Source organism: Chroicocephalus ridibundus, chromosome 4 (assembly GCF_963924245.1).
Source record: "Chroicocephalus ridibundus chromosome 4, bChrRid1.1, whole genome shotgun sequence".
Lineage (NCBI taxonomy): Eukaryota > Metazoa > Chordata > Aves > Charadriiformes > Laridae > Chroicocephalus > Chroicocephalus ridibundus.
In genome coordinates this window covers 88,260,592-88,404,770 of record NC_086287.1, presented here as the reverse complement: position 1 = coordinate 88,404,770, position 144,179 = coordinate 88,260,592, and the positions used below count along the sequence as shown (strand labels likewise).

General features: G+C 39.5%; 4 protein-coding genes across 5 annotated transcripts; all 4 read right to left on the bottom strand.

The window, feature by feature from the left end:
• Positions 1-18,186: 18,186 nt before the first annotated feature.
• CLEC3A (C-type lectin domain family 3 member A) lies at positions 18,187-25,137 on the bottom strand. 2 transcript variants are annotated; one of them, XM_063332681.1, is made up of 4 exons: positions 24,948-25,137; positions 22,856-22,936; positions 21,055-21,125; positions 19,652-19,753 (listed from the first exon to the last, which is right to left on the bottom strand). In XM_063332681.1, the coding sequence occupies exons 1-4, from the start codon at positions 25,060-25,062 to the stop codon at positions 19,664-19,666; spliced, it is 357 nt and encodes a 118-aa protein (XP_063188751.1). In that variant the 5' UTR covers positions 25,063-25,137; the 3' UTR covers positions 19,652-19,663. The 2 variants fall into 2 exon arrangements, with proteins under 2 accessions (XP_063188749.1, XP_063188751.1); XM_063332679.1 differs by lacking the exon at positions 21,055-21,125 and having other exon boundaries at positions 18,187-19,753.
• A 14,855-nt stretch (positions 25,138-39,992) lies between these two features.
• On the bottom strand, positions 39,993-102,634 carry VAT1L (vesicle amine transport 1 like). The gene is made up of 9 exons (XM_063334659.1): positions 102,200-102,634; positions 95,660-95,789; positions 91,759-91,974; positions 79,846-79,988; positions 76,136-76,239; positions 74,859-74,914; positions 72,949-73,143; positions 45,122-45,205; positions 39,993-43,070 (listed from the first exon to the last, which is right to left on the bottom strand). Exons 1-9 carry the CDS (start codon positions 102,427-102,429, stop codon positions 42,972-42,974), a joined length of 1,257 nt encoding a protein of 418 aa, XP_063190729.1. The 5' UTR covers positions 102,430-102,634; the 3' UTR covers positions 39,993-42,971.
• Positions 102,635-124,312: 21,678 nt separating this feature from the next.
• NUDT7 (nudix hydrolase 7) lies at positions 124,313-127,352 on the bottom strand. Its single transcript, XM_063334657.1, has 4 exons — positions 127,243-127,352; positions 126,921-127,074; positions 125,721-125,879; positions 124,313-125,152 (listed from the first exon to the last, which is right to left on the bottom strand). Exons 1-4 carry the CDS (start codon positions 127,275-127,277, stop codon positions 124,769-124,771), a joined length of 732 nt encoding a protein of 243 aa, XP_063190727.1. The 5' UTR covers positions 127,278-127,352; the 3' UTR covers positions 124,313-124,768.
• Positions 127,353-128,720: 1,368 nt separating this feature from the next.
• Positions 128,721-137,669, bottom strand: LOC134515554 (hypoxanthine-guanine phosphoribosyltransferase-like). Its single transcript, XM_063334658.1, has 9 exons — positions 137,652-137,669; positions 134,238-134,344; positions 133,362-133,545; positions 132,364-132,426; positions 131,806-131,823; positions 131,514-131,596; positions 130,460-130,506; positions 129,735-129,811; positions 128,721-128,774 (listed from the first exon to the last, which is right to left on the bottom strand). Exons 1-9 carry the CDS (start codon positions 137,667-137,669, stop codon positions 128,727-128,729), a joined length of 645 nt encoding a protein of 214 aa, XP_063190728.1. The 3' UTR covers positions 128,721-128,726.
• Positions 137,670-144,179: the final 6,510 nt, after the last annotated feature.

Sequence of the window (144,179 nt, the reverse complement as noted above, 5' to 3'; positions counted from 1 at the left end):
AGGAATTACACCAACTAAATTATCTCCTCCTGCTAGAAATAAAAACTCACGCATCATTAAGAGCCTGAGTATAAAAAAAGACTGTGGCCATACACTGTCTTGGGTAAACATATGGGAAGGGAAACTTCAGTAACATGCTCACTTCTGGTCCAGGAAACTGCTGAAATACTCCATAGGTTACGGAGTGAAGAAATGTGCCAGGTCTCAAGAAAATAAAGTATTTAAGTCAATATTTGAAGTACAGAAAGAGAGTATTAATCTAGCAGTAGAACTGTAGGAAAAGTTATTTTTCGGTTTTCTTCTTGTTGCAGTCTGTTAGAATTCAGCATCCAGCATTCCATGAATTGTGTTCAGTAGGAATGTGGAAATTAATTGTCTGACAGTTATCCCACCCCAACCATCTGTATTGCATAAAGTATGCCTTATGTCCTAAATGTAAACAGCAGCATTACAGCATTTCAGTGCTAAGGGTGTACAGTGTACTTCAGATTAGAAAGAGAAATAGAATCTTAAAACAATGAGTATATATGTGTTCATTAAATAGAACCACTGCCTTTCATGTAAAAATATTTATTGAATGAAAAAGCAAAGGCTTTGTTTGACAGACCAATGTGGATATTAACAAATTGTCTTAAAGTCCTTGGGACATGAGTAATATGATACCACAGAAGTCCTATGGGTTTATATTGTTTTCAGTCCAATTTCAGTTTCTACAAAAATATTTAAGAAACCCCATACTTTCCTCTTTGAAAATTAGAATCAAGTGATTCCAACAGTTATGATACTTTTCACAAACATTTCTTCCCCTCTACTTTTAACAACCTCCTATTTTTCAGGAAGTTTTCACTGGGGGAAAAAAAAAGTCACAAGTTTTGATAATTTGGTGACTTGGGTTATTTACTTTTCAAAGTAAATAGAATTTCAAAGAATTACTGTTTCAAAGAATGTTGAAATTCAACCATGCATTTCAATTTCAAATTCTGGCAAAAGGAAGATTCATTCTCTTTCAGAGGGTCAGAGAAGTCCTTTGCCATCTTTTCCAGCTTTTTCTTTTTACATCAATTACCTACATATCTTACTTATATAATCCAAATTGCATCAAGAAACTTCATGCAGACATATGAGATTTAGGTATGATTTCAGTGAGAGTCCATGCAAGTTCAGGTTTCTGTCCATATTAAATTGCAGAACTAGTTCTGTTAGGTTTCTCAAATGCCAGAAAGCAATGGCCATGATTTCTGTAAGAGCAGGAATGTAACTTTAGGACACAGATTGAGGTCTGTGACAGTTTTACCACAAATTAAGACACTTTTTCAGATGCTAAAGTCATAGGAGTAACACAGCCTTCCTCCTTATTGCTTCTTCCCCATCAGCTTTGTGTTAGGAAAGCAAGAAATTATATCTAAATTGATTGAGTGTACACACTTATCTTTGAGGTATACAGTATGTGCATTGTTCTGGTTGTTTTGGGGGGTTTGGGGTTTTGTTTGGTATTTTTTGTAATAGCGGTTGTGTAAAGTTACTATTCGTAGAATCATTTTCTTGCACTGCAGAAAAAGAATGGATCTCTTATTACAGTGATCTTGGTCATCATGTTCATTGAGGCAGGGTAGTAAATAATCCATTCTGCTTAAAAATCTTCTGACACTTGCTTTCAGAGTCATATTTTAGCAAATATTGCTTCAAGGATATCATTCTGATCCATTGCTGCAGCAATCCTGTAAATTAATTCTTCTGATCATTCTAAGCCGCACAGACCAAGATTAATTCCACAGCCTGCCAGAAAGTGGGTAAATTAAAATGAGAACACATTTAGAAATGGTTGTTGATTTCACAATAACACAAATGTCAATTAGAACCTTAATCTCATTTTCTGTTAGCCATACTTTAAACCATCAAAATCAAATGTATTCGTCTAGCTTCTCCATAAGAAACGCTGACAAAAATTTGGTCATAAAATTACATTCATAAGCCTAAGGCAGCAAAACCTTAAAATTTCCTTAACATTAGTCGCAGGCTTATATGCTTTGCTGAATCATGGCCATTGTCTATCAAAGATCCGAGTACTGATTTATCTGAAAAGGATTTGGGCACTGAGAGTTATCTGGACAAGAGAAAAATAATCGTGACATATTGCAAAAGCATCCAGATGACACAGCAAAAGGTTGATTCACTCTTTTGATAGAGCATGTGTCTATTTGTTAGAAATCATAATTCAGGAATGTGACAAAAATCTGAACAGCCCTCAGATCATAATTTTTCAGGAGCTGCCAAAACATGTTTGCATAGGCTCCAGCTGTTTCTTTTCAGGTGAAAATTCTGCCTCTGTGCCTCATGCCTTTCTTACCTCAGCATGAGACTAAAGCAGATAGTCTGCATAAGGCTATGTTTTAATCCACTGGGACATAATAAAAGAATATTTGAGCTACTGCCTAGTGTGTATGTGCCATGTTCTTCAAGTGAATGAATTATTTTTTTGTCTTTTTTTTTAGTGGAGTTAAACTCAGCTTTCCATAAAAATGTTTACAAGGTCACTTTTGACTTTCTTTCAAGTTATGAAAACTGTTTAAACTTTTAAAATCCCTGAGTTTTTACTCAGGTTTATTTTTAGAAATATCAAGAATTTTATCCTCCTTCCTTACATATAATAACATCATTTTCAACATAATTTTAAAGTTAATAGGATTCAAATAGGCCTTGTTGTTGATGATCTTCCAGTTTCTTCTGAAAACAACAAAAAGAACATTTTGCATATGGAATCTGTTTATGAAAACTATTTGGAAACTGCGGAGTTGGAATCCCAGTCATAAGAGTTTCTGTGTCCACTTTTTAAAAATTATATTTCCAGAGAAAACATATTAGTAAGATGCAAAAAACTGTGAAATACAATTCTGCTTGGAAACGCTTGTTGGATCAGTAACCTCAGATAGGCCATGTATGAATATTATGAAGTCTATCTTTTATAAATAATTCAATATTCATTTGTTAAGAACATGCACAGTGTGGAAATTAATGGTCATATTAGGGTCATTAAGGGTCATACTAGATGTCCTTACCTGCAAATTCTGATATGTTATTAACAGAAATATTAAACTTGTTCAACACGATTAAAAATTAATGGTAGGAAGTGATATTTAACAGTTTTGGTATAAATGCTAAACAGGACAAGATTTTATATTTCTATTCATCATTCAGAGAAGAACTTTCTGTCACTCTCCAGAAGCAAACCTTACCCACTGCAGAAAAGGAAATGTCAAGTAATTCAAGATGAGGCAGTGTTCAGCCAAACTTTCAGCCTATCTATATGTTATTTCAAGAGCTTATAAATTTTTGCCATATACACTAGTAATTGTCCATGATATTTGTTTCTTTCTAACCTGAGTATCCTTAGCCTTGAGAGCTCTCATTCCACCAGTAGTGGCATTTAGAGGGACAAACAGACTGATAATAAAGAATTTCCTTTCTTGCATACTGCATGATCAAGAAGTGTCTTTTTTCCCCATATCTTTAGATGTATATCAGCATGCATGAAAGCCTGTTAGGTAAATTCCAAACTGACCCAATTCCAAATTTAGTGTCAAAATTCATCATTCTGGAAACATGACATTGCAATGACACTGACCCACTCATTGAAGGCAGTTGTAAACCTCCTGTTAGATACCGTATCTCAGTTAATCTCCTGCTACATTGGACATGATGCAAAGTCAGTTCATTCACCCTGGATTCTATATCCATCTTGGAGGCAATTAAAGATTGACGGAATATTCTTCATGAACTGGTTAAAAAGAAGAACAAACAATAGTCAAGCCTCCCTAGGTACAAAACCCATATTTGAACATACAGAGAAATATTTACTCACACCTACTAAGTAATTATTCATCTTCCAGGCTGCAAAATTGGACAGTGATAAGCTAGGGGGGAAAAAAGAAGTGGAAGTCAGCTATCTAAACTCCTTTAAACATTTGGTTTTAATTGCTTTGCACAGACAAGAAAGAAAGAGGTAAATAAAATTAATTAGTGAAAGAACAGATTAATGGCAAATTTCTTATACCTCAGTGCGATGAACACTTTTATTCACTCTTGGTTTTGCAATCTCTCTCTGTGTTCAGGGATACTACTCCCACATCTGAAGTTAAACATGGAAATGTTTGTAGCATCAGACATGGAGGGTATAGGAGAATGTCTGGTTCATTTTTTACTATTAGTCCAGATCCTACCTGAGGCAATGGTGAGAAAGCTAGAATATGCATGTGCAACATTAGTGGCAATGGAAGAAGGGGAACTACCAGTATATTTTAAAATGAATGTGAGAGTTGATATTTGACCACAGACATGAAAAATATGAAGTTTTCATTCTGAGGTATTTAAAAGCATTCAGATGATTTGTCTGTAATTTCTCAGGAGAAATCAAAGAGATATTGCATAACTAAAAGAAAATAGAAAAATCATTGTAACTGTTTATAAATATTAATCACCAGTATCCTTTCTTAATTAAATTAGCTCTAACTCCTGATTAACCTCATCTTTGAGCGTGAGGCTTCACGCTTATAGCAACGCGGATGCAGTACATGCACAATGAATGCAGTTCAAACACAGTTGTTGTTTAGATTAAACTCTAGCAATTTTCTTAGAAAAATTGTTCTCTCCAAAAATTATTTCAGCACAATAGCCCATTTTAATGAAGTAACTGCATGCTCCTTCCCTTGATCTAGCAGGTTAGTGACTAGCACTGCCTTATTTATGAAAGCAACTCATTAGAATAAGTATTGAGCACTGGTGATACACAGTCACTTTACAGCGCTATGAAAGAAAAGGTATTATTTAGATACAGGATTAAGAAGGTCAAATGGAAAAGACTTTCTCTCCACTAAACAAAGCTTTCTAATCCATATCAAGCTGCTAGGAAAAAACAAAACTGCTACAAAGAAAAACAGTATTTCTCATAAATTTTACAAAAATACTGTAGTGGACTTTTTTTTTTTCACAGGCTGGCTGCTGGATTATGTCAAGGAATAACAGGAATAATATGTCAGAGAAGTTAGTGCAGTATGGACGCAGTAAACTTATTTTGGAAATACTCTGAAAAATCTTGAGCTGATTCTGATCTTGCTTAAACTATCAATAACTGACATAGTGACATTTCACTTGTGAGAGATTTGAATCCAGCTTATATTTTAAAAGAACTTTAGTGTATAATACGTTTGCATAAAGAGGTATCATAAATCCTTCTACACTCCCCTCTCAGTTACCTTTGGATGACTGTATGCTGTTTGTTTACCTGTTTGAAAACCTTGCTCTCGTGTCCTTCTCTCTCTGAATCTCTAACAGTCACCCCAGTGAAGCACATCACATATGGTTTGCAGTAATAACTTTATATCCTTGGTAAAACCGTGGGAATTCTTCCTCAATGCACATTGCATAGAGCCCTGTAACAGCATTTCAAGCTGTCCAATAGAACTTGATTTGAAAGATGCTTCATCAACTGGTTCAGGATATCCATATGTTTGGCGTGAGTGATACTGTACCTCTTAGAAAAACATCCACGAATACAGGGGAAAGGGACAAGCCATCTAAATTCAGCTGAATTTCATTCATATTGCACGTGATCTGCAAAAAAACATATCATGAAAATCTTGGTGTAAGACCACCTATAACAAAAAAATGATGGCAAAACAGTTCTTAGGGCATGTGCAGGTTATGACGGGCTAGCCAGTAGGTTTAGACACAATAGAAAAAGGGTCCTCATATCAGGCTTACTGAGTGTCAGAAGGGACAGAGAGAAGCCTGGCAGCACAGACTAGTGACAAACACCTTGTTTTTGTAAAATTTCTGTGTCAGTCATTAGTCATGTTTCTTTGTTTGAAGTTAAATGCTCTACAGTCTCCGAGAGCTGAAAATCTGTCCTGTAGAGTCAGCCTTGCCATCTAAATAAAATAAATTAAATAGCGTGAGGCCTGATGCATGTCCCTGAGGCATTTCACTGGGTACTTCTCCTTAGTAGTCTATTATCTTCTGTTTATGGTCCTTCAGCCAATTTTCGCTCTGCCTGAAAATCAATTTGAATTCAGTAAAAGTCTAGCAGTACATTCATTTACATTCCTGACATCTACTGATTCTGTAATTCAGTAACAAAAAAGCAGAAACAGCTGCTTTATCTACTAACTTAGTGTTAAGATCATCTAATGAGAACAAAAGCATTTATGGAAGTGCAAATTAATGGATTCATTTGATTTCATTTCAAATGTTACATAATGCCCTGGAAAACAGAGCATTTCACTGAATGGTGTGTCCCTATTGGAGAAAAATTTCAAATGGCTGAGATCTCATCTTGGCACCACGTAGCTGGATTTTCAAAAGGGCTTAAGTTATTGAGTGTTGAATGCTATTGAACCTTGGGTCTTGAGTCTGAATGTACTCTTAAAAACCTGGTCATGAGTTCCCTTGGAAGTCTAGCTTTTATTGTACAAGATGTTTGAATTACGGTATTCACCTTTCTATATATTCACAGAATATATGTTCTGTGGTTTTAAAGAGGGACCAAAGGGAAAGTTACTTCCAAAAATAGTCTGTGCTTGTTCAGCCTTTAAAAATGAAAAATAGATCTTTAAAGAGTAATGGTTAACAATGTGTCCTCATTACTCATGTTTAAATTGCTTTTCTTGGCACAAAACATTTCTATGCTGGAGCCTCTATTCCGAGGTTGGAGAGAATCCAGCATTTTAAATCTTTGATCAAACTCACAAAACTCTTCACAATTACTCTATCTTCGGTGGTAAAATGAAACCCTCAAAATGTGTTAATAAAGGTTTTCAAACACACACTTTTGTATCTCTAAGCCAGACACAAGACTCTAATAGGGATCTTCTGCTACAAATATTCAACAAGTGTTTGGAATACTCACGTGTAGGATATGACAGTGTTAAAAAGCAGATCTCAGACCTCTCAGCTAAAGATCATATTCCTGAATGTTTTTCACGTTATTCATTAGCTTCTAATAACAACTGTGATTCCTCTGGGAGTAGAGCTTGATAACATACTATTTAACTTTTTCCTCAATGAAAGTCAATTGTATCTTGATCTTACAGAAGAATGTGAGGACCCGTCCTAGTTCCTGACACAAGACAGGGAGCAGGGATGCCTACGTACCTACATACAGCAGTAGTATACATACCACTGTCAAGCCTGAAGGTGGGAAGAAGCACAAGTAAGAGAAGCAAAGTTTCTTACCTTACCAAGATATTTCCAGCAAAGTTTACTGTATTTTGACAAAAAGATAGTATTAAAATCACCTTTTAATGCTGTCTGGTTCACATGACAGCTAAGGAAGACTTGTGAAAGAGTCACAGATTATAGCAGTTGGTGCGCTCTCGCTTTCTCAGGATTTAGTTTAAAGACAAAGGATGCACCTATAGCATCTGAGGCAGACAGCTGTTGTCAGCAGAGCTTCTCAGTTCCACGCTTAGTGACTACATAGCTTCCAAAAAGGAAACTCACGTCTAGCTGTCTCAGGACATGTAATTTAGAGGATTTGACACTGTAGACGTACCCTATTCATTCTATCCTGAAGAGTATCTGTTCTCATCAGCTGTTTTGGAGAGGTTTTGGCTTGTACAATTGCTACCAGGCAAAGTTGATCAGAGATCAACTTTTAATTTTTTTGGTTCCTTTCTCCTTACCCTCCTTCCCTGGATCCAATCTCTCTTTCTTCTTCCCTCCAAGAAACTAAAATTAAAAAAAAAAAAAACAACAAAAAAAAAACCTCAAAATTTTCTGCTTAGTTTTATCATTTTTCCCCTGCTGGTTTTTTGGTTTGACCACAAAACCAGACAACCCATTATTCACCCAGCTTTACTAATGAGCTCCTTTCTCATAGTCTTTGTACCCTGCATAATGAAGAACATCTGCATCTTGCGTAAAGCTTGACATTTCCCTGCCTATTCACCAATAGCCTCTTTCTCTTTTCTTTCAATGACTGAATGGATTAACACTGCAATACTACTAATGCAATGCATGGGAAAGGAAACTGGCAGAGTCTCCAGAACATTCTATTCTTATCACCTTCCCTTAATATTTCAGTAGAATTACCCAATTCATATGGTAATCAATTCCTTCTAATCAACGTTTCATATGTAACCTTGCTTATTCACTCCTACTTATTCCTATTTGCCAAGAAAGCTGAATGAGACTATTGGGGGTATCTGTCTTCCATGATATTGAGAACAGATTAACAATGCTGGCAGCAGACTAACAAAAAGATGTTTTTCATTAATTAACACTTACAAATAATTTGTTAAAGGTTACACGGTGCTTAATGTATGCCTTAATAAACAGCTATTACATGGCCCAGCCAACCAATAAATTGCTTATAACTATAAAAGCTCTTCTGATGTGCTTAGAGTACTTCTCAACCTTTCTAAAAACAAAGGGCCACCTACTAACCTGAGAAAAATGCTGACTGCCTAGTCCTGTAGAAATGGAGTATTTTGTGCATCACTGCCCTAAAGTGTTTCATATGAATTTATTATGGTTTATCATTCATAATAACATATCCCTTTTTATTTTGCCTTGACAGTTTAGTCATGTGCATAGGATTGTTTGTGAGACCATTTTTTTTGAAGGGACAGAGACCATTTTGCAGCCTACCTTGTGATGTGTGGCAAACTATTAATTATCCAGGTTGAGGCATAGTGATGTATGGTACACACTGCTCATGTAAGGTGCTATTAGCAGTTTCTTTATTAACTCTTACTAGAATTGTACTCATGGACTTAGATTTCAGTCATTAACATGACTGAACAGTTGCATACACACGTGTGCGTGCAGATACAGTTTATATTTCCTAAGACCATGTGGTTATAATTTAACACTAGTAGAATATCGAGTTTCAGTAGGGCATTCAACGAAGAATGAATAAATCTGGATTTAAAAATTTGAAAAAAGGCAGCGAAGTTTGTCTTCTGATGGGTAAGGACTATATTAAGTCGCCTAGTGTTCCTGCTATGTCGGCAAAATCCAGTGGATGTTACTTAATTGCCATATATTGGCAAAAATATTGTACAAAAAGTCATAGCACTGTGCAAACAAAAGTTTGAGAAGATTCACATGGTTATAAAATCCCTGTAAACCCATTGTCTTCCATTTAATAGCAGAGTATACAAAAGAAAGGCAAAGCTGTTTTCTTTGTTGCCTGTCTCTGATGTCAAAAGCTGCGTTTGGTCCATATGCATTCCAAGATTCCATAATGTAGTCTGGGCTGATCCCAAGAAATGAAATGGATTCTCCACAAGATCCATCCACCTTGACAGGATTTTTTGGCCCATGTCAAGACAAATGCTTCCTTACAGAATCACCTGAAAAATATTTTCTTAAAAAGGATATTTACATGTGATTATCGTATATTTACTAGGGAAAATGCATGAAGTAGTTCACATTCTTTATAATGAATATACCAGGAAAATGACCTATGAATATGTATGTAGTCCTATGTCAGTTAAACTCAATAGAAATAAGTAACAAGAAAACATAAACATTACAGCTTGTTTGAAAGATCCCTTGTCCAGACTAAACACACCTGCCAATTCTTTAGAAAGATCTCAAAGTACTGCAGCAGTATTTGTAAAATTTTGCACCTGATAACACTTCAAACTAGTTCTGTATGTTCCATTTTATAGACATGAGATGCAGCCTAGGAGATTAATCAGTTAGAATTTAATTTCATTTAAAGCAGTGGAGAAATTCTGCTGAGGTTTTTGCGTAGAATTAGTACTAAAGTTTTCATGAACTGGAGACTAAGCAACGTTCACATAACTGTCTTTACACAATGGATTTTATGAAATGTAGGATTTATGGTGGCTGAAGGGCTTCTTAGCGATGCCTTTGAACCATCTTTTATAATGTTCCAAAATGGTTACAGTGATTCTTAGTAAGTAATATTCTCGGCAAATGTTGTGTTTTAATCAGCAAAAGAACATGCTAAATGGTTGCAGTTAATACATAGAATGATTAACAATGAGTGGGCTGATAATGTCAATAACTCCAGAGCCAAGATAAAGTTAGGCATGAGTAAACATCTTGGAAGATAATGTTTGAACCTCTGACCTTGGCGCTCAGAACAGAGGAAGCTGTTTCTCATCTAGTGTACCAACATAATTATGCCTAGAGACTACAATCTTAAATCTTTACATTAGCCATATTTTTATAGGAAATGGTTTAACTACGTGTAGCATGTATGAAATATATTTGCAATAGGAACAGAAGTAGTTTTCTCTTCTTTCCATTTCTCTAACCAGTTAAAATTGTAACATTACAAATATTCAATACATATTTGAACCAAGACAAATATCTCAGTCTTCAGCAGACTACACTGAAATTAACTGAATAGTGCCTTCTCAAACCTGGACAGATTTCCAAAAATAAATTCACATGCAGTATCCATGTTTGCTCTTTGCCATATTGTTCTCTGCCTAATTAGGTACTAGGCACAGTTTGTGTTATGCTTTTAATCTTGATATTTTTCACATTGCTTTAGCGAGCTTAGACTGATTGCTCAGCTAAATATATAAGATGATAATTACTTTAACAGCATGTTAGATTTATAGGGCAGTTCAACAGTAACTCATTATTGGCTACACTAATTACGTAGCACACACTAGCATAATTACTCTAGATGTACTGGAGTAAATATGAAATATAATATTTATCAGTTGAATGCTTGGCATAGCATTACCTGACCCAAGAATCAAAAATAGAGTTAATTTGATATGGGCTTTTTCATAGGAGGGAAATACAGTGTCTCTGTCAGAAGACAGGGTAGTTCTGGCAGGGACAGTCCTTGCCCTCCTCACTCTCCCAGCTGCCATCTTTGCTCTCTGGCACCTGGATCCTTCAGCCTGGTCAGTCCCTGTGTCACTCCCACATGTGGTCCAACTGCCATGCTCAGGATGGAGGGGTACATTTGTTGTAACTCATCACACCCCCCAGATCTGACTCTTGGGAAAGAAAGATAACCTGGTGGGTGAGATATGGGGTCCAGAAGATTTCATTTTCTTTTCCTTGCTTGACAATGCTTTATTTCAACCCTTGATTTCTTAATGCTCCAGCTTCTCCTTTGTAAAATGGGGTTAATAATCTTCCTTTTGTCTAGACTGTAAACTTTTTGGAACAGATGCTTTATTTTACCATGTACACAAGAAGATCCTGAGCACAGGACATGCTAATACTTTAAGTTAGAATAAGTAACTCTGATTACATATAGGGAAAAATTAAACAAATCAGCCATCTTTTGAAAAGGGCTAGTTCTGCAGCTGCTGGGCACTTCTGGTTAAAGCTGATTTTGCCCTAAGAAAACAGCTTTCTTTTTTAATCCTTACCTCTCCCCTTTCTCAAGAGTCCCACAACTCTTTATTCTTTTTATCATACTCTTTTTTGCACTCCATTTCTCCAAAAGCAGACAGCAGGACTAGCAAGGACACATTTTCCCACCAACGTGTTGAATTCATGGTAAATATGTTTTTGTCCAGACAGAAACTGTGATGAAAACCACATTTCAACAGATTTTCTAGATGTCTTGAACAACATCTCACAGAAGAGCAATACCGCTGATATTGCACACTCACCCCAGCTCAACAAAAAAAAAAAAAAATTGGCAAAAGGTACCCCAAAAACTTAAAGAAAATCTCCTAAAATCCTACGTATTTCAAATCAGTCCTACTCTCCTCCGCGGCGCTCAGTGGAGACTCGGCGAAGCGCTTCAGCACCGGGAGCGACGGACAGCGCCCCGCCCAGCGCTGCGGTCCGGCCACAGCTCCATCGCTGCTGGCCCCGGGGAGCAAAAAACTCACCTCCAAAAATAAATAAAAGCCCAGCTAGTAGCGAGCTGGCCATTATGGAGATCTGCGTCTCCCGGACCGGCAGGTCCCGGTGCCCCGGCATCCGGCTCTGTGCCCCGGGAGCCGCCGGCGTGTGGGCGGTGAGTGCTGTCTGCGTGCGCGGGGGAAAAGCGTGGAAACCGCTCCTGCAGCACGCAGCAGCTTTCCTCTCTCTGGGTCCCAGCAGAGCAGGCAGGGACCCACTGCTCTCGCGGTGGGGATTTCTCAGCAGGGACCGTCGAGAGACAGCAGTGATGTAGCAGATGTCACCGGTATACAGGGCAGCCAGCACTCATGGGCGTTGCTGGGCTGGAAGACGAAATCTCTTGCTGCTGAGGTACCCACTTAGCCCACTGAGGATTCACGCTTCTTTGGGGATAGGAAATCATAGGAAAAATATTAGGGTTGTCTCTGCTTCTTTCCTTCTTGAGTTGATGTCTGAGTTTAAATACCTCCAGAAATGAAACCAGGGTGACAGCCAGTAAAAATAGAAGAGGAATGACAAATTCCTGTTTTGACCCAAAGTCTGTTGAAGTAAATTGAAAAACAGTCCTTTCCCTTCAATAGTTTGCACATCAGGCCTTCACACCATGAATGGATTGAGGGATTTCACTAGTGAATACATCTCCAAAGAAAACACCACTAAAACCTAGTTCTGCTTCTGTGTTTCCTTCATTGGAAGGCAAAATTCACTGCTATTGAAGGAGGAATCAGTCTTTTCATTTACAGCTGAATTTTCTGAAAAAGCAAAAGGACCTGGCAACACCATCTTTTGAAGAGCCATCTTCTGCAGGAGCACTTGAGAATGCTTGCCTTAAAGCAGATTGTACTTCAACATTTGTGTACTAAGAATTTGCGATAAATTGGTTGAAACCCCCTTGATTTCAACAGGAGTCTTTCCATTCACTTTAAAGAACTTTGGGTCGTGCCCTAATAATGCAACAATAAGATGTTTCTGCTCCATTTTCCCTAAAGATGTACACTTTATTTTTGCAAAATCATTACCATTACATGGGCAAATAATGTAGTACTTTAGTAGAACAAAGAGAAATGCTGCTGTGCTACTGAGGAGGTTGAATATCCCTGGAAAAGCTATATTTCATTATATTTGTTTAAATTACAGAGAGATGGCTTTAATTTCAAAGGGTTTATTAATTACTAGCAGCTCTCATAGCTGTGATACGGTACAGAAAAAAGACAGCTCATTTAAAAGTACATTGTTTAACAAATAAACCACCTCTAGAGGCTCGTCCCTGCTGCTCTGCTGCTTTTCTTTTAACTATATTAATCTTTGGCTATTCTGACAAAAGGGATTTCTGTTTGTGGAATTTTCCACATTGCTTCTGCATAAGCATAGAACAATAAATCATGGTGCTTTAGTACTTGTATCATGTTCCCATGATTTAGGTCTGAATTTGGGTTCCCATTTAGGTGTCTTATGGGCAGCATGTCTAATTAACGGTGCCATCTGCAGATGCCTGGCCATACTAGATCAGAACAGGCTTTATTCACTACCAAAAAAAGTTTTCAAACTTTTTTTCTACTTAGTTGACTGCAAGTATGAGCCAAAGTAATACTCTGAATGTCATAGGGTGATTTTCTCAATAGAAACCACAAGTGTTACAAGTTTGCTCAAACTAGATTATTTACATTCAAACACCTGTACTATAAATTCTTTTCTGCACAGACAGTGCAAAGAGGCAGAAGCAATGTTCTGTGTGCACCCCAGCCGCTGGGCTATTCCTTACTAGCAAGTCAGAGTTTGTCCATCTGTACCGTCATCTCTGGTGCTGCTGAAGGAGAAGAGGCTATCTGTCACACTGCAATACCGTGTCCCTCTATTTCTCCGAGCCTATACAAAGCTGCAACCTAAGAGAGCAAAGATATCTTTAAAATACTCTCAAGCCATCCCCTTCTGCCTAAAACTTGGCTGGGGGGAGGAATGCTGTATCAAGACCATCACTCCAGGGAAGTTATCTTTTGTTTAGACAACACCAAGTGAGATTGGTGTTATATTTATCAGTGCAATAAACTGTTTCTAAGGTATCCATCATTTGGTTTCCAAGATCTAGTGCTGTTTTTATCCTTCTCTAAAGTGATCCACAAGATGGAATTTAACAAGAAAAGAGAAGCTATGGAGGCTTTGTAGGAGAGAATCTATAAAAAACCTATATAGTAAATAGAAAATCAATAAAGAAGGAAATATTTCCAAACTTTGAGGAGTAATTGCAGGCCACAGAGGGGAAGAAATAAACAGAAAAAGTAGAGTTCCTTTAAAGAAGAAAGCATGCATAGTTAAGCCTTACTTTTTTTTTTCTCCCCCCACAAAATAGTGCTGGTGCTTTTAGAGGTTTAGCTAAGCCTACATGGGCCAAATTCTGCTTCAATTTGTAAGCAGTCATCCAGCTTCTAGGACAAATGCAAACAATCTAAGATTGTGCATCATATTTTTATTTTAAAATTGGATCTCCGACAGCCTATCTGCAAGTTACTTGGTCACTGGTAAAGCTGGCCTGATTCATAGCAGATATTCCTTTTTCATGTGTTGATAGTCATCAGTAACAGCATTTGAGACTTCTTGAAGAAGATAAAGGTGGAGGGACAAGGCCTGTACTAATGAGAAAATTCTCATGCAGTTCAAATGAGGTACAGCAAAACCCCTTTAGTACTTCTGTTGTGCATAGCAGAGAGGTTGCAAGGCAGGAGTCTACATGCCTGTGATGTGTCCTGCTCCCAGTGGGCTAATCCAGCTCCTACTGGAGGCTTTGAGCTCACCTGGTACACATATGCCTGGACTGCTGAGCACAGAAAGGTGGCATGCAGAAATTTTAGCTGGGATTATGTCTTCCAAACCCATATCTTGGAGTCTGGTAGAAGAGAACTTTCTCCTTTTATAAACACCCCTACAGTGGAAGGAACACAGGTTTCCCAATAGCATAGCCATCTCTGTAGTCTGTAAAGCTGGCTTAATCCCAGAAGAAGGTTTAAACTGGAAATTAAGACCAAGAGAGCTGAAATTTAAAACCATTTCCCAACTTTTTGTGGATTTCCAGTTAGTTAGTAAATAATTTTACTATTTTCCATTTTTAAAGCTTCTTCTGCTGAAATCCATAGCATGCATTACTGTATCAGACAGCCTGTGCATCAAGCACAGCCAAGAACTTCTCACTGCAACACAAGCATTTTAGTGGGGATGGGTGCTTTATCTATGCTAACGACCTTGGGCTGAGCTTAAATACGAGCAGAGCGTTCAGCTGAGGCTCTTTGCTCCTACAGAGGAATCTCCCTAGCTCATTGATATTCAAAGGTAAGGCTCTGTGATGTTGTTTCATGTTGTTTGCATATACAATTACTGTCCCTCAGCAATTTCACAGATTTAGGTGGTTGCAGTGTGTGATTCAGACAAACCATATGCCCCCGTGACATAGCAATAGGTGACTTCATACCTAGTCTGAGATTACTAGGGCAACATCAGTGCCTCAGAAACACTGAGTGCCCCACAAGGTACTAGGATGTTGCTGATGGATGGAAGGAGTTTAACAAGGCTAAATTTTGCATTGGTACTAGGGTGAGTACTCAAGAATAGATCTTTAATGTCTTTTACATTATAGACCTGGCTATAGAAGCCAACTACTATGCTCCCAGAAAATTTTCCTTCCCAGGGGTTAACATGCGTGCATAGAAAAGAACCTACAGAGAAAAATAAATGGAAGGATTAAGTCAAGAGAGAAAGGTGAAAAAGGTGAAAATATCAATAAATAAACATACTGTGCTTACACACAAGGATGTAAGGTCAGGTCTGAGCTTGGCTTTGAACTGTAAGTTTGTTCCACTCCAAACGGCTCTACTTTGAGCCTTACACTCCCTACTAAGCTCTCTAATGAAGTTTAGGGCAAATCAGCAAGCCCTGGGCTCTGCTGTGCAGTTTGAAAAGCATGGGAGATGCTCCTGAGCACCTCTCAGCTAATATCAAAACTTTCTTTTCAGGAGCACACTGAGTAGGGTAACTGTAGTACAGCTAAGCTCTTGGCTGGATGCAGGTGCCAGTTTTTCTTCCATATCAGAGGCTCCCCTTGCTGGCAGGCAGTGTCAGCAGGCTCCCTCAGATGATTTAATAGACACAGGTAGGGTTGAGGTGGTCAATAAGAGAGAGGAAGGAATGAAGCTGAGTTGTTGAAAATCCTGTGAGATGTAGCACAACTGAAAACAGACCAAATGATACTGGGTGTATATCATGTGTAATGAACAGGATGAAAGAGTTTCTCCTTCTGACAGCCTCTGGTAACTACAAGCTCTTACACTAGAAATAAATTACTGCTAAAACACATAGCAAGGCAGAAGCAAGGAGATGTGAACTCTGCAAGGGACAACTTCTTGCTCTAATAAGAGATGAGTTGCCTAGAGACCGAGTAGAGAATGGTGACCTAACCCTTTTCCGCCCTGTACAGTAACTTGACTGTGAACATCATCTGTTATCGAGTCATAAAGGCTGGGGAGTGAACTCGCTCATTTAGGTGCCCACAGCCAGCTTTGCATTCCTTTAGGGCAGGAAGGTGGAAGAATAAGACCTCCCCTGGGGTGAGACAAAGGAGGAGGGAAATCCATAGCCACATCAGATGCAAAGTAGGAGGACAAATATAAGTATGAAATAAGCAGGGAGAAAAATCACATACTATTTAACCTGTTGTGGTGCTGTAACGCAAGGAGTGGTTTTAGGGATTTTTATGTTGTCATATCATATATTCAGGGCACCATTCTAGAGGTTTTTATCACAATGATTGCTTGGTCTGTCAAGATAGAGTCCAAGAAACAGTTTGAGTTAAAAAAAATAAAATCTTTTTTCTGCCTAAAATGAAAATTTTGTAATATTTGTCATAAAAAATAAAAAGAATGTAGGTTTAGCAGCTGAATGTTGAGCACTGTTTGAAATTATTATAAAGTCTTTCAAAATAATTATTTTCTATTTTCTTGCAAAGATGCTAGTAGATGCTTGGACATGCTACATTGGACCTTTTTCCCTTATCAAGCAACTAGAAGCAGTATTACAGCAATTGCATTTAAGTAGCACTTAAAACTTTGTAAACTCTGCATTCTCCTGTTATACCACTAGGTGTGAGTGTTGGAGCTTTTTCTGTTGTTGGTTTTGCAGTAATGTGTATAAAAGTTGCTGTCATATGTCCTGTTGAATTCGCAGTCACCCGAGCAATTTCCAACTGAATTGTGATGACTATCCAGTGTGCAAATGGGAAATCCCCAAGTGACTGCCCACTCCATGATACAGCACCCATCTGCAGAGCAGAATACCCCAGATGGATATGAAACTCCAGCTCTTAGATCCCTTTTGCCAGCTGTACATGCATTTACTGGGGAGCAGGGGTCCCTGGTGCATAGTTTTGTGTGACTTTTGCAGACATGAGGAACCCAGAGTTGAAATTTGAAGGGAAAACATCACTGGAAGACCTCAGAGGATTTCAGAGGCTAATTACAGGAGACTGGTGTAGAGAAGGGAGCCTAATCTACTTGAATGGAAAAGATGGGCAATACCACGTGTTTATTGGGAGAGAGGAAAGGTAGGGAGCAAAGGTCTAGGGCCAAGAACCGGTGCACCAGGAGGTCAGAGCAGGCCCACCAGGTGGCAAATACTCATCCTCACTCTGAGCTCACTTTGCACAGGCACATTCAGTCATTGAGAGGGGAGATAGTGGCAGTTAATATCCCAGGACAAAGTTTGTTTCCCTGCTGTGTTTCTACTTTGTTTTCTGTCTGTCTTGCTCCCATTGCAGGCATTTCTGGAGGAGTTTTTTATCCTCCTACCATCTCCTCTCCAACTCTATCCACCTGAGTTTTCCTCCATTGTTTTTCCTGTTTACTTTATGTCCCTTTGTTATCTTAATGAAGCATTCTGCTTGGAATCTTCAAATTGATTAGTGATTTCTGTAGGATGGGTTTTGTCTTTGTGCAGTAAATCACTACTGAAAAACCAGTTATTTCTTTCTCTGGTACCTGTATCCACTGGTGAATAAAGGTCCACCAATAATATCTACAAATGTTTCCAATTCCTGCGTACAACTCTAGAAACTTGGCTGAAACAGATTGAATAGGACATAGATTTATAAATTCCTCAAAGGTAAACAAGTTCTGGAATTTGTGGTGAATTTTCAATTTGACCGTAGCTGTATGGATATGCTGAGATACTGACCTATTTCAGAAGCCAGAGGTAAAGAAGCCATACAAAATTACTGCATAAACTGACAAAAATACAACTACAATTAAATACCAGTAATTGCAAATTTATTGCATAATTTAAGAAAATCTTGCACAACTAAAAGATAAAAAGTAGGAATTAGCCTCCAAGCAGCAATATGTTTAAATACTTAAATGAAATTCCTTTACACAAGAGAGAAACTGCCATTTGTAACATGAAGGCAAATCTCTATTGTGAAGTTTAAGAACAGCAAAAAATAATCAGCACATTTTACTTCATTTTCAAATGTCAGGTGCTAAATTGGGAAAATTTGCATCTGGCCAAACGAGCAGTGGTTTGGCCCTACTCTTTTATGCCAATCAGGCATGCTGCCTGCTGCGTGCAGAGAGGTGAATGAGCAGTGGTGCTGTGCCCAGAAGGGGATCCTCCCTCTCTACTTGTGCTCTCAGGCAGTGTTACTGTCTGAATTATAAAGCCTCTTCCTGATCCTGCAGGAGAGAAGGTTTTTGCACATCTTAAAAAGGCATTACATGGTAGAGCCATGATCTAATCCCAGGCTGATTTCTTCTACGGAAATGTTCCAAACAACATCTAATATTTAACTATAATTGAGACATTTAGAAGCAAATATGTTTAGACTAAGTGATGTTTTAGAACAACTACTTCCCCCATTTTCTAGCAGTGTATCACTTTTAACTCCACGTAGTTTAAAAATTAACATCAGATTTTTCTGTTTCATTTGGCTTTCTTAACCCATAGGTAAAACTCTTGGTGACAGACCCGTCCTGTTAAAATCTGTAAGGATGATGGTCATTTTTCACAGGAGCTCACATAATCCCAAAGTTCCTCTTAAGCGCTGGAACTGAAAGGATCCCTACACCTTATATTGGCACATGTCACAATACAGCAATCTATTGTAAACTTTCAATAAATTTACTAGAGTTCTGAGTTCAAGTAAATACTGTCCTACCATGGAAACATGAAGTACAGAAATAGAAGGTGAATTCCAGCAACCCAAACATCAGGCTGAAATAATATGCCAAAATATGATACGATGCGGGTCAAAACATAATATATATTCCTGTACGTAATGAGAGCACTTGCTAAACATAACATTTTTAGCATCTGAATAGAAAATAAATTAATAGAGAAAAATTCTGTTTCAGGAAAGAGTACAATGCAGGAGATGGATATTTTTAACTTGCCACTGTCCAAGTGGGAGGGGTTACTAAAAGGCAAAACTGCATGTTAATAACCCAAAACATGGTCATGGTCATTTGTATATGTAATTACGGGATCAGAAATTCACAAATATATCTTTTGGCAGTACGGCAGACTTCATCTGCCCACTTGCCTTGTGATGATTGAGAAAAAAAGACACAGTTTTCCCGCTTCCCCCCATTTGGTTGGGCACGATCCCAATTGAAGTACTGTAGAGCCATGCCATTGACATCAACAAATTTCCCTTCATTTATCATGTCATTGACACCCAACCAAAACTCAGACACTCTAGGCATACTTTTCTTGCCATAATCTCTCAGAGCATTTGTTTCATCATTATTCCTTGGGATAGCCAGTGTCCCTCCCTTGGCTATGCAGTCTTCATTGGCTTCATGAAAATGTTTGGTGCCTTCTGATGTGAGGTAGCACTTCTTATGGGCCTTTGTCCCACGAAGACAGACTGTGAATAGATATTGGTTTGCATGTTCAGTAAAGCTATAATGTTTCCTAAAATGATAATTTTCTAAAGGTATGTTGGGAATTGAGTAGACAAATCCCTCAGCAAGTGAAAGGCTCTTGCCTCCACAGAGTGGGCCTGAAAGTAGCAGTAAGATCAGGCTTCCCTGCTATTCCTTCTATTCATGTAGGACCTTGTATGCAGCCAGCATGTTAGCGTGCCTGTGGGAAGTCTGAACCGACCGTTCACAGGCACTCTGCAAAGCACCTTGCACTACAAGGGATGGCCAAAAGCTGAGCATGCTCTTATAGCGGCTCTAGAGAAGAGGCACTTAAGAGGAAGGACAGACATAGCTGTGATCTTAATACCATGACGTGCTTTGAAGAATCTTTCCTGTGTTTATGCTGATAAACCTCAGGCCATGATCTTGAGCCTCAGATTCCCTCCAGCAATATAATTCTCTCAAGGTTTTGTTTGGGTTTTTTTTTTGCTTCAGAATGCTAAAATATAACCCAGGCTTCTTGGCAGTGTATCTTATATCTTCTTTTAGCAAATAGCCCTTCTTTCACACATTTTTACTTCATTTCATCAGTCTTAAAACTGATGGAATGAATGAGGTATGGATGTTTGTATTGCTGGCAGATGTGATTGGTCATCAGGAAATCTCTACTTTATAGTAAAGAGACAGATCTAAAGGTCTTTTCATATTTATGATATTTAATGCCAAAGAAAAGTAAAGTTTTGTGCATTGACTAAACCTAGTTCCTAGCAAACAAAGGCAGGACAGAAAAGTGCTATTTTAAATGTATCCTGCTCACCAGATGAATATTGAAATTCATACTGCAAATCTCTGTCTGGATGAGTGATAGAAGTATATTTCCACTTGCAGAAGAGGACACATTTGTCTCTTTAGTTCTTAATTTCTGGTCTTTCCAGCAAAGTTTATACCTTCGAACTCTACATTCAAGTGAGGTAAATTGACTTAAATCTTTTAAAAAGTGCACACTTACTACTGTGCTTGCATGACAATCTGAACCAAATAATCTAAACATTTGCATTTATAAATCTGTTTTCTTTTAGTTCTACTGGAACATATCAGGGAAGTCTTTATGTAAAGTCCAAATGTACTAGAATATTAATTTGGCATATGCTCTGTAACTGGAATTGCCTTGCAGAACTGCTGTTAGAGTTTTTCCAGCCCAAGGTCTGTGTGGGCAGGCTTGCAAGTGAATGCTTAAACTTTGCTTTCCAGCTTTGCTAATGCATATATGTGAAAAACTGATTCTCCCAAGAAAAATACTTACAAGAAGAGAATGCTCCTCAAAGGAGTGTTCCTTCTGAGCTGAGGAAGGTAGCAAAGGTCTTGAATAAACTCCTGTAACAATTATTTTTAGAATCCCACATGTGCCTACTTCCAGATTATTTCATTTATTGCTTAAACTCATCGTGTACTTATATTAGAAATATGTTGTGAAACAATATGAACATCTTCTGTCCTGATGTTTTTTTATAATCTGTTTCTAATTCCTGTCATCTGTTCTTGTAAGAAAGTATGTATCTGATCAACAGGATATGGAAATCCACTTTGGACCATATACTATATGTCTCAGTTTTTTAGTATTTCCAGTTGTAGTATTCATTGCATTCCTTAGCTGCATTTTCAGGGTCATCATTTTATATTAGGGCTTATCCTTCAAATTTTTTACCTTCCAACTGCTAATGGCCAAAGTGATCAACATATTTGCTAAATGTTGAATTCTTTAGCAAATTTATATTCGTGGGAAAGATCAGAATCTTCAACAATGCTGCAGTTATGATAGAGACTGGGTCTCTTTAGGGAGAAACTATGTGTTGCTAAATGACATGTAGCAGCACTTCACAGTAGGTAGAAAGGAGACCTAGGAAATCCAAGGAAAAGAAGAAATATAATTGTAACGTGTCTTTGAAATGTCCATAAACTAAAAAAACACCTCCCTTTTCAAGTATCATAAAGCCATTAATAAACACAGTCAGAGATAGAGGGGTGGTAGATCTCTTTTTGCCAAATTTGGAATCCAGTTGAAGAGTGTGGGTTCTGAATTTAGAATATAGCTCAAAATAAGTTTTGAGGATAGAAAAATCTCCTGGCTCTGGTTTAATTTCTAAGCCACTGTATGCTTACTCTCAAATTCCATCTGGAAGCAATACAAGAATTACTTTTAAACAAGAGTAACTTGTCTAGCACAGGCTCCACTCTTTTAAGAAACTTATAAAGTTTTCATATAAGAAATTTAAAATGAAAAATATTTTGTAAAGCTCAAAAAGCTCTATGTAACCCAAAACATAAAACAGGACAAACCAGATATTACCATCCCTAAGGAAAATATGTTCCATTTCATGTGAATGATGTCATTTCCTCTTGTAGTGTCCTCTTGTACATGTTTAAATGCCAAGTTTTGTGTCAACAGCTATGAAAAAGCACAACTGTCTAGTAGGTGCCTGTGTATTTACCCTTCTTATTTTGTTTGGAAATTTCCATCTAGCTTTTTAAATACTTAAAGGACTCTGCACGTTGATATATGGGATACTTCTGAACTCACAGTGGGTATTACTTTGAAGTTTTATGGCAACATTCACATTAGAATGTTGCAAAATGCACGCTTTAAAAAGGCTCAGTCATTTTAGCTTCCTTTTGTGGGTATTCTCAGCCTTTTCCACAAATATTTTTGCCTTGATAGTTAGTCCATGTTCATATCAAAGCTGAGGACCTAACTCATTGACCACCTAAACTCTCAAACCTAGCAGCTCTCATTGTATTGCCTTTGTCTGATTATACCTAAAATTGCTGCTTGTGGTTGTGCATAGCAAAGACAAAAGCAGTTCTTGCTACAGATTAATTGCTCTTGGTGAAGAACTGTCGCTTGTACGCCATTAGTTCAGACTGGATTTTACTTGAATGCTTCCTTCAACATTGTCTCACCCTTACAGCTATGGCATACCATGCTTTTAAGGTATGAGTTGTATTTCCCAGTCACAAATCCCTATTAAAGAGAAGGATGGGAGTGAAGGAGAGAGGAAAGGCAGTGATAACTTTTGGAAGCCATTGACCAGTGTAAGGTGCTTTACCTGTCTGAAGTGCTTGCATTTCTTTCAGAGCATTTACTTCTCGCCACAATTTGTCAATCTGGGTCTTTAGGTCATCTTTTTCTTAAATAAAAGAAATACAGATAAATGAACAGATACACAGGCCAAAAGAATATTTTAAAAAGTATATGTTAAGTAGCATGGGTTTCTGCATTGCTGAGATCTTTTGATTTCTTTTAAAGATTTTTCCTTAATGAAAGGATTCCTGCAGGGCTCCTATAAAAAACAGGAGTAACCCACCTTTACCTCTCACCCTCATAGTTTAAATCTCATTTTCAGTTGGACCGTATCCTAGTAACTGTTTGAAAACCATGGATTGTTGCAGCTAATCATTATTTAGCCTGCCAGGACACAAGTTGTGTTTATTCAAAGAAATGTTATTTCTGTGAGCATGAAAGTTTCACACAACTCTTGTTTTAACGCAGTGAGGGAGAACTAATATAATCCAACTTCACAGTCTGAATGTATGCAAACAAGCTTGCTGAACTACTATTTCCCCTCCCCAGGAGGAGCGTTCCTTTCTCCGTCAGTACAGAGAGGGCCTGGTGACTTTAGTCACACAAATTTAGCCTAAATCACCATTTTGTAGCACTTATAAAAGCACCGAGAAGATGGTGGGACAAGAAAAGAAGCTAATTTGCAGATAACTTCATTTTTCACGTCCTCTTTTCCATTCTTTTTTCTTAATCATTATAATATTCCACCACCATCAAACAACTAGCAGGCATGTTTCCATTGCAAAAGATGACAACGTGATTGCAGCAGTAACCAGACCTTCCAGAAGCCACAGCAATGAACATGAGGAATAAATAAGCTCTTCCACACGTAGCAGAACTAACAAAACCACAGTTTCTGCAGATCTGTATTACATCACCTAATCCTCCAGCTGCACCCCAGAAAGCTCATCTCTTTTCCATACTCCCTACTGCCTGTGGGGATAACCCCAGCTGTCCTTTGCAACTCCCTGCTTCCCCAAGGCAGGACTCCCAGTTCCTCAATCCACGCTCCTCCCTGCGATTCCCAATTCACAGTAGCCTCTCTATGTCCCCTGTCTGCTTCAAAAGAGGCAAAAAGCAGAACAAGCTGAGCTCCTGGTACAATCTTTTCATAGTGAGACACTAATGCAGACCTCTTCTTTTTGTTTTTCTCCCCCCCCTGCCCCCTTCATAAAATATTGGGTAACTTATCCTCAGGAGCTCCATTCTGCCAAATTATTTCAAGCTAAGAAGCAGTGGAAGGTTGACAGACAAATGTGCTGGCAAAACAAATGTATAAGCAGCCTGTCCTTAGGACACCAGGCTAAAAACTATAGAGATTCAAAGGAGAAGGAAGTATATGTAACTGTATAGCGCCAGAGAAGTGTAATAATTTTGTCCAATGGTTTTTGTCTAAGCTGTGGTTTTTTTCATTGACTAGGAGTTTAAATATTTGCCATTAGTTTAACCTCCGTCATACCATCTTTTATTAGAAATAAGTCTTTAAATTAAATACACAGACATTTCCAAACAACATTCAGCAGTTTTTTATTTGCTCTCTAAGCTTTGCTCTGGGAATTTATGCTTTATCTTTTTCTGCTAATTCTTTTTCATTAGTTTGACTTGCCATTTCACAGTACTTGTCACACAGGTAAAGTAATATTCCACAAATATTAGACATTCTAGAACAAAGCCCCTCGGGACGTGAATATTTTATTCTGCTCTTTTTCACCATATGTACATGAATTTCCATTCTTCTGGTCTTAGTCAATATAACTATGTAACTAAGACAGATTGGACAGTCCCCTCTCAGCTGTACCTCTGAGTCCTAAATGTTGACAGAGATGAATAGGCATAACAGACCAATATACTTACAATTGTTATACAACTCTATTTCCATAACTCGTCCTGCCACCTTATTTTCAGCTTTGCTAACTCACATAAAAATATTTTAAAGACAGATATAATATACACTCAACTGTCCTTTGTTAATAAGCATTTGTATAATGTTAGTTTGTTTTATGCAATGCTATTTAAGTACATAATAAACTTGCATAGTCTATAAGCTTCTATTCCTCCTCCCAGTTAAAACCCAGTACCTTTCACTCTACGTTTGCTGTGCTTCCTGGCTTTGAATTTGGAAGCCTGGCTGATGGTCTGATCCAACAGGAGTATGCTTATGAGTAGAAAAATCGTAAGTCCAGTTTGTGCCATGTCTCTTCTAAGAATTTAACAAGAAGCTTCAAGAGATTCTGTTTAGCAGCTCTGAGAGCAAGTCACATAGACACATCTCAGTAGGGACTGACTGAGGTCAGTTTTATAAAAGTGTAGTGATAGGGTTGGCTGTACTCCTTGCTTACGAAATGTGTTTAATACTTAAGCTCACTGTAGCATAAGGCACCCCCTTGTTTTCACATCTCATCTGAAATTCCTATTTCCGTTTTGAGTTCAGCTGGGACAGGTTGCTTCTACAGAGGCTGTACCAGCACTGAACAGTGCTCTGATTGCCACTAATGAGTGCCGTATCTCCTGTTTTAGCTTTGAAGCCAAAACGTACTGAAAAGAAGACAGATGCTCAAAACCACCTTGTGCAATGCCAGCCTCAAGGTGAGGTAGCCAAAACATTTCTACAAATACAACAGGCTTACCCTCACCAGAGCACTGACCCAAGCTGGCTAAGTCACAATAGTCATGATCTTACTTACATTGAAACAAAAAAAGAATTTACTCATTCCTGAGTAAATGCAAGCATTGCAGCTACACACACACGTATATACTCTAAGATCACATCATGTGAGGAGTGCACTTATTTATTTATGAAGAGTTAATTCATAGATATGACTGCATTTCTGATTTAGAACAGGATGTGCTATCAGCAGGGTCTAGGCGGGGGAACAAAAGACGGTGATACTCTTCCAAATGTTCCAAAGTCCTGACTATATGGTCAGAGGAAGAGATGCTACTCTCAGTAAAGCACAAGATGCTGGAAGCAGGACAGTGTCTCTCTGGATTCCAGAGAGCTCTCTGCGTACGGATCTCTTTCATTTGCCCTTGGGCTCTGTTGAGTATTGTGGGGCTGCCTTTTAATTGAGGTTGCTGTAAGTACTAGAACCTCTCAGTGAATTTTTGGTGAACAAATGAAATTGTTGCAGTAATGTGCCCATCCATCACACTCTTCTCCCCCCAAATAAGAGAGGGTTTGTTTAAAATGTTGACAGTGATGTCATCACTGGGTGATAGGCTGCTGGCGGAGGCAGTTCATGCCCCTCAGAGCTGCTATTCCAGACGTTTCTTTGCCATCTCTGCCTTGGTTACATTCTGCTCACATTGCCAGATTTTTTCAGAACTGTAACAGCAAGAGACATTACTTAATTAAATAAAAGCTGTGATTTAGGGACATGCTGCTATATTACGTGAATGCATATTAGCTTTTTCCAACCCCCACATACAGTCTAAAAGCACTTCAGTGCTTATAATGTAAAACACACCTACGCCATCTTTTTTGGAGACCTATAAACAGTTAGCTGTATTCTAATAATCTATAACTATTAAGCATCTATTAATCATTAGTTAATAAACTTTTCATAAATGCGTCCTGATATGATAAAACTTAGTTTCAGTGGTCCTGCTTCGAACTATTGAAGTATGTTGCATTGCGTAGAGAAACTTCTGGGTCAACAATGTGAAGTCCTCAGTGCTATTATGGAGCATAGCACACCAGAGATGGTTATTACAGGGTCCCACCCATCCAGGTCTGTCTAACAAATCACTCACACAGCTGCTCATTTCATGATGCAGTTAAATGTGGAAAAAGCTGTCATTCCAACTAGCACACCAGAAACTGAAATGTGAGCTGCCAGAGAGGAAAAAAAGGAGCTTTTCAAGGGTATAGTTCAAGATTTAATCTGTCATTTGGATCTAACCCTAAGTTCAGGGTTGATCCATATTTTATCCCAGTAATATTGGGGCATCAATATAAGTTAATTAAGGGCAGACAGCTAAATCAATAACCACCTCCAGTTAGTTTTTCACTTGGTCCTTTCTCAGAGGTTGTGGAATTGCACATGAAGCTGCTCCTGAACCACTGCAGACTGTAGCCTGACATATTAAACTACTGCTAATTTGGGGTTACCTCAGTAAGGGAGCTATAAACCCCTGGAGCTGTTTCACGTGGAGCCTAGCTGTCCCACAGGTTCTGAGAGAGGCAGGGCTGGCAGTTGGGGTCAGCAAGCATTTTAGTGTGTGTGCTGAAGGACTCAGTACCAGAATGTATTTGTTCCTGCTCCTAGGAACTTGGGTTTTCTAACACAGGCTTTATTTTCTTTCTGTGAAATGAGTCTGACAGAAAAAGGTTTGTGCTCTACTGAGGCAAGCACGCAACTGGCTTGAAATGGAGCTATAAAGAAAACACAGATTTAGTATTCTGAGAGTTCTTGGCCAAGAGCCTGAGTAAAAACCTGTGCTTTTTGGAGGATGCCATGTTATGTCCTTTTAAGAATAGACTGAAATTCTGTTTTGAAAGCTTCATCCCCCTCGTTCAGTAGTTTCTATGAGCATTTTACCAGTCTGCAAGTAGCTCAGCTGGACTTCAGTCCTGAAACCTAAATCACAAAGCAGTCCTGGCAGCTGGTGTGAGAGACCGCAAGGGCATAGGGGCTTGTTTGGCTAAAGTACCTGAGAAATAAGTTTCACACTTATGACTGATCTATAGCAACTGAGGAAACAAGTTTAACTACTTGTATACAGTGCGTGGGCAGGAGAGTCAGAGAGAAGTCAAAATATGTTGCTGAGAAGACAAAGTCCCAGTGCTACTGTGAGGAAGCAGGAAATGGAACCACACAGGAGGCCTAGAGCCTCACTGAAGTGAGTACCTGGTCTGTGTATGGTCTTGAAACCAACATTATAGTGTTATTTAGAGTTGTAATTTTTCTTTTACTAGCATAGTATAGGAACATAATACAGCCCTATACACATATATGTAGGTGTAACTTTTCCTGGGACAAATTATTCCTCTTTCCATATCAGAATGTGCTATACAAATATAAATAGCCTCATACCTTTATAGCTGCATCCAGACTAGGATGGGATTGCACTCTTTCATTTACACCCATGTACAGACAAAATTGTAGTTTCTCTTGAAGTGCTTAGTTCATTTCAAAGCACTCCTGAAGTGCTTTATTTGATAAGAGTAAAAAGCCATATGCAAAACCATAGTTGCTGTATTGCACAGGCATCTGTTTTTATGGCTCCCACCTCATTCTGCTTGCTTTCAGACAACTGAACCATTCAGAGCATAAGCATCCTTTGGTAAAAGGTTTATTTCAGTTTCTCCACAGAGGTTTTTTAAAGTAAGAAGTCTATTCCCCTCAGAGACAGTTCTACCTTTATATGCTCCTGTAAACTGGCTCAGAAAAACTCTTCATACAGTTGTTTTTTCCTCTCCATTCTCAGCCATCGCTGGGTTTGTGGAAAGAACATGCAATTGGGCACAGAGTATGAGAAGCTGGTGTGAGATGAGGACTGAATGCTGGGCTGACATCCTGAAATAGGTCTGGCTGCAGAAGCTATTTGCTGCTGTGTGGAGTGAGATCCTATGTAGGGAGATCATGTCCTTTACTTATCTCCTGGGGTAGTTGAACTACAAATAAAACACTACTTGTAAAAAAATTTACAGTCCCCTCCATGCTTAGGAGCTAACTGAGTTATGTTTGACCAAATGGGAAACTGATGGGCTGTATCTGCTACTGAAATCAAGGAGAATGTCGTCTTTTTTTTTTTTTTTTTTTTTTTTCAGCATTTCAGTTGTGGAAAATTCAACTCAGGGTTTGAAAAAAAAGCTTGTATGTGGGTAACTATTTGTCTCTTCTACCCAGAGCATAAAGAGAAAATGAAAACTGATCATCGCTGTTGCCAGGTTAAGGAATTTCAAGTGGGGCAATCTGAAGAGCCAGTATAGCCAACAAAAGTAGATAACACAAAGGTTAGTAAAAGGTTTATCACCTCCCATGCATCAGTTTTTATGACTGTCTTGGGTGGTAAATGGGATCCACTGGTTGATTTTCATTTATTTTAATTAAATGTAACAAATTTTGCAAATTCTGCTAGTCACGGATTATGTCGTGCTTGGAAAATTACTGTGTGCTTCGTTTCTTTGGCCTTGAAAAGTCTTGCAAAGTCTTTCTTAAGGATTTGATCTCAGTCCAAACAGGTATGAGGCAGGATTATGGCTGACATCCCAACACCAAAGTTATTTAGGGGAAATTTGTACAAACCAACTGTGTGTTTAGAAAAGGGAAGGGCTAGCTTTATGGTATGTGAGGTTCTGTGAAACTTATTAATGATATTTTTGGGTTTTGCAATCAGTTCAAGTTTTTTCCTGTCATGCTAATTTGCTCTTTTGAAAGGAAATTTTCTGGCTACAAATGATCTGCTCTGTTAGAATTAAAGGAGGCTCCGGGTTTATTGCAAAACCAGACTGCCCACCAGTGACCTGCACTGAAGGTCACTGAGCATTGAAATGAGGGCATTCATGTCTTCTTTAGATATGTGACGCTGCTGTCCCAAGTGCATGCCTCAGCTTGGCCCTGCGGCACTGATAATGGGATTGATCAATAAATAGGCTTCTTGATGTGGTATCTTTCAGTTCCAAACCTAGCTGTTATTACCTACAGCTCTGGTGCTTTTCACTTCCCATACTGCAAATATAAGCTTAAAAAAATGAAGAAATTTGAGATATAGATAATATATGTGTATTGAAAAGATGAATCAGGGCAGTATTTCGAGCTCCCGGAATAAGTGCTTTTTGTATCTCTTATTTGGGGTCTTTGTCGCAACAGCATCTCACAGCTGGGTCTTAGCAAGAAGAGAGGAGGGCGAATAATTTCCAAGAGGTAGCAGAAAGACTTGTCTTGCACCTATCAAACATGTTTAAGGCACATATCATTAACTTCTCTGTGACCAAACTATCTCACCTGTACTCCTTTCATTCTCTTGTAACGGCAGTGAATACAGATCATAGGTTGTAAAGCTGAGAAAATACTGCTTATCAAACTCAGAAGAGATTCAGAATTCAGAAGAGATTAAACAAATTACATGAAGCAGTGTTAGCAAAGCCATTGCATTATTATTATTTTTTTGGTTACCTATCCAATGCAGCTCTGCACTGATAAAGTTGCCTTCTTACAGGGTTCAGATATTTCAAAAGAGTGGCACGGTTGCCAAATTGTTTTTACTTCAGGCCTTTAGCTGCAAAAATAAGTAGGTGTTTTGCTGACCGTTGTTGCCTATTTCTTTAGGCAGGAAGGACCCCAAAGAAACAGCTATTTATTTAAAGATAAATGTTTTGATGGCTATGTGAAATATGCAAAGAGAGCAAATCATAATCCCTCTCAAAACAGAGACTTTTTTACAGATCAGCTGACTCTGTGTCATTTCTAAAGATAAGGGACTTTAGGAGAAAAATTAAAGCAGTTTCTTTTCAGTTCAGGTGCAAATAAAAGAGTTGAATGGGGTCTTTGAAAATGCTTCTCCTGCGGACTTGGCAAAGTTTCCATGTTGGGAATTACTGGCAGGAGCTCAGCTTGTTTACCCTTTGGGATGTGTGTGAGAATGTGTGTGTCTCTCTCTCTTTTGTAAACACAAATTACCTGTTGTGCTAATTTTTCTCCTGTAATATGTGCTGCCTTTTTTCCTTCCTGGAAATGATCTGAGAACATCCTGAGCATTTAATTTCTCCCTTCAAATATTTTATTTTTGATCATCAGTGTCTCCCTAATATGAGGTTTTCCAGCTTCACATTAACATGATCTTAATAGGTTCTGCTCATCCTTACCTGTGCCAGACAAAACGATTTGGACAAAGCCTTGATTTAGGTGCTGTGAAGCTCCCCAGACAGTCTGAATTGCACATTCACAGGTTCACAGCAGGTTACCAACAGTGCAGCTTTGCACACTGCCAGTAGGGCCAGCCAGAGTGAGGATTATGCTTTGGCTTGTGTAGATGTTTGTAGGATTTTCCTATACCAGCTGGAAAATCAGACCTTCTGAGGAGTGTGATCATGTCTCCCCTTGGTGGCTGCACTTCACTGAGGACTCAGAGGTTCTGCTCAAGGGATGAGGACTTCTACTTTGACAATCCAGAAACTTGAGTTCACACCTCGTGAATGGCCATATGACCTTTGAAGTCCCCAACTCCTGCACCATGGCCCTTCTACAGAGGTGCTCTCAGAGACATTCCCAGCACTGCTGCTCCCACCCAGCCTCTGTGGCTGCCCACCAACAAGGAGATGCTTCATTTGGGGACTGCCAGCCTGGCTCGAGGCAAGGAGCCAAACCACGGCTCTGCAATTCAATGCTGTCACAGGACCTGCAAGCACTGACCCTGCTTTACTGTGTCTTAGAAGCAGCACTACCCCCATGCACAGGCATAATCAGCTCATGCACCAGGCCCCAGGGTTGGAAAACATGTGATGTGGTCCAAGTCAAACACCGTTCTTTCAATTTAAAGGAAGATTTTTAGCTGCCTGGTCAGGAAGGAAAAATAGCACTAAATGTAAATGCTGGGGAGATGTCTGCTTGTCTCTGGAAGCAAACTCAGCAGTGAGAAGTGGAAAGTGCCCTTGCCTTGCTGGAGGCTGGGAAAGGGGTGGTTGGGGGCAGCGCCTAACTCCTACATAGCAAACTTCTGCGGAACAAGCCCTACCAGCACACACCGTGCACGTCTATTAAGAAAGAGCATTCGTTTCTGGGAATGCTGCCCTCTTGTGAAAGGTCAACAGTGTAACATTCCCTCCCATCTTCAGCTCTCTTACCCTTAAGGCTGTGTTTTGATGATACACAGATAAGTTATGTGCTGTTTCTGTATTAGATGTCATTTCAAACGCTGTCCTTAAAATTTTCCTGATTACAACACAGAAATCAGCTTTTTCAAACTCTTGGTTATTTTCCCTGATGAATTCTAGCTTAGGCAGAAAGAACCATGATGAGGTAGCACAGCATTGGCCTTTCCTGTTAGCTGCTGTCCTTAAGGATTTGAAATCTTAGTGTATGTTTTGGGTGGGTATTGTAGCCAGACTAGCATGGCCTCCAGTGCAAACTAGCAAAACACATACTTATTTAGCTTTCTGCTCTGATTTGTTCTGTAGCTTGTTTGCTGATAGCACTCAAGCTATCTAGTATAAAGCCAGCTTGCTAATGTCTATATAAAACACACTCACTGCACCATCTATGCAGATAGACCCTGGTTGAGATACTGGCAATATTTAATGAGGAGAATTAGTCTGTTTCAGAAACTGTGGGATGTTCCAGATCCTGCACTACATGTTTGGGAGAACCCCAGAGTTTTTAATGCAAAGCTGAAGGGATCAGCAAGAAGGCAGCTGCAGTTATACCTGAGAGGGTGCACTCGCCTGAAATTTAGGAATATTTCAGAAGCAGGGGTTATGGGTCTGGATGTGGCATTCTTTGGGATTCAGAACAGAAGGAATTAATGATATAACATTTGAACTAGCTAAAAGTAACTGTTGGCAATGAAAAGGGGGATACAAATCCCCACTTCTCTTCATCTTCCTGAAAAATTGGATTCCTCTGGTAGAGTTGGGGGATGTGGTAAGACACGTGTGTCTCTGTTCCCTGCTTGGGCTGTGTGTGAACCTCATGTCCCACTCTGAGGATCATTGTCCATCTCACATGTATTTCCAGCCTGGTGCTGCATCCTCTACCTCCACCACGGCCCCTTGAGCCGGATGCCGCCAGAGAACCTGAGCTGTGGGTTTATAGTGTAGGATTAAGCAGCTGAGGATGTGCAAGTGGCAGGGCCACACACCCTGGCAAAATATACAGTGTTCTGGGAAGCTCTTTAAAGAGGACTTGGTTTGCAAGCAAGATGTGTGTAAGCAAGATTTTTAAGTGAAGGGGGAAAGAGAGATTTGTGTGATCTCCTGTATCCAACTACAAAGGGAGTTGATGCTCACATTCACCCAAAGCCTGAAACCTGGCCTGTACTTTAGTGTCAGAGCTTCTTCCCAGCACATGGTGCTACACATTGTGCATTTTTGTCTGTTGTGTGACCTTACACATCAGGGAAGAAGAGAGTTCAAAGACTGCATTCAGACTTGAAGGTTTTTGAGACTGAAATTTGATTCCTTAGTGGCAATTAGAACAGCAGGAATAAATAGGCTATTTATTCAAATATTTTCAAATAGTACTTCCAAATGGAAAATATTTTGGCATTTGCCAAGAGATTTAGATGCTGTGTAAATGTAAACTTCACAGAATTTTTCATTATTTCATTATTCATTCTGTCATGTACATTCTTACTGCAGTTAATTCTCATTTCCAGCAGATGTCTTAAGTGCCCTAGGAATGATTAGGAGAGCTGTGATTTTTATATTGCTTATCCATCAAAATAAAAGAGAAAAGACCAGGCTCTCCTCTGTCTGCTTAATAGTCAGGGTATATCCATTTTGTTGTATCACCTTAAACCAGTGTTACCCAGTAGAGGATCAGGCTCATCATACAGTCTGATTATACAGTTTCTAGAAGCTTCATTACTGTAGGAAGAGCAGTTGCAGACAGATACCCATCAGGTCAAACAGTTGGGGTTTCAGAAGGAATGGGAGATCATTTATGCTGGCTTTGTCAATATTGTTTCCTAAAATAATGCTATGGGCTCTGCCCAGATTAAATCAGCTTCCTATAAAAAGGTGAAATGATTTCACGAGTTACATGGACATCTGACTGATTAATGTGGCTGATTAACCTTCTAAAGATCTTTGACTCTTAGTATCATAAGTGTTTGACACCATTTCAGGGCAGCAGGAGAAAGAACAGGTTAGGTTTGCTTGGATTTGACATTCACTGCCCGTGTTCATTCTTGGTGCCTCTCCAGCCACAGGACAAACCTTTGCAGCTATCAAACCCCTCCCTGCAGGGCCAGGTTCCCTGTTGACACGGAGGCCTACAGCTGACAAGGATCTGCCAAACCTTATGCTTTACTTTGCTCCTTGCTCTGTGCTTCTCCTCTTGCAGCACTGGCAGCTGTAGGCAGCTCAGTGCAGTGCTGGCAAGCGCGGGCTCAGGCTGCAGCCATGTGCCATGGTTCCTCTCCTCTCACGTGCTCTGGGCAATCACATAGTGGAGAGAGCTGCTGTTTTACAGCTGTAGCAAGCCCTGTGCTCTCACTTGCTCAACAGACTTGCACGTTACTGGAAGGCTTTCAGCCCACAGAAATGGGGAAGGGGAAGTTCCTGAGAGATAAATTCTTACTAAAGGCAACAGAGTTTTGCCTGCGTAAGGCCAACGGCCTTTGCTCTTTCTCTGAAAATTAATGTCAGACAGTCAGGGCCCATCTCCCCATGCACAGGAAAAGTGGTGCCAGGTCACCAAAGCTGGACGTGTACAAATGGGCCAGTAACACTTGTGCAGCACTAGATCTGAGCTAGCCCAGCCTGCTGAGATGGCAAGACTGCTTCCAGATATGAGCTGGCAGGTTTGCACAGAGCTACATGCAGCTACATAGACTTAACAGCTTGGGTCTCCATTAGTTTGAGGAACTTGGCACTGCACGCTGTTGCTTGATGTAGATGCTCCCCAGGTTGCAAGCAATGAATAGTCTCTGTCAATGCAGTCCTTTTGCAAAGGATCTATTGTGACCAGGAAACAAAACAGCTGCTCTAAAGAAAGGCTAGCAAATTCATCTCTCAACGCAAGTGCTTGCTTTACATATCCAAGCTTCTTATACAGCCTGGCACTTGATGCAGGAGCTTGGCCGGCCTTTGCATGCTGCCTCTGGCCGAGCAGAGGGCCATGAGTCCCCTGGAGTGTCAGAAGCAGCACAGCTGCAAATGCAGAGGAGCAGCTGTATTCTCTGTGCAAGGATTTTCCATTTGGTACTTCACTGACTTGCTCTAGGGGCTCTGTAAAACCAGCATAAACCAATACTGTATCCTCAAGAAAGGTAGCTGGGTTTGGTAATGCATATAGTGTGTTTTAATACAGAGAATTGAGTAAGGATTTAAAAGAAGAATCCTGTGGGGTTTTTTTTCCACTACCAAAAAAGTTATGACACGGAAATAAATATTACTCCCTGAATTTTTAATACTGTAGTTATGACTAGGTTTATTTAGATGACCAATCAGCTTGATGCTGTCCCTGTCAAAGCCAGTGGTAAAACTCCTGTGAGATTCCAGTTTGAATTTACTATCTTAATGGGAATAAGGAAGGAAGCTTGCAACAATTAGCCTTTTATTATCCTGCTTTGCTTGATGATTAGCAAACAGAACACTATGTAATAACTTTATACATTGCTGACATATTGAACAAAACGCAGATCAAAAATCTCATATGAATCATATTATGTATGCTTTATTAAATTAACCTACAATGCCAGGGAATGTGCTGCAAGACAGACAATATTGAAATGAGACTAACATTTAATATGTGAACTGTGAGAATTGGTTAGAGGAAGTGTCACGCAGCACAGCCAGTGGCATCTAATACGTTTTGGTGAGCAGTTGCAGACTGATCATTCAGATGAGACCTTAAAGACAATTCCTTCTGTAAGTCTCCTGTCAAATGCCTATGCTGAGTCTCTGAGTACTGCCCCTCTCTAGTGACACACTGCATAAACACACCACTGATACGTGGGCCCAACATCACTTTATTATGGCACTCATTTTTACAGCCTAGTATGCAACACCATTTCCCATCTGATCCTCAGGTGGAGCAAGGCAGTTCCACCCGTGAGGTGAGGATGAGACAGATTGTCAGGATCTGCAGTGTTGTCTGAATCCAGGCACTGCTTGTCAGAAAAGGCTGGGTTCAGGAGTCTGGGTTGTTCCTTTCCCTGTGGTGTCACACCAGAGGCAATCAGATATATGTGCAGACGATGATCAAGAAAATAGTAGAAAATACTTATAATGGCCACATTCAGTGTTCGTCTAGGCTCTGAGCTATCATATTTGATGAGAAAACAAGGAAAATTTAGACTATTGTCTCTCACTGCATATATTTCTGTGGGGCTTTGCTGACAGGGTCTCAGCTGAGGGTATTTAGCATAAGGTTCTGTGCATCTCCTTTGCTTTGGAGCAGATATGATTTGAGACACAGCTTTCAGCCACAAAGGCAGAACTTCCAGCTCAGCTGCTAAGTTTAATCAGGATTCCTTCAGTAAGTGGAGAATTAAATGCCAGAGAACCATAAGTCCTTAAACCAAATGGCAATGATATGGCATTGGACAATTTCCTTAATTTCATTTTTCCTGTCTACAATAGAAATGATCCAGGAACTTAAAGGGATGCTTTTATAGGACCAACGAGATACTTGGCGAGTCACAGGAGGCTTGGTCTGATTTTTATTTTTTTACAGTGGGAAAATATTCTTAATACAAAATGCAGACGCTAGAAGGAAAAAACAGCAGCAGAAAAACAGAAAAATAATCTGCCAAAGCAAACTGACTTAGAAAAGAAAAACACTTCACTTGTCATCATCTCTCTTCTGTATTAGCAACAAAAGAAATGTTTTCTCCTAGAAGCCTCTGGAAAACATCACTGATCTGACACATCCCCCAGGCCACATGATGCCTGTATCACCAGAAGACACCCCAGTCACCATTCGGCTAACTTCACCCACCAGCCTTTACAAATATTGTTTAGTCTTTAGCTTATCACCTGTCCAGCCCAAGGGCTAGTCTTTTCAGGGAAAGTACAGAAATCCTTATCATAAATAATGCATCTAGCGAATCTGCTGTCTCTGTTCTTCTAGGGCAGCTAAGATGCTGCATCATTTACTGCTGCACTATATAGTGAAATACATCTCTCCATGTGGGAAATGTATTTACAAAGATTACCCAGCAGAAGAGCACAAAATGATTTGTACTGGAACCTGCAGCTTATCAGGGAAATGCTGTTTGGCAGGGACACAGCTAATGTCTGGCAGAGCGTAGCACATTTCCAGTGCTGGCGGTTGCAGAGGCAGAGCTGATTCCAGCAGGGCTGCAGGTAGCAGGCGGCTGATGGATGGCAGCCTGGCCTTGGAGCTGGGACAGGCAGAGAGCCCCTGTGCCCGGCAGGCACAGCCGCTTGCAGGAGCAGTGGGCACGGGTGCCACAAGTACTTCACAGCTGTAGCTCTAAGAGCAAACCAGCCCCCAGAGAAGCGCTCACCTTCTCTTCCCCAACCCCTAACCCCTCACAGTAGAAGCGTTTTTCCTTCACTACTTTCCCAGTTCTTTGGGGCTAATTGTAGCATCTCAGCATGGTCACTAAGCAAAAAAAAAAAAACCTCTTCCAGACAGATCCAAATGCTCCTAATCTCGGAAGTAAAACAAGCAAACCCTCAGCCCTGCAGCCCTCCCTCAATCCCAAACCCCATTCCCAAACCACAGCCCTCCTCCCCTTTTTACAGCTGGCAGTCGCTGTTCCTAAACTAAGAAGTGGCATCTCTTAGCCCACCCGTCTAATCCCTGGCTGCCAGTTTGCAACTTTGTTTAGTGGTGTCTGTACCAAACATTAAACATCATAAGGGTTCAGAAACCGCAAGATTAGAGAGTCTTCCTTTGTGTTTTTAGATGATGTTTTAGTTCAGTCAGTTTTAAAGCTTTTACCAACAACTGTGAAGACTGTTCCTTTCTAAATGAAAGCTGATCTTATATGATGGCAAGTGTTTGAGTTTTTAAGAGATGTGCCAATCACTATGAAGGCTGTCAATGCTTGTTCCTGGACTCTTTTTCTCATCTTGCCCAAAATGCGTGCAGAAGAGAAGTTCCTGTATGTGAAGAGTTAGTCTACCTGTGTTAAGTCCACCAGGAGTTTGTCTGTCATTCTCTGCGGGGGATGCAAGTGGACATGATCCAGTGTTCTTCAGGAGGTAAAAAATTAATTTTTCTGAAGTGCTACCAGAGAACAACAATGATTATTCAGTATTGCAGGGACTCTAGACACCCTGCAGAGAAAGGCCGGGACCCCCATGCCAAACCTGGTGAGAGGTGGGGGGCTGTTAAAGCAGATCCGAGGAGCATCCTGACTTCAGCAACAGCAGTGTCAGGCACCCCTTTATACAGTAAAAAGCAGCATCTTTTGAACCTTCCGTTTGGGCTTTGTTCAGGCCTGGCTGGCCAGGGTAGGAAGCAATGGTGCAGCTGCCCCATTCCCCTCCCAGCTCTGTGCTGAGCGGCTGTTCTGCAGCCTGGCAAACACGCATGGTTTCATAGAGAGAGAGAGGAGCGAAACTGAGCTCTGAGTACTGAACGCTTTCCCTGAAATGAGTCACGTTTCCAGTGATGTGGTAAAAAACAGAGAGAGACCAGAAAGCCTTAGAGGCTGCCGCACAGGAGTGCAACAGTCTGGGCAGTGACTAGGCTCCACACCTCTAACAAACCCCCCCACAGCCTCCCCTTCACGCAAAGAAATCAACATGATTTATTTGTAGATAACATGCTGCAAATTCTACTCACTCGTTACTCTTGGGCAGAGACATACACGATTCATTGCTTTTTGTACATTCATCTTCTTAACTCTTCAGCATCTGCGCTGCTCTCACACCACCTCCCAGTTTCCGCACAGCACACGGGAGGCGAGGTGCCCGACACAGCAGTGTTACAAATCGCAAAGACCAAGACAATGTTCAGAAAACCATGCCATTTGCTGCAGAGGTAGTTGACGGAGAGAGGGCGGGTAAACATGAAAGGAACGGCTTCGGATCAACTGAGCCCAACTGGTCAGCACAACAGCTCAGACCGAGGAGATAAAACTACATTTGCATTTATACTCTAACCTCTTCTCTCAAAAGAGAACATTAGGATGTTTGCCTAGATGGTACAAATTACTCGGGGGGAAAAAAGTGCTTTGATGCAGATAGCAATTATAGTGTGTTGATTGTTTTGGCTCTTTCTGCAGTGAAACAACAGACTAGCTCACACCAAGGGACTAAGGTGCTGCCAGGGGAGAAACTCCTGCACAGTTCTCTAGGAGCTGGAGGTTTTAGGCAATTTGTGTGCTGGGAATCGTGACCATACTAAAAGAATGTTTTCGGACAAAACCCAACCAAGATTAATCACTAAGCTCACAGAAAATGAGAGGGGAAGCACAAAATGGAGGATGAGGTGAGACCCAGGGATACTTGTTATCCTAGGATGATTTTTTGCATTTTATCTGGCCAGATGCCACCCAAAGGCAGCCTAATGCATCCCTGCTTGCCTGGTAGCAGCCTCTGTGTGTTAGACTGTGTGACAGCCGAGTACAGATGGCCCAGTGGGAAAGCTAGGAAAAGGCAGAGCTTCATTAGTAATCACAGAGAGTTTGCAAAAGGCTATAGCTGTTTGCGTTCAGCCTTATCCTGACCCTGTGATTAGGGATGCACTGGTCATTATTTGCTTATTAAGACTCAAAAACAGAGGGCAGAAATTGACTGTGCTCCTCTTCACAATCAGCTAGTGTTCACATGAGCTTGTAGATTATAGAGCAGATGCAGTAACTACTGAAGTGAGATTTTCCCGGGACATTACAGGCTTTAGGATGTCCTGTATGACTGGAATGAACCAAAGCTAACATTTTCTCTTTGTTTAGATATTAAACTGAAGCTCATTGAACCATTTCTTCCTGTCATGCAGGGAGACATTTAAAGCCATGTACTCAGGCACATGCTTGAGGTGACCAGGAAGGTTTGGTATCTGTAACCAGTTCTTTGAAAGAAGAGGTGTAAGCCTCCTTGCAGCCCTGGGTTAAGACCAAAACCCAGGGAGAGTGGGATTTGAGATTATTCCCTTAGAGCATCTTCATTTCTGAAAGGAACTGTCTCTCTAAGAGTAACTTGTGTGTCAATCCATCTCCCAGTGCAATCTGAGCGCTAAAATTCTGGAAACTAGTTTCTATCTGTACCACAATGCACTTCCCTGAACACTTCATGAATGTTCCTTATATAATGTTTTGAATTTCTTAGACTGTAACATTTTATACCGAAATTATTAATGTTCTGTAAAGTAGCACCCTCAGCCACTTTAATAACCTCAATGTACTCTGTAATAAAAAAGTTCTTTGTATATCCCTCAGTGACCAAAATGGAAAATAAGACCTCAGATTTTCCTCTTAACCAATTCCAAGTCAGTTCCCTAATGTGACCATAATATTAGAAAAAACATGTAAGCCAAGGATAATGCTATGCTCAATATTTTATTTATATTTTTATGTAAACATAATTTGCTTTGTAGGCACAATATAACAAAAGCTCTAAAGCAACAAACACAATTAAACAGTGTTTCAGTTCACTTCAATCAGGCTTAAGTTAAAGAGAAGCTTTCACAGTTCCTTTAAGGCAAATTGAGAAATAATTTGTTTCACTTGAAGAAACTATCCAATTGTCTTAGAGTTGTTTAAACAACACTGTCAGTAGTAAGCACAAACTTCATTTCTACAACAAGACTTGGTCAGTAGCAAGTCTCAGCATCGTCATTTTGTATAGGATGCCCTCTACCACTTCAGACGCGATACTACTGTTTGTGGTACTCTAAAAGGTACTTAGGGCTTGTGGGCCAAATTCTGCTAGCACAAATCCTGCTTCCAGAACTGATAGCTGAAAAATTTCCATTCATTTCAGTAGTATCCTTCCTCACCTTCATATATGCCATATTAATACCAGTAACACACAGAGCAGAGTCTAGTTTGCTGATGATAATACTCTTCTATGTTGCGCTTAGCTAGATCCACAAGTACTCCTTTGTACTCACTGCAATTACCTGATATTCTGCTGATCAGAAAATGGCCCTAAAATTGGTATGGATTAGCATGAAGAGTATTTTTGCCTTGCTAACAAAACCAGAAAGAACTAGCCAAAATTATTTCATTTGATTGTTGTCCCCGTGGTGTCTGTGGCCATGACCAAGATCACCCGTCTGTATTTGTCTTGAAGGGTAATTTAACGGTAGAGCCAACCATAATGCGGTTTATAACAGAAGAACAGATTTGCTATTCTGCTTGCCCTACTAATTTAAGGCCTTGAGAATGCCACTTTACTGCCAGCTCGAAGGTCACCAGCAATATTGCTCACTTTGGCGTCAAATCAAAATTCCTAGTTATGTTAAGGTTTCTTGCAGGACAACATCATTACACTAACTGCAAAACAAAATCGGGCATGTTTCCTACCGTTGTCAGCTTATGAGTCGTGAAAACTTAATGGCCTTTCTTAAAAGCCCAACTGGCAAGCCCAATGGAAAACTCGCACTGAATATATACTTTTTTTCTGTGGACAAAATCCCTGTTTGGGCCTGATACGGCACTGGAAGCGTAGGCAAGCCCCGCTTGAAAAGAAAATCAACTATAGTGAAGTTCTGCATCAACATCCAGAGAAAAATGAAGTTCTGGTTCCATTAATATTTCAAAAGCTTTTTTGGCATATTTCTCCACAGTTATTTCTTCTCATAAATTTTGAATTTGTTTAACCCAAGGGAAACTCCTTCAGAATGAACATTCTGCACTATTATCTGGTATTAGAACAGCAACTTCATGAGTACAGTGTAAAGAGATGGACATTAATACTCAGGCAGCAAGATAAAACTAACAGAAAAAACAAGAGAGAATCTTCTAAAACCACACATAAAAGTCATCCAGACCCACAAGTCCTTTCACATTGAGAAAAGCCTCCACTTTTCTATATAAGCTTTTAACTTCCGTCACTACAGGATACTTGTAGATTTACATGAACAACTAGCCATGCCTGGGGAAATACTTTCTTTTGAAAAAAATATATTAATTCAAAGATATATGTCATTATACAAGGTCTCTGACATTCCTTTAGCATTTCTACTGTAGGTGATTGCAGTTGTTTTAAAATAATTGTTTTAACAAGACAGTTGAGGACCTGAGTAGCTGCTGCTTGGACAGGTGAAAGACATGGAAAAAAGATTTACTTTTGTCATGTTTAGATATAGTTTCCACTAGTGGGAGGTAGATAAGACTAGCTGGTCTCTGAATGCTTAATCCTGCAAATAATTACAAACATAACTGTACATATGGAGCAGAGCTTTTGACAGAACTACTCACCTAGATAAAGTTATCCCTGTGCATAATTTCTGATGGGATTAAGGCCTAAAACTCATTTTTACCAGGGTTAACTTCTGTAGGAGTTCAGCTCCAGCTTGATAGTTGATCGATAGCTGATCATTAGCGATTTCAGAGCAGTAAACTCCGCCAACAAATTTCTTTACACATACTGATCCTTACCAATATGATTTAAAAATGAAATTTAAAATTGGTTTGGATTTTGGACACGGATGAGGCCATGTGTCCTCAGCAGAAGATGTTGATCTGTCACTAACAATGTTCACTGCTCCAGGCAATTAAAGTTCTGGGTCTAAAAAGAGCGGTTTGCTGACCTCCTCCTTTGCCTGTAACGTATGCGGTGATAGCTCAGATCAACAGGAAAGCATGATAGTTGGCACTCTGAATGAAGTGTTTAATTACTGGTGCTGATGACTAACGTGATTATACAATACTAATCAAAGTCTCTCAATTAATGATTTCTTGCACAATTTCAGATTCCAGAATTCTAAATGAGGTATTTTTGAAAATGAAGATAGGATTGCCTATAAAATGATAAAGCATGACTGAGGGTAATGAAAACTCATCTTTTTTGCAACTTTTATCTGTGGTTCATAAAAGGAAAACTATTTTAACAGTGAAAATCACAAACTTAAAATCCTCCCTCCAGTTATGAGAATCTTCCAGACAGCAAGTGGGGATTTTTTTTTTTTTTTTTTACTGTTTCCAACTTGCAAAAAAAAAAAAAAAAGCCCAAACTCCCCAAATAACTTTATGCAAAATTTTGGAATTTGCATGAGAAAGATGCCCATCTAAAATTACACAGTAAGTTAGTAAGGCTTTTAAACTGGAACAGAAAAATCCATGGGACTCCTACAGGGAAATTGGGTATTACACAGGAATGTCATAATACTGCACTGGATGAGAATGGCACTTGAGTTCAAAACAACAATGATCAACAGCTCATAGCTCAGCTGACTGCAGACAAATACAACACACACTGTACTACAGCATTTGTTCACTGATGCACAGAATAGATTTTCCAGTCTTGTTCCCTTCTACTTCATTAATCTTTCTGCTTCCACCGCCTCTGGCTGTTACTGGATGAATGGCATGCGTTCTTTATTCTCATTGTCCCCTTCATGGTCTTCTTCCTCCTCTCCAGCCTCACTTGTCTCTGTGCTGTCGTTGGCCATCTGTAGGAAGAAAGACGAAGGACATCACAGCACCTTTCACACTGTTTTATTCATTCTTATTTCAGTTTGAGTCATTTGATAAAGTGACTTTATAAATGAAGACACCGTTGCAACACAAAAATAAACATTCTGTCTGTGCAAAACTTTTGCTGGCACCACTCCACTTCCAGCTAAAATTGTGAGCTGTTCCCTCAGGGCTTACAGCTGAATTACGTACGGAACAGAAAGCTGCTTTGCAGGACAGTTGCACAAGTGGACTCTGATCTGTGCCGTTGTAGAAAAATGGTATTAAGGCTCTCAGATAGGAATGTGTTGGAAGTTCACAGAATGTGTCAGACCCCTAGTTTACAACTCCTTCTGTATCTGCTCCTCCAGAAACAGGTAACACTATTCTTTAATGCCAGCTAATGGATGGGATCTGGTCCCACATGAGGCATGGTGTCATGAAAACTCAGAGATAATTGTTTTATGTAAAAAACAACAAAACTTTATAGAGCAGTGGATATGTAGATGCTGGCAAAATATACCCATGACAAATCTTGGATCATAGAGGAGTGGGGAGAAAACTGCCTTTCTATATTTTATTGAAAATGTCTGTACAGGCAGTAGGCAATTGCAGAAATTTGTAGTTCTGGATGGCATTTAAGGAGCACATTGTGGTTTTTTCACATGTGAATATTTATTACAAGCTGTGTAAAGGTGCAAGACTCTCCTGTACTTCACCCTGTCACTTTGACTTGTCTCTGGAGGCACAAGAGCTTGGTTAACTGGACAGATGGTGGTGTTTAACAGCATAGATCAGTATGACTGAATTCTCTTATACAACTTTACCCCTCTTCAGACACAAGAAGATTCTTGTATTTGCTTATAACTATTTCAAAACCAACTACCCAAGGGATCTATTTACTTTTTTTTAAGAGAAATGCAGTGACATTGTACTTTCCCTGTTTGATTACTAGCATCTGCTGGAAATAAAAATAAAAATCTGAAACACAACCTGATTTTAATGGAGAAAAACAATGCTCTTAAGTTACTCATATTTTTGAATTAACACCCTTTCATGGAAGTGTATCAAATTTGTTCTCACCTTCTAACCAATGACTACCATGAATATACAATATCAAGAGAACAGATGGAATAAATGTATTAATGTTGTGTTATGGATTCTTGTTTACCGTTTTAAGATGCAGTTCAGCCACAAAACAATGCCCAGTTTCCACATGTGTGGTCCCAAAAGCCACCTTTTCCCTTGCAGCAATTTTGTATGAGATGTGGAGCCAATTTTAGAGTAAGTGTGAGTAAGAGCTTAACTGTAATTCTAGGTTCTTTTCTGCCCTTTTGAAACAGGAGATATCTCAGGTCTGAAAGCAAACTTCATAGATCAGTATTGACTTGAAGTCAGTTTTTCATTATCTTCTTTACTGCTCTTTCCTACATCATCAGAGAACGTTTAGGCATGAGCCTGACTTTCATTTACTACTGCTCTCTGGCGTGTTTCAGTACCACGTTGAGTGCTTCAAATCCAGTGGACCAGAGCTCCATCACAACTATCTTCCTTCAGAACATTTCTAGAAGGAAGTATTTAGATATTATACTTCATATATTATAAAAAAGTAAAAGAAATTCCTACCTTGACTTTTGCATGGGAATCAGAAAGCACTTCTACGTTTGTACACTGAATTAATATTGACTGTCTTTCTGTTCAATCCACTTATTTTTATTAATACAGGAATTTTGTATTACGTGAAATGTCTATTTGTTTTCCATCTCAGGGACAGAAATAGATGTGGCAATTTTACCCTAAAATAACACTCGCAGACACGTTTTTGGAGAGGCAGACAGCCATTCAGTATAGAAAAGTAACTGCTGGGACTCTAGGAATTACAATTATATTTCACTTTGGGTTAAATATATAAATTATGATTATTGGTTGTATTTAGGTGCTATGGATTTAGAAGAAAACAGTATTTAAAAAAATAAATTGTAAAGGACACGTCTCCAGAAGTCACCACCATGCTTTAAGTTGTGTGACCAAACACCTTTGTACTCACCAGGGGAGTGGGTGCTTTCTCCACATCGAGGATTAGTTTTCCTATATTTCCTCGGTCGTGGATTCTCTGCATGGCCTCCTTCACCTGGAAGAAAGATAATCTATTGAAAATTTTCAGGCACACACTAAGAGAAGGCTGAATTCCTTCCTTCCAAACCAGCAATACATTTAAGGCATGGTCATGTGCAAGGTCATTCAAATAGCTGCTTAAAACAAAATTAATAGTTAAACACTTTCTAGTGAATTTGTAAGGCCTGATTTTTGCATTGTTTGCCAAAATGGGATGCGAGTCTTGATGACAGTTTCTGAATAGCGTAAGACATACATAATCTTAATGCAGTACAGAAGTAATGGTTAGCTGAGGTGCAGAGAGAAATACAGGCTCAGGGAGTCAATCCCTACAGGTTGTTCATTAGATTTTATCTTTGCAGAATATTTATCACGAAACCCTACTTTCAGTGAAAGTATGAAATGTTTTTCTAATTGAACTATGATATTTTTCACTTCTTTTTTGTTCCGATAGAGGGAATGCCGTATCCAGGCAGCGGTTGTGATTAATGCAATACTGTGGTTCTCACTGCATAATTGAGTATTTATTTCCTTCTTTCTTCCGCGCTCCCCCCACCCACCCTTTTTTTTTAATTTTAAATAAGTAGTTTCCTACAGATACCAGTAAGACCAGACATTTAACAGCTGGCTGCAATTAGCACATGTGAGACAGGAACAAAACCCTCTTCTTACTAGTGCACCGGAGAGGAGCTTATTTTGATGTATGAAGTTTCAGAACTCATGAGAGCTCAGTGTTGATGAATTGAAATTGTGTGTGTTGCCCTGAATCTTCAATGTGCAGCGTGCAGAGCACCATTAAATCACTGAAAATTGCAAGATGTCAAGAGTTTCCTCACTGTCATGGTGGGAAACTTCAGGAACTGAAAACGTACACATAAAGGCTGTTCCATCTCCCCATCACACCCTTTTTTTGCTGGCATAACAGGGTATGTTGAGACAAGAAAGAGTTTTATGTTAATAGGATCTACCATCTGTGACATAGTTTTATTGGATATTTTAAGAATAATGGCATAGAAGTTTGAAACAACATGCTAACTTGGGAACAGGTGGGTCCCACAGTACATTTAAAAGCTTGAATTGGGGTCCAGGCACCTAAGATCATTACTGAATGTCTAATATATCAGGAGGTATGAGATTTTTAAAGATACCAAGCGAATACAGCTTTCAACTTCCAATTAAATTTAATGGATGCTGGGCACAAAATGTCTTTACCATCTGTCGGCCTTATTTTGAAAGCTGACTGCAGTGAACGCAATATTACAACCTTGATTTTGCCAAGTGGTTCCCTCAATTAGTAAACACCAGACTTAAAAACAAATACCTGTTAGAACAAAAGAAAAATTCCACTGCAAAAACCAATGACTTTCTAACTTAGGGCATAATTGTAAATTAACCTTGGAAAATACAATCTTAGGAATCCCACTGGAGAGATGGTTGACCTCTAAATGTAGTCCACAAAAATCACAATAATTTTTATGAAGTTACCTTTGAGCATAAACAATACCTAACTACCCTATAAGACTTGTTCTGCACTATGGACAATATTCCTTTAAGAATATCCAACAAAGACGCTGAAGAAGCAGCAGCTGTATTATTTTTCATGACTCTTATTAACCAAATCAAGCTTTTAGGAGTCTATAGCAGGGCATAAATAACCAACGTAGATGTGACAGAATTGGAGAAATCAGCAAACACACTTGCCTGTCCATTGAAATTTATTGCCAGAACATCATGTGGAAAGCGGGGTATGCAACATTTATTTTAATTTGTAGCCTGTCATATTTAGCAAGGCAAATTTGAGAAAATGTGCTTTCCCTGCATTTTTCACATACACAGTATCAAATTTAAGACTCTGGAGGAAGGTTCAGGTTGTTTCCAGGACACTTGTAAGTAGCCTGCAAATGCAAACAGCAGGCAGAGGCAAAGGCAACAATAAAACCTGTAACAGTAATAGTGGCTATGGAATCCAGATGGAGCTATTCAAATATATACACAATTTGAAAAAAAGTTAGAAGAGCTGATACAACATCTGTATATTTTAGTGCTATTTGCAACTTATCTATCCAGTTAGCCAAATTCTGTACGAGTGCAATGCCATTCACTATACCACGTCTGAGTTAAGAGAGCTATTTTATTTTTTGAAGTTTGCTTCAAAATAAATACCACTTCCAGTAGCAAGGATCAAAAGGGTTTCCCTCTTCTTGCAGAACTGCATCCCTAAATTACTTTTCAACAATTATTCTATATTGGTTGCTGTTTGCATTTGTCAGCTCAAATCCACGTAAATGGATCTGATGTAAATTCGTTTATATGGGTGAGTTTATTTAATTTCTTCTTGCGCAGTATCATTATCAGAGGGCTCCTAGATTGGAAATAGTTCAAAGGAGTATTTACTAATACAAAGAGCTTCCATTGGAATGCAGGACAAAAATTCTGCTGGCCTTCATTTGCTTTCAATGTAGCTCAGCCATTGGAGGGTCTGGGTCTAAACTAATGCTGAACTACAGATTTTAGCCTTGAGAGCCCCAAAACTGACACAATATGCGTTACAGAGCTCTGCACTGAAACCAGAACTATTTTTACACATTAGTGGACAACAAACCAGTTAGTGAAAAACAAGAAAGATGCAGAATGCTGCACAGCGAAGCACGGTCTGATGCATCCAACACAGGCGCTCCTGGGCAGCAGTAGGGGAAAATGATTAATAGCAAAGGAAAAAGAAAAGGCATCCCAAGTTTGCCTTTTCCCTCAAGCACGCTTGCATCAATTTGTATTTTAGTTTGACATACTGTTTTTAAGCATACTCTAGAGTAGAATCATCTTCCCCTATCTGTTCAGTCTAGTGGAAAACAATAACAAACACAGGAAAAGGACTTTTCTAACTCAGTTGGAAACAATTTGCATTTGCTTTAGGGAATATGCTTTTATAATTTGAGAAATAATTTTGAACAAGTATATTTCTCCCATCCCTTTCAACATATCCATGACGGTACCACTTTTAGAGCTATCACATATCCTCATTCAAGTGTTCTGCAGCAATGACAGTGAATCTGGAAATTAAGATAACCTATGTAATAATGAGGTCATCTGTAAAACAAAAAATATGGTCTAGAAAGACAAACCCAATGCAGCTCAGGGTCCTTCACAAGTCATGCTTACCGTGCCCTGTAAGAATTATTCAAGTTCTCATTTTCCATCATAACTCCCCAAGTGCTGCAGATTTTCTGAGCCTTCTATGAGCTCTTTCCTCATACCACTCTGCTGGACCCCGGCAGAGAGGCAAGGAATATAAAATATACAGAGCTTAATTGGGAACGTACAGAACCACTGTACTGTTAGCATTATGGCAAAATTTAGCAGCTTTAACATTTCTTAGAAATTTTTAATCTATTAACTCGCACTTGCACATTTAAAAAGGTGTTATGCTACCAATGCTAACAACAATTCTTCAAAGAAGCCTTGATACAAAGAGAGGATTAAAAACAATAATCACAAAGCTGTAAAAGAAGGCCTGTTGTGAAAAAGCCTACTGAAGTATATTTTCCTGAGGGGATGTTATGGTCGGGATCTCGGAGCTTCCCTTGGATCGGAGCCATTTCTGTCCATCTGTGTTGTGTATCATACTGAGAAGAGCAACAATTACTGTCAACAGACCTTGGTAGGAGAGTAAGGGCAGAAATGCCGTCATATTACTGGTCAGAGAATGTTCTAAAAGAGGTTTCATGACAGCTGTGTTCTCTGGAAGTATAAAGTTTGATGGCTGTACTGAATCATCTCCAACACCACCGGAGCACCTCTCTTGGGGTACTCTTCAAAAGTATCAAGAACTTTGGATATTGTGTCCTCTTTAAAATCTCTTATTCTGTTTCAAATAGGCTCATCTTCTCCAGCCTCAAATCTTTTCAAAATCAAGCCGAGGCACTTATCTTAACCAGCAATGGTAATTTTCAGAAAATTGTTTAATACGTTCATCTCGTACTAGACTAGATTTTCTCTGTCTTCAAAACCAAGCTGTAACAACAAGCCTCCCTAACAATTTTTATATAGGTAAGTATTGCAAAAAGTTAGTATTTTTAAAAGCCTTTGTACAAACTAAAACAGAAAAACAAAGAAAAAGCAAGTTGACCAGGCACACTGGGTTCTAGATTCAAGGGACAGATATCGGCCTTGCCTTCCTACTTTCAAAATTCTGAGGTCTACAGGCTTTCAAAGACAATGCAGGTAATGATATATTGTAAAGAATAGGATTTTGAAAATTCTAACAATGGGTAAGTCTGGAATTCCATGTGGGTTTAGCAGATTTTTAAAACCTGGATTGAGAAAGCTCAATATTTGTTCCTCCCAATAAGAACTTTGACAATAACTGGATATGCCAATAGTTGTTCGCAAAATCAGAAATGATGCCACACTCAGGGTAACGGCATGCAACATTCTGCTCAACCTTCCTTCTCTGATTAAAAAATTGAAAATTACTGAATATTATAATCCTGTCCAGTTCATACAAAAGCAACACAAAGAAATAACCGGAAAATCTCAGCACATCTCAGGACAGTGCTTTGACTAGACAGGTGTATCTATTTTGGGTATTGTTTGCGTGTTTTGGCCGAGTGTTTATTTCTGTGCTTTGTGATGGGGAAAAGATTAGTTTGGTCTTTACTTTGTGGTTTTTTAAAAAGATATCTTTCCAATGGAGTAGGTTGCTAAAATGATTCATTCAGTGTTGCTGATTGTATTGGAGTTGGGTAATTTGATATAATTTTAGAAAGACTGATTATGTACCTTGAAATTACTGATGCTTAGGTCTTGATGCTACCTATTACCAAAATAAGCCGAAAAAGATGACACAAAAATTAAATAATTTTTAAAGTTTGCCTGTGAAATTTTAAAATCATATCTCTGTAAAAAAAATAAATTGTCACTGCAGCAAAGAAAATGTTTTCAACTAGGCTGTAGTTCACAGAGATGCCTATATAGTCTCAATTAGCTAATTTAGTAGTTTCACATTAGCTCTAGATATTGTGAAAGAGAAATAGCATCATATTATAAATACAAAAGATTTCCTGTTTTTTCTAGCAATGATATGCTAAATTGATGTAGTATCTCTAAAAGACAGACAGATTTCCATATTTCTGTAGCTAAAACCTCATGGCAGATCATGGGATTTGCAAAGCTTTTATTTCACGAAAAGCAAAAGAGAATACTCTACGACAACAGCCATAAATTATTTTCCTCTACTGAATACATGATCAGTGTATGCACTAGGAACATGGTATGATTTTATTGTAGTCGTTCTGTCATTAGTGAACTGATAGCAATTCTAATTTAAAGTAAAGTACAAGCCTGCATTTAAAAAAAAAAAAAGAGAAAACCAAAAATGATTTTGATTTCTTACTAGCATTTCTAAAATAGTAAAGTACACTAATAATAGCAGAGTACAAATAGTAAAGTACTAATACTAAGCTCTTAGGCATCACATTATATCCACAAATGACTTGCATGACTTTCTGTCACCAATCCTGACTAATTTGCAATACATTTCTATGTGAGTAATATACATTAAAAAAAGCACAAAATTAAGCATGTTATCACCTGTAACCACTCAGACCGGAAAAAAGATCTACATACTGAAATTAGAAATAGCAGCCACAGGACATTTTTTTACTTAAACAGTTTCTGCAAATCTAAAAGCGTGAAACATAATGTGTATTCCAAACAGAGCAAGTAACATAATGTGCTATCAGATTATGACATTCCATTTGGATATTTGCAGCTAGCTTCTGATTACATTGGTTTTCCATAGCTTTTGATGGGAGTGTGTAAAACCAGTCCATTTTAAATTGTCTAAAGGGATAATTTTCCTGAAATGCCTCTTGTACACCTGCCTTAATACTAGTTTTTTCCTATGTTGTCCTTGGATTTTTCTTGTTTGTTTTTAGTACTATGTTCTCCCCAGGTTAAATTAGTAACTGGGACAGATTTCTTGTCTGGCTTTTCAGCTGAAGTCATTCATTTTAGGTCTCCACCTCTACTGTCCTGGTAGTGATGGCACTGATCCTTCAATTCACTGAGTCTGCAACTGAAGTGAGACGAACAGTGCGTTACAGAAGACGTGATTTAACCCTGGACCCCCACTACAGAACCAGCTTGAAAACTGTACTGACACTATGATTGCTTTGGAAAGTTCCTGAACAGAGCTGTCTTCCTGGATGTAAGTCTGACCCTTTTTAAATAATATATGCCTGAAACAAACAATTATGCTCCAACTTTGCATTGCTATAGGCAAGCCTCCATTTATTTATCTATCCATTTTACTTCAAACTAATTTGCTGGCTCTTCTGTGTTTGAAATCAAGAGCCAACAGTAATCTCTACTGAGGTACTGATAAATTCTTGCTGACGTTCAATTGTCTCTGGAACTTGATTTTGTTGTTAGAATAAAGCAAAAGCAGTCTACTGCTTTATAAATATAGGAAAAGTTAAATGGAAAATGTATTACTAATTATCTGTTGCACCATTTCACAGTGTGAAAGATAAGTGCAAGCCTGCCTAAGAAATGGATGCTATTTTCAAGCCCTTGGATATTATTTTAAACATAATGATCCATTTCTGTACTTGGCTCTTATAAGGAACCAATCTCAGGAGTAAAATAAGAGAAATTGCCAAGTTGGAACGCTAAACTGCTCGCTATGCCAATATAAGACACTGGAGGCTTTAGGCCCCTGTTAGTAATATGGATGTTTAGTAGAGAGAAACAATGAAGGCAACATGCCATGGAAAAACTTCCTAGTGGAAATGTCAAAACATAATGCTTTCATCATCCTACATGAAGCTGTTCAGCTCAGTAATATAATGAATTTTATCAACTTTTTTTTTTTAGCAGTTATGTATTTACTTCAGGGAAGGGAAAAAAAATGAATTGAAAGACACTGTTGCAATAGAAGAGTGGATATTCTTTTAACTCCATGAGGCTGAATGCATTTCGTTGCACAAACCGCCACCTACAGATTACAGTTTCATTTTTGCAGACAACTTCTTTACCCCGCCCCGCTCTCAGCTAAGGCAGGTTTATTGGGTGGTGGCAAAAGACCGTGTACTTTCTTTTCTTGGGTCCCTCTGCTGATGGTGGGTTTCCCTGGGCTATATGAAACGATTTCTGCTTACCACAAAAGAATCCTTCATTTCCCTTTTTGGCAAATTAGGTCGTAGTATGAAAGGCTAAAGAATCTTATGCCAAGGTTACAAATTTAATCCAACCTAGAAGTGAAATTAGTTCAATTATCTGAGTGTAATCTGTCAAACTCAACAATCATTCTAACGCTGTGTAATAATAATATGTTGTCAAAAAGGTGACCAGCACCCAAATAAATGGAATGTCCCTCACCCCATTAGTTCCACCCCTTTAGGTTCAATATTGCTTGTTTATTTTCACACAATCATCTCAAAGAATCACCTTTTGTCCTCTGATTACATATTGAAAATGTGCAAGCCTTCCAGCATGTCACGGACCCTAGCCATGAAATAATCCCCTCATCCATTTTAACCTGCACTGCAAAGATCACCCCAAAGATCTCACTTTTCCAGCTACATCCCTTCCATCTTTAATACTTCAGTTGATTCTTCAGACTAACAGCGAAGACTTAAGTAGCAACATTTACTCTGCATCTGGTCATCAACCCAAATCTCTTCTGCGCACATCACCTCCTATAAGCACTTCTACCCAGTATTTTTTAAGCACCCACACGATTTTTCCTGTGCTGCATTTACACATAAGAGATAAGCCAAGAAAGACATCTCCGAAGCTCGTGCTTTAGTGACTCTTTACAGTAATCCCCAAAATGGCAATGTCACTACACTCCTCAAATTCTTCCTAATAGGTCCAAAGTCTATTTCATAGTGCTATTGTGAAGTTCAGTAGACACTGGAAAGGAAAGCACTCAGCATGACAGCTACTTTTTGTGGACAATTTGGAGTATTCAGTGTATAAAAACAAATTTCACTCCCTGTTCCACTGGTGTAACTTCCCTGACATCACTAGGTTGCATGTGAATGAGAAGAATAGGTACTGGGAGAGGATAAAAGTCTCAGTTGATAAAGGAACACTAGCAGTGTTCCATAGGCTTCAATTACTCGAACACACCTTCTGTAAATGAATGTTATCCTTCAAACATGGTTTTCACACACGTCAGCAGTTTCTGACCACTCCAATCAATCTCAGCAGACCATGAACTTTCCATTAGGAGAACTCAGTATTTTCCTTATGAAAGCCAAGAGAGATTCCTCCTATTACCTTCACCCTAGTCCTCTATACAAGCTAAAACACTAAGGAGAAGTTTAGCCTCTGCATTACTTCTGTGCAGGGTCTCTATGATAGAGCGAAGAGCTGTCTGCAAGAGCATTCCTTACCAGTAATTAATTTCCCTCTTGCTCACTGTTGTGTGTCTGAGAAGCCTGCAACTGCATCACGTCTGCAAAATCACATGGACAGGGTCTCCATGGCGACAGTGTCATGCGGTATGCAAACATCAGCTGGCGAGTCAAGGTTACTTTGGCAACCCAAGTGTCACAGGTAATGATCCAAATCTTGTTCAGATTTATGAAAGAATAATCTGAATTAAAAACTTGTCCGTTTTTCATTCTAGGGCTGGTTCTGTTGCTGTTCGTAACAGACTATTTCAGTGAGCCCAGAGCTATCTCCATTAGAATTACAAACACTAATATCAATAATATTTATTTAAGCATCATTTGTATGCAGTAATGAAGAAAAAGATGCTTACTGCAGTCTATTCTAGCTGAGATACCACACGAGCAAAGCTTTAATACTATAGCTTTCATTAGTGCTGTAAGGCAACATGATTTTTATTATCAATCAGACTCACTGCTGTGGTCTATTACAAAGCTATGTTATCTTTACCATGAACTGTGAGCTGCATTATAATTGCAGATGCTCTTCTCAGACCTGCAGAGAGTTTTCTTTCATGTCACTGGCATATATGGCTTTTAAAACTGAACACAACACTCCATACAAAGGAAAATCATGTAGTCTGTCTTCTGGATTATGTCTATTTAGCGTTGGTCTGTGGAGGGGAGGAAACTCAAGAAACCAAGGATAAGAGTTTCTTAACTTGCTGGCAGCTGTGAGGCAAGTGACCTTGTATATTACTCCATGCGGGTTTTGCCACAGCGTTGGGGCATGGGAGGCACCGAGCAAAAGTAAATCCCCTTTAGGCGACATCTGCCCACAGCCCTGTTACCCTGGCTTGGGCTAAGAAAAGGGACAGGACATGGATCCCTGGATATCCTGCGACACACACACACAGTGAGCAGTCACCGGGCCCCTTTGCACTAAGGGCTGTGTCCTACTCTCAAAAGTGACATCTGTCAAAATTGAGTCCTAGTGTTTTGCTGGCATATTTCCTCCTCGCTAATCTTGAAATGTCTCTGTCATGTTTATGCAATACAGTTTAATGGAGTAATATTTTGTTGGGAAACATGCCTTTTATTTTAAAAGCTTTTTTTTTTTTTTAAATGAGTTTGCAATACTTTCCTCTCTCAGTCTAAGTCTTCTGTGCAAGCTTTTGCAGAAAAGCTGTTTGCCTGGGTGTGATTACTGACAGTTACCCTACCACAGATGCAGTTATTTGCACAAAACCATCCTTTTGCCGGTAGGGACTGTTTCCCTCGGGAGCAGTGGAATAACCTGTATTGACCACAACACACTTCTGCACTCATGACAGGAATACTTTCCTTGTACTGCGAAGCAGAACAGCTAGCAGAAAAACGCTTCTAGTATTTAACTGACCTAACTGCTGTGACGAAATCCTCCCATTATCTGTTTGCGTGGGAGCTGGCTATGTGGGAGGCTGGCAAACCCCCATCTGTAATTGGCCCGGATTATCCTCTCTTTCCCAGGCTGATTCTCCTTTCTCACCTACACCATTAATTCTAAAGAGACCTCTCAAACTCTCTTTGTTCTCCTAAAGGCTGAGGGTATGCAGCATCTTGCAAGACAGGTGGAAAAGAAGTGTAAGATTTACAGGATTTTGCACAGGGTGAATACAGCCAGCTCTGAACATGCAGAAATCAAGCACAATGCAAGAGGACACATCAAACTCAGGGTATCTGGGGCCCAATTTTCATAAACACTTACTGAAAAAAAAAATGCACAGGGAAAACATGGATAAAATTAAAATCAACTGCTAAAGCGTTGAAAAGTTAGTATTGTTAGCAACGATTTTGAGCTTATTTGAGTATTTTAGACACAGGAGTAGGAAAATAACTTGGGTCATGGAGTCTTTTTCCTTGCTGTGAAGCTAACACGTCATGTCATCCTGCTAGTATCCATCTGAAATATAAAGCTATTTTACCCACCTCACCTCAGTTATGCTGAACTTTCGCACCAATGGTTTTGCCTGCATACATGCAAATAGGAGGTAGTTTTTAAATCCCCTTCATTCCTCCATTGCTATTCACAGCTGCAAACAGCAGCTCTGGCCTCTATTCCCTTCTGCTGCCTGTCAGCAAGGAGAGACCTTTTCTCTGGAATACCTTTTAGCCTCACTGTATGTTGCCATGGCAGCAAGACTAAAACCAGACCCAAGATGAGAAAAATGTCAAAGGAATAAAAACTGACGCTACAGGCAAATTCAGACTCTGAGTCCTCCCTCGGCTACTGAAGATATCTATTAAGTTATACATCTTTTCAATAGAGAGCTACAGCTGCAGAACTGTGCTGTTTTCTTTCTTTCCTTATTCCTATAAGCTCCTGCTGACGTCAACGAGTATTTGTTTTGCCTCAGTAAAAATCAAAGAAAAAGAGATTTAAAGCCTTGTAATTACAGAATAACTGAGCCAAATCTTGCCAGCTTTTACTTACAGAGTAAGGGATAACAGGCATAAAGCAGAAAAAAGGCAGAACCAACAAATTAAATATTTAGAAGTACTAAACAGCAGTGCCTAAATTATCAATTTGGCGTGAGCTTTACTCCATGGCAAAAGAGAAGAAAAGACCTTGAAATCTGACCCACCAGTACAGAGAATTCCATCAAGTTACGACAGCTCAGGGCTATTCAGCAATTTGACAGTTAAAGACTAGCATTCTAGTTGCAAGCAAAGTGCTACGGAAAAAACATCTCTGTAAAACTCTATGTATTACCTTAGAAAAACCTGCACAGGGTGAGAAGGAAAGCTATTTTTGATTTAAACTGCCACAGCACAGCTTTTCCCATTATCACTTGTTATTAACATAAGCTTGAAGAAAATGGGATTTTTTTCTGCATTAATATGGGAAATAATTACCGTATTACTTTCAAAGTCAAGGGTTGTTTCTGAAGGGTAGAGATTTGGTGAAGAAATCCCTGGAACACACTTGAGCAGCAAAGCCGTATCTTTCAAATCAGGATGAAGTTTTAAGGATCCTGTGCTGGAATTTCTTTTAGAGCACCATCAAAGCCAAAACTCCTGGACCCAAAACTTCTGCAGCAGTCTGTCTAGTCGACAGCACAATCCAATGTATTGACTCTATGCTGAGATTCACCAGTCTGAAGATGAGCACAGTGTTGTGTGGAATGGATACAGAACTACTGTGATAGAGTTAAAAAGCTCCTCAAATCTATTAACCAAAGGGAGATCCCTCCTACATCACACTTCTGGTTGCCGCTATGTCCCTGTGAGCCAGTGCCTGCCAGCTGCTGAGTCTTTGGGATTGCTGGTAGAATTCACGGTAGCATGGTCCCAATTTATACTAGGAAAATGGCTTCAAACGCATCAAAGCCTCGAGCAGAGGAGCTCAGATCTGGTCACCTTTATGGCACCTTTCTCCATTTTGAGGAACAACGCATCTTGTAGTATGTTGCAACCAACCGTGCACACAGGGATGCCCCAGACACTCCTGAACCTTGGGGTATTCAAAAGTGTAGTGCTTCAGATTCCACTCCAGCGCATCTGGTTTGATCCACTGCAGCAGCTCTTACACTGGGGAAAATTCCTTTGGCTGCAAAGCAGCTTCGGCAGCCTCAGGCAAAAGAAACAGGCCCTCTGTATTTGGTTAAGATGCAGCAGTCTCCTGCTTAAATTGAATTAATATACAATATTCAGTTTGGTGTATTCCTGTATTCCATCACAATCTGTTACAACAATTTATGGCAGGAAATAAAGTTTATGACATTCATCACTGTGCAATTAAAAAAAGGCATTTTACGCTGTTATCGACTATCAAGCTCCATGACATCAGTTTTTACACTCTTGCCTCAGCATCGTTTCCTTGTGATCTCTCTGAAAAAACATTTGGAGAAAAATGCACCAACCCACAAGTATGTCTCATTTGTTCTCTTTCACATAAGTGTGCTCTAATAGAGTATCATTGAACTCTCCCCCTCCTCCACCCCCAGAACATGCCGACTTAATCACAAGCATACTGCTTTGCGTAGTGTTGTATTGTTGTTTTTCTAATTATAATGCCTAGACTGTAGAAGGTGGATGCTGTTGATTTCCCCGGCACAGCCTTGCAGCAGCAATCCTGTCTGGTTGCGTCTCTGTGGGAATCTGGCAGAGAGAGATCCCTCTTCACACACAAGTGAAAGATCAGACAGCCCTTCTGGAACTGTATTGTTTCACAGCCATAAGAGAACTCAGAGTCTGAAATACTTCCAGAACCACAGCTTTTCACACAGACTGTCTAGACACTTGCAGGACACTATTTAAAGACAGAAGAATCTTTTCTTTGACACCATATTCTGAATTGCCTCTGAGCTAATGAGCTGCGAGGTGTTCCAAGCCAATCCACGTCTCAACTCTGCCTCTGGGCAAACGGGCACAAACATTGCAGCTTGCAGGGGTTGGGGGGAACCCAAGAAAGCAGTTTGCAAAATACTAGGTGATTCCTGAACATGCATTTATCAAGAATCAATGCCAATTCTACCATGTTTTTGTACATGAATGCAGTTATACCAGATTATAAGTGAAATACCAAAAACTAGGCTTTTTTCTGTAGGGCCTTTGCTTCATTTGAGCAACACTTGGGACTGTGGGGCCCCGATTCCTGAGGTTTCCAGGCACAGCAGACTTCACGTTTATGGCAGCATTAAACCTTCACAGTGACAGCATCTGTTGTTCCATACTCACGGATTTTTTTTGTGGGTGTAACCCTGCTTCACTGTATGGCTACGCGCAAAACATCTGAATTATATGCCTTGGTTCCTTTGTCTTTATGACAACATGAAATATTTACCTCGTTCGTAGGAATACTGCTGTGTGCTAGTGCATCAGTCAAGTGGCTCTTTAAACCCCACTACAGCTTTAGTGTACAGGCTACTACAATTTTTACTGTTCAGAGACAAGTAATACTGGAAAAATTATTCCAGAAAGCTTAAAGTGACTGTTCTATATTCTGTTTTTCTTATTTCTCTAACAAACAGTCCTTGTCATGTTAGATGCTGGATACTGGTGTAGGTGAAACCCTGTTCTGACCTCATATGACTCTTCATATGCTCCAAACGCAATCAAATTAGGGGGTAAAGCAACCTGTGGTCACCCAGGTACACTGAAGCGTGAGGTATGAATAAAGATATTTAACTCTCATGCTTGTCAGCATCACTGATTTTTTCCAGTATTTCTCACCTACACTTTTAAACCAGTATCTTAAAGCATTACAACATGCATGACAGTAGTTTCCTTTTTTTGTTTCTGCCCCTCCCTTAACTGGCCCTCTTTTCTTTGTCTTGCAGTAGTAGGGGCTGCTGACTGTGCCTTGCTTTCTTCTACTTCTGGAACCTTGCAATAAGATCCTGCTTCATGCAAAAATGTGCTTCTTCCTCTACTCTTCGCAAATGACAGGTAATTTTTTTGGAAGTTTGTGACCAACATGACTTCTGCCACTGTAACTTTTCATCATATTTTCTAAACAATTCAACTGAGCCAATTTTTTTTACTCCCAAAGACCTTCTATCACATATTCCTCAGACTCTTCCTTGTGCTCTATTTTGAGCCATTTATTTCACAGTATGGGATCTTAAAATGAGTAATAAAAAAGATTCCTGTACTACCTTGTCTGCTTATTGCAAGAACTCTAAGTCTTCTTTATTACTACTATGGAGAAGAAATTGTGCTCTGTTCCAGAACCACTATTCCAAACCATGGGAACTAAACTTACTGGTTACAAAATACAGTAAACATTCAATCTTCCAGATAGTAAAGACGTAATCATTAAAAAGCCTTGACAGTATAATTTCCAAAGTCTAAGAAGCTTCATATACAAATCTACCAACCAGGATCAGATTACAAGAGCACATTAATATTGTGTCTTTGAAAAAAGCCTACATGTTCTTTTGTAACAATGGATTCTCTCCACTAAAATCCATCCCTAATCAGTAAACCAGTTATGTAAATTCTTGAAACACATCAAGGTAAATCCCAAAGGTCTCTAAAGATCCAAATGAGAAAAATATTTCTCCTTTGGTTTCTTCTTTTTTTTTTTGTTTGTTTCAGAAAGTAGTACCATGAGGATTGCAAATCTAATTATTTGTAAGTCCTCATCATATTTTTTGATTATTCAAAAAGCTAAGTCACATCCTGCCATTGGGTGCTGCTCCATAACTTCATTATAATTATACTTAAACAAAACCAAAACCCACCGTTATATTAAACTGTAACACAGCTGTAATGGTAGAGAGTACGATTCATCCTTATCCTCAGTTTGAGCTACATCAGTTTACATAAGATTGAAATTGCTCGTCTAGGTAAGATGAAAGGTATTTGAATTTATCTTGTTCACTAGTTGACAGTTTTACAATATATTTTGCAGTCCTATTTGCTTTATTACTTAAATTTCTCCTGCCACTATTAAAAAATGTCTCATTCTAAGCCTATATTAAAGATCTTAACTCCACTTAAGTATTGTACCAATGTGATTGCTATAAAAATAGATTTTTTTTTTTACAACAAGGTTAATGCTCACGTGTGAATACTCAGTCTGTTTGACATTACATTGTATTGACTGAAATCAAATTGCTTTGGAGTTGGTAGCAGGGAGCCAAAGTAGAAGCGTTCATGTGATAGAACGTCACTGATTCAGCTGAGACAGTTTCTCATCTAATTCAATTAAACTTGCACATGTAGATACACCAAAAAAAACCCCAAATGCCATATATACTAGCTACAATAATTCAGGAAAATAGGCAAGAACTGTAATAACAGACATTTTGCTAGCTCTAGGCTAATGTAGGAACTCTTAGAATTACGCTGGCTGTTTCCTTTAAATTGAAGGAAAAGATACAGCATTGTGTTACTTCTGCTAAAGAATTCAAAGGTTACGCCCTTTTTCCTCAGGAAGGTTTAAGATCTTTAAGATCTTTTATGCGAGACATAACCGTAGCATGCAATAGAAATAAATTCAGGTTCTTCTCAAGGTTGTTGGTATTTGGTGATATTACGGAATTCACTTTTACACAACCTTTATTCTACTAAATGGAATGTATTTAAACAAAGATTTGGAGCTGCCTGTGATGTGCCAGGCTTGCTTTCTTATAGATATGGCCTACATTTTCCAATGTGTGCACTTTAATACCGCATTCAAAGCCTAAACTTTGATACTCAAACTAGCATATTCAGTAAAATCAAAACAGTGGAAAATCAGTTGCTCATTTGAAAATCTTAAATCACTTGCTTCCTTTTAGTATTGTTTTCTCTAAGCCAGTGATCGTATCACACAGATCTTCCCTACAAAATATCTTTGTGTTCAATCATTCATAGCAGGCTAATATATATAGGAAACTTTTAGTATCAACAACATATCTGCATTGCTGCCTTGGTGATAATTTATATCATTATCTGTAATGAGCAATGATATCATTACTAAACTGCAATACCACATAAAACTCTCAATTATCACATTAAATTTGGATTATATTATGCTAAGAGATATCTTTATGCCCAAGAGTAATTTTGCTTTTAAAACTCATCTGTGTTTAAAATGATTGAAAAGAATACATGAGCCATTTTCATTAGGTGAGAACATTTATCTTGATTAATGATTGTTATGCGCTAAATTAAAGTGTTACTTCGGATACAATCATTGCGTTTTGTTCAGGGTAAAATCATGTTAACCAGAAAAGTAAACTTGCTTCCAACTGAAGTTCCTCACTATGCTTACAAAAGGAGAATTTAATCATAGTATGCATTAATGTTGTAACATTTTATAAAATCTTAATGCTTTAAGACTTTAAAAATCACGTAACAGGGAATTTTGGATAATAGAAAAAAAAATCCAAATCAGAACAGCCTAATAATCAGGTGGCATCAGAACAGAGTTGTACATAGCGTGTGTTGACACATGCTCTGTGTGCTGGACACGCTACTACTGAGCAAGTGTCCATGACCAACTTTCACCACCAGGGAAACTGCATGAGTCTCCTGGTGAACCCCAAGAGCGGGCTTAAAGCACAACCTGGAAGATGGCAGTTTCGCTGACTGGGATAGTCACTCTCTTGCTCTCTACAGAGTCATGAATCGGTCCGTGTTGTCATGACCCAGTAATGAATCTCAAGGTGTGCAAGGTACGACTCAAACACTGCAATACACTGACTCATGAAGTTTAATATTCAACTGTCCTTCCTAATAACAATCAATACCAGTGATGGATCACCTGGTTAATATGTAGAAGATGACCTACATAAAACCACAAAATTATCTCACTTACAAGTCTTGTGGATAAGACAGTAATAAGTGCTTTTTTTTTGGGTATCAGCAAAGTTGTATAAAATGGAACACAAAACTTGTGTTCTCTTTGCAATAAAGAGAATCTAGTAACCTAATTAGAGTATTAGTATGAAAATAAGAAAAAAAAAATGACAACAACCACCCAGGAATGAATTTTGTGCTACTGCTCATGAGATTTCCAAAAATTCTACCAGTCTGCCAAAACTAGTCATCAACATGATCAGCTGCTGAGAAACAAACTTGGTTTTGCTGATGGAACTAATGATTTACTTTTTCTTTGGCTGTTATTACATAGATACACTGATAAGCAGATCCCAGGAGAATAGCTAGAATGTCCACTTCAGAAATCATTTCTAAAACCAAAGACGCCCAATTAATTCCATTTAACAGAGTTCTGTGTCTACTAACAACTAAACATCCTTCTGCTACAGCTAAAAGCTTACGTCAACATTATCTCTTTATACGCCAAGCACCCAAAATCCCCAGAAATAGAAAACTGTGAGCTGGAATATACAGCAGAAATGCTGAAGGCATAGTATCTACTGATGTTTCTCACAACAGTAATTTTGCAGTCTCTGCAAACATCTTATTCCCTTCTGCTCTATTAACTTCTCTGCTCACCGGCAGCCATGGAAAATGGCCACCAGGACCAATGCTGCCAATGTAGCGTCATTTAGACAAAACTGACCCAACACAGTTAAATATAGAGAGATATTTTCCTTATTCTCATCTCCCACTCCCTTTTGATTCTTTTCAGTGACTCCTTAGATGGCTTTCTAGGCATTCATTGAATAATGAAGTATTAGACTCATAGATTATAGCAAGAAAAAAAACCCAAAATAACTATACTGATTTTTTGCAAATCAGAGGCCAAAACCTCATGCAAAATCATCAGGGATCTCTTCCCAGTCTGAAAATGGGAAGGTTTCAAAGGCAGGAGGGATGTGAATTATATGTATTCTGTATTGTACCAGACATGTAAGGATAACATCTCTCAGCTCTCTCAACATCACCGAGCAGACTTCATTATTTCTATCTCAGTTTTTTAAAAATTCTTAGCACCTGGGAAAATAGGGTTTCTTAAATTTGAACTGAGACCAAAAGAAATTTCTGGGAGAATGAAAACAAACACTAGGATTTTTTGATACCAACCTCAGATTTCTCCTTCATGGTACCCTGGGAGAAAAGCAGAATTTCTCACATTAGCAGTCCCTGCCAGTTCAACTTGAACAACCGAGAGCTTTCTTTCCAAATCAGTCAACTAATTAACAAAGAAGCGTGAGTGGAATTTTTTGACACAGAGGAAAATCTGAGGTTCTATTCACAGGCTCTGTGGCTTAAACTACGCACACTAATAGCACATAGCACAAGAATGAAAGAGCATCTAAATCTGTCTTTGAAAACTTAGTTTATAATATTTCCCCTTTAGTACCTGCTATTTATCTAGTGTTTTTCATTTATGGCATCCAGTGGTTATTTCTCTGAGTGTCTCTGTTCCCAATGTTAAGAATTCCTTTCCAGTTAGTGATACTACCAACTCTGTGGAACAGGAGATAAAGTAACTTTCTGTTAGAATCCATTTAAAATTATTTCTGCTGGTGGATGTAATATATTGACATATATTTGATCAACCTGCACACAAGACTGGGAGAAGACAGACAGATTTTTCATTGCATTATCAGGTAGAAATAAAAAGGAATGGATTGAAGCGAGTTTGGATCAAGGGTATAAAAGCAAGTAGCTTTTGTTCTCTAATACTTCATGAAGAGTCTAGAAATTTTTTTTTGAATAGGGAAATGACTGCATGAAACCCTGTTTTCTGACTCTTGAGAACAGATTAAATTCTGTAACACAAACAGTAAAAATTAAGTGTAAACCAAATGCGTTAAGAGTCAAACATTCAAGATAAACATAGAAGAAATACACTCTTATCTCCTGGAGTTATGCACACACACGCTGGTGTTTTTAAAGGTGTCCTTGATGTCTAAAGGATGTCTCCTCTGCTTTGGAAAAGCTTTCCCTAGTGAGGTCTCTCGTTATTTTCTTGCACGGGTCCAGTATCACCAGATCAGTTCAATACATAAGGATTGTGTGCCAATTTATTACTTAAAAGCCAGCTAATATACTTCAGTAAGCAGACTACTCCTGTAAAATACTGCTTCTCCACAGTAATTAATCAGCAGCTTGCTCCATGTAACAGGTTTGTTCTTATTTTTTCTAATAAATGACAAACCATTTTTTCCCCATATAAAACCTCCTATTGCTAATTTAATTAACTGGAAGCATGTGACTAGTTTATCTTTAATAGTGCACACTTTCTTGAGCGGAATATATCAATGCTTCCTATATTATTTTCCTGCCTATTTCCCCCTCCATCAGGAACCAAGTCTCCATGCTGTTTTCCTTTGGCCCGCAGTGACAGAACGCGTTACCACTGTGGCACACCAGGGCGAACAGAAATGACAATCCGTCCTGACCTAGAAACACGTATCATGACTCACCACTGCACTTTCAACTTCCAGTGTCTCATGCCTTCTAGAAAAGTATTTTCTGCCTCTGTATCTCCATAACTAATTAATTCCTAGCAGAGTGCTTACTAAGTAGATTAGAAAAGTGCTGTTGCTGCGGGCTGTATTTATGTTAATTGAGAGAGGTTTAGTCTCACACTAGTCAGCTTCTAACCTTTGTAACAGCAACATTTGAACACTGAATCAATGTTCATCAGAAATATTGCCAAAATACTGTCCCACATCTGCCACTTCATTCCAAAACATTAAGATACCGTTCCCCTGAAATGAAACAGCTTACTGAGATTTGGTAGAACAAATACCATTCTGAGATTAGAGCCCCCAATAAACGCACTGAACCACAAAGGCTCAGCCCAGGGGCTTGGCTGGTAGAGGCCACAACTGGAAATTACAGAGATTTTCAGGCTGATTCATGATCTTTCCAATAACATGCTGCATGACATCAGGCAAGTGAAGATATCCACTGTCTTTGTTGTTACGTATCTATTAAATTAGAATTATAGCATGAATATTCTCAGCATGCACAAAGGAACATTCTGAAGACTCTAGATGGCAAAATTGTTTAAAGACAGGTCTTCAACTGGTAGGCTAGATAAAACAAGCTAAATTTCAAAAGGCGTAAAGAAAAGAAAAGAAAGCACAGAGCTGAAATAAATTACTTGTTTAATTAAATTCCATTCGTGTAGCTTGAATTTCATGCAGTGTTTATGAATAATGTATAGCAATTGAAAATAATTGACTTCTGCTTACAGACTTAACAAGTGAGGTCTGAGTTTCCTAAACCAGCTCATTTACCCAACCGTATTTTGTGGTAATCGCAGCTAATGACATGTATCTGAAGCCTTATTATGAAGCCACAGTGCCTGTATCTAAGTCTTGTCTTGCTTCTTTTTATCCCTCTCTTTTAATAAAATCATAATCACATTACATTGCCATCAACAGTGAGTGAAACCAAAAAGACTACTGGGTCATGCCATTACTTGCTGATACAGGTAGGAAGGGTAGAATGAATTATGTCCTGTTAAACAGCATTAAATGGGGAAGAAATGTAAATGAAATTATATAGGCATTTAGTACGAACTTAATAATTCATATAAAAGCAGCGAGGATCCCATCATCAGGTATACACACTGTTCTAGAGGGAAAAAAATTGCAATACCTAATTAATTTCCAGTACTTTCAAGGTATGTTTCATTCCTCTAAGTATAGAATACTAAAATTATCTGGAGTTTTAGTTAATATTTACTTCAGACAAGTATCTTGGTAAAAAAATCTTTGCAAAGTCTTTATTAAAAATCACCTTACTCATGACTCAATTTTCATTCATTTAGAACTTGTGTTCATTACATTCAATGTCAGTGAGGTAAAATTCAAGCAGAACAGCTTTCCCCTTAACTCTTCCCAAAATTTGAAAGATATTTTGACCTATAACTGTGTATAATTTGCTCGTGAACATAGAAGCAAGCTACCCTGAGTTAGTCAGGTTTTGCTCCTCAGTCTGCTTTGAAACCCGTTACATGAGTAAGACACAGCTCCTTGCATTTTTGTAAGCTTTGATACCTGCGTGGAGCTTGTATTAAACTTATGGTAGACTTGTTTGTATACAAAGAAACAATGGTGATGTACAGATAAAACATTTAAATTTACTTTGAACTACAGATGTTTATTTTATACAGTCAAAGGGAACAGAAGCTCACACATCGGAAGAACAAAGAGCTCTATGGCAGTATCACAGGACAGGATATACGCAGTAAATCAGGAAAGCACCTCATGAACAACTGCAAATGAAGTACTGTCACAGAAATATTCACAATATAGAACAAGCAGACTCCGCGTTGTAACGCGAGAGGAACAATCATAGAAAAGGAAACACCAATATGTTCGTGGGAGTTTTCACAGGATGAGTTACCTTTCCCCTCTTTCTGCAATATAATACTGCATAGTAAATTTTTCTATGCTTATGGAAAAATTATTCTTTTCTGTATTTCAGGGTGGGTTATTACTTTGGTTATAAATGAACTTCCAATTTTATCATGCTACTCGATTATTTTGCATATCTTGAAGAACCAATACAAGTTCCAAATGTTATAGGAGTCACCTGACTTCAAAAAAAGGTGTAGTTTCTTCAGCCGAACAATCTGTTTTCATCAAGCAGAAAAAAAAAAAAAAGGAGAAAAACCTGCACACGCCATTATTATATTATCACAGGAAAAAAAAAAGCAAAACAAAACAACAAAGACATAAGATGGCATTTAGTATTTGTAACAAGGTACCAGCCTGATTTGATACTATTAGATTGCCCTCTTACTACGTTAAAAGTAACTAATGGGTCAATTTTCTCTATGTCTCACTATAGTGATACATGAAAGGCTTTTTGCCCTAAAGGTAAGATCAGTGAAAGGCATGAATAGTTTGTGATGAAATTGAAGTCTCTGCTTTAGGGGATTCACTGTTATTATTCTAATACCACAGGTTACAGATTTCCTGTCCCCCCACCTTGAATACTGTTTATATCATTGATAAAAAAGCATGCGCTAAGATGGTAATTTATACCAGAGGATGAGTTCAGTGGAAAAAAACAGCTTCACAGTACCCGAATCCTTTGAAGCTACAGAGCAGTGGTTAAAACGGACAGATTGTGATGGCTTTGCCCTCCCCAAAACATGTTATAAATTCTGTATGGAAAGTGTTCCTTTGTCCAGTTCTCATCACTGGACTGAACTTGGGAAGGCTGTGATCTCAGATGTAGGGTTTCTACTGCTTTCCTTTGCATGCTAATAACATGAAACTAACATAGAGAAGAGAAACTACGTGAGAACAGTAACATAGGAGAAAATGTTTCTTTTAAAGGAAATTACAGTAGCAGCAGGTATTTCATAATGAGACTATAATGTGACCAGTTGCACTGCACTCCTTTCAGGTGTAGGTTCTTAAACACAGCTTGATTTTTCCTTAGCAATTTACTATAGAGAAAAGCTCTGGCTTCAAGACAAGGGAATCTCACTTATATAAAAATTATATCTACGGCTAGACCTGCAATATCTCTCATAATGATTCAGCAAAAAAAACAACCCTGAGGAGACTGATGATGCAGTGATCCTTACAAACTTAATTAGGGTGCAAGGCTCTTTCCAGTCAAAAACATTCCATGCACTGACCACGAGGCACAGTTGTTAAGAGTCCTCTGATACCTGCATCAAGATCCACGAGGCCTGATCCACAAGGGTATTTAGTGCCTTGATCCCACTGATTTCAATCACAGCTGAGTGCCAAAGTATATTCCTGGATCTGGGCTACAGTTGTGGCATTAGTAAGTAAGGAGTTGTTAAAGACATTATTACATTATTGCTACAAACCAATGACAGAGGGTGACGTTCAGTGCCTACTATAAAGTACTGGCCTGATCTTCTAGTATTATCAGATTATGCTCTTTTTTTTTTTTTTTGTCAGTAAAAACTCCATTCCACGGGTTTCAGTATCTTCATCATTCTAACAGGCCCTAAGGCAGTACAGGTCTTTGATACCATTATCGCTATGGAACAGTGCACTCCTTTAAGTCATTGGAGAGGCAAGAATACAAGGAATCCTTTGGTACACAACACAGTAAGGATGTTTTTCCGTAATCCCACTGGTCCATATGGACCAAAATAGCCCAAGTCTGAAAACTCTGACATACCAGGAGTCCTTTCTGAAACAGGCAGTCTAGCGTGAGGGAAAGGGGCCTACAGATATTCTGATGACATGGACCATATTTTGCACTGTCACCTTCCTGACTGGCCGTTCATCTGCAAGAATTGGGGAGTTTTCTTTTACATGCTCTCAGTGCTATTTTTAACTGCTGTAAATCACCAAAGAAGGTGCATATAACTTCTGTGTCAATAACCCATTCTACCTTGAGTATGTATTTTCTTTTGCAATGATAAAAGCCGAAGAAAACAGAATTTTAATAGAAAAGTGCAACGTGTATATTTTTATTCAACACACTAGATTTTCTGAGAACCTTCAGTTTTCATCCTCCTTAATAATCTAGAACTGTCTACTGTGTAAAGCCAAAGATTCAGAAACCCTCAGGACAATGCTAATGCAGAAATGCACACTACAAATTAATCAGAACGAAGAAGAGTGAGTAACTGCAAATTAAGGATTAGATAAGTAGTTACTAACAAAGAAACAGCCACAGAGCTCAACGAATATTCACTGAATCCTAATTCTGGTTTAAACTCTACTGTTTGTAATGAAATAATATCTCACCAGACAATCAGCTTTTTACTACAGAACAGCATTTTAAGCATGCACCATCTACAAATTATCTCGTCTTTTAAACACTTGAATGCATAAACAAATAGCTGCAAAATAGCGAGACATCTCAACAGCAGCTAATTTATTGTATGTCTTCACTCATCTCATGACGAATAATTCACCAGTTAGACTTCCATTTTAAAGTATCTATGGATTTTGTTACCGCCTCTCTTACTTAAAGCTTTCTTGCAGTAACATCCTAAAAAGGCTCTTATGGCCTACTTGAGAACAGACTTGACTTTACTAGAATTTATGAATGTAAATTTGAGATAAAAATTGCCCTTCCCAAGCCAAGAGATAACACAGCAATACAAATAGTTCTGTTCCATAGCAGTAGTCAAGGTCCTGATCTCCCTTGTGTCCGTGGCAGTCTGATGCACTGAAAAAAAATGAAGTCTAGGTTTCCATCCAGAATAAATTCTGCCCTGCTCACTCTTCGGTCAATCAGTAAATTTGTTTAAGCAGACTGTTCTGAAGAGGCAGGACAATCCTCATCCTAAATCTAAAGCCAGTGAAACTAGGAGTCCTTCCATTGACTTCCACGGCCTTTGGGTGAGGCGCTAAAACAGAGAAATCGGAACACTGGGAGGATTAGATCCTAATTAGAATGATCTCACTGACACTCACACAAACCTTCATTGTTCAACAGGAACCGTATCAAGCTAAGTCTGTCTAATAATTTGTGAACACTGCTATCCTAGATATTATTTGACCATCAACTAGACTTCACTTAGCATACACTACAACATGACAGACAAATGGGAATCTAATAACTTCCTGTTATTAAAAAGTATTATTAGAAATCACAATACTACTGCCACTTGAAACATTTTAAAAGGCAAAATTTCACTGCAATTACAATATTCTCTTATCAATATATTCTTTTAAATTCAAACTGGGCACTCCTACAGAAAGTATTAAGAAATAGATGTTGTTGAAGGAACCACACCAGGCTTTTAGAACCATGAAATCATTTTTAGACGGTTCATGGAGACCTATTGAAACAGACACAAACCCTTTCTCTGGGTGTTCTCACAAGCACTAGAACACAAAGCCCTCGACCTGGGGGTTATCGTGCAGGAAGTGCTCCTGTAGCAACCAGCCTTAAGCAAGGGGAACGCCACTGTAGATATAACTTGCTGTCTTCTAAGACTGCAAAGATGCTTCTGAGCTCCGATACATAAATGGCTATTGCAACTCATACAGAATTAAAAAGATACATATTTTTACTGCAATACAGTTTTGGAAGAAAACCAGGTGTCTTCCACGTTGGCTTTGGAGAATCTACATTAATTCCTGAATTCGTATTTGCACAAGGAAGGAATACATGAAAACAAATGCAGATGCAGGGTGACTAAAGCAAGCTGAAGAGATATCTTGGGGATATGCCTTTCATATATCTACATCAAAACTTTTACATATGCGATGGTACATTTAGGTATTTAACATTAAAGATTTGGAAAGGTGTCCCCTGGTTAAGGCTCCTCTGGGATTTTTCTGTAAAATATTTCCATTTTGAACGTCACTTGCTGGAGTCAAGCTCCTCTCCATGAGAGAATTACTAGTCAGAGGACAAACAGATTCTCTCACGAGCCTCTGGAGGGGGTATGTTCTGCCATTGAAAACTACTCCATCATTCATTTTCAAGTGCCATGCAGGGAGTCCACCCTTCTGCACTCTCTAGTTAAATATATTTATTCTCAATGCTCTTATGGGTAACATCAGGAAACATCAATGGTAAAAATTGGTCATATTGGTTTAGTCTCTAATGAATAATACTGAGAATGGTCAAATGAAAGTCGACGTTTGGAGAAAATCAGGCTTACTCGATTGTAAATGAAAACCAATCAAATGTCAAACTCTGAAGGGGGGAGATGTTAGAGCTATGAAGTTAAAAAAAGAAACTTCCCAAACCAGAACAAAAATATATACCAATCTTTCCTCAGCCTGGTTGCATCCAGTCCTCAGCTGTGACACATTTTCCTGTGCATCATATTAACTTCAGAGTCAGCCCTAAGTTATTTTTATACCCCCAAAAATATATCCCCAAAATTATAATGCCCTGAATGAGTAATATTTCAGTAATACTTTGCAATCAATTAAGGACACTTATAGCAGTGTTATATCCCTGAAGATACTAGCCTGATGTTTCCTTGGTAAACTACCACACAGCTCATGGGAAGTGAGCAGGCGTGATAAATGAGCTGTAGTTTTCTAGACTGCGCTTGTTAACAGATGTATTTACACATTTCACAATCCAACGGTAGGGATGGTGCATGTTACTGCCAAATGGTAGATGAAATGTTATCAAACAAGTCTTCCAACAAATTCCCATCATGTTGACTATTAAGATCAGCCTGCCATGTGTAATTTTTCATGTTTTGTCCTCAATCAAGATTTTTCAAGCCGTTGTTACTATTTTAATTATCCTTTTCTTACTCACCAACACATGAAAAGTATGTATTTACATGAACAAAGAAACTGCAGAATGCCTGTCTAGAGCCTTGTGCTACTTAAAATTTTTAAAATACTTTGTAATATTATTTAACAAGTAAATAAAAAAAAACCCACAAACCATCAAAACATACCGAACCCCTAAATCTGATCCCATTTCTATTTTACACTGCTCTTCAAAGTGCTCTCCCTTTCAGACAGCGTCAGAGCAATTTTGTCTTGCCTGACCCAGCTGCTCTGCATCAAAACATCTGATTTCCCGTAAGCAGTTCGACTTCTCAGTGAGTTAGACGAGAATTAGCAACCAGCTGAACCCACTCCCATGCCACTAGCTGGTCAGCCCCAGGTGTCACTGAATTGGTTTAGTGACAGTGCGGCATCAGGCAGAGGTTTTAGAGAAACAGGAATAGACTCCCTGGGGAAGGCACAGAAAAGGCTTCCTGGAGAAGTCAACATTCGTCTCTGTTTTCTGGAGAGGAACAAGCGGAGCCCGTATCACACTGGACAGTTTGCATCTGCTGTAGCACAAGAAGCGGCATGCTGGGGCACACTGGGGCAGATGTAGTGACAGCATAAAGAGATGTATAGTTCCCACATTAGTGTGACCTGAGGCAGTACACGCCTTGTCATATAACCTGGCCCAGACATGTAGGAGCCCCAGTGAACACACAATGCATCCTGCTCCAAGAACTGTCCTAGGCTGGGGAGTCCTGCCACACAGCTCTGGTATCTCACCTGCGCCCATGACAAAGGCGGCGGCTTTAATGCCACTTAAATGCTGGGCTCAAACCCCTGCCCACGGGGCATTCAGAACTGTAACAAAATATAATATTATGAATTTCTTCAGTCTGATGGTTCCTGGTGGATGTGTTCAGACACAGACAGAATTTTTTGGCAGCACCATCTGAAGAGCAACCACACAACGATACAATGACAATTCACGTTCAGCAGAGCTCTTGCAGATCACGCGTCTCAGTGATGTGTCATGCTCAGTTCACTTCAAACCCATAAAAGAGAAAAATTAATCTGGTAGCACTACTATAATCATGCCATTTCTTGACATGTTATGTACGTCCACACCTCTAAAAATACTTTACATTCGTTCATCAGCGTCTTAAGTGTAAAGACCTCAGGAAACAGTGCTTTCGTCAAGGGGCTTGTAATTGCCCAAGCTACAATCGGATTAGTTTCTTTAACATGTCTTTAAGCAGAGCCAAGCAATTAGAAGGAACAGAACCACCAAAAAAACCACACTTGAAAAAAAAAAAATAAATAGCTTATATAAAAGAGAATTCCGATTTGACTGCCCATGATACGTTTTCAGTAACTTCCTGAAAACCTCCAAGCTTCCAAGGTTTTCGAGCACAAATATACAACTGAAACTAAAGCTTATGTATTAGATCTTTTCCTCAGAACATATTTTAAGTTGTTTTCAATTATAATGTCTGCATTTCACGCTGCACTTGTAACAAGTTTCATGCACTTAGGGAACAAAAATAATTTTCTAAGATTGAAACCCCACATTTATTAGTAGTATTTACAATAACTTTACACAGAGCATTTGAAACTCCAGAAATATTTATTAGAGAAACGTGTGAATAATACTGGATCATGGAGTTTCTGAATAGCAGGGGCTTTGGAGACAACTTTGGCACAAACTAAAAAGAGAACGCACTAATAACTAAGAAAACATACTTAAATCTAATTTTACACCTAAAAGTGCATATACTGCAGAAGTTTCAAAATGAGAAAAGACATTTTGCTCCTACCTCTTCCAAAGCCCATAATGAATCAACCACAGGCTTGATCTTCTTATTGGTATATAGATTTAGGAGTTTGTCCATCACACCCTTGATCAGGCTGCCTCGATTCTGTTTGAAAAGTAGGTTCAACAGAGAAAATCCCGCAATGACTTTGTTCTCCTCATACAGCTTGATAGGATTTACTTTCTCAACCTGCCACCACTGGAAAGCAATAAACAACATCAGGGTTAGAAAAATCACTTTTCAAGAAATGTACAGAAAAGTTCAGAAGAAAACTGTCTGGGCAGATGCGACACACGACTCATCTGTCAGATCTGAAGCAACAGCCAAGAGAAGCAGTAAGGATTTTATGTATGGAAGAGGCAAAAAAGCATGCAGCTGAAATAAAACACAGCCTTGTGTGTCGTACGATTAGGGCATTATAAGAACGGTGAGCAGATCTGTTTTCAGGATGTGGGTCTAGAAGTAAGGAATTTGGACCTCCCTTCTTAGTTCTGCTGTCCTCCTTTGTTACCTCAAGAGAGCCAAGTAAGCTTCCCAAATGTTCGCAAGCAACTCCTGACTATTTCTCTTCTTTCGAAAACAAGGAAACCCTGCACTGCTTATCAACTACCATTTACTTTTCATTCATTACTATGTTCATGATGTTTGAGCAAGCCTCATGGTATCTAACGAAAACATTTTATCTCATTTAGCCCAAGAGCCTCCTTAAGACTGAGATCCCACTTCCTAGCAAGTTTTATTTGAATGGGTCAATTTGTAAATCAAAGTGTTCATACAATTTTGATGAGTTAATTTTACAGTATAGTTACATAAACTAGTTAAATGTTCACGCAAAATTTGATATACTATTTTTTAATTTATTCATATTTATTCAGTCAATAAACACCAGTGCTATCAGAAAAACACTTCCGTTGAAATTGATTTCACTGGGCCAACCTATCCTCCAAATTACATGTACCTGCATATGCTTATATTAACAGTAAAATGGCTGCAAAGTAAAGATTATCTTGTTTTAGTTCACAAACACATGACAACAAGATCGTGCCACTACAACCGTTAAGCGTAAGAGGCAAAGAGAACAGCTTCTTGATACAGTCTTTGATTTATCTTGTTTTCTGTTATATAGAGACTTTTGAAGCTAATTTCTCCTGGGAAGAGGTTGTTGCAAGAAGCTGTAAATGAGCCCTTGGCACAAAGATCTTCAGTCAAGAAGATCTTCTCTCTCTGCTTTTCTTGTCTGAAGGAATCACTTTCACACCTAGTTAAATTATTTCTCACTAGCAGCTTATTTGATATATTTGTCCCTTTTTCAATGTCTAGGATTTCTGAGCACATTGGTGTAGTAAGCTGAAGGAAAAAAATATTGAATCTTGGATTTGTTTACATCATCAATTAGGAAACAAACGCGACATCATCATCTCTTTGATGTCACTTGAAATGAACATGGAGAACTGAAAAATGTTCTTCTCTATGGAACTAACTTCCACAAAGCTGGAAATGACTGGACACAAGCTCCATCTTAAGAGATATTATCTCCTTTAGTATCTTTAATTCAATGCACTGTCTTGACAGTGTTTTCAGGCATGAGGAACCTACAGGAACCTACAGTTATCCATGGGTAGGATGTTCTGCCATAAGTAAATAACTAATGCAGTCTAACTTTAAAAACTTAGCTGTATGAGACACATATGCCAGACAGCTAACGATTTAAACATGCACGGCACACAGATTCCTGTCTAGCTGTCGTATCAGGAGAAAACATGTCCGACCACATCGCAGTCAGAAAATCGCTCTTTTTAGCAACATCAGAAGTAACAACTTAGTAGAGATAAATGAGAATGATAAAGATGAAAGTGCTACAAAAAAGACTGAAGTTAGAGGAAAGAGCAACATCACAGCACTGGGACACTTACTGATTTTGCAAAACTGAAGAAGCTTTTTGTCTCCCCAGTAACCATGTTAGATGAACCTGTAAAAGATGAGTACATTCACACAAAACTTACTACATGCTGACAAACAGGCCATGTATCATACGTAAAATAATTTCCATGATTCATATTTAAGAAAAAAAAAATAATTTTCCCCAAGTTTAAAAGGGATTAGTAGACATCCTTATTCTCTGAGAATAAAAATCAAAGAGACCAGGGTGACCGAGCCCTACAAGTTTATAAGTATTCTGAGAGGACCAAAACAATCTATTAAATCTTCCAAAACCAGGAAGAAGTTAAGTGCTACCAGGCATCACGACACCAAAACTCTGCTACAGCTCCCCCTGCAGAAGAATGCCATTTGTCTCCCATACGTTATTATTCAGCAGTCATCACCATACAGGTGTTCTTTCTCTGTAATCTTTAAAGATACATTTATCTGACCACTACATGTGTGAACACACACGCATTGTGCACTACAAACTGTTAAGAAGAGTAATGACAATTCGCTGGCAGGGACTTCCTTACGAACAGGGAAGCAGGTTGGCTTGTACAGCCCAAGCAGATACCGAGTGACAATGCGCTCGTTATCGCCACCCTGCTGGCTAGATGGAAGCCCAAGGAAGCAGGTATGCTCATCCACGATGCCACTGCACCTTCCACTGACACACAGATACATTCTTCATTTCCAAACTTTAGCAATCCCTTCAGCTGTCCTCCTACAGAAGCTTGGGCTGCTTTATCAACACACAACATGGCAACCTGGCACAACTGCAGGAAAGACATGTTTACTCGGCATGTGGAACAGTCCGCGCACATCGATGGGAATTTGTGAACAGAAGCCTGGGCTTGAATTCTTCAAAGTCACGTCAAATAAAAACGATAGCATTCTTCCTGAAATCTTCCTCCAGGCTTCCCTCCCACAAGAATTATATTACAGTTTCCTTGGCCACACTGTGATCCCAAGAGAGATCCAAGTTTTCTCCTACACTTCTCCTGTACCACACAATACTGTTTAACAATCTGAAGCACGTGTTAGGCTTCACTTTCGGATTTTTTTTTTTTTTAAAGAGTTTCTTCATATTAGCTATTGTTTCTCAATAATTTAGTCCATGCTCCCCTTCACTAAAATCCTTGATTGGAAATGGTCAAATTGAGAAAGCATAACATGGCGGCCTCCAATTCTGGAAGGAGTGGCATAGGTGATTTTAAGCTTTGCAAAGCTTTGGTTTTGAAATATGTACCTGGCTTTTTGCACTCACCATATAAAATGTAAGTTCCAAGTGGTTTGAGAAGACTGAGGCCTTTCCCAGTATTTTCTCCACAAAGACAGTCCAAAACGATATCAACTCCATCTGTCGAGATTCTAAAAAGCAAGAAAGAAATCACAGAATATAGAATCATAGAATACCAGGCTGGAAGGGACCTCAAATCTCACCTTACAATAGACCCACAGGACTGGTCAGCCAGCATGATACAGGCTGACTTTTAACACAACACTAAGATTTTCCAGGTACTTGAGAAAGAACTCTAAGGCTGAGGCTTTGACTACATGAAAAGTTCCTCTTCATCAAAAGACAATTCAAACTCATTCAGTGCTGGACTGGGAGTTTGTTGTGCTAGCCAAACCACGCCTTTCAGGCTTAGACCAGTGGGAAAACATCTCATTCTCCCTTCTTGAGGGCTTTCAGTAAAACTGTATCACCAAAAAACAGATGACAGATATAAAGCTCTTTTTGAGTAAATGTGAATGTCAGAGAATGTCTTTTTTTTTTGGTCAATGAATGTCAGAAAAAAAACAATCCACTTCTTTTATTCACATCCTATACTCGTTTTCTGAATTCCTAGGAAACAGCGCTTTTTAGCCTAGCTCTTCTCAGATAAAATTATGTCCTTTAAAGTTATTTAAAGAGTCTTCTGTTACAGACTCTGTATCGCCAGCAAAGAGTTAAATCGAGCATAAAGAGAAGTCACCAAGAGCTGGAAACCCAGCTCTAAGGATACAATCAGGCCATATTATAGAAAGCAGAAACCATTTCAATAAATAGTTTGCATATTTGTAATTTTCCAATAAATAGCTTTGTGAGTGCAACATCAATATGATGCTGAAGAAGAAAAACAATACACCCCAACATCCTGATGTACTTTTTCTTTCTGGTAAAGCATCAGCCTGCAAAATCCTATCACTAGTTTGATCTAAGTCTAATATCCTACCTCCTAACCAAGCAAATAGCCCAAGCAGTAGCAAATTCTCAATTAATACTCTTAAACAATTATGCAAATTACTGCTGCAGACAGTACAAGAGAATCGCGACCTGGAGACTGTGAAATGTTTAAGGGGCAGTCAACAGCATCTAATCCCTGGGAACGTCCATTAGCTGCTGATGACCCTGCCTTCCGCAGCGGTGTAACCACAATTAGAAGCCAGGGAAAAGGTAAAGCTTTATGGCTTGTAATGCATCTTTCTGTTTCCTCGTAAAACAGAGGTGATACTTGGACATCCACTGGCTACAAACAGCTACAAACTCAGACAACTTTATTCTTTGGTACTGCTGCCATACGTGGGGTAATAAATTGTTTATACTCAGGTCCCCAGATGAGCCTTCACTGTAAATGAATAATGACTTTGCAGTTGAACAGCTTTTGGTGGCTTCCACAGTTGAACTGATCCCACATCCCCTAGGAACATTTCCACAGTCTTATCACCTCTGTGGGTTGGGGCTTTTTTGTTTGTTCATTTGCTTGGGCTTTTGGGGGCAGGTTTTCTTTTTTTAGACTTTGCTCCCTGATGAAAGCTCTTCCACAAAATACCCCAGTCACGTGCAATAAAGCAGGTTCCTACCACTACCCTCTCTCAACCACAGGCCCACCCCTTCCCACTCACAGACCCTCAAAGCAAGAGCCTTCCCCTTCCCTTAGGGCTGCCCCTGACTCAGTGTACACCAGGCAGGCGAAGGCAGACGCGCCATATTCCCTGCTGGCCAAGCATTTTAAGCAGAACACAGCACACAGTTGATAGCCAGCAAACCAAACTACACTGTCCCCCCCAGCGCCTCTTTCAAAAGACAATCTAGAAATTCAATTTATCTTTATAGCATTCTCAGAATTACCACTGTACTTTTTTAAAAATTATTTTAAATTATTCTTTCAATGTAAAAATAATTTTTTCAAAGCAAAAAATACACCAATCTAAGAGCACTGGCATATTCTACAGGATGCCAATTCTGACTTTTAATCAGGGCTATCAATTCTGCTAATACTACACACTTCCCTACCACAAAAGCAGCACAAACTAGCTTCTTGCATCTACATTTTTATCTTTCGTACCCTCTGGTTCTCTGCCTCATCGGTCTATTGTGAGGTGAAAAAAGTACGTGAAAACGCAGGATCACCAAAAGGGATTCTAACAGACTTAAACAGAATTCCACCCCTTCGCAACCAGGTCTCCTTTTGATTTCAGTAATTACAGTCTGTTACACAGAGTCAGGGCTGGTGTCAGGGAACCGTCCCAAAAAGAACTGTCCCGATGAAGGGCAGAAGCAGCCAACATTATCTGCAATCACAAAGTTAACAGAAGTTAAAGGGGCTTTATTCCCTTTTGGGTTATTTTAAGCATCGATTTCTGTTGTATCTGCTCCCACATCACATACCCACTTACATCAGATCTCCTCCTACCCCTGCCAAGAGTTAAGATTAAGTTTGGTGTTGAACTCTCATTAATGTTTTCAAGAGTTCTTTCTTGCTGAATCAATATTTGTAAAGTGGGGATTGCTAGAATTCTGTCTTCATCTCACCACAGCAACTTTCCAGGGGCAGCAAAACACTTAGGTATTTATATTCCCCAAGAGAAAGGCTACCGAAGGGCTGGAGAAATGCGCTGCAGTTCTTCTGAGCTGTAAGAAAACGGCAGGGGTCTCATCAGCTGGACAAGTCCTATCTTTTTTAGTGAAACTTCCCATACAGAAAAATTTTCCTGTCATATAAGATGGCCTCTGTGATGGATCATTTCAAATGTCCTCTTAAGCCCTTGGGAGCGCTCCAGAAACAGTAGCAAGACACCCTGCTTTCTCCTCCAGCACCAGTCCCGGTTGCTAACAGCTCAGACAGAAGCCTGCTGTATGCCGAAGGCCCTCTTTGAGTGCTGGTAACCCTTGTACTAAGAGACCTCCTGAGACGCTGCACGTCACTCCCAGGAACGCAGAAGTTTGAGAGGAAACCTGTCAACTCTACTACCTTGGGGTGCCCCGTGAGAAGTTCCTGTTTTATGCCCAGCTACATAATCAAGTATTTTGACAGACACAAGATGAAGGGAAAAGATTATTCTTATCTGTCTAACAAGAAAAATCATTTTTTACTAAGATTTTCTTATCAAATCCAAAGTTCTGCCACCTCTATCAACATCAATATCTAAAAACAGACAAATTGGAAAACAAAGTATTTGAAAGCATGTAAACAGAAACACACACGATGACTTCAAAAGGCAACAGCATGATTCTAATCTGAACACAAACAAACAAAATCTAAGGATCTGAAATTAAAACAGACATCATGTGCGCTGATATCAATCCCTGGCAGAGGATAAAAACCCAGGCAGATGGAAACACACCAGAGAACTCCAAAACCTGGATAACTTACAGATCCTCTGAAAAAGTCTTACTCCGTGCATTGCAGTGAGCTACTACACATGCAGACAATAGCAAAGTACAGCCTTTATTCTTTTTCACTTAATTTGCTTTGCTTGCAACAGATGTCCAAGTATGAGTGTGGACCAGCGAAGCTTATGCTGATTATAAAGAAACAGGGAGATGCTCGCTATCTTGTCCCTTGTAGCGGACAGATGGAACATCTGGAATAAACTACAGTTCCCAAACTCACAGATCTCATCTCTTCCCATGAATATGAGCGTCCCAGTATCTTCCATAGTATTTTGCCAGGTACTATACAACCCTTACTCAGGAAAAGAAAAGATTACCTTTTTACTTCTTGAACATAGTCTGCATTTCTGTCAAACAGGTGAGTTACTGAGTCTTTGATTGCTTCATGTTTGAAAGATGAAGCTGTTCCAAAAACAGTAACATTGGGAACAGTTGAACAGAGCTGAGCAACAGCTTGACCCTGCAAACACATCATTGCATTAGTTTACTGACACAGGAATTGGTTGACAGACTTTACAACTGCCAATTCACTCATGACACAGCAAAATCGAAGACCAAATATGTACAAAGACTTCCCAAACTAATTTCTTGCCAGTGCAATGCAGTTCAGCCACAAGAAAAGAACCCACACTTAAATCAAAAGGATATTCTGAAGACAAAGCAACTGCAGGGATAAAATGAATTTAATCTACCTAAAATTGTATTGGGAGAGTTCTCCTTGTTCTTTTAACAAAGGCAGTGTAATTTAAGGGAAATGGCAGTAATTTACAAGGACCACCAAAAATGATTACTGGAAGAGTGCATGAGAAATATTTCTCATTTTCTACTTCACATCCCACGTGCATTTCCCCAGAGCCCCTGGAGCAACATCCTCAGTCCTCTTTGCACATCATACCTCAGAACAGTGCCGACCGCTTCCACAGACGACCGAAACCCTCTCTGCTCACGGAGAAGCCCTTGCAGCATCTGATGCCAGAAGAGAATTTCTGGCCAATAATGTAAAAGTACTTGTCTCTCCTGGTACTCAGATACAGCTTTTATTGTTCAGGATTTTGCAATGCTAATACAGAAGGTGCAGTGTAGTCACTCCCAGTACAGCATGTAGCCTATTGTTCCCAAGCAATCATATTTTCTTACGGTTGCAAGTCAGTATAACAAATACTGCATAGTAAAGCAGACCTGGTTTACCTCTTACTAATAGCAATAATTATTAGTGATTATTTAAAATGCAAGAACAGCTATGAGTCACACTAACAGGTCTACTTAGGCCAGTGCCCCAACCTCAGAACTGAGCAACGGCAAAGGGGAGAAAATGGCCTAGAGCACATACAGGGAAATCATTCTCCTACTGCACCCTCTCAGCTCCATGCTGTAAGCTTATTTTTCCCTATGTTGATGTTTAGACAAGCTTGGAAGAAGTTCTCGCAGCACATAACATGCAAATTTCATGTCATATTTTTGATTTCTGGGCTTTGAAACAAAACCAGGTTCCTTCTAATGCCATGATGAAAATTACAATACTGAAAAAGATAAGTCATCCGCTCTGACAGGTGGCCCCAGCTTCCTCCCATCTACGCAAATCTATACACACATCCTCTCACACACACACAGGTATTCAAACACTGTAAATACTCCCAAGCGACAGTAATTGGAACAAGACAGAAAAAAAAAGCTTTCTACCAAAACTTGCTTTTGCCCTACTTCATGCAGGTATTTTCCCAAATTCATGCAGGTGTTCCTTAGGAATTCAAGCTAATTGGGGTAAAATTCTGAGTGGAAGAGTATTTGCTGGCCGGAGGCATGGAGACAAAGGTACTGAAAGGATTCTGCCTTCACGACAGACTTCCAGTTCACGTTCTGCGCAAGAAACTAGACAAGACTGACATGTCTCCCTCTGCCCCAAAGCAAGCGTCTACGAACAACTATCTCACAAGCCCTCTGCGCACAGACCCCTGAGAGAAGCCAAGAGGAGCAGTGTGCACCAGCTACCGGAGACCTTCCACGAAGGGAGACGTGGCCTCTGCAGGCACCTCCGACAGGAAGATCTGGTGTCCAGGCAGGAATCCAGCAGCGTCAGTCAGGCCCTAAAGGTCATTGTTTAGACAGGGCTTGGGGAGTCGGAAAGTTTGCACGTTTAAGTGTCTGTAATTGACTTTCCAGCTTCGGGCCCCAGAAGGCTTTACCTTCTCAAAGTTATAACCTCTAATTTCATGAGGCTGAGAGTAGAAGGGAAGCACTGTATAAATACCAAGCCATATGGATTTCAAAAACGATCCTAACAGGTCATCGTTTTACAACCCTGGGTTTTGTTTTAGTCTTAACACACTAACAAATGGAACACAGACTTTTGGTAGCCACATTCTGCCTCTTGTTGCAACCACATTATTCCACTGGAGCTAGCAGGGTTATACGGATGTGCCCAGAAGCAAGGAATGGCACTGTCATTCTAAAAATACTGACTGATGGAATTCAGCAGATTCTTAGTTATATTTACAGTCAGAAAATTGTAATTTGTAATGCATGCATTACCAATAAAGTCATCCATGGATAAACACATTTCTGTTCATTCCAACCAAAACCCTTGATTATTAGTATGTAAATACCAGTAATCAGTGCTTGGGTTTTATTTACGGTAGAATAATTAGATAACCCTGCACACCCTGGAGGGGGCTGGCATCCTCACATATAATATTCAATGTAATTGCTAGTAACAATCCTCTGAGCTGAACATTGCAAGAGGACAGTATTATTATTTATATACGATGGCATCCAGGAGTTTCGATTGGTTTCCTGCGGGGTTAGTCAGTAAAGAGCTGCACAGCAAGGCACAGTTTATGTGATCCTTTGGACAGGTACCGATAGCCCCAGAGAAGAGAGCAGGAGAAGGGATACCTTCTCATTCTCATTTTACAGATGAGAAATGGAATAGCACAGCAAATTCTACAACCTGTCCAAGAGCTCAGAGAAACGTACAGCAGGACGCAGATATGAACGCTGATTCATAGCATGGTAATCCAATACCAAATATAAATGACCTTTTCTTTTTAAAATCATCCACCGTCTTTCCTGGGTTGGAATCCTTAATCTCTTAGGAAATCGTAGGAAAATCCATTCCTGAGGGACCTCATCTCACAAGATCTAATGTCTTCCGGGAGCAGAAATACTGCCCATCTCATACTTCATTTCTCTATAACTTACCGTCTTATTCTGAAGCCCAGGTTTTAGCCTCCACAGACATTGTAACTTAAAATTACAAGAAAAAAAAAATCTGGATTTTATATCTCTGCTTTTCTGAAGTCATTTTCACTGGCCATCCTCTTTTCTCACTTTCTGCGTCTCCCAGAAAAACATCACCCATAGTGATTTAGGTAAGTCAGTATTTTATAGTGTATGCTACTTGAGAGAAATTCTGACATTATTGATCTATTCTCTAATTAGTTTTCTGCATTTTCAATCTAACTTGGGAAGATGAGGGATAATGAGTATATCCTGAATCAAAACCACTGAATGTTTAAAAGGTCAAATATTAGAGTAGAAAACATGCTGATTTTTATCATGCAGAAGATGATTAACATCTAACAAACTGACAGTCAGATGAATAGGAGAAATGCACAAAAAACCCAGGACGTGCATAACTTACTTTCCTCCTGACTCAAACTCCTTAGTACACCCCTCCCTTCCCCCATAGAGATAAGCTCACCTAAAACCCAGGATCAGAATACTTTCCAGGTTTCTGGAGATATTTAAAGCCTAAAACTGACTCATATGACCAGTCCTTTTATAATTGGATGAACATCACTGAAGTATTTTGAGGCAATTCCACAAAACATTCTTCCACGGCTTTCTGAAGCTCTTAATTTGACATTGACTCTTACTTATTTTTGTGTGAAGTATTCTTAGCATTCGTATTTCAGAAATCTTGGAATAAAGGCTGATATTGGACCTTTCATGCTTTCCCCACCAAAAAAGGAGAAATGAACTCAACCTATGAACTCAAACATTTCACTGATTTCTGTGGAATTCGACTAAGCTCCAAAACAGCGGTGTGGCTACGCAAGTCACTCTTAAGTCTCTTTTCTAATCCCTCAAGTCATCTAGCTACCTCTGGATTAGTAGCCAGTGTTTCAAGTGCTATACGTTTTAATTGCAAGTATGTGAGGCCCTGGTATTGAGAACACCCATAGCTCACAAATGAAGTATGCAGCAAGGGGGTTGCAGCTGGAAGGAAGCACATCCCCCTCCCAGGCCCGTGGAGGGGCAGGCGAGGTATCCACGCCGACTCCTGCCCCGCTGCACGCTCTCCCCGGGAAGCAGCCGGGTCACGGGGGTACACGAGCCCTCTCTGGTCTTTTGGATTCCAAAGCCATTCCCCTCCTAAAAACCGCTTGGTGGTAGACTGAGGCAAGAGAGCTTTCCGTCTCCTCCCTGCCCAGACAAAACCACATCATCCCTGCTACCAGCTTTCACCGTGGAGAACACACAGATATGGAAACAGGCAGCAGGTTATCAGAAATAGCGTATGAACTCTAAAACCTTTCGAGAGGGTGTCTAATTAGATAGGCATGATTTGAAAAATGAAAATAAAACTCTTCACACATTTAATTTTTCATATACGATGCAAATTTCTACATATAAGTACAGACTAGATTCTTGCTTCCTGAACCTGTGAAAATTAATAAGTGGCAAAAAATAATTCTCATTTGGACAATTAATTTAACCTTTAATAGGATTTAGCAGTCTTTGAAGAAGACTACTGATCAATTGCTTCACTGAAGGGACAGACGTGGTTACAAAACATTCCCTTACAACAGAATTAATCTCCTTTAAAATATATATATTTTATATACTACTTATCATGCGGAACTCCACATGCTGAGTCCTCAAAGAAATTAACAAGTTGGATTAAAGTATTCTGTGGAAATGTACATCTCCTAATACTGGATTTGCGTAGGAGTCTTGTGTCTCTTTAGCTTCAAAGTCTGTTTGATGGATTCCCTTTCAAGGTATCCTGTCAATTTATAAAACCAGTATGTTGAACCTAATCCACATACACAATTATTACAGAATTTATTATAAATGGATATGCTTAGAATAGTTTTCGTTCCAGTAAAAAGACTGAGACTTCTTTACATTCCTTTGCTTTAAAACCAATCTTTAAACCTGTAGGATTGCAAACTCTCATACAGAGATAATCACATAAAAGAACACAAAAGTAGATTTTTATTCCTAAAAAGTGAAATAGACTGTTCTGTGCATTTAAACAATTTCAAACTATAAAAATAAAATGGCATTGACATTTAAGAGTCAATATAGAAAGCACGAATAGAAGAAAACTTACTAATCTAATTATCTTATCAATACTTACTAATTTCACTGGATGAAATACAAATAAGGGGGATAAGTTAGTGGATTTCCAAAAGCGTCTGACCTGATGGCAGAAGCCAGACCGCACTCTGATGTGCGAGCTGTGCACTGAATTACAGCAGTTACAGATCACAGTATACGTACCTTCACCAAAGCATCTTTTTTGCTATTACGTAAACTGAGCCCAGCTTTATAGCAGGAGAGAACAAAGCATCTAAAAGATATCACCCTGCAAAACTACATCTATTAGAACCAATAGCACCAGTAACAAATTATCATTTCTATGATATATTTTTGCAGCCCAGAGATGCTACAGCATTTAGAAAAAAAAAAAAAAAAATTCAGACTTAATCTTGCACAAGAAACCTGTCTGGAACCAAACGTGAAGAGAATCCACATTTCCAAAACTCTCTGACACCACATAACCATATCTGAAGGTGGTACGCAGTACACTAACATAGCAAGAAAACTGCAAGAGAAGACATCTGCTAGTCTCCTGGCACCAACGAAAACTGTCCTCTGGTGTTAGAAGTCAGACACACAGAACTCCTTCTCCTGAAGGTGTCATTTTTCCAATTACAGTAGAGGAAATTGGAAACCAAAACACTAAGGTGAACATTGCAGAGTGGGCAAACTGAAATGTGATTCCTGAACAACAGTAAGGCAGCATCTGCTACGCTCAGCGCACCACAAATAAGTTTTGAAGAAGAGGAAGGAAAAGAAAGACTCATCATGAGACAATGATCTCTCTTACCCTCAAAATCTCTTATTTTCTGCAACAATTAGCAGGGCGTGTTTTTTCCTACCCCCTTTCAAAATTGTGCAACTGAGGTGCATCCAGAATTTGGGACTGAATCTCTGTCTGGTATAAACCTCCTTCAGTTGGGCGGAGCTATGACAACACAGCGCAGCCAAGATCCTCGCCCAGAGGATATGTGGTCTATCTGAAAAGGTGGAGCAGCCAAGGAAGAGTTAAGCGCTGCCCATCTGTGACATGACGCAGCAGGGGATTCAGGGAATTCACGAGTGCAGGGCTGAGAGAGGCAAAAAGAAAGAAAGGCCTTCAGAGCCTGCAGCCTGCTTTGGCCAGGGAAATTGCTTTTTGTGCGACACTTGCCAAGCTTTTGTGTTTGATTAATAGATGATGGTCTGTGGCAGCATCTGGAAATAAGACTCAGGCATGGCACTGGGACTCTCCCGAGCTGCTGGGGAAAACACATCCACTGCTTTACAGGCATCCAGCGGCACAGGGCAGCCCAGCATGGAGATCCCCCGTCTGGCTCTAAGTGAGCAGCCTGGGTACTTAGAGCAGCCTAGACTTGGTTACACAGAGCTCTGTGTGAGCCGATTTATTCCCTTCCTCAGGTGCTGGAGATGAAATAAGAGGAAAGCACTTGGGGTGTATTCATCAAATGCAGAACGGCTCTGAACTGCTAATATGGAAATAGCGAGTGCAGTCCTGGGAGGTATCGAATAAAGATTTCAGCAAACCGGGAAGTATTAATGCCACTGTACAGTATGCTGGCCAGGACCATCAGAAGAGCGGAGTAAATTCTAATTATTCGCATTCAAGAAGGACTGACTCAAACACAAGAGCGCTATTTAATGTGCTCCTACCTGCTAGGTGCAGACAGACCTAAATTCAGTCTACCCATACAATGTTTAAAAGGATAAGGGATGCTGTGAGACCTATTTTAAAAGGCTCTGGCTTCCATACCGGCTTACTGCTGCTTTGCTGCCAACCAGCTCAGAGCCTGGGAAATGTGTATGTAACTGCCTGGACCAGTGTTTGCAGGATGACCAAGGAAATAGACATCTGACCTTACAAAAAAAAAAAAAAAAAAAAGCAGTATGAACAAACCAACCTGCTTTCAGCCTGAAAAATACAGGCCAAGGAGAGATTCGATTCTGAGCTTGTTCTAGCCGTAAAGACACCATCCTCCCAAAAAGATCTGAAAGAAGTGCCCCAAGAGGAAAGAATAGCTGATTTTAATTAATGGACAACACCAGCAGAAGAACAAAGATACATTAGCTGACCACAAATAAAGTCTGGAAATTGAGAAAGACTTCTCACTGAGCAAGACAGAGCAGAGAGAATTTGAAGGGATGAATACATAGGTAGCTTTTTTAGGAAAATTGAGAACTGATAACCTCTTTAACAGCTGCCTGTGATAGCAGGTGACTATGTTTACTAAGGAGTGCCAGTTCTTTGTCAGATAAAATACCACCACTTCAGTGATTCAGTTTGGAACACATCCTCAAATATTTGCAATTTATGCAAGGGAGACACAATAAAAAAAAAGGGTTCCTGCCAAGCAGTAACCAATCCTGCCAGGATGACCTAAATCTGCTGCCAAGTCAGATTTACCCTTCAAATTCAAACACAAGAGCTGCATCTATAACTTACTCTGCTTGCGCTTCTTCTGCTGCTGAGCCTGAAAGGGAAGGTCAGATCATGGCTTTGGGATAGCAATTGATGCTCCTTCATGAAAGGCAGCTTAATTTTAGCACCTGTAAGATCAAAATGCTAAAGAATTCGCTGATAATTCTGCCTTGCGTCTGAGGGGTTAAGTGATGAAATTGAAGTGTTTACATAATCTTGGTAAATGACCAAAGTTTTGTGCTCTAAATATTCAGAATTCAAACAAATAAGCAAGTGCGCATAATGGCTGTCTCTCACAAATATGAATCCCCAAAAGAATTAATTTTACAGGCAGGTATCATAGAGAGAGAGACTGAATTTATTAAAGCCAGAACAGAAGAGCCTAAGGATTTTTGCTTTGGGTTTTTTTGTCTGTTTTGGATTTTTGTTTGGGTCTTTTTTTTTTTTTAAATACAACAGTCCTATATTTGTACTAATTCAACTAATCCAGGATACAGTTTAAAAGTTTACATTAATAATTTTCAGAGCAACTTTATAATCTCATACAAGCCTGTACTGTGACTTGCACTGAATGCACTGACCTAAACAGTCTTCATTTGAAAGAACTCATTGCTCCATGCAGCAGATCAGTCCCAGCGGGGTGCATGCTACTGCTCGGTTTTCTCAGCGTATTTTCTTCAGTCGCCACTTCGCTTCACTTGCAAAAAGACGTGGGAGTATACTTGTGAAGGGAGCTACTCTACTATTGTCTTACAGTCATTTCAAACACTAATTACAGCATTTTACAGTTAAGTTAGGCCAATATATATCCTGCAGTAAGTCATACGTTCTTGACAACTCATATTTCTGAGCATTAATTTCTATGAATGTATAATAGGAAGTTTTTGAAGTTCAGTGTGAGCTGACTTTCCCCTTATTTTAGCAATCAGTCCAGAAGGACACTTAAAACATTTCCGTAGATTTAAGCATTTAAACTCCATTTGCATTACACAATTATATCTTTTGCTAATTATTGAACTGACCTGCTACTCCATATAATGGTTTAAGCAGAAGCGTTAAGGGTCCTGCCAAGCAGAGGCCTGAAAGGGAGCGTATGACAACCACTGTCCTCGTTAGATCTCGGTCAGCAGCAGCTCAAGCAATCAGAACAGAACAGAACGCTTTGCAAGGCATGAATTTCTTGCTGAAGTCCCATTGAATGATGCAATGCAACTGTCAGCCTGTACTTCTCCTAGAAGGCCCCTGAAACTCCTCCAGCCTACTTCACTGTCAAGGTTGAGAGCTGAGAGTCAGTCTCTCTTCACCGCCCCTGTCTCCAGAGGGAAAGAGAGACAGGAAACTCAAACCAACACCAAAGCAGCCCCCTTTCCCAACAACGAAAATCAACAAGCCAGTCCCAGGAAACAAAAGCAAATATAATCTCTCCTTTCAAACCCCTTTTCTAAGCACTGCAGCAGGTCCTCCTCTTCAGCTGGAAGGCTACAATATACCAAGAGCATCACAAGCTGAGTTTGTGGGTGTCCACCTCTCTCCTCCCGGTTCACAGAGGCAAGGTGCTTCCCTACAAATAGCCACATCCCCTACCATGAAGATTGCATGAGGCCCTGCCCTTTCAGCTGGGCGGGTGGCAGGGAGGGGACTCATTTGGTGTATGGAACAGGATTCAAGCCTCTGTAACAGAGAGACAGGTACGTCAGACTTTTTTCAAGATAAGTTATCTTGGTACATTTCCTTTTTCTCTACATCAGCTTCTGATGTCCCCTGGAACTTCTGAGAACAAGTAAACTCGCTTATCTAAAGCATCCTGTCAGACATTAAAGGATACTGTCACATACTAATCATACCCCAGGCATTGATGGGAAGACAATTGCTATAGTTACCTCACTACCAAAAATATCTATAAACAAAAATAAGGCCACATAAACAAACTGAGGTAATAAATAAGTAAAGGTCCTAGAGAATTTTCCCTGACTCAATTTATTGAAAAAGCTGCAGGATCCTCCTAAAGAGGACTGTGGAGCCAGAACAAAGAACCTCACAAACATTTTTGAAGCAACAAGTTCTTTTTCATAAACTGCCTGAAGCAGCTAAAATAATGATCTTGCATAATGAGAAAAGAACAATTACAAACTTCTAGTCCCACAGGGAGCCTATTGTCTCATTAAAGTGTTCTGGAATTTCTATGACATTTAGAAACAAACTGGACAGGTTTCCCACTCGCTGAAAGCAGGAATGGGCCTTCTATCTATTAAAGCAACAGCACAAAAAATACCTCTTCCCATAGCGAATTCAGTGCCGGTTTTCTGTTTTATTAACTAAGAACTTTGTGAGAATGATTTGTTTGATTGAGGCTGTTAAATTTTTCAGAGGATTAACAGCCAGATTATTAGAGCAGTTTAAAGAGTAACACAGACCCCTCTGAAATCTCTATGTCTAGTTAGCAGAAAGGAAATAAGTCCATGCATCTCCAGAGTCATGTTTTCCCTGTGAGACCTAGCATGCAATGGGAGAAGTCTTTCCTTTCCAATTCTAGACATACATATCCTTCCCTTGGAAGGAACAAGGGCCTGCATGAGGCGTTCTCCCTCAGCGTCCCGTCTCCCTCTCACGTACAGTCCCCCCAGCATCATACACCGACCTTTATCAGTTATTGGCCAGCTTCTCTGTTCTTCCTGCATCTCTGGTCTTTCCCTTGGAGACCCTGTTTTATTTAACTACTTAGCAGGTGATGGATCTGGTTTCTTCTTGTTCTCCTGGCTGCCAACCAGGACCCGTCCTTCCTCCACCTTCTCTCAGAGAAGGCCCACAAGCAGCCACAGCAGAGGACCAGTCAAAAGCTGCTCATTGAACAACTGAGATAAAAAAAAAAGGCAGCCAGCAGCTCCTACAGGAACAGCCCAGCACAGGGGCTGGGCACTAGTGAAGAAGACCACGTGAGAGTTGGTAGAGCATTAACAGTGCTTCAGGAAGAAAAGGAAGAAATAACAGAGGCAAGAGTGAGGTTAGAAAGAGGAAGACAGAAAGAAATAAAGAAATTTAGCAAGGACACTTTATCTTAATAAGGAGAAGCAGCTCATTTCCTTTAGATATGTATATATGTGCAGGGATTGCCTTTGGGTGTTTTGCTAATTCTGTGTAGTATCAGCTGGGTAAATGGCCTTACAGCTAAAGCTGAGCCTTTGATTCCTGTAGAATATACAGTCCCCCTGAATGTGTGGCCTCGTGTTGCTTTAACGGTCCTGAATTCCACACAAAAAGATTTAATACTAAAGAACAATAGTCAGCCATAATGCTCTAGGTTGTACTGTGCCGAAGCATAATACGATTATAAATTCCATTCATTTACAGAAGTATTCCAAGAGGACCATTTACTGCAAGTAGGATTATCGTTAGCTAAAAATACTTTGTACAGGGAACTCATGAATGTATTCCTTTGATTACAGACTTCTTTTATATGTGAACCTGGAAGAAGGTCTAAGGGCACAGAATTAGGGATAAGGTGTTTGGGACTGCCCACCAGACCTTAGTAAACAACAGAATATTAATTTAGCATAAATAAGGCATAATAGGAAAACAGAAGAGGTACTCCAACCTGAAATGCTGAGATCTGCTCATGTTCTCATGTTGTAAAATCTGTCCTGTGGAAAAGGACTGCAGAATTTCAAATGTAAACGTACGCCCCTGTCAGTATCTTAATATTTTGCACAAGCTTAAATACTTTCCAAAGGAGAGAGATTCTCCTAAAATATAGTTCAAGGAACCGGTAACACAAAATGCTGGGTTTTTTATTTCATTGTATGACCTGGTATTCCACCAAACTCATCTTACTGTTGCTTTGCCCATGCAACACAACGCCTCCTTACTAATGATCCAAACTATGACCTGCAGCAGCTGCCACTGACTGAAATTCAGCATTTGAATATTTTCCTCAGGCTTGGCATAAGAATTCTTTTCATTGCTCTCAATCCCTCTACAACAAAGGAAAAAAAAAGAAAAAAAAAAGAAAAAGGTCTTTCACAGAGAAAGCATCACACACACTCACACATGGTATTTGCAGGAGTATTCCAAGAGGGCCACTTACTGCAAGGAGGATTACAGTTACCTACAAATACCTTGCACAGGGAGCTGATTTATTCCTTTCATTACAGCCTTCTTTTACATAGAAGTACAAGGTGCATAAGTTCAGCAGTGCAATGTTTGGGACAACACTTCTGTCGATCTCTGACAACCGACTAGGGATTTTTGAAGGGTTTTTTGGGTAGAATTCATTGTCAGAACATTTTTATTTCACCAAAAGTTCCTGCCAACCATTGACATCACCATTTTGATGGAAAAACAGATGCAGTTCTTCCCATCACAATCCCTCACACAGGGAAGTCTGATACCGAATCACACTGCAGGGTCTGGCTCATTTCAGAAATGGAGATGCATGAGACTGCCTCAGTTACCTGGGGACAGGAAAGTAAGAGAAGTTCCAACTTACCACCCCACCTCCTGCCGAGTGAACCAGCACAGACATGCCTTCTCTTAGGTTAGCAACTTCAAAGAGCATCATGTAGGCAGTTACAAAGTTCATGGGAAACGCAGCAGCTTCAGAAAAACTCATGTCATCCGGGATCTTGTAGACAAATTCTACTGGGGTACATACAACTTCAGCCCATGCATTGTAGTTTACAAAAGCCATAACTCTGTCTCCAATCTACAAAAAAGGAAGAAAACAATGTTGAGGATATGGCTGCAATTGAGACTTACAGGAAAAAAAATGAATAAAAAAGGAAAAAAGACTATAATCATATTGATGAGATGCATGAAACAAGCAAAATTACACCTAAAATAATTTTCACTTTGCTTTCTCAGTCTTCACATTAATTTAGAGATCCTTTTCCTCTCTGCGGATTGAGATGGGGAGGCCTCATATTCTGGTAGACAGAGCACACGAAAGGGCTCGGAAAACACTCATTGAGAAGATAACACCGTCTGTATCCACCCTCTATTTTTATTACCTTAATAACTGATTCTACCAATACATTTCCATGATCGTCATTTCCACAACCACGTGTCAGAGCAGAATTTGATCCTGCAACTTCAAATAAGCCACCCCAAACATCAGAAATGCAGCTCTGGATTCTGAGGCACTACGAAGCCTACAAAGTGACTTTGGCAGGATTTAAAGGAGCAATGAAATATTCTCTTTGAAGGCGACATTTCTCTACTCAATTTCTTTGGAAAATATACAGTAGTGAAAGGGTATTTCACTAAAGGGAAATAAAGATTTTATGGTAATATTAGACACAGTCAGTTGCTCCTAGGAACCTTTCAGAGGTCCAGGCACATCAAATTCATACGTTTGTATAATGGCCTTCACTGCAGCTTCAGGTTTTTAAAATGGAGATACTGACTCCCCACAGATGGACATGAATAATAACCAGGGAACTGGAGCTCTGGGGCTCCTGCCGGGGTACAGCCAGACCTGGAAAGCAACACTCATGTAAAATTAGAAATTGGTCTGCTGGGGCTACTAGGAACAGCCACAGTGAGCAAACGTTTGGCCAATGTATTAAAGCCTTCCTAGGCATGACTCTCACAAACTCTTGCTAACAGCTTGTCACCAGCAGCCCCTACACATATTTTACCTTGTCTTAGACCTCTTTGCCTTTCTATAATACAGCAACAAAAATAGCATCCTTAATCATGAAAGGAGCCACAGTATCAGAAATAAGAAAGGAATAGCACCAAACTTCAGGAATTCCTGTTTTAACTAAAATGAACAGCAGCTGTCCCTCTAAAATACCTTTGATTATCTGCCTCATATTCTCTCTCTTACATTCTATTAATACCCAATAATGCCTTAGAAATACTACAGATTGTTCTTGAACAATTTCAACTATATTCCACAGCAATGGAGTAAAGCACAACAGTTTTGCCTCCAGGCACACGTTTATAGCCCAAGCACATTCTGGTCTCCTGAGTACTTGTCATCACTTTGACTTTGGGGTATTGTGGGTTTGCTGAAAACTAAGGTGCTGCTGACAGTTCTGAAAGGTTTGTCTCTTTCAGGATGAGGATGCTGAAACAGAACCGTCATTCCAATTTCAATGAAATGCCTCCTCCTTTTGAAAAACACATCCAAATTAACAATGCCTTGCTGGTAACCACTCTGTGGTTCCCTTTGGCTGTTAGAGAAGCGTCTAAAATCTAAAGTCTGCTAGGATTAATTAGTGAAGATGTTAATGTCCTTGCAAACAAACATAAATGATTACCATAAATAATAGACAGAAGTCCCTGTTGTTGATTCCCAAGGGTTTTCTTGATAATAAAAAATACCATATTTTATGGCAAACACTATACAGAGCCTAGACATCATGTCAGATTAGGCCTTAGCTCCTGAGAATCATCCCCACAACCAGAGAGATCAGGCCTGATACATTTGAGCTCAGCTTTTTCTATTAATGGGAGAAGGAATAGGCATTACACCATTATTCCATAAAAAAGGCCGTCTTTCAATGTAAAATATGTTCTTACACATTGCTGTCAAAATGGACTGCCATTCAGTGCTGTCATTTGTCATACAATAATGCAATCGTAGCAAGTGAAGACGACAAATGGCTGGCAGTATCTCAGGTGCAGTATCTCGGGCAGTACAGGCTAAGGGCAAGTAAGACACGCTTTTCTAGAGCATGAAATGCCCACGGCTTTAATGTGACTTGAACTGGGAGAGATCTACAAAGGTAAAGAAGGTCAGGAGATGTAGGGAGCAATCTCTGCCATTCCTGCCACTGCTATGGACAGCGCTAACAGCATATGTCAAGAAGACAACAAGCATCTGTCATGCTCCTATTCTGTGCATGAAATCCATAAAGACATGTTCTTGCATCTTGCCCATGGTACGTTCTCCTGTTGATGGGTCTGTACCTGTGCACAGCAGTTATTCTGAGTGTCGACCCTTCTTCTAGATCACTCAAATACTACCATGGCTATGCAAATTATAGCAAAAAAATAAAATACCACAGCTTGCTTCAATTTCAGGGAGTACACCAGAGCACAAACATGTTCTATAGTCAGAACAAAGACATAAATTTAAAAGAGAGCCAGTGTATTCAGTCAGGTGCAATGTTATTCAAACGAGTACCATATGCTGTAGCTTCATGACGGCCTTCAAAAATAAGAAGAACTTTTAAACTGAGAATGCTGATCTAGAGCAGAGACTTTCTATACTCCTTTCACAAAATATTCTGCGATATGGAGCATAACTATAAAACAAAGATACTAGAGTGGAACAACTGAAGCAGTAGAGTTTTTCAAACAGCAAAGTTATTGTTCAGTTATCATTTGTCACAGAAAACACTGGAAAATTATGACTTGTTTCAAGGCAGAGATGGGGCAGGAGGGAGAAAGTAGAGAAATGTCTCAAGAAATGATCACTGAGACCCTACTAGAAACTAAATTGGCCATTATATTCACTCAACTGAGATATTTTACAGCTCTTCTAAAAGAGCAAAAATGTTACCTTTAAATAAAAATATTGTAGGTAATTGTCTTCTTAAGATCAAGATACAAAAAGAATTCAGAGAATTCAGAAAATGAAATTACTTGATGATGACTGACTCAGCGAATAGCTAAGATAGGATTGACATGCATTAACTCAGTTTTTATTTCAAAATTTTTCTATCTACTTAGGAAATAAAGTGCAAGATTGGAGGGAATACAGATGTTTAACATCAACCACAGAACAGGAGGTACGAGAGAATACTGTTTATATGTAATAAGAGATACCAAAGAGTAAATACTTTCAACCAGTTATGAAAGCATTATTATATACATTAACTATTTGTCATTTACCACTACTCTGCTAGGTGAAATAGATCCTTTTCCTGAGTAATAAGTCACATACACAGAATCACGGTCCCAATTTTATCTGCGTCTCATGAATGCACATGGTTGTAAGAAGCAACACTTACTGTAGATGGAGCTCTCGTTAACTCAAGATCAAAAGCTGGAACTAGAATCAGCAGCGCATGGGCTTTGAGGAACAGAGCAACAGTGATAGCAAACAGCCAAGAAAAGAAACTTTACAGGTTAACTCAATTTCTGTTACTTTCTTAAAGTACATCAGTCCTGCTTTCCAGTTCCTATTGAGCCATCAGGATACGCACATGGCACAAGTGACTTTTCAGGAAGGACTGAAGGAGATGACAGTGGTGGCTTTAGAAACTAATTCAAGAGGTCATTCTCACGCTTGGGACGCAGCGAGGAAACATTGCCCTTTCAAATCTCAACAGGGTGATGAAGGGTGCTGTCGCTGGCAGACCAGAAGGGATTAGGGACAACATACTCGGTGAACTGGTGATTATTTAGTCTTGCTCTGAAAATAAAGAAAATATTACCTCAAATCCTTTCACACTGTCTCCAAGAGCTTCTACAATTCCAGAGCATTCAAACCCAGGAACAAGTGGCGTCTTAGGAGGGTTGTCAATATTCCCCTGTCGCACCATCAAATCAATAAAGTTCAAACCACTGTAAAACACAGGGGAAAAAAAAAATAAAATCAAGACCATTACCATAGATCAAAGCAGAGGAGGAAAACTTGACCTGAATGATGGGAAAGACAGAAAACTTCAGGGCAGCATTAAAAAGCTGGGCTCCACAGCATCAGAGGGACCCAGCAGGCATTCACATTCTTCATGTGTGGGACACACCGACTTGACACTGTGCTGTATCGGCCTCGGGCAGAAGAGTACGCAAGCAAGGCAACCACATCTATCACTAGCCCCAAAGCTTACAAGACTGTTTAGGAGTCACACATAGAAATCCACAAATTTATAAATTCAGTACAGTGGAAACATTGTGATTTCTATGAATGCATTACTAGCTGGCAAGTAAACCCAGTTCAATTTAAGAAAAAAACCCCAAACTTCACACATTATAGATGTTTTGGGCCAAGAGCAACCTGATGTAACTGTCACAACCTCTGAAGTGACTCCAGGAATGAATCTTGTGCTCATCCCAGTCAGGACTCCAAACTTTGACAGGAACGTATTAAGGCTGTTGTTTTAAAACTGGTCCTCCTGGATCACTTTTGTGCAGTTTTGCAAAGGGTATTTAGGTCTTTGGAGCCCTCAGGGTTGCTGCTCAGAAGAAAAAAAAAAAAAAAAAAAAAAACACAGGTCTTCCCTGTAGTCTCAGTTTTGCAAAAATCTTGAAGCATCTTTGCTTTGTCTTTTCCATGCTATCCAATTTTATTAAGTAAAATTTTTTGGTTTTCTAGGCAGCCACCAAAAAAAAACCAAACACAAAAACGGTACCCTTTATCTACTATGTGCAGATACTGATTACTGGCACAAACACCACACAGAGTTAAAACTTCTAAAACTCCTAACTAGCTAAAATCTGTTTCAGCATTAAACCATTGTTCCACAACACAGCCCTGCATTTATTGTTCGCTGAAATTGCTGCATACTAACTCCCCTAACTATGAAGCCACACATACAGCCAGTCCTACTCATGCATATGATACCAGCAACTCCTTGGATACATAAAATTACCGATGCACACAAGTATTTATAAGATGGTGCTTTAGTCAGATACTAATCAAGACACAAACAGCTTGAACAGACCCAACAAACAAAAAGACAGAGTAGATGCACAGCATAAGCGTGAAGACAAGACAGCATTCATCAGATGTAGGTCACTTGGGGGGTGGGAGGGGAAAGGAAATTCCTCCAAATCTACATTTTTGCAACTGTGATGGAGGGTTTAAGAGCAACCTGAACCCAAAACTTTTAGCTCTGTAAAAGCAAGATCATAGATTATTTTTGAAAAACATGACTTTGATAATGTAGTTTGACAAACTCAGGAGGAAACCTAAAAATAAATAAATAAATGATAATTAAAAAAAAAAACCAACCAAAAAAACCAACACAAAAACGCAGCATGCTCATACACAAAGCTCATAACATTTAATCATATGGAAGGTTAGGAGGGGTTTTGGCACAGTTAAGCTGGGAGCTTTGAAATGATTTTGGAAAAAGCCACTTCTTATCCAGTGGCTAAGACCACCTTCTACATCACCACTGTAATGTTGACAATGAAAGAGAAATTCCAAATAACAAAATGCCTGCCAGGCAGTCATCATCTTGCAGGGGAAAATCACCACAAAACCCAAAACCCCACAACATACATGGTGGCAACCATTGTCTATGTACATTAACTTCAGTGATGATCTTTTGAGTATCTTTCCACACTGTGAGCATTTTTTAAAAAAGTTTAACTTTTACTACATTCCGACAAGAAAGGGCAACTGGAGGCAGAGCTGTGATGCAGAAACCTGCGTAGGAACATGCACCATGACGTCATAACAAGTAGGCAACAAGCAGACAGATGGATATGGCAAAGACCATAGCTAGTTGATAATGACATGTGATTACAAACACATTAGTGCAGCTCTTTTTAGAAACAGTCATTCTTACAAAATAACTTGTCAGACAATTTTTGAAAGGGCACATACTCAGTTTTGCATCTAACGACATAATACTAGCAATTCAGTTCTGTTCTAGTTCCATTTCTCTTTCGTCTGTCTTCATCCTCAATAAAAGGCAGCAATATTAAATAAAACAGAGAGTTCATCTCTATTGCGATGAGTTTCCAAGACTTGATGCTAGAACAGGTGTGATAAGGAGAGAAAAAACACTACACAAGGTACGCAATATTTAAGTCACATGTTTTTACCATTTTAATTACTAGCTGGAACGTAGAGTGTTGATCAGCATTTCTAGTAGTTTCTGGTCACTTGCCAGAGAATTTCTTCTTCACTTCATCTTTTATTCACTCCATCTTTTATCTCCTATACGTCTACGTGTTGTCACATCCCTGCTACTCTCATACATGCACTTGTTTCCATTCTCTCCACTTTCAAGTAAGGACAGAAATAAACTGTTTTATTTTACCTGGTAAATTTGAACACGCCTTATCAACACGAATAGACCTGAAAGCACAAATACCTTGTATGGTAAAACCAGCAATTTTTTTTGCCTTTGAATAACCTAAAGGACCCAATGATGAACATCTACTTTAGTAGATACCCAACTTTATCAAGTCCTTCATTGAGATTCAACCTACAGCAGCCACAGGAAAAGGGAAGCTTGGCTGCACAGAGTATTGCAAGAAAATAGTCTCATGAAGAATAACGGTTTTAGAGAATAAGCACAATTTATCTCTTGTATCAGTACAAACCAACATAGCCTGTTCTGTGGTGTAGCCGGAGAAAGTGACTCCTGAACTTTAAGTAAGGGCATATGCAGAGGGAGAAGTGTAAATGCTAAGTTACCCAGTGACAAAAAGCACACAGTTTCTTGCAGTTGTGTGGTTTTAATCCTAAATCGAGAGCTGGATGCAAATGACAACAGGGAAGGATATGAATTACCAAGATCCATACATCGACATTGGGGTTCTGCAAGAACTTCTCTGTGAAAGAGCAGGGATACTGGCATGAACTGCGTAGACCAAATTACCTATGCATCTCTGGAGACAGAGTTTATCAAACATAGAAGTATCTTTGAATCTGACTTTCTAAGTGTACAATGCTCTGCATTAACATCAGTTTTGAGGATCTTTAATATTACTTCCTATACCTGTGGTTTAGGTTTGCTGCATTTTTTTTTATTTTTTTTAGGCACGGAAAGGTAGGCAGATAGAAAGCTGTATTCTAGACTTCCTTCACCATCAGAGCAGCAACGGTCAACTTGGTTCTCCTTGCTCTGCCCCATGCACTCAAGGATGCTTAATACCTTCCATTGCAAAATACCAAATCAGGCAGACCAAACTTCACACTTTGTTTTGGAGACGTCCTGCTTTTGATCTGTCCGATTTCATGGTAGAACTCCACTGAAATTAATTACTGAAGTTAATGAGCTACAACAGAGCAAATAAGAGGACCACTGAGTTCTACATTCTTAAAACCCTTCCTCTTACCCCTGGCCAGCAAACTGCCTGAAAATCTTTTTTTTTTTTAAAAAAAAAAAAAAAAAGGCAGAAAGGTTTAAAATTATCAGACCTCATGTTTTTTATCCAGAAATAGCCACAGCATATGAACAAGACTGCCTTTAAGAACAAAACTGACGCACCGTCCACTATATGCTTAGGATTTCTTTTATTTGCTACCAGTTTTTTTTAAAGTGCTGTTATCTCACAGTCAGTCAGAAGGGTCACTTCTGCCTCATTCCTCATGACGCACATCTATAGCGGCACGAGGAAGAAATAATTATTACAGAGAAACAGAAAAGAAAATTAAAGGCAGGTAATTACAGGACACCATTCCTGCTTCACACATCCTATACGAAATACCGCTTCATTTTTTTTTTCCTAGCTACTTATCTAATCTTTTAAACAGTATGTATACTAGTGTTCTGCGGACTACAAATTACAATACAAACAAATACAGCAATTTCAACTGCTCCATCATTATCAATCAAAAAATTATTTCAGGAAATATGCAGCAGCTGTGACTCAGCTTGGACATCGATGGCTGTTCCATTTCTTAGTCACTGAATGAGGCTAACACATGACTCATCTCAGCTGACACATTTTCAATTGGATCACTGATATTCCAGACCTTCAAAAGAATTATTCATCTGGCTTAGCCCTAATAGCAACATATTCTCCATCTCCTCCATTTATAGTACCATACTACAAAACATATACATATGATTTAACTGGTGTATACATATGACTCAACTGGTTTCATCCCCCAGTGAATGCAGAGACTACACAGAACTTGCACTTTTAACTGATCTACATTATTTATCATGCATGCACACATTCTTCTTAAAATAAAAATTATTTTTCTCCACAAGTTGATGGAGAAAACTAATCATCATCTATAATCATGGTCAACTGCAAAACTGATTCAACTAAAAACATTATTTGTCATCAATACATCTTCCTAAAGCAGCCCATCTTTGAAGTGTTCTGCACCATGTGCATTAACACATCCATACTACGCTGGGCAGAGCCGACAGGCATTTTTCTCACTCAGTCTCCCAGACTAGACTGCAAGTCCATCATCATCCTGATCAATCTTCTGTATTTACAGACTCGGGTCAAGAAGATCAGCAAATTGATTTTGCCTTGTTTGGAAGCACACTTCAGTGACCTGATCACATTTCAGCCCTATGGCCATTTCCAGCTAGGAATGACAAGCAGACACTACACAGGCTCCTCTGGCACGACGGGAAGCCTTCAAAACACACACAGTGTTCTGCAACCTGGCAGTAACTGTGAAGCAGCTGAGGGGCTCTACTGACGTCAAAGAGCAAACGTGCAACTTGCACAGGTCACTAGTGATAATGCAACCCTGCAAAGCAGCTGTAGTCGTGTCAGAGCTGAGTATTTCTATTTTACAGCCAAGTCTTCTTTTGCAGGTAACTTGCTCTTTGTGATACACACATATCTACTGCTTTGATGAAAGTAGAATTCCTACAGCTGTTGGTGATTGCTGTAAACCCCTCAGCCATTTAAGAGAATATGCCCACGTGCTCCGAACATTTTGAGTTTTGCATGTTAACTTTTGTTAGCTCAATGGCTGGGGGGAAAAAAAAAAAAAGAAAAAAGAATCACTCAGATAACAATACAGCCTGTTCTCAAATGGAATTACAGCCTTGCTTGAGAGCAAAATGAGCTACCCAGCTGCTACTATTATTTCTTATATTCACCTAGCATGGAATGCCTTGCATTTTCTATTGCGAATAATAGAGGGAAAAAAAAAAAAACACAACAAATGAGAATGCAAAAAAATCTCAGCCCTTCGTTTATTAGTCCTCATTCAGATTGATAGATATCACCATTTTTCATGGGCAACACCTTGGGGTGGGAAAATACTCACATAGGTCACAAACCTTATGATCCCCATAAGTACCGGACAGAAAGCCCAGCGTCTGAACAGGCCGAAACATTCAGGTACACTCACCCACTGGGATGGTCTAAGATCTGAGGCACATCAGCCAGATACATCATTCAAAACAAGCTCACTGCCCCATACCAGTATTGTTTTTAATGTAAGTTACTTCTAAAACAAAACAAGTTGGCCTTCACCTTGGAATTTATCTTCTGGAAGCACCGCGCTTTCACATAGCGGAAGAGGACAACAAAAGATAAAGCCCTGCCTAGGCGAAATTATTTGGTACTCGTTAACTTGTGTAAGATTCTAGCGTTGCTTCTGTCACTTAAAAAAATAACCCTATTTTCACAAAGGAACGTGTGCACTGCGAAGCAGCTATCTAGGAAGCACAGTCTGCTCCAATTGTCTGGGAAAAAAAATTAGCCTTCTAGGAAAGCTCGTTTCAGGATGCTACCGGCTTGCTAGCCACTTGTCAGCTGGGCACGGGAATGAAACACCGGTGAGTTATCCTCAGCTCCGGCTCCACGGAAAACTGTGGTGACTGAAGTAAGTGATTCCCAGGGAAAGAGAACAGCTCGGATCAGGGAAGAGGGACAGGTGCCCAGCAACGCACACACGCCGGCACCCACATTTCTCAGAAAGAAACCAACAAAACCCTCAACACAGTTGGCCAGTTTGGCTGGGTTTTTTTTTTCCCCCGTTTCTCCCTGCTGGTACCGTTAAAAAAAAAAAAAAAAAAAGAAAATCAATGCCATTTTTTTCCCCTTCACAGCGGCTACTGGCAGCGCACAGACCCCGGCTTTCCTCCATGCCCGCCCCGTCCCAAGCCACCCGCCCCGGGGCCCCCTCCGGAGCCACAACCGAAGGGACCCACCACCACCCCCGGCCCCCCCGAGCCCGCCAGCACCTCGAGGCTGTGTGGGGACCCCCCGGCCCCTCGCCCGCCCCAGGCAGCCCCTGGCCCCCGCCCGCCCGAGGGGGGCCCGCTTCCCTCAGCCGCCCCACAGGGAAGGGGAGAGAGGCGATACTGGACCAGGCTTTGACGCGGATCTTCAGCTCCCCCTCCTGCGGCTCCGGCATGGCTTTCTTGGACACGCGGAGCTTGCTGAGCCCCCCGAAGGCGGACAGCACCACGGCCCTCATCTCCTTGGCGTCCCCGGCCCGCAGGCTGCCGGCGGCGCTGCCCTCGGCGCCTTCCTTGCCGCCCTCCTTCTCGATCATCTGCTCCGTCTCCTCCGCTCGCTGCGCTCCCTCCTTGGCCATGGCGGGGCTGAGGCGGCGCGGCTGCCGCCGGCTGATCCTCCGCCCGCCGCCGCCGCCGTCGTCTGGAATGGCCGCGGGAGCGGCGCGGAGCGGTACGCCGGGTCCGCCCGCCGCAATGCACCGACTAGCTGCGCAGCACCATCCGCCGCCCCGCCGTGGCGGGAAGGCGCCCCGCCGTCGTGAGGGGAGCGCCCGCCGCCGCCGCCTGCCGAAAATCGCACCTGGTGCGATTTTCGGCAGGCGGCGGCGGCGGCCGCTCCCCTCACGACGGCCCCGGGCTGCGTGAGGGGCTGCCGAAGCCGGGGGCGGCTGCCCGGCTCCTCTCCTCAGGGGCTGGGCCCGCGGAGCACCTGGAGCTGCAGGTAGGAGCCCGCCGCCGCCGCCGCCACCACCCCACCTCTCAGCCCACCGAAGGTGCCTCCACAGCCCGGGAGGTAAAGCCAATATATTTCCCTCCTGATACCTCCATCTTAGGCCTGTGGTCCACACGGAGCCACCCGGGAGCTTGGCGTGCAAGCCTGTGTCATCTCATTGGGTTGGCCTCCACCAACACCAAGTGGCATCATAGAGTCATCCAGGTTGGAAGAGACCTTTAAGATCATCAAGTCCAACCAGCGCTGCCAACTCCACCACTAAACCATGTCCCTCAGTACCACGTCCGCCCCTCTTTTAAATACTTCCAAGGATGGTGGTTCAGCCTCTTCCCTGGGCAGCCCGTTCCAATGTTGGATAACCCCTTCTGTGAAGAAATTTTTCCTAATATCTACCCTAAACCTCACCTGGCCCAACTTGAGGCCGTTTCCTCTTCTGGAAATCGCAGCTTAAATCTGCACTCGAGGTGCCCAGGCCTGGACCATTGCTGGGGAACCGGGTGTGCAAAGCTGCTCTTTGCCCATTCCTTGCCCTGAAGCTGTTCTTGGGAACAACACAGTGAATGTTCTCAGCAGGCAGCTGCCCCGTGACTGACAAAACACTTGCCAGCAAGAGACCTGAGTTTGAAACTCTGCTGTAGTGAACAGTTAAGCCTTTATACAGCAGGTCTCATCCTGGTGATCGATGCCAGTGTTTGCAGGTTTCTGCAGGGAACTTAATCCTTTAATGGGAGTGCAAGCTGTGCTGTAAGGAGACTTCCACTGGCTCCAGCTTCCTGGGACTGGCCAGCTTTGGGGGCCCTGATGAGGTTCAGGCGTTAGCCACTTAGCCCTGTGTTAAGGAGGGTGGGTGCTGGCAGCCTCACCTACGACAGCTGAACCTGGGTTTGGGGGATCGATAGTTGTGGTTCCATAGATGTCTATAGTTTTGTCTATTGAGTTCAGTATTAGATGCCTGTATCAGCTTGTTGATGGTCCCTCTGTCTGAATAAATCCACTGCTTACATGCCTAAAATTGTGTATTTTATGGAGTTTCAAAATTCATTGCAGCGTGCTGTGTGTACAGCGAGCGTTCCTGTGGGCATCTTTGTGGACACAGTTCTTCTATCAACCCCCTGCAGCAACCGAGTTCATCTTAAGAAGTTTGAAGACCTTTCTGACTCATGGTAGGGATTAGCACCACCATCTCTTAGGGCTGCACATTTGTTGCAGTCTGGGTTCATCAATATTCCTTAATTTCACAGTATGCATTTATTTCATCTTGGGCTATGTATTCAGTATATTGTATTTCCAGGAAGCAAAAAAACTTTGAAATGTCTTAGCTATAATGAATAATGGGGTAAAACATTTTTGTTCACATTAATGAGCAAAGCGAGATAGCGTAGGAAAAGATAGAGATTTTGCATTTCTTTCTACTTAGTCTGTAACATATTCGGGTTTTTTTCTGTCTGGTCTGTAAAAAGTTAGCAGACAGAATATTTTTTAATAGCCCACTTCTGAGAATTTGTCATCTAAGCCTGTCATAAATGAAGCAGTAAAAACGTACATGTTAGGAACAAAGGAGAAGGAGTACTAGCCACAGGGAAGCTTCACTAGCTTCATGAAGTTCAAACAGATTTTATCAAAAGTGAAGTCTGATGCCTCAAACACCACTTACGTTGTCCTTAAGGTATGTTTTGGACAAAGATTCAAACCCAGCTCATTAACACCATCCAGAATTTTCTATGTGACGTATTAAAGTGATGCCATCCACTTCATTCTAAATTACAGCTTGTGGAGGGATCTAGCCATTTTAAAGGTCAGGAAGCTTTTTTCCTCCCTTGCTCCCCTGGTAATACCATGAATATTCCCTTCCCTGTTCCCTGTACTCGGCTAATTCAGTTCTGTAATAGGGAATACAAAGTTCTGTCACTTTAGATCTGGCCATTTGAATGCATGACCAGGCGGGCAGTTGCTGAATAAAGAATAACACGTATTTGACTCCAAATGATTCACTCAGCTGGCATGTTATTACAGTCCTAACTCAAATGAATGGTAAAGTGCAGAATGACTGGGGAAAGTAAAGCAGATAGCATGTGTCAACTAAGTGACATCTCGAATAACAAAGAGGCCGTGGGGCAGCTCCCTCGCATCACTCCAGTGGTCTGAAACATCCAAAGAAGTGAATCTGGACCTTTAGATGGTGTTTGTTTTGCATGGGTTTGCCTGCCATTGTAGTCCTGTTTTATGTTGATGACTTGGGAGTTTTCTGATTGACCCTGCCCATAATGATTTAAAGCTATCTCTATTCCTCCTTGGTCCGGAACCAAAAGTAATTTATCCTTAGTGATTTAACAAGTCAAAATGATTGAAGGATGCCCATTTCATAGAAACACGATGTCTTGCTTATGGTAGAACTAGTGCTTGCGCATGTCAGTTGTGGCAACTGAGGTAACATGGAGCAGATATTTTTGCATAATACCGATTCCATTATTTTGATTTAATTCACAACCACTGCTTTAAGAACAGATGATGCAGTACAGAAGCTTACACTAAGATGTAAAACCAGGATTTATTCTGACAGTTGACTAAGTTTTACCACTCTGGAAATAGGCTGTGGGATGGCCATTCATATCACTTAAGACTTACATAAAAACATAGTGAATTCTAATGGTGCCTTTCCTTTGACTTCAGTGGCCGGTGGATGAGACCTGTAAAAGTGAAAACACAGGACTCGATTTGATGGGTGTAATCAAGTGGTGACAATATTAATGAATGTGGTGTGAGAAACTTAATAGAAGGAAATTGAGAGCTCTTTGCTCACCATCTTTATCTGCTGGTCAAGTTCGTGCGATCTATTCAGCTGTTGTTGTTTGCAGTAGTGATTTTAAAAAATACTATCTAGAAAAGAAGAGAAAATGGAACAGTGTACTTGTGGGTAAATGCTGGCAGTTACAGTCAGCATCTCTTCCTGATTCAGATCCTTTATTTTTAGTACATAATCATTTATTCAGCAAAAGAACCTATGTCAGGGACAAAACAGTCTTCACAGATACTGTTCTGAGGGTTAGTGCTCATGGAGGGGAGCATCCATTCAGGATAAATCCAATTGTAGTATTACCATACTTTTGGAGTAAGATAGCTGAAGAAATAGAAGTTGTTACTGGAAACACAGACCATGCGGAAGGTCAATCAAAAACTAAAGTAGGTGAGATACATGCAAGGTTGGATTCTGTGTGGAGGTGAGGAAAACCAAACCAAACCAAATGACCCTTGGACCTTTGTGGAAAAGAACTATCCTATATTAGATACCTATTATGTACTTTGTATCAGGCTTTTTTGGAAGAACAATGAGGTTTGTATTCAAGAAGGACTTGATGTCATTGTATCAGTTTCTCTTCTTAGCAAGAAGATTGTTTAAGACCCTGAATCATGGCTAATAGCTTTACTCAAAGGAGGTAACACACAGAGGGCAAAACCAAACCCACAATTAGAATTAATAATATTGCATTTTTTATCTCCGTAGTTTTCTCTGGGGCGTAAATCACATTATGTCTTAGAGAATACAGTATTAAAAATAATTTTAATCTAAATTATGCATTTTTCTAATAGTTACAAATAACATTAGTAAAATCATATTGATATATATTCTGGCTGTTTTAATGCATAAACAGGACACCTTTTAATATGTTGTGTTTCAAAACATTGTTTTCTTTACAGTCTACTATTATAAAACTCTGTTTAGTGCAGGGACACAAAATAAAATCCTCAGGACTCTCTTAACTTTTCAATCTTACTCAACATCTTCCCCCTACAGCTTTGTTTGCTGTAAAACATCCATGTTGCTTGACAGAAGAGGCATCTTATGTATTATTTTTTGAGAGCATGTTCAGAATACCTATTTCAGATGTTGTTATAGCCTATAGTCCACAACATCTCTTATCAGTAAGAAAATGGTTTTAGTGACTTTTCCCCCTTGTATCCATGTGCAGAATGGATTAACAAAGAAAGATATTTCCAAATGAATCTCTAGGAGTATGGAATGCTAGATTTATTTGTTTGGGCTTTTTAAAAACAAAGGAGACCTCTATTTCCTAAGGTTAATTCACATTGAGATAATTGTTTTATTTTATTTTATCTTAGCCAGGGGCTTTTTTTTTCACTGGTGGAGCTACATATGAATCATAGAAGCAATAAAGCAATTCCCTGTTTATAGCCACTGAAAAGAACTGTACATTTCCCTTCAGTAGATAGAAGCAGTTTAAAGCTCCTTAGAATCATCAGGAGCAATGAAAATGTGTTGTGTTTTAAATTAAAGAGGAAAAGAAATCAAAGCATTCACACAGGATTTGACAAGGCTGATATATGCCAATGTGACTTAGCCTGTTGACTGCTCAGTTACTGTATTCCTTCATTACTTTACCAATTGTCTTGTATGGAAATTGTGCTCAGATAATTCAATGCTGGGTACAATAGAAATTAAATAAATGTATCACAGTATTGTTGATCTAGAAATAATACAATTTAAGAAAATTTAAATAGATTGTGAAATCTTTACATCATGGTGATGATAGTCATCAATAAACACGGACAGACCAAAATAAGCCCTTTTAACAAAGTTGCATTTATATATTTATTTTTACAGCCATACTATCCATTTGTTTAGCTAACTGAACACATGGTATAATGAAAAATATTACTCTTCAGTATCTTCGCTTGCTGTCTGTACATTCTAACACTTCTGTTGTGTTTTCTGAAAGCTCTGAGTATTTTTTACACTGAAAAAATACTATTGTATTATTTTTGATAGCAAAATTGAGGCTGTATGTTTCCTTTTTGGACTCAACTCTGAGAAATTAGGAAAAAAAAAGGTTAGAAACAATTACAGAGATGGGTAGTAAATTACAATGAGCAAAGTTACAGGAAATGAGTACCTTTGCACTGTCATTACTTAAAAACATCACTCAAGACAAGCAGACTGGTTATACTGTCCTGACTCCATCATTTCAACTCTTTGTGACCTGTTTCCCTCTTTGTAAATCTGAGGTGAATAGTGTTTACCTCATACAAATAATAACTAGTAATACGCACTTACAGTCTACTTGGAGTGCTGTGCAAGTGCTAAGTACCCTTAGACTTTTTTAGGATATCACAATGCCATCCCTGAATTCCACCAGGTTCAAAACGTTATTCATACCTTGTTCTTTAAGGTAATTCATAGCAAAAGTAAAAAAAATATTGCACGTTGCATTTCCTGTTGAAAGTACTGTGGTCAGTAACTGGGCTGTTATATATCTGGGGATGCGCACAACACTGTATGTACTTACTCATTCCGTGTGACTCCAGGCATTGAGAAAGAGTAATCCCACTTGGCATTTTTACTCAATTTGGTCTCAGTAATTATGGATCCAGAGCAACTTGTTAGAAGCTTGTGAAAAAATGTCTCTGAACTTTACAACAGAGCTGAAGTGTACAGGAGAATGAGAATTCAACCAATACTGAGAATAAGTTTGAAAAGGATATCCAGTTGTTATACTGGATAAATCCATTTGTTGTACTGGTTATATCCAGTTGTTACCCACTGCAGTGCACAACACCATGAGGAGCATCTGCCTGTGAATGTTATCTTCCAGACTGATTACATCTAATAATGCATTGAATTTTTGATTTGACAGAAGTTACTGTCTACATTACCAAGCTGTTTTACCTTTTAGTGGCCCTTGTTTTTTCTCTTTAAGTATTTGTATGTACAATACAGGTAGCTCCTGAATCTGCTCCAGAAAACACAAGTGAGCATTTAGGTTTGCTAAGCTGAGCTCTGTTTTGCTTATTTCTGAAGTTGTGGTCCAAAAGCCTGCAACATAAAGGTTGCTGCTCTGGAAGCAATGATGCCTCTAGCTTGAATTTAAACTTGGAGGCACTATACTAATTTACAGCTCTTGTGAGAGCGCTGTCACAGCACAGAATTTCCGTGAGGTTTACAAGACAAAGAACTCTGCTTTTCCCCCACAAACTCTTGATGCAGCTTTCAGTACCGCTCTGGTCGTGCCCTCTGTGATGGGCCTTTTGAAGAAAGAAACAGGATGCTTTTCAGCATAATTGTGTTTTCTATGGAGTGTTTTATCATGGTCTGTTAATGGACTCTTTTCCTCAGTTCCATAGCTAGTTACTGCTTTCTAACTCATTGATTTTAATAAACTAACTGGGCATGCCACTGTATTCTCTTCTACTCTCCTTCTGGAAAAAAACAAAACCCAACCTGTAACAAAAAACATAAATGTCAGGTTAATAGGAGATTGCTTTACTCTGAGCACTCTCAAGATGCTGATCGAACCGTTCATTACAAAGCTAATCTAACATTCTAGGTTACATCTCACTTGCGCTGGCGGAAACAAGGAATTTCACTAAAAAAAGCATATAAGTTTGCAGGCAGGGTTTAGAACCTGTATTGTTTTTGCAAGGATGGAGTTAATTTTTTTCCCAGCAGCTCGTATGATGCTATGTTTTGGATTTGTGACCACAACAGTGCTGATAACACACCAATGTTTAAGCTATTGATGAGCAGTGCTTACATGGTGTCAAGGCCTCCTCTGTTTCTCACGCTGGCCCAGCAGCGAGTAGTCTGGAGGTGCTCAAGAAGCTGGGAGGGTACACAGGTGGGACAGATGCCCCCAACTGCTGGAAGGGGTATCCTATACCATATGATATCGTGCGGAGCAATAAACGCCAGGGGAAAGTAGGAGGGAGGTGGGACATTCAAGGTTATGGCTGAGACCCGGCTTTCCTGGAAATGGTTAAACATCTGCCTGCCTGGGAAATAGTGAATAAATTCCTTATTTTGCTTTGCTTGCACACAAAGCTTTGCTTCACTTATTTATCTGTCTTTATCTCAAACCATGAGTTTTCTCAATTTTGCCCTTCCAATTCTGTCCCCCATCCCACTGCAGGGGAGGGAGTGAGCAGATGTGTGGGGCTTATCTGCCGGTTGGAGTTAACCCACAACACATCGAAAAGACAGCTGTATTCTTTTTATAGTTATTTTAACAGGGAAACTGCTAAATTAGGTAGGAAACAGGCCTAAAAAATCTCAATGCCTTTTCTACCTAAATAAGTAGGTTCCTTAGACTACAGTTAAACATGCTAGTGAAGTACTTTAGCTAAGCCTGTACAGTTGATAATGGCACTGTACCCAATATTTATAATAGCCCTAGAATAAGTGTTCTAGTTTTATAACTTATTTATTGCATCTGTAGCTGTATTTCACAGTAGTGGAAGATAACTGAAAAACAAGTACTGCAGTCTGAAATGGGGCCCATTTGCTGACACCAGTGTTATTACAGAAGAGGACTGACTGTGCCATTCTGTTTCTTAGGGGCTTTGAAGAAGTATTGGCTTAATTTCCAAAGTGCTTTTCAATCATAATCAGCTCAATGTTAGATAAAGGTGATTTCTGGAGACAAAACGAATGTAAATCTTGCGTAGCAAACCTTCAGTTGCAACCAAGACAAATGATGCTCCAGTCTTTTGAGAAATCAGATCTGGTCCAATAGACTCCACGGTTTCTAAATGCATTTGGAACTTCTGGGGGAAGAAAAGGTCAGGAGTTGAGAGGCTGTGCAGCTTTCTCACGCTTCTTTCACTGCTACCAAGTCTGTGTGGTAAGAGACATCTTAGTAGCAGGGTAGGACGTGGTTGTAGACTCAAGATAGGCAACGTATCTTGTTGCATAAGGCAAGCATTCATATTTTTCTCCCTCTAGAAACTTTGCGGATGGATTCCAATTTGGACAGCTTGTGAACTATCAGGAATAAGTATTCAAAGCATTTAAGCATGAATTGTAGAACTTGGCCACAGTGGACATTAGACCTTGAAGTCCCATCTGAGGGGTCAAAGTGGGAACTGCTTATTACCATGATGTAATCACGTTGTGTGATTGTGATTGCTGTGCATTTCAAAAATTTCTGTCTTTTTGAGACATTGTTAAAGGGTTTTAATGACAAAATGATCTTTTACATGGAAGCTTTAGATCATACCAGCTATCTCCCTGTATGACCTAACACAATTAGATATCCATGTAAACAATCATTTGCTTGATCTTTTGTCCAGTCTAAGAAAAACTGCAAGAAAATTTAGGCACTCTAGGTAAATCTTGTTTCATTCAGGGTAAAATGGAAGGGCCACAATTACTTCCTGAGCATGCAGCTTGACTTCCCCTCACTTTGAGATAGTTTTATATCTGAAGTCTAGCTGCACGATATATCAGTTGATTTAAATTAAAATTGGAAACCATTTTAGGCAAGAGCTTGGAATGCAGCCACGAGTCATTTTGTGAAATCACAGTACAAAGTGGACTGCACAAGTGCTGGCGTTTGCCTTACTCTTTAAAGAACTAATTCAAAATGCAGTCTACATCTACAGTTAAACAATAAAGGTCAGGAAGGGCTAACACATGGAGAGTGAAGTCAGGACAAAGGAAAACGAAATTTCTAGGGAAGTTAGTATTTTGCATGATGCAAATAGAAGAGCTTTGCCTTTTTTTGTTGTTGCATAAGAAAAATAAACAGAAACTTTTCTGCTTGATCTTTTAACTGTGAGCTAAGCAATGTCCTTTCATGGTAGGTAACCAGCCAGCATTCGTCTTTAAATGTGGAGATGCTGACTAGCATCTGGAACCTCAGGTGGAGGAGAAGAGGGATTGTGTTACTAAATCAGATCCAAATACCAATACTATCTCAATAAAGCTGCAGCATCAGAATTATTTCTGCTGAATGTCTCCCAGGTTTCCTCAGAGACCTTGAAATCAGTGGGATTGCCGTATATGTGTAGTCACAAAAGACTATGAAGTAAGGAATTTTTCCAATAAGAGGCCAGACCTCTAGTCACCTTGAAGTCATCTCCTTAGTAGGAAGGTGGAAGAGGCCTAAACTACTTTAAAGTCTTTAATGGAAGGGTTTAATTTCTCCAGTTTAGAAAATATAAAGCTACTGTTAGAAGAGGTGCAAGAACCTATCCACAATTATTAGCTAGGTTCAGAAAATGTGAACAGTGCTCTAGAAAGTCAACATTGTAGGATTTTTCTCTTATTGCAATAAATTTGCAATAAATTTTAATGAGGTGGTGGAGGAGGGTGTTGAACTTGCTTTGAGGTAGGAACATGAAGGAATGGAGAGAGAAGGCAGTGCCCCACAGACACACCTAAGCAAAAGAATCTGGTATTATTTCATGGGAGGCAAGTACATCAAAAGAGAAATCCATGTGAAGTTGTTCAAAAAAGGTTCAAGAGTTACTTTTGAAAATGCATGCCCTATCCAAATAAAACCTTCCTTCAAGACAGGCAAGAAACCTTTTGAAAACCAGGGTGAGTGTTCAGTGGTCTGAGGTACTGAGAACAGGGACACAGAACGATACTTCTTTTAGTGATGCTCCAGCTCCCCGCTACTGAGACTGACCTCTGCACCAGACTTCAGAAGTTATACAGGAACGGTTGAACAGAACACCTATCAGCAAGCTTTCTGAATGATCAGGCAGCCGTGAATTTTGTGATGAAAACCCTCCTCAAAGAAAAATACAGAGCCAAGTCTTGACAAATATTTGAGGGAACTGCCAGCTTTGGCAAAGATTCTGACGGACAGTTACAGTGACCACAGTCCGCAATGCTGGTGAGCAACATCAGAAATGGAACAACTGAAGTTAAAAGAGAAGAGATCATTTTAATCATTAAAATAAGAGTAAATTAAGAGGCCTTTAGTTGGGAAACTGTGACATAGACATGTCAATGTTGAAAACAGCGACAGTACATTAGCCCCATCATACAGTATTGCTGCGCAAGAGACAGAATGGCCCCAGAAGGAAGAGATTCCTGCCAGGCTCTGATTTTTCTGCTCGAGCAGGTCAGCCAGGAGCTGGGTTTTTTTGCCAGAATGGAGAACAGGAGATTCCTTCATCAGGAAAAAGCCCTTCTGAGCGGGCTAGGCTAGCCTAATGACAGCATATCCTTATCCTGAACATACGTGCGCCTTGACAGAATTACAGGATACGCTTCATGATACCTCCTGATAGTAACTCCCCTTTATCATTGCTCTCTCCTTTGAATTGTGCTCGTGCACTTGTGATCTTGTAATTCACCATCCAGTGTTTTCATGATGCCTGTATCACAACCTGCACAACTTGCATACGCTGCTAATCAGTGACAGAGCTTAAAACAAGCCCTCAGTCACAACTTCCAGTCCTTCTCTTATTGATTTATGCCTGTGATCAATATCGTGCCTTGCTGAGTTACTTCCTATCATCTAAGCTGCTGTAATGGATTTTGCACATCCACAGATCACCCCATCTGTGAGACGAACCTTTTTTTCAAGCAGACCAACACATTGTACCTCACAGCTGGCTAGGAAAAAAGCACATTATTAGTCCACAAAGAGTTATGGAGGATTAACTGTCAGGAACTAAATAACTATAAATCAAACTACAACTCATGAAGACGTATTTTCCAGCAGTTTAGGGTATACTCACTTACCCCTTGCTCAGCTGCTCGCTGCTAGTTCCCACAGTCTGCCGCAAGGTGTTGCCTCCTCAGCTGGGCTGGCCCAGACGCTTATCTTGCTACACTGTGAGATGCACCAGGGAATTGCTGGTTTAAAACACCCCAGAGTGTCAACCACAAAAAAATAAATGTCCATGCAACAAGAACTTAGAGGGATAGTTCCTATACTTTTTTACTTGATGATCTCTTTCCCAGACCTTTTCATTTCCCATGCAGCACCACAGACCCACTTCCATAAAATATGGGACTTTATGTGCCAAGCTGAGGACAAGCAAAGGTATGGGATTCCTGCTTTAAATATTTCCCCCCCATTGCAGTTACAAAGGTAACTTCAGCTACAAAGGTAGCTTTCAGCCAGGACTAGGCCTGATGCTGCAGCTCTTCCTCTACCTCCCAGACACTTCCCTGTCAATCAATACTGAGATTCAAACTCAAGGGCAAAGATAGTCTAAAGTGAAAATCATTGTGCCACTTTCCTTCTGAGCTTAACAAGAGGAGCATCCCCACGAGCACCCATTTTTGCATGCTCTCTAGCTCCAGACTCTAACTGCAGAAGTCCGGTTGTGCCAAGGAATGTGGATTTCTAGCTGTGAATACTTGCCAGATTGTGCTAGGACAGGGTTGTTCCAGTTGCACTTTGTTCAGTGGTACGCATTAGCACAATGAATCCTAGCTCCCTGTAAATGAAACAATATTCACTTCATGTGAAAAATTATAGTATTTTATTTCTTGACTCAAATTTAAACCACTCTATATTTTCTTTGGTTACAGTGCATTTAACATCGAGCAGTCAGTCATCTGCATTATATACTCAGAGGCTCATCTGAGCATCGTCAGTTTCTTCCAGATCTTTATGGGTTTATTTTGTAGGTTCTGAACTACTCTCCGTTGTTTCATATTTTGTGGGTTACAAGATGAAATGCCAGCTCTTCTGGAGGAGCCAGCAGAGTGCTTCCATCCCAGAGCTGAACTCACTAAAATTAAGCTGTGGTGACCTACTATAAACGCATAAGTCCTTTTTTTTTTTTCTTTTTTTTTTTCTATTAAAACTACATTCTTTAACAGTAGTTCTAAGTAGACTGAACAGAGTTTGCTGATTTTATTGGAAAGTATAATGTTTTGTGTAGAGTCATCAGGTGCCAATGACAACCTATACACTGGAGCAGTTTAGATGAAGTAGTTGTCATGACAACTCAATTAACTAAATAAACATATCTGAATGCAGCAGCAGCTACGTCCTCTGCATCATCTTTACCTCAGCACAAAGCATTTTGAGTGCATGTGCAAATGAATCTGACCCCCACCCGTCTGCCTCTCCTCCTCCCCTCCCAACCAGGCACTGATGAAAATGAGTTACTCCTCAGTACTGCCCACTGCTCCTGGGCACTGCAGCTGGAATCATTACAGGAGTGTAGCTGCTTCTGACAGTGGAGAAATCCAGGTCAAGCCATTGTCATCTTCCTCTCACTCCTCCCCATTCTTGCCTTGAGGTTGGCTGATTAGGTCACCTTCCCAGATGTGGCTTCTAGTTTTACTATAATTAAAGGAAAAAAAGGACAGTTTGTGGATAAATACACACTAAACTGCCTGCTTGCCAATAAAATATGATTTTACATAAAGAACTAACACAATCAAATATGACTGCCAGCCTGAGCTTGTCTTTAAATCAAAAGGGTTTGGTAATGCATGCTGTTTTAGAAATATGTAGCGTAGCAACTTAAGTTACTCAGATAGCTCCACTCACCAAAGATCTATGGGCTCTGGAATAATTGACATATCTAAGCGAATGCTCAGGTCACAAGTAGGTTTTAATTGCCTTCACTACAAAAGTAATGTAATGTTGCTTCATAAAGGAATAACTGTTCCAGTACCTCCCTCAAAACGCAAAGCACCGAGGAAAAGAATAGATAAAAAAGAAAGGTTCCTTGTTAGGAAGTTGTGAGGTTACTGCAGGTTGAGGCCTTAAATGCAATATAAAGAACAGGCATCGTTCATCTGCAGTCATCTAGCACCAATGACATTTTTATGTTTGAGAGATTTTCATGTTCCATCTTTTACCTCCTGTACATTTTTCTGTCAGTAAATATTATTGGGAGGGACTTACCTGGGCTGTATTTATTGCTATTGTTAAGTAAGGCATAAACCAGAAGGAAGATGATGGACAAGAAACAACAAAGCAAAGCACAAAGGTACATGCCACAGTCTTAACAGAGCACCTGATAGTCTTTAACTGTTAGCACCATCATCACTATTTTCATCCCTGTCACATCCTGGTAGTGCCCAGACTGATTTTTGATCCTGAAAGACGCAGCAGATCTATGACAGCCCTATTTAGCCCAGAAAAATGTTTGGTGAAACCACATTTGAATTTTAAGAATAGACTTAAGTGGCCCTTGTCTGGTTTGCATTATTCGGTGCAGAACAGTTTACACTGAGGTGAATTTTATCCAATATTGAGTCTGATAGGTTAGTGGAAATTTTAAAGAACATAACATAGGGTCTCATCCAGTAAACCATTTACGCCGCTTACTTTTGTCCTTCTTGGCTTTGGTGTTTTTCTAATAGGATATAAGTTCATGCCTAAAATTAAACACTCATTTTTTGTAATAGAGATTATTTTCTCTCAGGTCCCTAGTGATCCAACCAGTAAGGTTTTAAACAGGCTGGCTCTGTGAGTTTACCTGGCATCGCTTTAATTGTACTCTAAAAAATTACAAAAAGGAAATAATTCTACCTTTAAAATTTTTCCTGCTTTAAGAACACACAGATAAGTGCCAACTGAAGTGCTCAAAACCCCAGCAACAATCATTCCTAAAAACCCTATATAAAGCTTAAGTAGTGTATTCTCAAAGGATAACGTTTCAGTATCACATTTCTGGGCTGTCAGATTCAAGCAGAGAATGATGGATGAACTAAGTCAGCATTTGCTTAAGATACAACCCTCACTTTAGGAGAACAGACATATATTATGACTGTTTTTGAGGTGCATCATCCCATTGTACTACTATGAAAGCTTGAAGCCTAAGGATTTGGAGTCTCTTGTCTTGGGCACATATACATGAAAGTCAATAGAAAGTGCCAAATTGAGGGAATTTGGTCCAAAGAAGGTTTAATTATATAGAGCGGAAATAAAAGACCATCTGAAGAATTTCAGAAATGTTATGGGAAATTGTGAAAAGGACTGGTTTTGCTGCCCAGGCTGGTGTGAGGGAATTGAGCGTTCCTCTGCTTTGTCTGCCTTTGCAAGGTAGCCCAGGACTCTGAGTCCCTGATGGCTGAAAGACACTGACTTCTCTGCAAGTGTAAAAGGACTCGTGCTGACAGGCACTCAGGAGAAAATTCAGATTACCAATTCAGTAGGAGCTCTGGTCCTATTTATATGATCAATCTCATTGAAAGCAAGGAAAACTTCTTCAAGCTTTTGAACAAAGCATATTTTTTGTACTGAATAAAGCTAGAATTTACCATGCCTGCTTTTCTAATGGACAACTCCACACAGTAGACAAATCATCAGTATCTCTGGAACTGCACTAATTTCCACCAGCTGCAGATCTGACTCACAGTGCTTAAATGCAACTGAAATGTCTTCATATCCTGAGCTCTGCAATACATCTCCAGGAACCATATGACTGCCCACCACACAAAATTGAGAACCATCTGTCTGTCCCACTTAATAAGCCTTAATGTTTAATAAGTAAATGAAATATTTAATATTTATAGAAATTGGGCTGCAGGCTGTACAGTTGGCAAGTGCAAAACGGCCAACAGAATGTACACAGCTGCATTTCTGCCTCTGTGGATGTAGCTGAGGAACTCTGATGCCAGACACTTTCTAATAAGCAAGCTTCAAGAGCAGAAAGTTTTCCTATGTTTTTTTCAGCAGAAGGGCACATATCTGAAGCAGGGCATCTGGACACAAATGTAAGTATTAATAAATAGGATCTATAGTTCAAGCAACTAAGAAACTTTTTTTGTTGTTGTTCCTATTCACCATCCTCCATCCTTCTCTGCTTCTCTCTGAATTGCAAATTTACTTTTTCTTCATGTTACACTCACAACATTAACTGGTAAAAATGCTCACCTAAAACTTTTCAGCTTGGACATCTGTGAATAACCAGTTCAGATATAAAAGACACAACTTGGAGGATGTCAAAAGAGCTTCCTTACTGACAGTTAAAACCCAAGGATGTATCTGAATGTGGCATACTAGCAATATCAGACACCAGCCCCCATCTGGGCTATCTGGGAAGAATCTAACTAACAATGCTACTCAATAAAGTTTTACTGGAGCATTTATTTTGACTGATGCTCTTAAATTCAGAGCAATGTTTTATGTACTATGAAAATTAGTGTGGTAATCAGCTATCTTTAGTCAAAGCTAGAGTAAATACCACAGCAAATTCTAATAATTAAAATCAGTATTGTAGTTTTAAATAATGGGACTATATTTAGAAGGCAGTTGTCAAATCAAAGAGATCTTTTCCTTCTATTTGAGAGAAGTATTTGTCCTACCAGAGTGCTCTTTCTTGTTCATTTCTAGAGCTTAAAAACCCAATTTTAAAAACCCATCAATTGCATGGCTTCACTAATCAGCCATATAAGAGGCTAGTAAGACAGAGTGAGCAAGGCAGGCTATGGATATTTGAGATCTGCTATTCATTCAGTCTCGAAGAAAAGCATGAATCCAGGCGCGTAGTGTATCTTCACATTGCTCAGCCATTGATGTACACTCAGTCTGAATGAACTGGAAGAATATCAGTATTTCTAGTATGTTAGAACAAATTCCAGGAGAATCATCTAGTAAACCCATCATTCTAGACGACATAATGTGAGCAAAACAGAAAGTTGTATGTGGTCAGTTACGTGATGCTAAGGAGATATACGAACACAGTCCCATTCTAAATAGTCAGAAGTCAATTTGTTTGGATAATCCTGTATCTATCCGCCCCACAGAACACAACAGCCGATCCAAGGTCGCTGGAACCAGCTGCTCCCTGGGTTACCTCTGCTGGCCTGGAGGCTGTCTGAAGCACCTGGGAGGTGACACCCCCTGGTGGCGGCATGCTGAGGTGCTGCCTGCTCATCCCTTCTGTTCTCCAGGCACACAATCGCTTCCTTGACATTAGGCACCTTTCTAATTCTTTGGTCTTTTCCCCTTCTTGGAAGGGCGATCAAACCACAGCCCCTGCTAGAGCATCCCCTTGCCATTTCCCCTCGCCAGATAGACTGTTTCTTAATCACAGAACTCTTGTGCTCTTACATCCAAATCATCTCACTTTTTCTCAGTCTTTTTTTGTAGCCTTGTAGAGCTCTGTCCAGGTTAATGGGCTCTCTCAGATACAAAGCTCTCAATCACAGGAGATGCCTTTTAGCCCTTTTCAGCCTGATGATTGTAGAGAATGTGCTCCATCCTCTGCACACACCTTTTTTCTTTTCCTCAAGTAAGGAACAATTTGATGCCAGGTATGTAACATCAACTTCCTTTCTGTTAACAGTATTCCCAGTTTTCCACACTTTGTTGGACCTTTGTTTGCATCTGTTATTAACTCATCAGTTACTGCATTTCTAATGTAATAGTTAATAGCTGAAATCCACAAGTAATGCATTCTGCATGACTTCTGTTTTTAGCAATGAAATCTGGCAATGAACTATAGCACTCCCATTTTATTCAGTTTGTTTCCCATAAATATCTGCGAATCAGTACTGTAGATGAGCCAAAAAGATGTTGCTCTCAGATTTAGAATTACACCCTAATATTTTAAAAACAACTAACAATAAATTTTAAACAAACTGAGGCTTCTTTAAAAGTACTGATTTATTAAGTATCATTGATAGCACCTGTTATGCAAATGTTAATAAATAATGAATTGAAAGATATAAGATAAAATATAATAGAAATAATATACATTCTTAGTTTAAGTAGGTATGCAGTATAAACTAAAGCCTCAGAGTATGTACTTTGGCACAACTGTGCTAAGGCCAATGCAATTACTGTGATCTATGCCAACTACAGATATGCAGCAATTAAGTTATTAGAAAAATAAAATAGTTTCATTAATTTTCTCTAAAATAGAAAATAAAATAAACGTGATTTAAATGTCCTGCTTGTCAACTGCTTTTCTACGGGTGTTTGTTTCTATACACAAATCCATTTAATACAGATTTAGATCACTATGTTCTTAATGCTTCAAACATAATATAGAGCTCTTTGCCTGGAATTATTCATATTCATTTCAACACCTGGATATCTGACTCTTACCCAGGCTCTGGAGGAGCATTACGATCTACCACAGGGCTCAAAGACAAATTTAGCTTTCCTCTGAAGAACAGTTCCTGTTTGTTGCCAGTAGTTCTGGATTTTACTATAGGCATAAAAGGGGATGCCAGCACTTCATTAAGAACAGCTATGCAAATGTTTTAAAGCAGCTGTGCTGGCGGTCAAGCACTGTAGCAGCTGCAGGATGAATTGTAGGAGTATATCTTAAATACAATATATGTCCAAATGTAGTTTTTAATAGAGTGGAGATCGAGACAGACGTAGGTCGATAAATGGTCATGACTGGACAGTATAAAGGATTACGGAATTCAGGATGAAAAGAGGTAAATGTGCCCCAAATAATGAATCTGTTGCTAGCCGGTGAACAGTCTTTCCCCTGCAGCACATTCTGACAAACAGGATGATTATTCTTCGTTAGTGTTTCATTATTACTTGGATGTTTTTCTTCCTAGCACACGTACTTTTCATTTTGAAAAGCAAACAAAACCTACCCTAAATCTGCAGTACTAAGTAACAGGTAACCATACAGTACAGTAAATTTAATTAACATCATAAAGCATAAAGAAATTTATGTTGAAACTCAGAATCCCATACACTAAGTGAGCATTGTGGCACCAGAATTATAGCTTCTGCAAGGAATCAGAAACAAGTGTGATTCCTCTTTCTGTCTTCCTCATTTCTTAGATTACATTTTGGGAAGAGATAAGGTTAGAGGGATGGAGGGATTACCTAATGACCCTTTTTACTATAACTTTTTATTATTCTTTTTTAACTGGAGATGGTTTAACATGTACTGTTGTGAAAACTGCATTGCTATGGCAACCTACTAAAAAAAAGAATCACTGTAGGTACATCACATACATATTGACATGTAAGCACTCACATGAGGTTTTTCTTGAAAGACAAAAACACCTCCAGATCTTCTGTTTTATATATATGATTTAGGCATAGGCTGAATATAAGTAATCTCCTTTTCTTGAATATTTACATTCTCAGCTAAGTATAACTGCCTTAACCCTGCATGAACTCTAGCTGTGCAAGTGACATACGTTTTAATCGAGTGGCACACACTGAACTTCTCGAAATGAAATGAACATTTTATGTTTTTTCCCCACACAGAAGTGCTGTAAACTAGTATATATCCTTTTTAAAGTAATTTTTGAGTTTGGTTTTTGCTTTTTTTTTGGTATGGTTATAATTGTTAAATACCAATTTACACATCAAATCTACATAAATGTTAAATGTTCATATAAACATTAAATACCAAAAGCCTGATTATTCAAGGACTCAAAAATATAGAAATGTTAAATGCTGAATCACTGCACATTAACTAAAAGAATGACTAACGACTCACATTAAACTGTATGCCGCTTATTTTTAGTTAATTTTATATCATATCAGTAATTTTCTTGTCCTGATCCAAGCCTTTGCACTCATTTTACTGTCATGCTAGCATTACTTATCCCATAGCTAGAGAGAGAATGTAATCTGGAATATATTTTTAATACCTTTTTTCAACTGAGCAACGGCCTTGGTGATTTATTTGTAAGAAAAAATGCAGAGTGCAAATATATATGTATAAAACACCTTTTCAGATTGCAAGCTATATTAAGTATACTATTCTTAAACCAAAAAAGGCATAAACGCATTTGCAATCAATAATTCAAAGTAAAGGAGTCCTTTAAAATCACCACATTCAAAAGAAAAGTAGATACAAATCTATTGTAATAATATTCAGGTGTAACACAGGACCAGTAACACAGAATACTGGGACACTCAGGTCTTGATGCATGACTTTAAAGACAGATCTGAAGAGGAACTGAGGCACTGTAACGCTGTAGTGTCAGACTGCAAAGCACCTGGCCCACTGAACATAAAACAGGGCCTTTTTTAGATGCTTAAACTTTTGCGTACAATACAGGGGAGAGCTAATTGTCCTAAGCCACAAACTAGTTTACAGGCCGAATACAGCATTTTCCAATAGGAAATTCTCCGAACAGCACCTTTGCTAAATCTTTTCTCTTCTAAGTTTACACAGTTTCATCTCCCCAGAGGATCCACCTTTTCATGAGTGTATTCTCACACAAACAAGGCACAGTCCCACTCTCCTTCAAAAACATGAGGCGCAGAGCTGCTGCAGCTTCCCTTTACTACGCTATAATTGCACAGGGCACTTACCCAGGAGGAGTGAGGGTTATGCACTTTCAGTTCTCTCATGCTTCAGAAGTAGTATCCCAAAAAATGCCTGTATTGCCAGACTTTATGATACTCTGCTTGGGGCACTCCCCACTCCTTACTTTTTGAAGGTGGAAAAGAGACTATGAACGTAGCATGGATCGGTTAGGAGGGCTGCCCAGGTTGAGGGGAGTCACGTTCTGGTTTCTGCCTCAAGAATTTTATCCGAAGACTGCCCAAGAAAACAATTTCCCATTAGTAAATGTGGGACTTGCAGAATTGCAGTTTTAGTAACAAGCACTTAAATTTCCTTCTATTCTTCTTGTGCTCAAGGGAGTTCTTTGGGCACTCGGATCCCAGATGGATATCTAAATAACGAATGAGTCTTCTGAGTTAAGTACTTCCCAAACTTCAAAACTAACGTCAGAAAAATTATGTAGGATGCATAATCTGTGGTTTTTTCCCAAATAACTCCAGGATTTTTCATTTACGAAACTCCCTAAGTTTTGTTTTTCAACTAATTCAAATGGTTGATTTGATTCAAAAATCAGTAAGATTTGCTAAAAGGAGGAACAGCTGTAACTGTTGTTGCGATCCTTACAGTTCCTCACAATAATACAATACTGTTTAAAAAAAAAAAGAAAAACAAACTCAGTTTTGAATTTGTACAATTTGTACAATTTCTGTGCCAGATCTGGTTGAGAGATGAGGAAGAGAAAAGTCTGCTGGGAACAGAGGAGGATGGTAAGTTAGTAATTATGTCTCTTGGTACCTGTTTTGTTTACTAATCAAAGGTCTAATTGCTTTGCTCTATTTTAATTAACAATGTTCTTATTTTAATTAGTTACTTTTCCTGCATACATTAGCATTGAGAGAAACCACTGAGGATATGAATAATATGATGAAGAGTTTAAAGTTAAGCTTTTAAAAATGTTTTAACAATTTCACAAGTGTTTAATAATGAAAAATAAAGCTGTTCTTCATAAATGTGGCTACTACTTCTCCACGGATTTCATCCTAGCCAAAAAAGTCTTTATTTCTTTTGACTTAAAAAGTGAACTGATATCAAATATAATTACCACAGGCGCCAAAATAGCTAATGTAGGAATATGAACAGTTTGATAGTATTTAGATAGGCGAAAATGTTCAAGCTGGACAAATCTTTTGAAACATCCCAATGCGACAGCCATTCTCTTAAGAACCAATCTCAACATTATTAGCCATTCTCTTTGAAACTTAGGTAACTTTATCGTCTTCCCTAACACAGGCTGGGAAGAGCTGGAGAACTCATACAGATTGTTCCAATTCCTGGGAAGATATCAGAACAAACAACCTTTATGTAAGTACTTTAATTAACAAGGACATAGGTAGCAACTGTTGTCTTTTTCCTAGGAACTGTTTTTGACAAATGTGTTTACTTCCTCTGTGGGGCCAGTTAAGAGGCTTGGTGTTCAGGGAGAACTATAAATCCTCAAGTTTTGGATATAGCCCTGCCTAATGTTCCTGTGCGCAACCTAAGAAGGGTTGGTCTACATGAAACTAATATTAGTATGTTAAACAGCTGGTGAGAAAACCACACACAGTAGTTAGCAGTTCATTGTCAAAGTGGCAATTACCAATTGGGATTCTGCAGAGGCCTGTTCTGAGTGTGCTTGCTCTAAGTTGTAAATGGAACAGAAAATATACTCATTAAACTTGAGGATAACAGCAAAATGGAAGTGCCGGAAAAACACAGTAGTGGATCATTACAATTTGTTTTGAAATAACGAGGATGTAATTCAACAAGGACAAAGGCAAAGTGCTACATTCGGTAGGAGTAATCCACTGTTCAAATACAGAATGCAATAAATACAAATATAGGAACAAATATATACAAATATAGGAACACTGGCAGCTTTTTCTGAAAAAGGAGGAGGCAACTTTAGTGGAAGAAGTGTAATATGAGCCAATATTACCATGCTACTTCACAAACAGCAATTGCAATGGAATATATAAAAAGGAGCTGTGAAGTAATCCTGTCCTATTCAATCCAAATATATGGGTAACTAGAATACTATGACCAGGTTTAATTATCACATATTTGATGGGGAGAAAAATGGGGGAGGAAGGTTCACTGAAGATTCTGGAAAGCAACACAAATGACAAGATGTACAGAAAATGTGTCTGACAAAAAAAAAAACCCTGAAGGAATCTGATCATTAAGTCTCAAGATACCTTGGGAAGACACAGCAATGTGGTTTTCAGGAGTGCAGAAAGTAACTAAGGAAACGAGGTATTCAGCATTCTGCTATGTACAGGACAAGAAGTGTGTGTTCCTTGATACAACTCATATCTGTTAAGTTAGACAAAGTTTGTAAAGCATGGCTAAAGGACTACAGTGGATTGTCCAGGAAAGCTTAAGAAAAAATTAAGATATTTATCAGAATATCATGTATCTGATTCCTTCTTTAGGTGGTCATATAGTCATACCTCCCTCTTCCCTCCACAAGCCCAACCAAAAGAAAACAAGATTGTGAAAGCACTCACCATGTTTTATATTTTATTATGCATTTCCTAAGTGCTTAAAGATACCACACAAGACTACGCATTATGTTATCCATATGTAAGATACCACACAGTAAAAGACAGATCCCCAAAAGTTTTCATATTCTAATTCAAACAGACAAAAATTAGATAAAATAGTATTATCTCATTGTACAGAAGGCAAACCACAGAAAGCATCTTAGATCATACAAAATAAAGGCAGAAACTGAAACAGATCTTCCGAATCTGTATATTTAAAAATACCATACGCTTTTTGCAACTGTAAAACAAATTAGAAGTTATAGGAATCTAGTTAGGGCTTGTCAACCTAAAAAGATTACAGAAAAATAAATTTTAATAGCTTCACAATTCAGAAGAAATTCAAGTGTGACAGTCAATCAAATAGGTAAAAGGGGAATAAACAAAATCCTTTTTTCTACTTCAATATAAATTAATTGCTAGACCAGTTTGTCATAAATTACTCTTCTTTCTTTCATATAAGGATGCATATAAGTTCATGAAGTTATTCTCAGCAGATGAAATTAAGTTGTCAAGATCATAACCAACTTCAAATGTAGGCCTCTTTCCAAAAACTATAAGAGCAAGAAATACAGCAAAGTGTGCAGTTAGTCCCCATATCTTGAATGACGTTTTACGTTCCTGGTCATCATATATAAAGCAGTGCATCCAACTTAAGTAACCAGATGAGGTTTTATAAGGCAACCTCTTATAATTTAAGGGCTTGATAAAGTATTCCAATGGCACGAGAAAAACATCGCTCACTTCATCTGGATTAGGAGTGGCTTGGAATGTATCCTCTATAAATCCTACAACTGGCGTAACCAAGTGATTCATCTAAAAGGAAAAAAAAATACAAGAAAAACCAAAAAAAACAAACCCAAACACTAAGTTTGTACCACGTGAACGAATGTTCTTTATTTAAAATTTTATTTCAAAATTTAATTTGTTGCTGCTTGTGTCCATTTTCTTAAGAAGAGTCTGGTATCACCTTCTCTATAACCATGCCAGAGGCACCTGAAGAGAGCAACTAGATCTAGCTAGCTTTCTGTTCTTCGGGCTGAGCAAAACCACTTCTCTCAGCCTCTCCTCATAACCCATGTGCTCCAGCCCCCCCCTTACTATTTTCATGTCTGTCTGTCAGGCTCTTGCCAGTTCACCACTGTCTTTCTGGTACTCCAGTGTGCCCATAACTAGATATGGCACACAAAAAGCATTCTCACAAATGCCAAACACAGAGCAAGAATCTCTTCCCTTCACTCTGCTGGCAACACAGGCTGTGCAATTTAAGCAGCAGTGGTTATTTACAGTTACAGGTTTGAAAAGGTTATTATCAACCTTACAGAAGAAAATAACCCAAGGTTATTTTCTAATGATAAGCTGATTTACTCAGTTTATTGCTTACTTTATCAATTCCAGGCACAAGCCTACAGATGACCTCCACTTTCTCTGGCTGGAGCCCCACTTCTTCTTTAGCTTCTCGGAGAGCAGTATCAATTTCATCTTTATCAGTTGGTTCACTTTTACCTCCTGGAAAACACACTTCCCCTGGTGATCTTCTCAGCTAGAATTTAAAGTACTGTTAAATATAACAAGTTCTACATTTCCTCTTGTATCCACAGACACTTGTTCATTTTGCAGAATAACTTTATCTTTCCAGTCAAAGAAGCTGGAAATGGTGGTTAAGGGGTTTCTGCAGATCAGAAGAAATGTAGCTTATAAAGAGCTACACAAGAAAAAGACGGGCCTATACCCAACTAATCCATAAACCCTCACTGTCAGAAATACACATATCACTTATATTGTGTAATTCATATTGTACATTCTACTTCATTACTTCAAAATTTCATCATCTTGCTTGCGTAAGAGACTGACAGATGAATCTAGACAGACAACTTGAATAGTAAAATACTCTGGGTAAGGGCAAGAACTTCTAAAATACACATTCAAATAATGTACGTTTAAGTACATTATCGTAGTAGGCTTGTGCATCAAAGATCAGGAAAAAGTTTGTTTAGAATCAGTTTATCAGCTAATTATTAGGGTCTTAATATTTCTAAGACAGACCCAAAAAGCCTTGCATTTTTAGCAACTGAAAAACAGACAAGTAAATAACCTCTGTATACAGGCAGTTGTTTGGGATTGGGGGGGGGCTGGAAAACAAGAATTGCAAAAGAAAACAGAATGCTGGCAGAAGAGTTCTGGGGGACTTCGGTTGTTGCCTTTCCTTTCATATATGAAAGGGAGAGAATAGTAAGTGTAAAAGCCACATTAATAAAAGCTGCACTGCATTGCCAGTTTTCTTATTGAATTCATAGTAAACAACCAAAATTTCCTTTTCTGATCTGAAAACCATCTTTTACTGTCACAGGTTTCTGGGTATCCGGCATTTTTGTGGCATGTAAATTTGTGAATCATCGGTGTATAAAAGTATCTGCTTGTAACCGTGGCCATGCCACCCGGACGAAGGTTTGGGAAGCAGGCCCTGGAACACGTGGATGGGACTTGTGCTAACACACGGCCACGATTTATCTCCCCTCAGCCTGCCCCGCCGAGGGATCCCTGGCGTCCCCCCGGGGCGGGCCGGGCCGGGCCGGGCACCCACCTGCATGGCCCGGACGGTGAGCAGCAGGTGCAGCCTGCCCTCCCGCACCAGCAGTGGCAACAGGACGGAAGCTTTGGCCAGCGGCAGGCGGGAGAACTTGTCTCCGACATCGAACGCCCTCAAGCGCGGCCGCAATTTCTCTTTCACGCTCTTTCTAGAAGCAAACAGAGAGGAGCGCTGTGACACCCACCCCGCGGCCGCACAGCGGCCCCCCGCAAGCAGCGGGGGAGGTGTTTTAACACAGAGATGACCCGATCGGGTGCCGGCAGCCGCTGACACACCGCCCCGTGTCAGCAGAGGAAGGGCCAGGGACGACCGGTACCTTTCCAGCTCGTCCTCCTGCTCCGCAGCCGCCATCTTTGGCGCCTACCCACTCACCCACCCAGCTACTCAAGAGCGGACTCTCACCTCCCTCCCGACTGACGGCCGGTTCCTCCAATCAACACGCGAGATCGCGGGCTACGCCTTCTGATTGGCGGCGGGCAGGCCACGCGAGGGGGGGGGGGGGGGGCTGCGCGTGGCGCCTGCGCGTGGCGTTCCCGCCCTCAGACCGGCGCTGAGGGGCCGGGCCGATCTGGGCCGGTCGGCCTCCCAGCCCGGGGGCAGCGAGGGGTTGTAGCCAGGTTTCCCAGGAGGTGGTGGTAGCCGCTAGCGGTTTTCTTTCCAGCTGTGAAAAGCAGACGCCTGCCTGGCGATTTGGTACGGCGCCCTGCCGAGCGGCCTCCGGGGCCCGCCCTCAGAGGGGCGAGGGCGGCGGCTCCAGTGCGAGCGGCTCTTGTTGCTGTAGGTAGGGGGCCCGTTTGTACAGGCACTAGCATTCCTCCTCTCATCCGCTTCTCGGGGGCTCTGTAGAGCAGCATTGCAGCCGTGCCACAGCCTGGTCACCTGCGGCCCAGGGCTCTTGAGAGCTAAAGGGCATCAACGGACCCTCTTGAACACCGACGCCGAGCTCAGTACTCTTTAATTCACAATGGGGGGAAAAAAGCCCAAGGTCTTGGAGCTTAGTTTAATCATTTAGTACAGGTAGGAAGCAGTGAGGTGCCACTCAAGCTTCATGCTGTTTCTGGGCAGTAAAATTTAGCTTCCAGTTCTCATTTGGGCCATACAAGTAGCAGAAGTAATTTCCTGCTATGATGGTTTTTCATCCAGTTTTAACAGCTAGTAATCAGTGTTACCTGTAGTTAAAGTGACCCCACAATGGTACAATCAGCACGCGATTCCTCAAAAAACCAAGATACCATCCCTCAGGTTACATGGAATGTATAAGAACTAATCTCGGTATAGTTACCTTAATATTTACTTTTTTTTCATTGCATTAAGCTAAAGAACTGAATGTCTTTTCCATGTGGTATGTGCTTTGTACAGTTTACTTAACCTCAAGTCCTTGAAAGCTTATTCAGCCTATTTGTTACTTAAAGTACACGTATATATATTTACACACAGAAGCTCACATGTAAAAGTGCAGTTTATATATGTTATGTATAATGTGTTACTTCATATAGTAAATCAAAACACAAGCATAATTACGTACACATGTCTGTGTCCTGGCTGTGTCCCTGGTGATTGCAGCAGAATATAATATCAATTTTATGGCCAGTGTTCTGTTCACGTTTCACTGAAACTTGGACAGAACTTGTTCACCTTTAAGCTATTTTACATAATCATTCTAGGAAAAATTATATAGAATACTAGCTTTAGAAAATGTTGTAGTTTCTGTGAAAAGAGCACAATTAGTAGATTACTGCTTATTATTTATCCGCACAGCTGTACATGCCACTGAACTATTGTTCCAGAAAACTGGTGCGATCAGATCCTATATTTCTCTTTGGCTTTCTCTTTCAGAATGCAGATGTGCTAAAAATGAAATAAAAAAATACAACTTTAGTCCATCTTTCCCTTCAGAGAAAATGCAAGAGTGATTTTCAGTCATATTCCTAGCATTGTAAGGAAGGCACACCAGAATAGTAATCTTTGTGAGTTTGGTTGCAAGTTTACTACTTGCAGTAAAGTTGAGATGTTAAGATTGCTTCCAAGCTCATCTGTAATTTATACTTTTGTATATTCTGAAGAGGTCGGGTTTGTTCAATGGCTGTATCCTTCTTTATATTGCTTTGCAATAGCATAGATCCAGTATGTGTCTTCAACAGAACTGGTTTGTCTTTTTAATAAGACTTTCAAGTGAAAAACTTTTCCACTTAACCAGATTTAAGAAAGTACTTTTGAAAACTTAGGAGGGAAAAAAAGATCTCTTTCTATCAATTATACTCTTTCCAAGTCTACTAGTCAGTGCAGCCTAAAGAGACTGTAAAGGAACAAAGGAAAAGAAGATCTTAATGGACATGTTATAGAGTGTGGGAAAAACCTTGACATACAGGCCACACACAGCCATCTTAAAGAACTGTCTAGAAAGCAGCAACACAGGATTTCACCAAGACAGACAAATGTCAAATAAAAACCAAATTACAAGTTACTTTCTTTTCAGATGGGGCCAGCAAATTGTATGCTGCCAACCATCCTGGAGGATTCAGAATATCGTACAGCATGGCTGGGCCATGAGACTTGTGGAGTAGATTCATAAAAAGGTAAGGCGTAAACAAGTTTTCTGCATTTACATTGAATTAACAGCTTGGCATATTAATAATGAAAGTGGCCTTCCATTAATACTGGAATAATGGCCCTTTTAATGGAAGTTTCTAGTCAAATTTGAAGTTTTATTAATTGTTGAGGAGCTCCTAGTATAAGCTAATTTTATTGCTGGTTACCTGTGGTAACAGTCATATATGTAACAATTGAGGCACAGATGTATGTACTTACATTTAAATCTCTGAAGTATTCATTATAATCAAGAGCATATCCAACCACAAATTTATCTGGAACTTCAAAGCCTATATCTGTAACAAAATACAAGTCTTTTTATTCTTGGATGGTGTAAATAGCTTTTAAGTACACAGTTTGTATTCAACACATGCTTCAGCTATGTAAGGGTAATACCTAACAAATACATTGTCTTGCTTTCAAAGTACTTAGCATGCTTCTTTAAGAATCAGAGCTGTAAATCGATGACAAAGGTTAGAATCTATACCATCCCTATCAGTAATACAATCAAAGTGTTAAGAGAATGTATTTTAAGAACAAAATAATTATTTAAAACCTACTTATGAGGTAGTTGTGAGAGAGGGAGACAAGGAGTGAGATTTTACTTGTGTAAAAGTAGATGCACTGCATTTCCAGTGTGAAAACAAGGCAAGTTTAATGCAGAGTCAAAACAAATGCCTTTTAGGGTCAAAGCCAAACAATACAATGTTAAGGTTTGATTCTGTTATCTGGTAACAAGTAACCAAACCTGCACTCAGACCAACCAGGGGGAAAAAAAAGGTGGTGGTTGTGAGGTTTCAGCAGTTGTCAGTTTACAAGTTTTTATGTAGTTTCTCCCCATTTTTCTTGGCCTTCCTGAAACTTATATGCCAGTTTTCAGACTTACTGCATGAAGTGAAATTATGAAATCGTGTTCAGTACATTCAGGAAAACACAATACTTACAGTCTGGTCTGTAACCTGGACTTCGATGTGTCCTTTTAACGAGCAGACTGTAAGGCAGAGCAGAGAAGGTTGTGTTTTTAAAAACATATCTTGCTTTAAGCTGTATACTTCACTTCTCACACCCCTTCCCATAAGCTTCTACAATCATGCAGTTAAACAATGACATTATTGTAACAGAAAGAAGTAGTGTTCAGCCTTATAATTGAGGAAGAAGTGAAGGCTGTAATCTAGGATCATTCTGAAGGCCCAAATGACTCTATTGTTTTACACTTACTTCTCTTCAATTCTATATCCCAAATCACTGTCTTTTCATGTAGAAAAGTATCAGCAAACTAGAATAGCACAGACAGGTAAGAAGAGGACAAGCTGTGCAGTGTCACCATGATTTCTTCCACAAAGTCATATCCATTCCTGTTTTTCCTGTGCACTTCTGAAGAAACTGAGAACCTCCTGAACAGGAGGTTCATACGAGGAGCATAACTGATACATAAAACAAAAAGTGTTTTTTCAAAGCATCGTGTTTACTTGACAGAGACAGGGATATTCCAAAAAAATTCCTTTTAGAGATCATCTAAAAGCAGATCAAGAAGTCATCTTGCAAGGGCTGACAAACTCTTAGATTCTAGAAATCTGTATGACCTGAAAACCTGTATTATTGAGGATATTAAGAAAAATTCCGAGTGTTGTCCTTATAGTATTGGGGCAACTGAGAAGGTGTCGGTAAACCTACGGAAAAAGCTAAATTTCCTTCAAACCTATGGAGGTAAGAATCAGGGAATCCATCAGAGTTTATGGATTACACAAAAAGATCCAGGAAACCTTTTCTATTCATTTTAACAATGAAGGTGGTAGGGCATATGTACATTTGCCAGTTTAATTAATACATATTTTTTCACCAGCTGGATAAGGATTGCTTCCTGCTTTTCCTTCTTGCCCCAGACTTCAAACCAAACAAAAAACAAATACCCACCAGCATACAGTGACCAGCATCACCTAAATGATTTTGCTTTATCTTCTCGTTACAATACATTAGTAAGTGGCTGTATCACTATACCTCACAACTTTTACCATCTTTGGATCGTTGTCTTTTAGTTTCGAAAGTAGCGCTTTCATTGTTCTACCAGTCTCAATAACGTCCTGAAAGAGATAAATAAATTATCCTCTGAGTCTGAAAGAAAAAACAGTTTGTCAGTGAACTAATTTAAAGCATAAAACCCAGTCAGCAATCGTGGGAGCCCAGTGACATAATTAATAGCTGGTTTTGTATGCAATAGGTATTAATTTGCAAAATGGGGAGAAAATAAGTCCATGTCGTTCCCTCCCCCCACACTCCAATCTTTACTTACCTCTACAACTAACACATTCTGGAAAAGATCATGTAGGGAGAGAAAGAAAAGAAAATATTTACATGGCAACATTCACTGAATTATAAACTGGAAAAGTTTGCGCTCCAAATTTCAGTTACAAGTTGATTTTCAAAGGAGCTTGTCACTTAACTACTTAGATTATTTTAGTGCTTTGTGAAGTCTTTCTGTAAGTATTTATGGAAACATAAAATATTGTGAGAAAGCAACCTATGTCATGTTTTATATGTTATTCTATGTATAGCAATAGCATTCTAGAACCATACTGTGTGAGTCAGTTTAAGATGGTTCATTTCTGGGGGCAGTGGGATAAAAATGTGGAATAGGATCGGTACTGATTGCGTTAAGTTTCCATTGAGATCAGTGGGAATTACTCACTGTTTCAAAGCATGGCATTTTAAACCAGTGTTAAGTGGCTGTAAAATCAAAAATCTTAATATTCAAAATGTAGTATCAAAGTCTTAATAAAGATGGACTTCCTGGAAGATACAGGTAAGAACTGTTCTTTCCCCTTGAAAAGCTGAAAATGCTATTTCATACCTTCCCATTTAGTGTAGACAGTTCCTCGCCAACAATACTGATTTTTTCTGTAGGTGAACCATTCTAGAAGGAGAAAGAAGAGAGGGAAGTCACATAAAACATGCTCAAAAGTGTTATCTTGTATGTGTATGAATGGTGGGCTGCTCTTGCTTTTTGCCTATCAACTTGCAACTTTACACAGCACTCCTTCAGTAAAACAGCTTTTAAGCAGCTGAGAGCAAGAGCAGAGAGTGAAGTATCTGTGTAGACAGATGTTTGCACAGAACAAGAGTACATCCATATTCATGGAACAGACACCTTTGCTTCCAGCTATTTTTGTTACCACACATTTGTTTTAGAATTCCATGAAAAATTTATAGGATGTTGTAAACTGTTGTATTTAGCATGGGGTAAATTTTGGTTAGTGCACAGAGCTCTAACCTTCAAGCAGGGGAGAAGATAAAACAGAAAAAAAAATAGCCTAAGTTGTTGCTTTGCAGTAGTTAGCTCAGGCCAGCTACGGTTGGTTCAGGCATGAAAACGTGTCTCACCAATATTATCTATAGGAATGAAAAATAATGCAGAGAGAGACAATAAGCAAGTGTCTGATGCTAAGCTCCTCTCCATACTCCCTCCCACCAAAGGGTGCCATGGTAAAGACAGAGTAGAACTTGTATGGAAGCTTTGGGCTGGAGAGGAGGATGTTGGACACCTCACCGTGGCTTTGTCATGTTAAGTGTTTTGCTATATGTTCATTCCAGTGAATATACAATATCCATCTGATCTTTGGGGTGGATCAGTAAATCAGTTGCTTTTCAATATGTAGTCAATTGAGTTGCTTTCACAGAATCACAGAATGGTAGGGGTTGGAAGGGACCTCTGGAGATCATCTAGTCCAACCCTCTTTGAAGAGGTTATATGCATAAACTCAATTTTGGTGGGGTTTTCATGTAAACTACCAGTATTCAATTTCAACCTATGGAGACAGTCAATTTTCCAAAGAAAACAAAATTACTTACGCAGTAGCTTTTTATTCTAACAAAATCCACAGTAATAGGCACAGATTTATCACCATTTTGGTTTAGTGCTTTTATATGGTCCAGCAAATCAGCAAAGAATTTATAGCCTCCTTTAAGCACACAAAGTGCAACAATGTGGTGGCTTCCTATATCTTGCATGATATCTCTAGCCAAACGTTCTGTCCTGGAAGGAAAAAAAAAAAAACACAACAAATCCTGTAAAGTATTTTGTAAATCATATTTGTTTGTCCATATATTAAGCAATGCCGAGGTTAATCTGTTAGGCCTTTGTAACCAGAAAATTGTGACCACAGGAAGACGTAGGAAAGTTAGTTACAAGATGATGCCTACTCCTCTGGACATAGAATCATAGAATGGTTTGAATTGGAAGGGACCTTAAAGATCATCTAGTTCCAACCCCCCTGCCTTAGGCAGGGACACCTCCCACCAGACCAGGTTGCTCAAAGCCTCATCCAGCCTGGCCTTAAACACCTTCAGGGATAGGGCATCCACAGGTTCCCTGGGCAACCTGCTCCAGTGTCTCACCACCCTCAGAGTAAAGAATTTCTTCCTAATATCTAATCTAAATATACCCTCTTTCAGTTCAAAACATACTTTTGATTTAATCCATATCTCTAAACAATGCAGGATAGGAAAGCTTACAGATATTTGAGATAACATGGAAACTTAATTGAGGTTGTAGAGGAATCCTCTCCGTAAAACTCCTCTTGTATTAAAGTCCAGAACACAAGTGTTATAGCTGCAGCGTTTCCACGTTTCTCATGGGCTATGCAGGGTAGGGCCTCAGGCTTTCTATTTGGAGGGAAATGGATCGTTGGCATCACTATCACTAGTCTTTGTTGTTTACCCTGGTACCTGTCCAGGATGAGTCCATGAGGAATGAAGACTGTTTCTAAATCTTCTTCATAATGCTTAGGAATGCAAAATAGATTTTTGTTGTAGCCACTTTCTTCATCTCTTATCTGCAAGTGAAAGGGAAATAGCTCCAAGAGTAAAGACAGAGCCATACAGGAAAAAAAACTTCCAGTCTCCGATAATGCGGAGAAAGACTCCTTTCCCCACCCCAACACCCCCAAAATGTGTCAAAATGAAAATATGAGAGTTTTTGAACTTTCTGATAGAACATTTCACGATCTGTCCGACTATTTAGGAGCTACTGTGCTTGTCTGAGATGTGAATGGGTAGAGAACTACTTTGCCTCAGTAATTACAGGAGAAATTCTCAACCACCATCGACTCATAAAAAACACCCAAAACAACAACAAAACCCCTTCTTGTATTCTCCATTTCCTCTTCTGCAGAGCACAGTAGCTTGCTCGTGTGGTAGACAAGTAAAAATTAAAATTTCAGGCAAGTAGATTGGGATTACAGCTTGATCTCCAGTAAGCAGGTGACTTTGGGATGATGCATGCCCTTAACCATCATTTTCCATTGTGCAAAAGAGAAAACTCTGTCTCCTAAGTGTGAATTCACAACTGAACTTTTGACAGAGGTAAGTGCCTGTCTCAGAGGACAGGGGAGATGACTTACCCCAAAGGAGAAGCTTTGAGAAGGTAGTGGGAAGAGGAGAAACTGCAGAGGGTGCCCACGGGTGGGAACCAGAGACCTGCTGTGCTGCAGTTCAGCCCTGCTAGCAGATTGCTCCTCTGGTTGGGGATGGGGTGGGAGAGGCCATAGCTACTTCCCACAGATCAGGGCCTTAACCCTTTTGCCATCAGTCTTTAGAATTACAATTCTTTTTTCAACGTGCTGGCTCCAGGCTGTTGCACTCAGAGGTGTCTGGATGTCTAGTTACATATTCTCCATTTGGGCTTCTCTTATGACTAGCCTTTTGGTCCCAAGCAGATCTGTGTCTTTGGATTCTACCACCCTTCAAGACCATAATGGATGCTTTGGTCTTGGTTCATTTATGAAATGGTGGTACAAGAGCGGGCAAGAAAAAATGTAATGAGGTAGAAACAATTGTGAATAAGAGGGCTAATATGCAAGTATTAGAAATAAGTTTAGAAAAACCTCAAATTGAAAGTGAGATTTTGTCACATCTAATATTGTCCTGTTATTGTTAAATATACAGAACTAATTGAAAGAAAAATTCGAAGCTGGCTCAAAGCTTCATTAGTGGACAATAGGTGAACTCCACACCGGTTGCATTCAGCAGAACTCAATACAGTGGCTTGCTAACAGGCAGCACAGAGCTATGAATTAGGCAGGAATATCATAAAGTACTGCTAACAAACAAGTTAACACCTGCACCTCTTTAGACAGATGAATTGTTTTTAATTCTCCTTTTTTGGCATAGGAGAGATGCTTAGGAAGAAAGGAAAAAATGGACTGTAGGGAACAGAAGTAGGTTATTACTTGCAAAACTCAAAGCAGCCACAAAAATGAGATAACCGATCACTGCAGTTTATTTTAAATTGGTCACAAATAGCCTGCTTCCTTTAAAGATACAACTAGAGAGACAGGTGTTAACAAGAATTTCAAAAAACAGATAATTACAGTACAAGCCAATGCATGTAGAATCTCATCCTGGCTGAACTAACCGTATTCTGCAAAATCTCAATTCTGCAAAATTACTAGGCCTTGATGTTCCAAGTTAGACTTACAGAATAGCCTTGCAGTTGAACACTGTTTAGAGTGTCATCAGTACTATTTTGCCTGGTTTAGTTACTGTTTTCTTCGTGGCTGAAGTCAGCAAAGCGAAAGCTTAGGTGAAGGATTGCTTTTAAATTAAGTTTCTTTCGTGCTTTATTAATCTTGGAAGAGATACTGGCAGTTACGCTGGTATCAGCTGTAGATGAGGCTAGACAGTAGCATCTATGAGCAGGCTTTTATGTAGTGCAGAACTGCTTATTGCTGTTTGAGTTATTATATTAGCCCAGTTGGCCAGTTTGAAATGGGCTAATTTATGCCTGTGTGAGGTTGCTAGTGGTGACAGACAGAATACACATACAGGATATGGGAGTCTGTCAACAAGAAGCAGTGAGGATAGGACATAATTAGAAGCACTGGTCAAAGTTACAAGCCTGTTTATTTGAGAGTACTGGAACATACAAGCATCATTTTCATTTGGAGTACAGAAAAAGCACCTTTAAGGATAGTCACTGACATGATAAACAGTTTAAAAAGTGCTGTAGGGTGGGTTGTTTATTTTGTTGTTGGGCTTTGGGTTGTTCGGGGTTTTTTTGCAAGATCACCATCTCTATTGTACTCTGCATAGCTGCAGCTTAAATACAGTTACTACACTACATGCAATTTGAGCAGGTTTTTTTTTACCCAATCATGATACTTATTGCCATATTTAATGGACTTCAGCCTTACAGTTTGCTTTTGCAGTTATAATTTGAGCTTTCATCTGCACAGCAAGTTAAAGTTCATACCTGTTGCCAATGAATTTAGCTTCCTGCTGCATTTGATGAGAAGCATCACAACTGGATCAGCTCAAGTGAAGGATGAGCTTTGTCCGTGTTAATGTAACTATTGAATAAAGCTAATCTTGAAGCATACAGGTGTGCATAGTGATTACTGCTTATTGCTACTCACACAGTGCAGTTTAGTACCTTTTATTTGGTTAACAACTATGCTTATTGAGACTATTTTGTGCAAACAATATCTGCTTCATTAATATCTTGTTTGTTGCTATGTGTGAAGCATTTTTTAAGGTCTGCTGAAAGGTTCATGAACAGAACCTTCATGATTGCATCAGTTGGAGCACAACATCACCATAGCAACATGCTGCATATACCTTACAGGCTCATAAAAGCATTTTTATTGTGGCACATGCTAAATAATACAGCAACGTCTCATTATAATAAAGCAATCTACTAAACTATCACACAAAGTCATTAAATTTTTAAATCATGAGCTTATAACTTGAGGAATTAGTTGTTTAATTTAGATTCGGTCTCATCTGTTGTTCATTTACTGATGTAGGTTTCTGAGGCTAAGGGGGAAAACCAAAATGAACTACAACAATTTTGTACAATAAAGAGATTCATAAATAAGTATTGTTTCATCAGCACAGAATGAAAGAATATGAATATATTAAAGTCAAATAAATAATGTTGTAAGTTTGTAAAAAAAAGAAGAGTCTATTAAGATGCCTCTGTTCTGAAAGCCAGTATTTCTCCTGAGTAAATGTAAGAAACAAGGCCTTTCATTAGTCAGTATTTCTAATGTTCTACTATTTTTGCTGAAGCTAACCTCTTCCCCCATGCCTAAGGCTCCCTTCAATCAAATAACCAAATATGAGTACATTATGCTTTCTTACCTGCAGTCCATGAGCCATAATCTTACTTTGAACTATGCTATCGGAGTATGAGTTGGTATTATTAGTGCAGTTTGTCTTGCTCTATTTTCATCTTGCAGTCAGATCACGACCTGCTTCTAAAAGGTCAAAATTGCCATCCTTCCTACAGGAAGGATTACTTCCGTCTACTAATGCACTGACATCACAATCCCAGGTTCTTACTTGATCAGATTAACCAGAAATAAAATAGGCACGAGCCCTGCTGCAACCAGTCAGAGAAAAAGATATGGGGAATGAGGGAGATGCAAAAAAGAAGCTCATGAATCAAAAGTGTGAAGGACTAGGTAGGTAGGGTAGTGGTTTTTTAATTGGAAACACAAATCAGATATTTGCATGTAGCAGGTGGTATAGGTGTAGTAGGTATTATATGCCAGTTTCTTACACAATATTTGCACATCCATTGTTGTGATAAAGTCCACATCTTTTCAAAATCCTTGTGCTAGCTTGCTGTCAAAAAATCAGTGTGTGAATAAACAAAGCCGCATTTTTGAAGATAACTTGAAGGAGAGGTCTGCAGCTGTTGAGACACGGTGAACCCTGTCTGACATTCTTCCAGGTCGTCCTTTCATAAAATGAGGGGGTGATAGTTCCACTAACATTTAAAATCAAATTGTGCTGACATTCACTGTAATCGGATTATTTTAGTGTACCAAACTGCAATATTATCTGGGATTAACATGAAGTCTTAGATTTCTGAAAATTAATCCTACTAACGAAATAAGCTATAGCCATCTTGCATACAACACGCTACAGAATGTTGTTACCAGACTGTGTACATTTTATTAATTCAACTAGTTTAGTATTTTCTTCGGGAGAAGGCAGATTAATGAAAGAAGATTTTTCACATTTTTTGTAGTCTTACAGATGCTCTTCAGATCATGGCTGATAACACTTGGGATAATGCAGAAATGTTCTTTCAAGCGAATTAATGGGTATATCCACAACTTTCAGGGGTATGTTAAATAGTAGTACTATTTGGGAACTGTTAATGCCTTGAGGCTACTTGGTCCCTATTTTATGCAGTTAGCAATACCTTCCTTCTATTAATTCCCTGTCATATTCCTAACCTTACATATGTGAGCTCCCTATCTTGTGAAAAGCCTTGCTTTTCTAATTCCTAGTGTAAAGCACTCCTTTCTAGCTGGCAGTAACTTGTGTTCAAAACCTGGAGTATTTTCTCAACAAAATCCTCCTTTGAAAGCAAGCATTAACAAAAACCATACATGTAAACAGTGGTGGCTATTGCTTGAGCAGAGATACTCTCCTTCCTTATTCTCAGCTGCCAAAAGGGAGGTGAACAGCAGCACTGCTGAGGAACTCATGCAAACATACATTGCTTTTATAAGTGCTTGTTGAGAAAAGTGAGAGAAAGAAAAAGGGGGAACTCCCAGACTAGTTTGTGTGTTTCCCTTCTCATGAGCATTTCAACCCAGTGTAATTTAGCTGCCCTGAAAGGATGTTGGTGCACTAGAGAGCCCTGAGAGGATGATGCCATGAAAGAATACTAAGTGCTGCAATATTGCTCATACTGATTGCCTGTGTATCACACCTACAGTTTTATATGACTAGATCTAGGATTTAAATATTTTTTTTCTAATTATTTGCAGGACAAAAAGACACATAGGTTTCACATTTGCTTGTTGATTCTCATGTAGTTCTTCACGCTTAAACAGAATTTAGTGTAGTTTTGCTAAAATCAACAATTTCAGTAAAATTGCTTGTTTTAAACCTCTTTCTAATGCAGGGGCTAATTATCGGCACTACCTCAGTTTACAATTTTCAGCAGTCTAACTAAGCACAGTTACTGAAATTACAGTGAAGAAATAAATATTGTGTGCATATCTGATATGATCTGTAGCATTCAACTTAGGTCTGCCCTTTTTTTAAAGTGCTCTGTTCTTCTCTATATTATGTATTTTTTTGCGTGCTTAATCTCTGTATAGGGAAACCTTGACTGCAGATCACACATACTAGGCAGCCTTCTCTCTGAACAGGCCACCTCAAAATGTTCTCAAGTGTAGTATGTATGCTTTGGTTCTGTCTACTAGAAGACCACCTCTATTATGTAAATTACTTCTATAAATCCCTGAAGTCTTTACTTGAGGCAAGTTTGATTCCCCATAACTCACATTTTTATAAATTATACACTGGACCTTGCAAATCTTTGTGTGTCCTTTAGGCACCATACTGTTTGACCTGATTTGAGCTGGGCCCAGTTCTAAAGTCCTGTTTAATTTTGTTTTAGAAAAGGATTGCAGAAAATCCCTTCCACTGACTTTATTTCTGAGTTTTTGCTGCATTGGGAATATTGTCTGAGCTACAAATGAGCAGTGACTTTTTGACTAGAGTCCATGTTTAGAAAGAGCAGAAAAAATTAATTCATAAAGGGTACATGCATATATATGCATGTATTATAGAGTTATAGTAATATTGAATTTTCTTTAAAAGTACTGGTTTCTCTTTAGAGAAACTGACAGCAAAAAAGACTGTTGTGACATTGCTTTGTGATATGGGCATCTTTCCAGCTGCAATGAGATCCCTTTAATTGAACTGGGAAAATAAGTGTATTCTACTAAATACAGACAGGCTACGATGTGGCCTCCAAATTTCATGAAAGGATTAATGAGAAATAGTCAGGTCAACAGCCCACATGGGGAAAAATGTAGATTTTGGAACTCTGGGAGACTTGGAATAGAAAAGTTTAGTTTGGGGTAAAACACACCCTTTCATTGAACTTTAAGCTGGTTTGAGAAGCCTCTGTTTACTCTGTCTGAAAGTCAGAAAACTACTTCCCAAATCATATTTGTTTGAATGAATTTAGGATTCTCAGTATTCCGTAGAACAGTAATAGTAACCAAATACCCCTATCACCTGGAAAGTACTCGAAAATCCAATAAATGTGTTAGTGGTCTCAATTAGTAGCAGGCTGAGATTTGCATTATGAAAGTTACTGCTACAATAAGTGTTTTTATTGTCACATTCTGAAGAAAGAAATATTCACAGGTGAAAGGTTCGTGGTAAGGCAGCCCTTTGTCATTGCTGAATAATGAAAATAGAATGTAACCAACTGGCATCCTTAAATGGTTTCTCAGTTTTAAATTATGTGATCATACTCCCATAGGAAAGAACAAAAAAGTTTAAGTGTGTATGTATTTGTTATATAGGAGCCCCAAGTGCCTCTTTTTAAAGTTAAATGTTTTGAGGAAACTAGTGCACCAAACGAGTCGGGTATCAATCTGTTGCCGTCCTCTAAATAACAGGATACTGAAGGAGCCACTAAGTGTAGCCCATACGAACAGACTGGAGATTAATTAGATCAGCACTGATAGCTTGGTAAAACAGCAGCCAGTCAATACAGAACAACACCGCTCTTGTCTTTGTATCTATTCCCTGAACTACTGAATCAATAATTAGTTTTTTCAGGACATGATTTTGCTGTTTACATACCTGAGTTTGTTAAACAGTTTTACATTATATTACAGTCTTGAGACTGCTGCAATAATTTCAAAGGTCCTCAAGAAACATTGTATAGGCACTAATTAAGTCCTTTCAGGCATTTTCCTTTAATTATTTTAAATCAGAAAGCAAATACATTATATTGGATGTATTGTACAACTGTTCCATTAATTTACTAAAACCTTACAAATAAAACATCAGAGAAGGTGTCCACTAGAGGGAAGCCTCTACCATGGAAGACATTACTTGCCAAAGGGGAAGAAAAACCATTTTATGAAGGAAAATTTCTAGACTAAGAAACTCTGTGTTCAATTAATAAGTATACAGATATCTCACCGAAATGCAAATACAATCAGGTAATTTAAAACAAGCATCTTAAATGTTTAGACCAGTTCTGAATTTGTATAATTGTGGATTAAGGGAAGGCTGCTCTGATTTGCACCACTGAAGACTTGACCCAATGGGCTCCGTGTTCCAAGTGGCTGATAAAGCTTTAAATTAAAACTGAGTACTTGTATTCCGTGCCTGATGTCCTATTAAACCTGATTAATACACTTTGAAATGGCTCAATTTCAGTAATTTGGAGCCCATCCTAAATCTGTTTTTTATTTGGTACTTTTAGGTCTTAGATAAGACTACCTGCTCAATTGGTTTGCTAAAAACCCGTTTGGAAAAACCACACTGCACATCCTGTGGTAAACAGTGCGTGTTTACAATTAGAATTAAGTCGTTATCATATCTACTATATCTACACATCTACATATCTGTCCTGTAGATTATGTAGCTCTTTTACATAGAAAATTTCATGAGTATGAACTTTCATACTTTCCTTGGCTATTTTCTGTCTGCTCTGAACATGAGATTTTACTGAAACAGAAAAGTGATCTAAGTCTCGACCAATATTGGATATTTGTAAATGTTGTGCTTGAAAAGGTCTTCTGCTTTTACAGCTCCTCCAACATCTAGGAAACAGATTGACTGATGGCAAAACATGAAAGAAACATCCCTGTAAAAGGTGACTCAGATTTAAGTTTGAATATTTCTTGAAAATATACTGACACCAGTTCTTAAATAGACTAATGACAAATTCTGCAGAGTCAGACATTCTGATTGCAGACCTGGAGGAAACGTACAATATTTATTAACAGAGTCTTTCTGCCCATAACATAATTGGTGGAGTGACTATGTGAAGAAAACTTTCGTATACCTACATTTGTTTTGTAGATAGGATAAATGTTTCAGTCTCCTGGACTGTCTATATTAGAAAGTCGTTTTGAGAGGGGATCTGGTTAGGACTGGGGCAGTAGAGCAGAGAGAGAAGGAGTCAGGACTTCTGGATTTTATTCACAGCCCTGACACACAGTTTATTTGCTGTATGACTGTGGCCAATTTATTTTCCTGACTGCTCCTGTTGTACCTCTGACCTTCCTATGTGCCTGCTTTTCCCTCGTTGTCTCCTGTAATCAGCCGACCTTAGTTTTCTGAGACTTCTCTCCTGTGGGGTACGCAGGTCATTGTTATTTTTGGGAAGGTGCCATTTAAGAAACACTGTTGCTGTCATTACCTAGGGGTGAAATTAATGATTTGAAAAAAGTTTGTGGTCTATTTACTTGAATGTTAAAATACAGTTGTTATAGTTTAATATGTCAGTGAGCAAACATGAGTTGCTCCATAACTGCCATAGTGTCCAGTGTGTCTGATCAAGTTCCCCCCACCCCCCGACAGCTGGATGAATTGTTTTACCTAGGGAGCAATGGGTGGTCCAGGAAGCGCTCTCGTCTGCTCTTGGGGAGCTGGACTCATCTTCACTACAGAGATGTTTAATAAAAATATTTGTTGAACAATGGCTTTATCTGAGTGTGTGATCACAGCTGTTTTATTTTAGCAATGTAACAGCAATAACAATTAAATCCATATTCCTCCTTGGATATTTATTTTCCTGAATTCATTCTTAGTGTGGTGAAAGAATTTGATGTGAATTGCTGAGTTAAAATAGAACTGCATGTAGTGGATTTCAGATTACTTGCATTACCTTTGTATGATTTTTCTATTACTTGAGACCTTAAAACATAGTATTAAAATACATACCACAGTGAGGCCACATTTTAAAATAGTCTAAAATTCTTCCTTCTAGTCTTTTCTAGTCACTATTTTTAATTGTTAACAATGTTCTGTTCTGCAAAGCCATGTTTGACTATTAGAAAAGCTAAGTGCCATCTTCCCATAACAGCATGTAAGAAAAATGTAGATTATGCATTTTGGTAAAATAAAAAGAACGGTCTCTTAAAATACCATGCAATTACTGCATTCAAATAAAGATAGCTCATCTCTAAATCTCAATTTCATAAAACCAGCTATTTCAGTGTTGCCAATGCGTTTTGTTGAGATGTTGAATAATGAAGATGACACTTTTCTATGAGCTTGCTTAGAAAGATTTTACTGCTGCTACTTGTGTTTACTTATAGGCAATTCCAGTGGTTGGCAGCTTGCAGTGAAAACCACTGCTAGTGTGCATTAGCTGTGCAGGCTTGCCCACAATCTAAAAAGGAAATTCAGTGTTGGTCAGTACAGTTTCATAAAACGATGGAGGAAACAAAGAGAAAGCTTCTGTTACTGATTCTCGGGTTTTCAATTCCTTCCTCAGATGTCCATCAAAGTACTCCAGTTTACTGCCTGTTGAATCTGATGGCATAGATGACCCTACCACGTCCTTGGGGAGGTTGTTCCAGTGAATGATTATTCTCACTGTAAAAAAAATTTATTCTTATATCAAGATGAAACCTCTCCTGGTGCCCCTTGTATCCATTTCCCCATGTGGCACCTTGTGAAGAGGGAACGTCTGTCTTCTTTGTAGACACCCTTTAAGTATTGTAATACTGTGATGAAGTTCCCGCTGAGCCTTCTCTTCTCCAGGGAGAAAAGACCTTAACTCCTTAAGTCTGTCTTCACAGGGCAAGTTCACCGGCCCTTTGATCATCTTCGTGGGCCTCCTTTGTACCCTCTCCAGTGTAATATGCCTTTTTCGTATTGCTG

Coding starts and splice junctions, on each gene's coding strand:
- NUDT7 (XM_063334657.1), bottom strand. CDS start 127,277: ATGGCGGCTGCGGAGCAGGAGGACGAGCTGGAAAG. Junction 125,880..126,920: donor TCACCGTCCGGGCCATGCAG/GTGGGTGCCCGG, acceptor TTTAAATTCTAG/CTGAGAAGATCACCAGGGGA. Junction 125,153..125,720: donor TTGTGCCTGGAATTGATAAA/GTAAGCAATAAA, acceptor TTTTCCTTTTAG/ATGAATCACTTGGTTACGCC.
- LOC134515554 (XM_063334658.1), bottom strand. Junction 133,546..134,237: donor CATGGACTCATCCTGGACAG/GTACCAGGGTAA, acceptor TTTTCCTTCCAG/GACAGAACGTTTGGCTAGAG. Junction 130,507..131,513: donor AAGATGGTAAAAGTTGTGAG/GTATAGTGATAC, acceptor TCTGCCTTACAG/TCTGCTCGTTAAAAGGACAC.
- VAT1L (XM_063334659.1), bottom strand. CDS start 102,429: ATGGCCAAGGAGGGAGCGCAGCGAGCGGAGGAGACGGAGCAGATGATC. Junction 74,915..76,135: donor TGGAACTTACATTTTATATG/GTGAGTGCAAAA, acceptor CATCTTTTACAG/GTTCATCTAACATGGTTACT. Junction 73,144..74,858: donor TCTTCAGTTTTGCAAAATCA/GTAAGTGTCCCA, acceptor ATTGCTTTCCAG/TGGTGGCAGGTTGAGAAAGT.
- CLEC3A (XM_063332679.1), bottom strand. CDS start 25,062: ATGGCACAAACTGGACTTACGATTTTTCTACTCATAAGCATACTCCTG. Junction 22,937..24,947: donor CAGCAAACGTAGAGTGAAAG/GTACTGGGTTTT, acceptor CTTTTATTTAAG/AAAAAGATGACCTAAAGACC. Junction 19,754..22,855: donor AATGCAAGCACTTCAGACAG/GTAAAGCACCTT, acceptor ATCTATTCACAG/TCTGTCTTCGTGGGACAAAG.